General features: G+C 44.8%; 4 protein-coding genes across 5 annotated transcripts; all 4 read left to right on the forward strand.

The window, feature by feature from the left end:
- Positions 1-577: 577 nt before the first annotated feature.
- On the forward strand, positions 578-8,514 carry LOC130126614 (ras-related protein Rab-15-like). The gene is made up of 7 exons (XM_056296211.1): positions 578-796; positions 3,833-3,893; positions 4,010-4,070; positions 6,919-6,996; positions 7,206-7,295; positions 7,439-7,504; positions 7,636-8,514. Exons 1-7 carry the CDS (start codon positions 673-675, stop codon positions 7,792-7,794), a joined length of 639 nt encoding a protein of 212 aa, XP_056152186.1. The 5' UTR covers positions 578-672; the 3' UTR covers positions 7,795-8,514.
- Positions 8,515-9,582: 1,068 nt separating this feature from the next.
- Positions 9,583-10,317, forward strand: gpx2 (glutathione peroxidase 2). The gene is made up of 2 exons (XM_056295577.1): positions 9,583-9,804; positions 9,964-10,317. The coding sequence occupies exons 1-2, from the start codon at positions 9,583-9,585 to the stop codon at positions 10,315-10,317; spliced, it is 576 nt and encodes a 191-aa protein (XP_056151552.1).
- Positions 10,318-12,063: 1,746 nt separating this feature from the next.
- LOC130126154 (signal-induced proliferation-associated 1-like protein 1) lies at positions 12,064-79,675 on the forward strand. Its single transcript, XM_056295537.1, has 21 exons — positions 12,064-12,242; positions 45,366-47,066; positions 47,205-47,335; positions 48,710-48,898; positions 49,518-49,692; positions 51,572-51,675; positions 52,014-52,171; positions 60,527-61,106; positions 62,177-62,451; positions 64,864-65,121; positions 65,242-65,391; positions 65,498-65,658; positions 65,792-65,874; positions 66,840-67,261; positions 68,371-68,595; positions 69,774-69,936; positions 70,158-70,359; positions 72,309-72,458; positions 75,815-75,932; positions 76,064-76,142; positions 77,404-79,675. The coding sequence occupies exons 2-21, from the start codon at positions 45,575-45,577 to the stop codon at positions 77,545-77,547; spliced, it is 5,259 nt and encodes a 1,752-aa protein (XP_056151512.1). The 5' UTR covers positions 12,064-12,242; positions 45,366-45,574; the 3' UTR covers positions 77,548-79,675.
- Positions 79,676-85,368: 5,693 nt separating this feature from the next.
- LOC130126203 (regulator of G-protein signaling 6-like) lies at positions 85,369-134,926 on the forward strand. 2 transcript variants are annotated; one of them, XM_056295604.1, is made up of 16 exons: positions 85,369-85,455; positions 120,956-121,055; positions 122,369-122,419; positions 123,463-123,569; positions 126,248-126,299; positions 126,924-126,988; positions 128,147-128,223; positions 129,583-129,664; positions 130,050-130,124; positions 130,704-130,805; positions 131,010-131,182; positions 132,592-132,717; positions 132,978-133,164; positions 133,849-133,938; positions 134,490-134,549; positions 134,876-134,926. In XM_056295604.1, the coding sequence occupies exons 1-16, from the start codon at positions 85,369-85,371 to the stop codon at positions 134,924-134,926; spliced, it is 1,485 nt and encodes a 494-aa protein (XP_056151579.1). The 2 variants fall into 2 exon arrangements, with proteins under 2 accessions (XP_056151579.1, XP_056151581.1); XM_056295606.1 differs by having other exon boundaries at positions 134,493-134,549.
- The last annotated feature ends 7,658 nt before the right edge of the window (positions 134,927-142,584 follow it).

The raw sequence follows: 142,584 nt of genomic DNA on the forward strand, positions 1-142,584 counted from the left end.
AGGAAAAAAGTTTGGGAGCCGAAAGACTCGGCTCCTGTAGCTGAGCTGAGCCAGAGGATCCTGTTCACTAACAGAGTCGGAATTCCCTTCGCTTACTCTCAGAGCCCTTGAAAGAGAGAGTTACGTCAACTCCTTAGACGTCAATGGGCCAATTATTTAACAGCAATGGCGGATCATGGGAGCCCCGGATAGTTCCAAACAGTGCGCATAGAATATGTGTCACGTTGGAATATATCTATATCTATATATAAATGTAAAAATCTGAAAATATTGGTTAGTAGTTACCAGAAATCGCGGTTAAGCAGTTCATTTAAATGACCCGCCAAGCTTCGTTTGGAACTATTCGGCGGCTACGTGACCACGTGACCCTCTCGCGTTCTGACCCCCTCATTGACGCAACTCTCTTTCTAGGGCTCTGCTTACTCTTAATACAAAAATGACGTCACGTCAGACTGGGCCGCTCCACGGGGCCGCAAATTTACACGTGAAAACTGCGGCGCGGTCCTTTAAGGATTTGTGGTGACGTGTGTCACTTTTAACCCTTGGCCCCGCCCCCTCGGGGGAAACCAACCAAATCAATGATGGAGCGAGGTCGAGATAAAGGGCGCTTTGGCCGCCAGCCCACATCTGAAGTGGAAGTTATGCTGCTGCTTCCAGCGTCAGCAGCTGAGCATGGCCAAGCAGTACGACGTGTTACTGAGGCTGCTGATTCTCGGAGATACCGGCGTTGGGAAAACGTGCTTGTTGCGCAGGTTCACCGAACAGGAATTTCATCCTTCGCATATTTCCACCATCGGTAAGCCGTCAATTACTCGCTGCGTGTGGCAGAGTGGCGTTTGCTGCAAAACTTCCCTGTAGTTCCATGACAACACTTGGGCTAGCTACAACATTTGATGAAAATCAACATTAACCCCCCCCCCCCAAAAAAGATACTGATGTTGAATTTATGCGGTTGCATTGCATTGCAATGCAATCAATATATAAGCTGTGATATTTTTGTGTTGACATTGCCATCTATGACAGCTATGTGCAACCTGCCCAACAAGTTCATATCTGGGTAAACCTGAAGTTTATCTCTGTTCACACACACAGATTGATACTGACACGGAGGGTGTTGTGGAATAGGAGATTTGTTTTTTTTTTTCTTCTTCTCCAAAATGTTGTTGTTTAGAATGTGTTTTTCTTTCTGCAGAACAAATGTGTGGCCGGATATAGTATATGTCCCATACAACCTTTGTGCGCTCTACAGCAGAAGTCGTTTTCCCTGTCTGTGTGGGATGCTACTGACTTGGATGCATGCCGGAGATCAAAACTGAATGCATTATAGTTAAAAGTTGGAAAATAAAACGCTTCTTGACTTTCTCCCTCAACTGCACATGAACGCTGCAGGCTAAGAGTTCAGTTAGTTATACAGTGGTAGGAAAAAAGAATTATGCAGTTTATTTATTTATTTATTTGGCTTGTAGCCCCATTTTGGGCCAATTAAACCCTGGTCAAGAAACAAAAATCTTGTGTTTTGTTTCTCCCGGTTTGAAGTTTTGTTGAGTGGGAAGGCTTAGTTGAAGGTACAATGATCTCCCTTGCATTTAATGCCCACTTATTATTATAATTATTTTATGCAACTCTATGTCAGGCCTGCTAACCAGTGTTCCAGACCTGCATTGCTCACCATATCTCATACATTGTCTATTTGTTGGATCTGTTACCTATAGAAAGATGAAGGCTCAAAGCATGATTTCATATATTACACCCACACAAGCAAGCTAAGCGTGCAAAGCTTTTGAAATTATAATATTCTTGCACATGTCAATGGCCTTGTAGACTGCATTTACCCAATTTCCCCTCGGTGGTGAATAAAGTATTCTGATTCTGATTTAATATATAGCAATCAAGCCCTCAGGGATGAATAAAGTATTCTGATTCTGATTCTGATTTAATATATAGCAATCAAGTCAACCATAGCTGCGTCAAATCCGGTACCATTTAAAATGTGATTTTTTTTATCATGGAATACTCTGTTAGTCAGAAAGTTAAGCAATGGACCTGCCTTTTTAAACCTACAGTACAAAGTATTGATTTTGATCTTTTTACTTTTTCCACACTGGCCATTATGAGTTTTTCCCTTCTCTTGTGGAAATTTTATATGACCTTCTCATATTCTAACTTAGGGGCTCCGTGAGGGAAATTAATTGTGTCTTCTGCAGCCAGTGCTGTGCAGCCCTTTTTACTTTGCTTACTTGTCTTGCTACCCAGAATTAAAACACTCGTAAATAACATCAGCTGAAGTTTCCTAAAGGCGATGGCATGATTTAGGAACCATATGCCTGTGCGGACATTGGCAAAAAAGGCTTTTAACTATGCAGCTCCTTTCTCGTGGAATTATCCTCATAATCACATTAGTTTTAATGAGCTGGTCACATTAGGTGTTTGTAGAAGCCATCGTAAGGACGTGCAGGCAGGTTCTTCAGGATGTTGCTGTTTTAATTTGTTCGGCTCGACCAGTTCATGCAGTTTAGCTCCACCGGTCTATTTTTCTACCCCGTTATCTGTTATGTTTCTGCATGATTACATTTTACAGTTCTTCCTCCCTTGTCTTGTCCAGGACATACAGACGGGTGAAAAATTAAAGGGAAATACCTGAATGCTTGATCCCTACAGTGAGGGGGTCCGTGGGCTCTGTTATGCTCACGGGGACATTTTCCTGGCATGGTTAGGGTCCAGTAGACATGAACGACACTGCCATCACACGCCTTACACTCACAATAGTGAATGATACTGATCACCCCCTCAATTCACATTTCACACTACCGCCATCAGGCCGCAGATGCAGGACTCTGAAATGGAGCAGAGCTCGCTTTGTCAAGAAGTTTTGTCCTCTCTGCCATAGCAGCACTAAACAAACTGCCTCGCTGGCCTAGCATAGAACCAGACTTATCTGTGAGTGTGAGTGAATGTTGTGTGTTTATGCATGTTACGTGTTTATGTATCTGTACGTTGAGGTGTGGATATCTGTATGTTTCCGTGCTTGTAGTGGCTGAAAACTAATGTCCTGCGGGACAATAAAGACTATACCTACCATACCTACTTGTCCCCTTAGAGGGAACGGTCACTGCAAATCAATACAAAGTTATTCTGAGTGATCCCCTTTATCCTATGATGAGACATTTCTATTCTGATGGGAGCGATCTCTTCCAGGATGACAATGCCCCCATCCACAGGGCACGAGGGGTCACTGAATGGTTTGATGAGGATGAAAATGGTGTAAATCATATGCTGTGGCCTTCACAGTCACCATATCTCAACCCAGTTGAATGCCTATGGGAGATTTTGGACCGACGTGTCAGACAGCGCTCTCCACCACCATCATGAAAACACCAAATGAGGAAATATCTTCTAGAAGAATGGTGCTCATCCCTCCAGTAGAGTTCAGAGACTTGTACAATCTATGATGAGGAGCACTGAAGCTGTTCTGGAGGCTCATGGTGGCCCGACACCTCACTAAGACGCTTTATGTTGGATTTTCCTTTCATTTGTGACCCATCTATATCTTTTTAAATGAAAAGATTTAATGTCACTGAGGCTTTCCGAGTTAAATTAAGGTTAGATAAAGTTAAACTGATAAAAAAAACTAACACTTTCCACCAACACTTAATCCATGCAGAACATGGAAAAACAGATTTACTAAGAAATTATGTTTTTGGAAAGGTCACTGTAAGCCGTCTTTGATGCTATTTGAACTTTAGATTTGTGGTGAAAGCACAAGTAATTATCTTTTTTGTGTGTGTGTGTGAAGTCTTCCTCTGAGTGACAATGTTTTGCTTCTGTTTTGTAGGAGTTGATTTTAAGATGAAAACATTAGAAATCGATGGCGTCAAAGTGCGTGTGCAGATATGGTAGGTGGAGTGGTTTTGAGTTCGGCTCGGTGGCAGTATATTGTTTTATTGCATGTATGCTGATGCAAATATTTGGTTGACCTATTTTGCTGAGCTGTATTTCATCTTGTATGCAGGGACACGGCCGGCCAGGAGCGTTACCACACCATTACCAAGCAGTACTACAGAAGAGCACAGGTGATCCCTCTGCATTAAAGCTGCAGTCTTGAGGATTTACATGCAAACCAATCTCCTTTCCTGACACTTTTTATTGCTGGTGCGTTTAAGAAAATGTGAACATTTTTTGTAGATGCCGATTTTAAACATTACTGTTAGACAGGAGTTTTTTCTGGAACCACAGGCACACTTAACATGATCCTGGATCACCTGCATGGTGCAAAGATTTTTGTGCAAGTGCTTTTTTTTATCCCCCCCCCCTTTCTTCTCCCTAATTGTACTTGGCCAACTACGCCACTCTTCTGAGCTGTGCCGGTCACTGCTCCACCCCCTCTGCCGATCTGTGGAGGGCTGCAGACTACCAAATGTCTCCTCCGATACATGTGGCGTCGCCAGCCGCTTCTTTTCACCTGACAGTGAGGAGTTTCGCCAGGGGGACGTAACGCGTGGGAGGGTCATGCTATTCTCCCCAGTTCCCTTCCACCGAACAGGTGCCCACACCGACCAGAGGAGGCGCTAGTGCAGCGACCAGGACACATGCCCACATCCGGCTTCCCACCTGCAGACACGGCCAATTATGTCTGTAGGGGTGCCCGACCAGGCCGGCAGTAACAAGGGGATTCGAACAGGAGATCTCTATGTTGGTAGGCAACGGAATAGACTGATATGCTACCTGGATGCCCGCTGGTTGGTTGACTTTTCAATTGACAGGTCTCAAAAGGTGGAAGTCAATGGCGTTTTATCTGATGCCCTCTTGTCTTCCACTGGTTCACCCCAGGGGTGTGTCCTCTCACCACTTCTATTTGTTTTGCACACTAACGAATTACAGTGTCGTCATGAGGACAGACACATCATCAGGTTCATGGATGATTCCGTTATTGTGGCCCTGCTCAGTAATGATGAAACTGACCCCGGTCCAGTGGTGGATGATTTTAGTGACTGGTGTAAACACTTCTTCTTGGACATAAAGATGTCCAAAACAAAGGAAATGATAATTGACTTTTGGTAGAAGCCTCCCCCTATTCTTCCTGTTGTTATTCATGGCCGGGTTGTTGAAGTTGTCCAGCAGTATAAGTATCTGGGGATAATAATTGATGACGAGTGAACCTTTGAACCAAATGCTGACGTTGATTGTGCAAAGGCCCATCAGTGCATGCATTTTTATCAGAAGCTAAGATGTTTTAATGTTGACACCACATCTGTGGGAACGTTTTACTCTTGTTTTACTGAGTCCGTTCTAACCTTCCCTTTTATTAACTGGTTTGGGTCACTTACCCTGAAAAACAGGGACAGAATTGTTAAAATGTGCAGGAAAATTGCGGATACAAATCTAGATGACCTCTCCCATGTGTACAAAGTCAGAGCAAACAAAGAAGGCCCAGTCAGTTCTTGATGACCCGAGTCGCCCCTCGTTCAGTGAGTTCAGGTTGCTTCCATCTGGTTGCAGATATAATCTGCCGAGATGCAGGACCAATAGATTTAAGAATTCATTTGTCCCTGCTGCTACTGACCTTCTGAATGACATTATGTAATTCTAGGTCTCTTTATCTGAATTGTTTGTGTATTGATCGGTGTGTGTTGATCATTGATGCTGATTTTATTTACTGCTAGCTGTACAAGAAATTGCCCTTCAGGGATCATAATACCTTGACGTTGAGATGCAGAACAAGTCAAGTTGCAGTAAGTGTGAGAAGGAAATGGAAGTTGTTTAGGCTAATAAGCAGATGGCAGGCCAAGTTTGTAGAAGAGCTTTATCAGGAATCAGGAACAACTTATTGTCATTTCTATCATGGACTTGCATACACAAAAGAAATGAAATTTCATTTCACCTAGCCCACAGCAGTGCAACACAAAAGATAAATATCCAAAATTTCCAAAAACGACACCACCAAAAACATACAAAAACAGAGAGAACAAAGGGGGGGGGGACACAAACAGTTAACAATACAGTCCATTCAGTGCAACACAGTCCAAAAATTCCACCGTCCAGAGAACGAAAGCCAGCCAGGATGACTGTCAGAACTGCTGGTCTGCATAGGCTAGCAGTTAGCTTAGCCTCCTGTCAGACCACCCTTGGTGCTTCCTCTTTTGGCACAGCTCCAGGCAGGGCCATGGTCCTTGAGCCCATCGGACACAGCAGACCAGACTCCCTCAGCCGATCCAACGTTAGCTCTCCCAGTCAGACACCTTCGACACACCTCCCCCGCACTCCACATGACAAAATACTGCAAAATACAGACACAGACAAAAATGCTGCACAGTTGACGCTAGGCGAGGCCGCCGCCAGACCGCCTCGGTGTTTCCTCTCGGGCGCAGCTCCGAGCAGGGCCGTGGTCCCTGGGTCCACAGGACGCAGCAGACCAAGCTCTTTCAGCTGATCCAATGCCAGCCCCCCCCCCCCCCAAAAAAAAAGTGAAGCTCAAAATAAAAACTTCACATGATGACACAAACTTAGACATAGACATGGGCAAAGACACTGCATAGTCGGTACTGGATGAAGCAGCTGCAAACGTGAGTTCGCGCCGCCATCTTCCCACACCGGAACCATAGGAGGACATAAGAGATGGCAGAATATCAGCTTAAAGCCAGGTTCAGTCGTGCTTTATTTATTTGGTGGTAGAGAGGTGCAGGTATAATAGCGCTGGCGAACCTCTTTGGTTTAGAATGGATCTCTGGGATATGGAGTGGTCAAACACCGATGCACGTCCCGCAGTGTGAGTAAATGAAACAAAAACTACACGCTACATGATTGTAGCCTTAAACATCGATTCTGGTTAATGGCTTGATATAACATGTATTCATTTATCCTTGATGGTGATATCGCTCTTGAACTTCCCGCTTTCCCCGTTTTCCTCTGATTCTTACCCAGGGCATTATCCTTGTGTACGACGTCACGGATCAGCCTTCCTTTCAGCACATTGTGAAGTGGGCCAGTGATGTAGATGAGGTAAGGCAAATATCTTCCAACAAGCGTTCTCTTGTCTTTGTCTCCTTGTGTCTCTCTCCCTGCTACTTCCTCTTTTTTTGGGGGGGGGGTACTGATGTATTTGTATTCCCCCCTTGGTGTTCTTTTGATGTCTGTTCCTTATCTATCAGCTTGCTGTGTGTGACAGGCTGGCAAAGTCTTTTATCCTTCCCCTGTCTCCCTTCATTTAGTATTCCCCTAACAAGCTGCAGAAGATCCTAGTGGGAAACAAGTCTGACGAGCAGATGAAGCGGCAAGTGACCAAGGAACAAGGAAGCAAGGTTTGCCTGAATCTCATGCTATGCAGTGGTGCAAGACAGCATTATGACACAATTGTAGAGGGTGGAAAAAGACCAAAAACAAAGCTATAGCATCCATTCGTTGTAACTGATTCTAACCTCTCTGCAATTTTTCTATTCTATAGCTAGCAGAGACATATGGGATGGACTTTTTTGAGACGAGTGTATATGCCAACAGTAACATCACCGAGGTGGGAAAGCAGGCGAAAAAGTAGTGCAACATCTGTGTGTAAAAATTACATCAGTAAATTTTTATAAATGTTTAGGCAAATTCCCTTTTACAGAGCATTGCCATGATAGTATTGTTCATTCCTTCTTTCAGGCATTCAGTCATCTGACACAGCTGGTACTGCAAGCTCACAATAGTGATGCAGTCAACCTGCTGGGATCGTTGGACGATTATCTCAACATAGCTGCTCTGAAAGAGGAGAGGACCACTGAAGACGATAATACCTACACTCAGAGGATTTGCTCATGTTAGCAAGAAGACATCCATTGTGGCATGGCTCATAGCTTAGGACGCCCACCCTCCTTATTGTTGTGACTGAATGCAATTAAGGTGCAGTTACCCTTTAAAAGAGGGAATGATTTGTGAACTCTGTTGCTTGCAAGGGATTTCTTTAAAATGATTATGATTATTATCATTGTAGATCTGGATGTACTGTGAGCAGTTAGTATCCAGCAGAGGGCCCATTTTCCACAACATTGCCCTGAACCCTTTGGCAAATCTACTATTTAGCCGAAATTTAAAAGCCATCTCTGTGCCATTGGTTAGCTGCAGCAACAATAATACTATCAACACCAACTCTGATTTTATATGACCTCTTGTAAAGACCCTTTTGTATTGTAATATTGCTTCACTGTGCTCCATTGGCTTTGCTGTTTCATCTGCAATGTACACATCTAAATTTGAACACTATTTGTGATTCTTTCTATTTCAAATCAATCATTAGCTCTATCTATTGAGGTGAGAAGGGTATGGGGCCAATGAAAAGGTAGCCAGAAGACAGAGTTGAATTATTTACACCCAGAAACTCAAACCAGGTAAGGCTGGATTATTTTACACAATGGACTTGTTTACACAAGTGAGACGGTCTCATGGTGAACCAGGATGACCAAGCAGTGCATATTGTGTGGCATATCCCCAAAGTACATAGCAACAACCCAGTGATATTTCTTAGAGGCATGAAGGTGCCACAGAAGCTTGACATTTTGAGAAAATATTGGCATTTGTTTGAAGTATCAACAAGGTGGGGAAAAAAAGTTTTTGATATTTTTGAGGAATACTTTGATACTTAATTAATTAAATGTGAATGGCTCACTGAGGCCTGCAGAGTCACTATACTGGGTATTGAGAAGTGAAATTGGATACACAGAGTTTAGACGGTGTATTCATACATTTTTTATCACATTATGCGAAGGACGGGTAAATGTCATGTTAAATATTTGATGGTCAAGAAACTGATATAGGTCACACTTAATTATGCCTTATTTACGTTGTTCTCGCCTCGTTATTAGTATAGTGAGACATAATCGAAATACTTATTCTGAATTTGTTTTCAAAAACCTCAAATGCTTTTCTAATGATACCGGTATGAAAATAAAACCGATCTAACATTTTTAGTGAAATTCACAACTCAGGCATGGTGGTGCAGTGGTTAGTGCTGTCGCCTCACAGCAAGAAGGTCCTGAGTTCGAACCCCGGGGTTGTCCAACCTTGGGGGGTCATCCCAGGTCATGCTCTGTGTGGAGTTTGCATGTTCTCCCCGTGTCTGCGGTGGGTTTTCTCCAGGTGCTCTGGTTTCCTCCACCATCAGAAAGACGTGCATGTTAGGGTTAATACTCCTGTCTCTGCCCCTGACCGAGGCAATGGGAAAAGAGCTGGAGTTGGTCCCGTGCACTGTGTGGCAGCGGCCCACTGCTCCTAGCTACACGGCTAGGATGGGTTAAATGCAAAGTGGAATTTCCCTACGGAGATTAATAAAGTATATCAAATCATATTTTGGCTTTGATTACTGTCTTGTTGCAAGAGAAAATGTGCTATATGTCTCTGATTTCGTTCACTTGTACGGGGGATGCAGACAGTAACACGAATCTATCTGCGACTTGTACAAGTGAGGCGTTTTATATGTCAAGTGTATATCAGTTTCCTGCGTTGCCATTTGACACCCAAGAGAGGCAGCCTTCTGTTTTAGGTCAGGTGATGTGAGGTTGGATACAGTCATGCTCTGAGATCGTCTGCCGTCAGTGTGGAAGCAGAGGAGACAAGATGACGTTCATAGCCAAGACCTTCTACGATCTGAGGGCCACCACACTGGAGGGAGACCCTGTGGACTTCAACGTCTTTAGGGGACGGGTGGTCCTGATTGTGAATGTCGCCTCCCTCTGAGGCACCACCACCCGGGACTTCAGCGAGCTCAACCAACTTCAGAGCAAGTACCCCCATCGGCTGGTGGTCCTGGGTTTCCCTTGCAATCAATTTGGCTACCAGGTAAGTGGAAATAATATGGAGAGTTGTGCCAAACATTGCCAGTATATGACATTTTTACCCTGACACTGCACTTGGAATAGACAACAGGACAGGATTCTGTCCTGCAGCAGCTGCTCCAAAACACACAAAATAACAGAAAAAAATGTCCGTGTTTTATAGGAGAACTGCAAAAATGGAGAGATCCTGAATTCATTGATGTATGTGCGTCCAGGGGGTGGCTTTCAGCCAGGCTTCACCATGTTTGAGAAGTGTGACGTCAATGGAACAAACACCCATCCCGTCTTTGCCTATTTGAAAGACAAACTCCCCTATCCTGATGATGATTCCAGCTCCCTCGTGCAGGATCCCAAATTTCTAGTTTGGAGTCCCATCAGCAGAGCCGACGTCTCCTGGAACTTTGAGAAATTCCTAATTGGGCCAGAAGGAGAGCCCTTTAAAAGATACAGCAAAAAATTCCCAACAATCGACATAGAGCCAGACATTCAAAGACTACTGAGACTAACCAAGACCTAAAAACGGCCTAGTCCTGATAATGACCTCTTATTCATGACAGTCTTAACTGAAATGCTTTCCTCCATCCTTTTAAGCCTTATTAAATGAGGGTGATATTTTAAAAAAAAAGCTGCTCGAGTATTACCTGAGGCTTGTAAGCGCTTGAGAGTAATGGATGATTGTCTTCCAAACTATCCCCGCATCATCATACCACTTCTGTATGAAAATGGGGGGAGTCAACAGAAACGTTTTATGATGTAACATTGTCGAACAAAAACGCCTACAGTCAGTGTACTATTCATAGTACTGTTCTCATTCCACAAAAAAAGATGCACCGTGAGAAATATCTGTTGACCAGCAGGTGGTGCTACGAATTTGATCAGATGTTGGTGAATGAGATTCTCATGTATCAACAAACTCAAAAGGTTTTCATGATGTGATTAAATTCTTGAGCTCTTATTCATTTTCCCGTTGGTGTGTTCTTCTTGCTAATCCACCACATCTTGAGAGACACTCTTATGTGCCATTTAGATTGCCCATGAAGACAGAAAAAAAATGTGGTCAGGTGTCAAATAGCTGTTTTTATGAGGCTTATATGGACGCAAGGAGAGAAGGATGTAGAATTGGGATTGCATGTTGTCAGTGAATGCCTTATCTCTTAGAGGCCATTCACCCTCGACACCTGCATTCTTGCACAGCTCTATCAAAGCATCTAGTTGACTAATGGAAACATTCCTGAATAAATATCTGAAAGCTAAGTCCACTTGGGTGAAAACGATTTGAATTCCAGACATGTTCCAAAACATCACTGTTGTTACTTACCCAATCTACATGTCTTTACCTTTGTACCAGCCACGATAACAGCCTTTTCTAGTCCTAATTCATGCATCTAGCATAGGAAAAGTCCCCCCAAGTCACAAAGAAATGAGCAGCTTATCCCCCTCTATTCTAACCACATTGTCAGGGGAGGGAGTTCTGCATATCTGATAAGTCATAGCAACATGATGAAATCAAGGTGCCCCTGTGCAATTTTCAGAATACTAACATCTATGGACATGACAACAGCGGAAAGAAGGTGAGTAGATTATGCTTGCCCTGAGGGCCGGATAACACCAGCATGCCTCACCAATGAAGCAACATCTAGAGGCAGTTGTGGACACTCAGACACAGGGTCTTTTCTCCACCTCCTACATGACCCCTTCATGTAATTTGTAAAATCACAAAGTAACGCCGTCTTCTCCTCTTTCTCTGCAGATATCACAGGATTAGAGATAATACCACCGATGTGTTGTCACAATAAAATCCGTGTACATAAACAAATGTTGAGTTGCGTAAACAATATCCATGAATATGAAAACCGATGGCTAAAAGAAAAAAATGCACAAAATTCTTACATAATTTAAGGGTTTTCTTTGCCTTGCGGTTTTACAGACAATTAAACCTATTTAGACAATGAGCAAATAAGATATTCAAAAACAGGGAGAGGGGGTTTCTCGTTGGACTATTTATACGCATGCTTGTTAAATTTAACATTTATAATGGCAACGTTAGATAAACGTTTGCAGAAAAGCTGCGTACCACAGGTGAGCGTTGTTACCACGGTAACGTTTGAGTTCCTCGTCGCGGAGTTCTCGCGAGATTCTCCGCAGAGCAGGGGGGGCGGGGCTGGAATGATCTCATCCCTCCTGCAACTGCATAGCGCAGCGAGGTGAAGCCGTAACTTTGAATCAAACTTCTAAGTTGCCTCTCAGATGAAAACGCCGGGGCGAATTTGGTCTCATCCGGGTCGATGTAGCTCCCGTCAAGGCAAGAGAAAAGAAAAAATAATCTAGAAAAAAAGCGCCGTGCAATTTGGATTTGGGACCCTTCCAACCAGTTAAACAAAAGGAGGAAAAACGCTTCAGTGTTGTGTGACATCCAGTTGCTTGAAGCAGAAAGGAGAGAAGGTGAGTGGGGAACGTCGTGCTTAATAAAGAGGGCTGTGTGGTCGACTCGTGTGTGTGTGTGTGTGTGTGTGTGCGCGCGTTAAAGTCACAACCGAGCGGCGTACGTTCGTCTTCCTCGTAGAAGGACGTAGCAGATCGCTGCGCTTTGCAAGGCTTACTTTGTGATTTCGGTGGGCAATCAGTGCCAAGAGGTTTCAATTGACGGGGAAGAGTCGTGGGAGCGAAACGGATGCCGAAAAATAGCCCCGTCTTTTTTTTTTTTTTTTTGCACGCGTGACTGGCTCAGTCAAAATACCAAGGCCATAGCGTTAAAACGTATAAATCGTATGCATCTTTACATCACGTTCAGTCAAGGGCAAGGCATTGTGCCGAGTCCTGCTTTGAGGGAACCGATTCACAGGTGGCATCAAACACACCAGATCACCTCAGTGTGTAAACGTCTATGTATAGCTGTACCTACACTAATCCGTGTCTGCAGAGTATTATGCTGTGTTATGTCCTATTGCTGCCATATGATGCCTCGGTGTGCCATACCTTTTTTCTGGTTGTCAGGATATATATTGTGTTGTGTTGCCACAGGATCTCACGCTAGACCCCCGTTCCCACATCATGTTGTTGCCTGGGTTTTCCGGCCTCATGTCTGATTTGTTTACAGCCTTGAGAGCTTGCCTGGCCCCATTTGGCAGAATCGTGTGGATAAGTTCACGACGAACGCAACGCTGACTCTGATCAGTACTCTTTGCTGTTTGTTGCTTGTGGGTGTTGTGGCTGGCTCTGAGATAGCAACACATTTCTGGGGATTTTTCTTCTTCTTCTTCTTCCATCAACAAGCGTAGTACACAGTAACTACCACATTGGATGATATTTCATGAAAAGATGCTGGATTGGGTGAAACAGGTACCCCTTTTAGGATAGAAAATGACTGTAATGTTCAATTTAACAGATTTTGATATGTAGCCAAAGGAATTGAATCAAGTGCAACTGGACTTGGTTATATATCTTCTTGGTTATCTTGGTTATATGTGTATATAACCAAGTCCAGTTGCACTTGATTCAGTTCCTTTGGATAACTACGACCTGGATGAATGAGAACATTCACAGACATTTTTATATGTAGTTATCCTGCATGCATTGGTCGTTGGTTCACAGAACATGAGAGATTTGGGGAATGAATGGGGGCTGCAGGGACATATCTGCTCCGACACATGGCGTAAACCTGGACATTGGTGAGCTTTCATGACGTCCAGCAGATGTTATAAGGTGTTCAAAATGACCACGGTGTACTCCACCAGCCTGATAAGAAGATGGAGATTGGTGGACTCCCCCTCTACCTGCACTGCCTCATCCAGTGGTTGAGATGATTTGGGAAAGATAACTTCGCACAAATTAGGCGAAGGAAGGAATCTGTGGAGATTAGCTCTGGGCAAGGATCAAGGAGTTTTAGCATTCTTGATAGGCTTAGCTGACCTCCGGCAGGCACGACTGATAATATAGCTGCACTTATACCCTTTTACTTTTCAGTGAATTTTTTGGCTTTACCTGTTTTTGCTTTCCACGGTGTTGCTCATTCCAAAGCATAGCAGTTATTCACACTGGGCTGATTCCAACAGCGGGATTTCTAATGTAGGATCAATCGAGAACAGATGCAGCAGTTTTATATCACTATTGGGAGAACCGTGCTAGCTCTATTTTAGTCTCAGTCTGTGCTTTATGCTACCGACAAAAATACCACTCAATGTTAAAACGAGAAATTATAACGTGTCCCTCAAACAACCCTCTTGGGGACATCCGGTAGGTTTGCAGCCATAACAGCACTCCAAATGGGTAATAGCGGGTTTGACCATCTTTTATTCAGCCAATTTATTTATTTATTTTGGATTCTGTTGTTTTGCAAAACTGTCATCAAAAGATGCTAAAAGGCACTCGGTATGTTTAACCTCTGAACTTTGAGTGAGAAGTTGAGGGGAAAAAAAACTACTTGCTCATCTTGAAGTCACAGTTTTTGGCCCTATTTTCTTTGCAACAAGGTTAAAAGGGTCCTCCAAGTTATCGAAAAAAAACAACTTTCTTTTTAATGTTATCTTTTCAGCAACCCTTACGTTGCGACAATGTTCAAGCCTGTTCAGTTTGCAGCAGTGTCATCTGTCCAACATGCTTTCTCCGAGGGCAGTTTCCTGTTGGCTAAGATAAGATTATGTTTCTATTGTCTCCTGTGCCATAGTTGGAAGGGAGCAGAGGAATGAGAGAGGAGGACAAGAGGAGCGTTGTACTGCCTCGTAGTGTGTCTCTCTGGATTGTGTAGGCTGCAATTGTGCAGTGACCATTATGGAATTCTTATACTAACTTGTTTACTTTTTTTTTGATGAATCGGCTCATTTGGGAGACGGTCCCTAATGAGGAAGCTGAGAGTGAAGTGGTCTTTATTTATTAAAGACCTTTAGGCCCGGCAATTATTTGAAAACGCTCGGCGTGCAACGTGCCATAGTGACTGGGCAAAGCCACTCAGTTAATCGAGCTGTCCCCATCGTGGGTTTTGAGTTAACCCCAAAAAATGACAGCTTGATATGTCTCGAAGAAAATAAATAAATAAATAGATAAAGGAAGCGCCGTCTGTTTTGACATGACTGATTCAGGTCTAGCCCATGTTAGTCAGACTATAGTCAGAAGTCAAGTGACTTGATGATAATATGGCCTCGTGTATTTTCACTGTGTCACCACTCTGTCGACAGCGGGGGTTGATGAGTTTGACTTTGATTCGGTGTGACTATGGTGCTGCGCTTCCTGCTAAACTGTTGGAATGCTCATTCTTTTGTCTCGCTGGGGCAGACCACTGTATGCCAGCCAATGGATGAAACCAGAGGGTTTGGAGGCCACAATAGCAATGATGTAATCTCTTTCAACGCGCTGTCACAGAGTAAATGTGCACAAAGGAAAATGCACCTTTATTCCTCCCATATGGCCACTGAGTTTCAGGAATTTGACCCCACAAAAAAAAAACGCTTGGTAATTCTGACTCTGTAATTATCTATACAGGAGAAGGGCCAAATTGAAAGGGAAGCAGCTCTGTTGTTGTTGGGCAGGTCCATTTTTCGGGGGGGGGAGGGGGAGGGGGTGCAGAATGGTACCGGGTCGCTACAAAACATTCTCCACCTGCTGTGTGCTCTTGTTTTCTTGCTCTTGCCCATGGGAATGTGAGTTTCACTGGTTGAGCTTCAAACCCTTAAACCAAAACCCACAGTTACAGCAAAGATCAGACAGAGTTTAATTCCAATTTTCCCCTCAAACCTCAGAAGCGCTGAAAATAGTCATACGCTGGATAGCCATAAAAAATGGCACAAAAAATGTATACAAAGCTTTGACGAACAACCACTTGCATTAAATAATAAGATTTTTTTATGTTAGAAATGGCATTGGGACATAAGCATTCCATCATGTAATGTGGGACTCTGGTAATGATGTGTTGCTACAGGCTATATGTACCGACATAGTGATGACGTGCTCGGCGTTGTCTCGACATGCCTGTCAGTGTCTACACTGTCTCTCTTGTTGGGCCTACACACTTTCTCTGGAACAGATTATAGGACTCTGCTCCCAGTAAAATCAAAACTCCACACAGAGCAGGCCTATGCCCCATGCAGAGCCCGTTTGGGCAGTAGTGGAAATACTTCCCCATGCAAAAACCACAGGGGCTCACTGTTGTCCCTCCTGTGGACAGAAATCTGAGATGGAGACAGGAATGCACAAGCTCAGTACAGATCCCAACGCACAGACAGGTCTGTTCGGTTTGTTCTCATTCCTGTGCACGTTTCAGGAGCAAAGCCTTGTGTGTGGGGGGGACTGGAATCCTCGTGCAGCAAAGGACTGTTTGAATTCCGCACTCGGATCTTGTTATTTTGGGACCCCGGATGCATTTCTGAAGCGTAACCTGCAAAAAAAAAACAAACCCTCTGTAAAACGGTGAACGCCTTCTTGCCATACTCTCTCTCTCTCTCTCTCTCTCTCTCTCTCTCTCTCTCTCTCTCTCTCTCTCTCTCTCTCTCTCTCTCTCTCTCTCTCTCTCTCTCTCTCTCTCTCTCTTTCTCTCTCGCTCTCTCGTGCTTTGTTTCCTGCTTTCCGACTTAGAAATCCCTCTTCATAGTGTGCCAAGATTCTACATCCTCTGCCGTTGAACAAGGGAATCCATGTCCGTCCTGTGAGTTCCTGCTCTGCCCTGCACAAAGCTGTGAGGGATGAATGAGACTGCTGGGAGCCGAGTGCTTCCTTATCCAGGATTCAGATGATATTTCTGTTTTTTAAAGATCTCAGAAAAGAGACAGGTGGACTGACTGCTGTTTTATGCATGTGTCTGTGTGTCTGTGTGTATATATACATATTATATATATATATATATATATGTGTGTGTGTGTGTGTGTGTGTGTGTGTGTGTGTGTGTGTGTGTGTGTACATATATATGTATATGCATACATATATGTATATGCATGCCTGGGTGGATGTGGTTGGATGGATTGATGGGTGTATGTGTGTTTGTTTACTTTGCGAGCACACCCACTCACACACACACACACACGCACACAAACACACACACAGAAATATCCTAATTCCTCTTTGAGAGCATTATCTATTACATAACAAAGGTGGTATTCCCGTCTTTTGATATTCATTCAATGACGACTAGAATAATTATTTGTTCCAGTGTATCCGAGCAGTCTACGTAATAAATACAAATGTGGTATTCGCTGTGGTAACAGTTCTGACAATGAGAGACTGAACGTTTCCACTTTGCTCCAGGTGCAGAGGGCAGATAGAGCTGACTAATAACAAACATGGCCACTTTCCCAGCCTTTCCCCTCTTCCTGCCTGTTTCCTGTGTATTTCATTTAAGTATTCCTGGATACCCTGGCTACACATTTGCCACAGGAGAAATCCGTATCAGCTGCCTAAACTAAAAAGCGGATGTCTCTGTGAGCAGTTTGTTCCCTTGTAATAAAGTAAGGCATGTGCTCGCCAATTACATGTAGGCCTCTGCAGAAGCTGTGGAGGTGCATTATGTGTAGTCAGTCAAGTGAAATGAGGGGCCCTTTAATAGCTATATTATAAAATAAAAGCAGACCTTAGACATTTTTCTCATATACTAGTGTTATTGTTGAATGGGTGTGATGTTTTTATAGTGATAACGTAATTGAAGTATTGCTCAGGTTGGTGCAGTCATCACCATCGCCTGGGATGAGGTGGGGATGTGTTGGAATGTGGCTAATGTGTGGCGGGCCATCCATGGTACTTCTTCTTCTTCCGGCTTATTCCCTGTTTCTCAGGCATCGCCACAGCGGATTTTACAGTTTCCATTGGTACCCTGTGAGGGCAGAGCACCAATGGCGGCTGTTGTTAACTCAGGCCTTGACTGATCCGGTATGGAGCCTTGACCGATCCAGTATGGTCTTGTATGCAATCCACATACTGATTTGGCAAAGGTTTTACGTCGGATGGCCTTTCTGACAAAACCACTAACCGTACGGATGGGAGCACAGATAAAGCGCTGGATGTATTCATAGACTTGTATTCATGGACTAGCACCCATGGCTGTCACCTACCTCTACTGACCCAACAAGAAACCCAAATAGTGCTCAAAGCACCTACCTTGCCCTTGGACCAGCCCATTCGCTCGAGCATCTTCTGGCTGAACTTGGATTCATCATTACTCCAGGCACTGTTCCTGGTGTCCACAGACCATTTCACCTTCCTTCGGGGTTCCACAAGCATGGACATCCTGGGGCCATCCATGGTGCTAACATGGTACTAATGCATGCTTGGAATGTTGATAAGGAGGAGGTCATCAGAGACCATTTGCTTCGGGAAATAATGAGAAAATACCTGCACCTGTCCACAAGTTTATATTCTTAAACTTATAAAACCTTCTGTAAGAGTAAAATGGTAAATACTACCTAGAAACTTTTAGCACAATATTAATTTAAGTTGTGGATTTCTTTTGTGTGTTCATCAGAATCAGAATCATGTTTATTGGCCATGTAGGTTTGCACATATAGATGGAATTTGACTCTGGTTTCGTGGCTCTCTCTGTACTTAACATAGAATAACAACACTACAGCACAACAATCTTCAGATAGATCTTCTTGTGTTTGCTTGCACATGGATGTGTTGGGAATGCTTAGCTACACCTCTTGGAGAAGTTGTGTGGCATGTAAAAGCAAGATTGCCGCCCCCCCCCCCCCCCCCACACACACACACCTTAGAGAGACTCTCCGGAAGATGCAAATGAAGGGATCACATAGAGCTTCAGTCTAAACTCGGCATGTTTTCCTCCTCTTTGACTTGTGGGGATGCAAAGTCCTGATTATTGCCAGCCGGGGGATAAAGGGGCCGTGTTAATTACATTCCGCTTCGCTCCACATCCATGAACCAGCACTGAAACAGAAGAATTATTGGGACAACTGTCTGATGTTGTCTGCCTAATAAAGCCTGTGCTAATCTGCATAACCCTTTTAATACATCTTAAAGTGGATGATGTCTCAATGTATTTTGGTGGTCATAAGGTAAAAAGAGAAACACTCTGCCCAGGATTGCTAGTTTAAATGAGATGTGGCATGTAAGATAATGGTTTAGGAGGATGAACTGAGCCTGTGTGTCGGTAACTCTGCGGTGCAGGCCAGCAGTAGCAGCTCGCATTGCAGCTTTTGACATCGGATTTCTGGCACAGACGGTGATTTAGCAAGGTTCCACTGTTATGCAACACTGGCTGAATTATCACAGTCCAAATGACTGTATGAATTGATTAACTCCATGGCCTGACTGTATATAATTGGGCTGGAAGTGCAGCAGGCCATGCATTAAACATTTGTCAGAATCAATGGCTGGAAATGGCTTACATGTATAGCTTTGCAATACTGCTGTGAATTGTGTGTATGCCTAAAGTCTTTCCACTGTATTGACAGGATTACATACTGTGTGTCCGTAGCTAAGGCTCAATGTGATCCTATTGAGTCGTAAACCTACCTATACTGAACACTTTCGGCTATCTGCTTCAATACACTCCAGGACGAGAAGGAGGCGTTTGTGGTCTCTGACTCAGGATGCTGATTACTGAGGTGTTCTTGTGCTTTCTCTAGCATCCTCTGCTGGGGAATTAGCCTGCCCTCTGTGCTGCATGGGAGAAGACCAGAGGCACAGCAGAGAATTCCCCTAGGGTTTCATGTGATGATGATGATGATGATGATGATGATAATAGGTTCCTCCTTGGTTCTGCACCCCCTTCCCTCGCAGCCATGGCCCTGCTGACGACTCCCCCCCCCCCCCAGTTACCGAGGCTTTTCCACTGTACTCAGCACCTGCAGCCCAGGGTCTAGTCTTGTTAAAATGATTACCTTCCCCTTCTTGTTTTAAAAGTCTCACTTAAAAGAAATTTCAACACCTAACCCTCTGCCTTGCTTTGTCTGGATTCACCGGCGTTTCAAAGGGTTAATTAAAAGTGCCCAACTTTTGCAGAGCACATCTTGTGCAGTTGGCAGGCAATTAATATCTGGCGGCAGCGGAGCAGCAATTTTGCCAATGTGAGGGGATTTTAATGAAGCTTTCACCTTGACTTAGGCCACGCTGAAGGCCGGTGCTGTTTTTCTCCTGGACCACCTCCCTCTAGGCTAACTAGCCCATTGAGTCCTATCCGCAAACACTAACGCTCATCCTCATTTTTCACTGATATTTTTCCCGATCAGCCTTGACCATTAGAAATGCATTTGATGAGGGCCGCCCCTCTTCACTGGCGAGGGCGGTAAGTGCAGGGTTCAGACGCTATACTCTTTTGTCAGCTGCGGTAATTGAATGATGTCGGTTGGAGTTGTCGGAGAGTCATCTGAAAATGATGCCAGTAAGGTGTTCAGCTGAGGAATGTTGAGTTGCTGCTAGTCTCGTCAGTGATGGCATGAGAAAGATTTGATTTATCTGTGGATTTGAAGCACCTCATGCACCAGGCTTCACTCTCCCCAAATATATAAACAAACAAACAAACAAACAAACAAACAAACAAACAAACAAACAAACAAACAACACCTTACATTTAGTCTAATGTTCAGCTGTACCATCTATGTAGATTCTGTATGTGTGTGTGTGTGTGTGTGTGTGTGTGTGTGTGTGTGTGTGTGTGTGTGTGTGTGTGTGTGTGTGTGTGTGTGTGTGTGTGTTTGGGCTGTGGCCTCTCTAAAAATATTTGACTGATTGCAGAAGTGTTTGAGTGATTGCAGCTAAGCTAAAAATATGCGCTGTTGTAAGACATTAAAAATTTTGCTTTTTTTTTTCTCCAATTAACGTTCTAATCCTCATTGGTGAGAAAACTGGCAAAATATATTTTTTCTGCACCTCCGCCGCTGCTCCGTTTTAGCTTCTCCCTCGTATTCTGTCACTCGGTGTCGCCTGTGCGGTAGGATTCAAGGTAGCGTTTCATAGAGGTGCTAGCAGAGTAAGTTCCCCATCGCCTTTAATCTGCTCAAACCAATCAGTCTTGTGATAAAAGTTTTGAAGTGTTAATGATGTGTCAGCTTGCATTTCTGGGTTGTTGGTCACCTAAAAAAACATGAGACAACGTGATTCAAAACATGATTCGGGGCCCTGTCCAAAATCAGCCATTTTACAATGTAAGTGTTCAAATCCAGTCAGGATATTTTGTAATTAATATGCAATGTTAGCTACTCAAATGAAAATGTGCAGTCGATACTAGGCCTACTTCCAATTACAAACTCCAGACCATGAGCCCATATTGTTCTTTTCACGACAGCAGCTGTGCTTCACATACACTGATGAGCCAAAACATTATGACCACCCGCCTTAATATGCTGTTGGTCCTTCGTGTGCCGCCAAAACGGTGCTGACCCACCGAGGCATGGACTCTACAAGACCCACTGTAGGTGTCCTGTGGTATCTGGCACCAAAACATTAGCAGCAGATCTTTCAAGTCCTGTAGGTTGTGAGATGGAGCCGCAATGAGTCAAACCCATTGGTCCAGCACATCCTACAATTGAGATCTGGAGAATTTGGAGGCTAGGGCAACACCTTGAACACTTCATCATGTTTCTCAAACCATTCCTGAACAGCGTGAGCAGTGTGGTAGGTCGCAATACCCTGCTGAAAGAGGCCACTGCCATCAGGGAATAACGTTGCTATGAAGGGGTGTACCTGGTCTGCAATGATGTTTAGGGAGGTGGCACGTGTCAAACTGACGTCAACATGAGTGGCAGCAGAACATGAATTCCCATGCATGAATCCCCAAGCATGAATTCCCAGCAGAACATTGCCCAGAGCATCACACTTGCTCCACTGGCTTGTCGTTTTCCCACAGTGTGTCCTGGTGTCATCACTTGCCCAGGTAACATGTCTGTGAATGTTCTCATTCATCCAGGTCATGGTTATCCAGAGGAATTGGATCAAGTGCAACTGGACTTGGTTATATATCCGTGAAGACGTTTTGCCTCTCATCCAAGAGGCTTCATCAGTTCGTGCCTTTCTGACTAGACTAGACAGACTGACTAGACAGACTAGCTTGGTCTAGTCAGAAAGGCACGAACTGATGAAGCCTCTTGGATGATTGGTGAAACGTCTTCACGGATATATACCAAGTCCAGTTGCACTTGATTCAATTCCTTTGGATTCCCCAGGTAAACGGTGCACACGTACATGGCCATTCACGTGATCGAAAAGAAAACGGGACTCATTGGACCAGGCGACTTTCTTCCACTGCTCCAAGGTTCAGTACCAACGTGCTTTCGATGGTGGACAGGGGTCATCATGGGCACTCTGACCGGTCTGCAGCTACGGAGCCCCATACGCAGCAGGGTGCGATACACTGTGTTGTGGCACATTCCTCCTGTAACCATCATTCACATTTACTGTGACTTGTGCCACAGTCTGTCTGTTTGGACCAGACGGGATAGACTTCGTTGCCCTCGTGCACTAATGAGCCTTGGGCGCCCAACACCCTGTCGTCGGTTTGTGGTTTGGCCCTCCTTGGACCACTGTCAGTAGGTACTCCCCACTGCTGATCGGGAGCACCCCACAAGCCTTGCCATTTCAGAGATGCTCTGACCCAGTCTCTCGGGTCTTTACTCCTGCCCATTTTTCCTGTATCCAACACGTTGAATACGAGAACTGATTGTTCGCTTTCTATCTAATCCACAGACTCACCAGACATCTGCCCTTGTTTAGAGATGATCAACATTGCTCAGTTCACCTGTGAGTGGTCATAATGTTTTGGCTCATCAGTGTATGTGTCCTTGTTTGATATGTGCAATATAAGATAGCTCCGATTGCTTTCTGTGGGTAGGCATTCCTCATGGAGAGGCACACATTGCTGGTGCTTATGCAGTAGAGCTCATCCTCTCATACTTTGACCCAGTAGGGCCCTGACACTTTCCATTTGAGCAGCGCAGACCGTCACATCACCTTACCACATCCCGCCCTGGCTGCCCCATCACAACAATGAGGAATAAGCAGACATGGCATTCTTTTTAGGGTTTCCACCCTATTTCGGGGGAGACGGGAAAATTTTTATTAAGCACAAAAAAAAAAAGAGTCAAAATTACCGTTTTTCACCAAGTTCCCGAAGCACCTATTTAATACCAGCAATTTTCCATTGCTGGTATTGAGGGGGAAATGGTCCACTTACCACCTCCCGTCATATCAATCTGATATTTGATCAGAGAATTTTGTTATTGCATCTGTGTTGTGGCAACAGATGCAGTGTTGGTATAACACACAGAGGTAACAGGATATGACATATTCCTCAAAGACTTCATTAGTAATGCTATGACTTGATGCTTATCTTTGTTCTAATTAATGAAAAGGTTAGGCTTATTTCAGTTTCACTATGTAGGCCCTGCTTCATTTTCTTTAATAAAGTCTGAGTGTTGGGATATATGACAAATGTTGTTATGATAATCATTTGGAAATGTACATGTTATTGATTTATATCACTATCTGCTTACATGGAAAAATGCTATATCTAAGAATCCAACTGAGACTCATCGTGTTGAACTTTCTTATAATGTGATGTATAGTGTCAAACCAAAACTAGTTTTCCAATAATGCTCCGGTAAATACTGTTTCAGACCTTATTTTGTGAGAAATTTTAAGGCAACAGATTCTCATCATCATTAATTTAGACAAGGAAATTATGTATCACGATATAACAACTGAATTTCATCCCGTTACAGTACCATTGACAGACAATAAATGATTATATTGAATTATTGCCCGGCCCAGGTCCTTTCTGGTTTTGCTTGCATCCTGCCTGCGTAACCAGGAAGTGGATGTGAGAGGACGAATGAGTCGATTGCTTACAAACATTGCAGGACTCTGCCATATTGACACCTCTGCAGAGAGAATCTGTCAGGTCACTGTTAAGTGGCCTTGGTGCTCATAACACATTTTGCCACTGAGGTCCCATACTGAGCTCCTGCTGTCTCTGTGACCTCAGACCCCATGCCTACACCCGTGCATGCCCACATCTGCAAACCATTACTCTCACACGCACTCTTCTCTCACACACAAAATGCGTTTCACTGTGATAATTCACTTTTCATCTGATTCCAATACAGCCGAGTGTCCCGTGTGGAAAAAATTGAACATTGATTTTTTTTTCTCCCCCCAACGGGTGCAACAAGTCCCTATTTGGGCTGAACAACGTGTAGTTTCAGAATCGACATCGCAGTGTACACATGTGCAAAAGTCACATTGCAAAGGATGTAATGTAGGCCCATCAGTCATGTTGGACTAAAACTCTTGATTGAAAATGAAATGTAGCAAAGTCTGCTTTTTTTATGACTGCTCATGAAGAAAAATATCCTGGGGTGTGGGGCATCCGGGTGGCGTGGTAGTCTATTCTGTTGCCTACCAACACGGGGATCACCAGTTTGAATCCCCATGTTACCTCCGGCTTGGTCGGGCGTCCCTACAGACACAATTGGCCGTGTCTGCGGGGTGGGAAGTCGAATGTGTGTACGTGTCCTGGTCGCTACACTAGCGCCTCCTCTGGTCGGTCAGGGCACCTGTTCAGGGGGGAGGGGGAACTGGGGGGGGAATAGCGTGATCCTCCCACACGCTATGTCCTAGTGGTGAAACTCATAACTGTCAGGTGAAAAGAAGTGGCTGGCGACTCCACATGTATGGGAGGAGGCATGTGGTAGTCTGCAGCCCTCTCCGGATCGGCAGAGGGGGTGGAGCAGCGATCGGGATGGCTCAGAAGAGTGGGGTAATTGGCTAAATACAATTGGGGAGAAAAAGGGGGGGGGTCCTAGGGTGCCCGGTGCCCCGGTGGCACCTGGTAGAGCACGTATCACATGAGGCTGAGTCCTTACCGTAGCGGCCTGGGTTCAAGTCTGGCCCAGGCCCTTTGCTGCATGTCATCCCCTGCCTTTCCTTTCTCTCTACTGTCACTGTTAAAAAAAAAAAAAGGGAAAAAAAAAGCAAAATTGTTGCAACATTCTTTGGCACATCTTTCTTATAATGTATCATTTTTTTCCGATTTAATGATTTCATGGACTAGCTTGCCTTATTCCCCCCTCTAAAATTATGGGATTAATCATTGCTAGAATGATACATTCTTTGTACATGTAGCTTTGAAGTTAAAAGATGCATATATATCTGGTGAAATGATGTGACTCCTTTTTGTTCATTAATATTGATATCCATACCGCAAAAAATAAAAATACCACAATGTTGTTGCTATTTATTTTCAATATTCAGCCCTGGCCCATATAGCCTATTTAGTGTTTCAACAAAGATGCTCCTTTGTGTTTTGCATAATTATTTTTCCTGAGCAAAATTATTTTCAGGAATCTTACTGCATGTTGTCAATTCAGTTGCTAGTAGCTGTGGGCTGTAGGAGTTAATGGATACTTAGCCCCGGCCCAGTTTGGACTGGCACCGGGCAAGTGACCAGATAACTACTAATGGACGGACACACACACACACACACACACACACACACACACACACACACACACACACACACACACACACACACACACACACACACACACACACACACACACACACTCACACACAGATTAGGCCACTGGCAGTCAGCAGGCGTGTGACCACTAGCTGCCCCAGCCCCAAGGCATGTGTCACTGCATTCAACAGCGCATGTCACACATCAAATCATCCCATCAAAGGAGAATTACCTGATTTGAGGGATTAATAAACCAGATCAAATCAAATCAAAATCTGACAGTCTGAAATTGATTTCCAAATGGCCCAGTGTTTTTGCACTGTTTTTTTAAAATTTCCTACACTTGTACCTCCCTGCTGCTGTTTGTGAAATGGCGTTGGATCAAGTGGAGCATTCAGAATGAGCCCATACATGCTAACTGCATAAAATGGACTAGCTTCCTCCCTCTGCTTTGTTTAGCTGGCGAATGAATGGCTGCAATCTGAGAGTGAGCTGATAAGCAGGCGGAGAAGTGGCCTGGTGTTTGGCTGGTCCCCAGGCCCAGCCTCTGCCCCTTTGCTCCGGCACGTGGAGAGGTTGAATTACAGGATGCAGAGACATAAAGTATCCACTCCACCCTCCTCCGCCTCATTAACGCTGTGATAATTATACTGCTGCTGCACTCGCATCCCGTCTATTTTAATTTTCCAGTGATGGGTAGTTGGAGACCTCTCTCTCTCTCACTCACACACACACACACACACACACACACACACACACACACACACACACACACACACACGTGCAGGCCCCCAGCTGAGACGGAGACGCATGTTTGGTAACAAATAGGTTCACAGGTTTTCTAGCCTTAGATCTTTAGACCAGGATGTTTACCAATGGAGGGAGCATAGAGGACGGTGCTGTCATGACAAACATCTCTCTTTGTGTCCCACCTCACACTGTCCCATTTTACAAGGCGCACTGCAGGGAATTGCACTCATTACATAGGGGCAGATGTAAGGTTGCTTCAGGTTGTGTCAAGTGCAAGAATGCCCAGTCCTGCAATGCAGACTTTGCACAGCGGCTGTGAAGACTGCCTGCACTAATTGTCATGATGGGACAGGCTTAAATATTCCAAAGTAATCGCAATCGCTCTGTGGTTGGCAATTACAAATGCAAAGCTGGTGAGGTGGAAGTTTTCCCACAGCCTCTAATATGAGCGGTGTTTGTTTAAGAGGCAGAAACACAAAGTGAAACAGAGTTCCCCGGAGATGAGTTAGTCAATCATGCTAATAACAATACAACTGGCAAAAACCTCAGCACTGCCTGTGGCATTGGCATTTTGAATTGCAAAGCTTTTTCTGTGCAGTGTCACAGGAAAAAAAAAAAAAAACGTGATTAACTCATACATGTTTTTCACCTGAAGGGAATGGTGGGCTGCAATGAGAAGGTAAGCCGTTTGGCAGTATGTCTGTATGGAAATGGCTGTCAGTATGCGTTTTCTCCGTGGAGGCAGCTTGAGGTGGGGTTGTCGTATTTAATATCTCCAGATTTACTTTTGAAGCTCATCTTACGTTGAGCCCTCCCTCAACCTGAACTAGGATATTCTGGGATGTGAGAATAAAATACAGTTGGGTTTTTCAATTAACTGTAAGTAGGTTGATTTCCCCGATTTGGTCAGACTCCAAACAGTCAAAGACACCGGTTATTGTGAAACATGATGGAGTTATAATGCAAAAGAAATAACATACTAGATCCTCAAATTATAATTTGAAATGGTGCAAACACAAGCTAGTAAAGAGGTAGTATGTTATGTTTTTGGTTGTTTTCGCTGAATTTTATGTTACTCAATCAAAATGAATTGGAACGGAGGTTGTGTGTCAAAATTTTCAAAAAGTAATAAAAACACCTCAAACTGCATAAAATCAGAGTCATGCGAGCCATCTTCCTTGGGTTGCCCATCATGTCTGATAATGACTCCTACTTTTTTTTGTTATGAGTCTTTTGGTGGTTATGAAGTCCAATGTGGAATGCACAACGTCTTCCACAGGCAGTGCACACAAAGGCACTGGCAGAGGGTGGTGTGGGATTAACCACAGCCGTGGATTTGTGTCTCCTGTGCTCCTTTGCCAGGTGCTTTTCCTCCCTTTTTTTCTCAGCAAGCTTCACGTCTTCATGACATAGACTGCGCCAGTTGGGTCGATCAGCGGCTGCCATCTCTAATGTGCCAGGGTGGAGCCCACACTTCTTAAGGGAGACCTTCAGCTGGTCTTTGAGCCTCTTTTTTGGTCCACTGGCTGAATGGTGGCCTAGCCTCAGCTAGCCATAGATAACCTTCCGAGGGATGCGGTCCTCTGGCATCCTGATAGGTGGCCAAGCCATCTGAGATGGTGGTGAAAGATGGTGGCCCCTATGCTCCTGCTGCTGGTGCATTTTAGAATCTCCAGCTGTGAGATATGATCCTGCCAGGTCACTTTCAAGCTCTGCTGGAGGCATTTTATGTGAAAGGACTCAAGTTGTTTTAGGTGGCAGCTGTAAAGCATCCATGTCTCACATCCATACAGAAGTGTGGATAGGCACACTGGCTGATAGACTCTAATCTTTGTATTGAGGTGCAGGTTGTTGTTGGTGAAGACCCACTCCCTGAGGCGTCCAAAGGAGCGCGAGGCCTGTTAGATTCTGTTCTGGATATCCTGGTTGATGTTGTAGTCACTAGAGATGATGCTACCAAGGCATTTGAAGTGTGGTTACAAGGGCAAGAGGAGAATCTGAGATGACCATTGGCAGAGGATTTCTGTTTTGGGGATGTTAACAGAAAACCCCATTCGATTGTATATCCTCACAGCCAATGTAAAGGTGGCTTGCATTGCTGCTGGAGTGTGTGCCACAAGAGCACAGTCATCAGCATACTGTGACTCGAGTATGCGCACTGACCTGAGCAACTAGATTGATTTGATTGATTGATTGATTGGAACCTTCTGATGTCAAAGAGGTTCCTATCTAGATGGAAATCAATAGTCACCCCACTCTCTGCCTTTATGGTCTTGTGCAGAATCAGAATCAGATTCAGAATACTTTATTCATCCCTTTTCTCCCATTTCAAAAGGGCCCTCTGTTAGTCCAATGTAAGTTTCCACCTACATCTAGTATCTAGATCTACAACTTAGCACAAAAAGTAAGGAAATTTGTGTTTGGTAGATTATTTCTTTGTTGTAACAATGCTTCTTGGCAATAAATCTTATATCAGACACCTGATTGTCAGCACTTGGGGTACCAGAAGCTCAAAACAAGAGTCAATAGCAACAGCAAAATAAGCTGTTTGGCATTGGCAGAGAAGATTTGGCAAATTTTTCATGGGCGCAACCCACATACTCAGCTCTGCTTCTCATCCCACAAATGCGTGTTCCTTACAAATGTGGCACCATTTAAAAGGGAAATAAACAGGCTTTCCAACGGTATAAGATTTATTGCCAAGAAGCATTGTTTCAACAAAGAAATAATCTACCAAACACAAATTTCCTTACTTTTTGTGCTAAGTATATATACATATAGAAAATGCCAGACAGAGGGAGTCATCTACTAGGCATCGGTGACAAGAGAAGACAACTGCAATGTGGACACTTACATTGGACTAACAGAAGGCCCCTTTAAAATTAGGTTTAACGCCCATATGAGTAGCTTCAGAAATGGGCATGCAAGAAATGCAACGGCCTTGAGCCGACACATTTAGTCATTGGTAGACAAGAATATCGGTTACTCTGTTTCATGGAAAATCCTTGCAAAGAGCAATGCATATTCAGTTAGCAGCAAAAGATGTAACCTGTGCTTGGAAGAAAAGTATTTTATTATTTGCAAACCTGATATGTCTACCTTGAATAGTAGAAATGAATTGGCCACCAGCTGTAGACACTGAAAATTTTTTTTCTTTATAACTACAAGTAAAATGTCTTTTTTATCCCCCCCCCATTAGATGATACACGTGACATTTATTAGATGTTGTATTTTTTTTATATTTTAACTGCCTGCCCTTCCAAATGTGCCCCAACACCACCCCACTATATGCTATACATAAATTACCCCATTTGATGTTACCTTGTTGTATTATAAATGTATGTCAATACAACAGTGCCCTGGTCATTTAAATGCTTATTCAAAACAAGCCCCAACCCCTTACCTCATTGGTTGTAATGTTTTCTACCCCACCATTGGTTGCTGTGCATCGTAACTACCTACCCCATTGGTTGTAATAGTTCAAATGTTTTCTCCTCTCATTGGTTGCTGTCCGCCAAAATTAGGAGCGTGATGCAGGGCAACGTATACTGGTATACTGTGTATTTTCTTTGTTTAATCACATTTGCAGCTGATGAGTGCGCGACACACAAAACAAGCTTGTACTGCTATGTATTAAAAGTTTTTTTCTTACATCTATCTATCTATCTATCTATCTATCTATCTATCTATCTATCTATCTATCTATCTATCTATCTATCTATCTATCTATCTATCTATCTATCTATCTATCTATCTATCTATCTATCTATATATATATATATATATATACACTCACCGGCCACTTTATTAGGCACACCTGTCCAACTGCTCGTTAATGCAAATTTCTAATCAGCCAATCACATGGCAGCAACTCAATGCATTTAGGCATGTAGACATGGTCAAGACGATCTGCTGCAGTTCAAACCGAGCATCAGAATGGGGAAGAAAGGTGATTTAAGTGACTTTGAACGTGGCATGGTTGTTGGTGCCAGACGGGCTGGTCTGAGTATTTCAGAAACTGCTGATCTACTGGGATTTTCACGCACAACCATCTCTAGGGTTTACAGAGAATGGTCCGAAAAAGAGAAAATATCCAGTGAGCGGCAGCTCTGTGGGCGAAAATGCCTTGTTGATGCCAGAGGTCAGAAGAGAATGGCCAGACTGGTTCGAGCTGATAGAAAGGCAACAGTAACTCAAATAACCACTCATTACAACCGAGGTATGCAGAAGAGCATCTCTGAACACACAACACGTCGAACCTTGAGGCAGATGGGCTACAGCAGCAGAAGACCACACCGGGTGCCACTCCTGTCAGCTAAGAACAGGAAACTGAGGCTACAATTCGCACAGGCTCACCAAAATTGGACAATAGAAGATTGGAAAAACGTTGCCTGGTCTGATGAGTCTCGATTTCTGCTGCGACATTCGGATGGTAGGGTCAGAATTTGGCGTCAACAACATGAAAGCATGGATCCATCCTGCCTTGTATCAATGGTTCAGGCTGGTGGTGGTGGTGTAATGGTGTGGGGGATATTTTCTTGGCACACTTTGGGCCCCTTAGTACCAATTGAGCATCGTGTCAACGCCACAGCCTACCTGAGTATTGTTGCTGACCCTGTCCATCCCTTTATGACCACAGTGTTCCCATCTTCTGATGGCTACTTCCAGCAGGATAACGCGTCATGTCATAAAGCTCAAATCATCTCAGACTGATTTCGTGAACATGACAATGAGTTCACTGTACTCAAATGGCCTCCACAGTCACCAGATCTCAATCCAATAGAGCACCTTTGGGATGTGGTGGACCAGGAGATTCGCATCATGGATGTGCAGCTGACAAATCTGCAGCAACTGCGTTATGCTATCATGTCAATATGGACCAAACTATCTGAGGAATGTTTCCAGTACCTTGTTGAATCTATGCCACGAAGGTAAGGCAGTTCTGAAGGCAAAAGGGGGTCCAACCAAGTACTAGCAAGGTGTACCTAATAAAGTGGCCAGTGAGTGTGTGTGTATATATATATATATATAGAGAGAGAGAGAGAGAGAGAGAGAGAGAGAGAGAGAGAGAGAGAGAGAGAGAGAGAGAGAGAGAGAGAGAGAGAGAGAGAGAGAGAGAGAGAGAGAGAGAGAGAGAGAGAGAGAGAGAGAGAGAGAGAGAGAGAGAGAGAGAGAGAGAGAGAGAGAGAGAGAGAGAGAGAGAGAGAGAGAGATCATGTTTCACTGGCAACACTTGCTGTTGTTGGGGTTCTTTACAGCCCTTTTACAACACTGTACCTGCCAACTAGTGGTCGGAGATTTAAACAACTCAATGAAGTAGTGCCACTGCAACTTCTCTATGTTTGTCATCTTAAAAGAAAACAATCGCAGTGTTATTTCTATATGCTGTGGGGAGAAAACTCCCATCAGCAGCCATGATACTGAGCAGTAGGGATGCACCGATACTGGTATTGGATATTGGGCCAGTACCAGGCTAAAGTGGAGTGTTGGTATTAGAGATTTTACCCGAGACTAGAATCCAATATCAAAAGCCATGAATAACATGTCATAAATAAAAGTCAAAATGGCTTGACTTCCTGCATTTTTGGTACACACGGAAGCCTTTATTTCTTCAGTGATGGGGGAAGGCCTTTATTGTTTCTCTATTATTTTGCCCATTGGCCCTAAACAATCTAACCCTGTACTTTTAAGCAAAAGTATTGGATCAGATTGGTACTCTGTATCGGACGATGCTTAAAGATTTGTACTCAGAATCGGCTCTGTGCATAACTGTAGTCCACTGACTTCTGGTTTCTACTGCAGTGGTCTACCAGTTTCCTGTTTGTTGGCGAGTGCTATTGACAATGACATATTTTTTCATGATGGCTGCAAGATTTACCATGGATAAATGTCAATGACATGCACAGATTTGTCGACAAACTTTCACCTGCACCTATCAGCAAACAAGTTGTACATATCAAGTTACGTCCACAATTATGAGGATGAGGATACTCATCCTCATAATTGTGGACGTAACTTGATATGTACAACCTGAAACTTTTCACCTGTTTGCTGGTAGGCGCCGCTGAAAGTTTGTCGACAATTTTGTGCATGTTGTTGACATTTATCCATGGTAAATCTTGCAGGCATCGTGAAAAATATGCCATTGCCAATAGCGCTTGCCAACAAACAGGAAACTGGTATGACCACTGCAGTAGAAACCGGAAGTCAGTGGACTACAGCTATGCACACAGTGGACTGGTATCTGTAGTGGAAAAAGTGTAATTGTGCATCCCTTACTGAGTCTAGGAGTCTGAAATGCTGCTGAAATTGTGCCTGCTGGGGACATTTGGGGTGGGATTTCGGTTATTGTAATATTGTGATGTTGTCATTTCCTGGTTTTAAACGATGCATTACTGTAAAGTGATACATTTTTTTTAACTTGTCAGTCTGTGGTTTAGCTAAGTGAAATGAACATTGAATGCCTCTATGTGCTTGGTTAACATATCCACATTGCTTATGATTATTTCTCAAAATGTTCTTGCGTGTAAATATCTTATGAAACGACCTGTCAAAAATGTTGTGCTATTTGCTTTTATCGATATCACCGAGCGCTTCTTGCAGCTGTCAAATGTGGCATTATTATTGGCCCTTTCTTATACAGTGCAGCCTATCAAAAAACAAGCAAGTAAGTTTTCACATTCAGGGATTGTCCACCAGTCATTGGCGGACACTTTTCCACACAATTTGGGCTATGTTTCATTGACACACAGAAGACGGCTCAGTATTATGGCTGCTAATCCCTCCAACATATATGTAAAGATAATTTTGCAAATCATGATTGCTTTTCTTTAAGAATCAATGCATTGTTTTAGAAAATTGATGCAATATTGTGAGACTATTGCAATACTCAATTTTACTTACTGATGTTTTCTTACACCCTGCTTTAAACATGTGTGATTTTTGGCTGGATCGGACTAGCGGACCAGCTCTATAAACGCAAATGTGGCTGACTGAGTGACTCACTGACTGAGTGATCAAGTTACACGGTTGGGCTGCTGGATCAGGTGACCACAACATCACTGAAGCTACACAATTGGTCTGCCGAGCACTGAGAGACATGAGGGAGAGCATACATTTAATGCACCCCAAATAACAATCTCTATGATAAAACACTCACTGGTGAATTCACAAAAGGATTGCGCAGCTTCTGCGGCTGCTAAACCTGCACACATGTAATTCCATGTAATTTTCAAAGCACCTGCAAAAGGTGAAATGCGCCCCTACCTGTACTGCCAAGCAAATAGCATCTTGATGATCCAGTACTATTTGCACATATTTAAATTAAGTAATATGCATACATTTGGCGCAAATTCGATGACTGAGCCTCATTGCAAAACACTGGCGCTAATAGCCACACGCAGTTAGAGTGAAAATTATTAGTGTCCTCAGAGAGTTGGGGGTAACTGATGGCCAGACTTTCCAGTGATCATGGCAGCAGTGATCGTAGGCAGGCGAAGGCATCGTCTTAACAGGTGTGCTTGTGAGTGGATATTTCAAAGGACAATATCACTTTTTGATTTAACTGAGACCGAAATCATTCACAGATACTACAGGTTGCCAGGTCAAACAACTCTTGCTTTACTTGATGACATCAAGGATGACGTGGAACCTGCCAACAGTGTTCTTGGCACAAAGCCACCATTTACATGTTGCCACATGGATAATTGCAATCAGATGCAAAACAAGGGCAAATTGCACTCAGCTGCAAAACTTCATGGGCATGTTTGCACTGTAATGTCTTTTGTGAATCAGACCTTGAGACGGGGCAGATAGGGGTTGCAAGTGATGCACAATTCATGGTCCTATCAGAGGCTGCGATCCATTCTTTGTGAATTCACCTGTCTATACAGCGCGAGTCTTAGAAAAATGAGAGACATCTGCAGATAGAAACAGATGAAAGAGTAAGGGGAGTTAACATATATTTAGAATAGGTATTAAGTTCTCTTTCAAAGCAAACATCCCAAGATATGAGTGGAAAGTATTGTTCTTGCAACTGCATTTTTAGATTTGTTTTTTCTCGAACCAAGCTTAACCATGTCATGTGATATGCTACTTAAGTACACTTTTAACAACAAATATTACTGGGCCCACTACAGAAAGTTGCATATGAACATTTAATATCCAGGAATTCACATTATATATGCTACCACTGACTATCCCTCTAACAAACTGGCCACAATTTCGAACATTGACCATACACGGTCCAGCCATATACTAGGTTTTGAGCTATAGTCTTGGTTGCCTCTATTCTGTCTCTTCTAAGAAAAAACAGATTGGTTTGTCCCGGTCAAAAATATTTCTAGTGCTGATAGTTTTTATGAAGACAAATTGTCTGTGCCGTTTTGTGGGGTTTTTTTTTCTTGCTCTATAATTTTCATTTGTGTTCGTTGCTTTTTCTGTGTTTGTGTACCTGTCTATGTTTCTCCATGGCTCACTGTCTCTAATGGAAAAGGGCTGGTTCAAGGGTGGGTAGCTTTGGTAAAATGGTAGTTGGAGGCAGGGAGAGGGAAAGTGCAGCCCAGGGCACACTTCCATTTTTAAATGGCAGCTCCTGACTGCCGCAGTTCAGCAGACAGGCAGCAACCTCATTAGAATTTTTCACATTCCTCTTTAGGCATCGGCGCTCCTCTTCCTCTCCGCCGCTCTTTATATTACACAGCTTTAAGAAGCTGAGCAGCACAACTTTGAGCTGCTCAGTAAAGACAAGCCGTCTATAACCTTCACATCAAATATGAGCCACTAAACCACCCCAAGCTTGTCTCAATCAACTCATGCCTTTATAGACCATAAAACTGCTGAATTACCATGTTGGAATATCTGTGATGTCTTTTCGCGCTGTAAATTAGTGGACTGTATGTATGTATGCATGCCTGTTGAAGGAAGTGGTCTCCTTCCAGATTTTTGGTGTGATGGTGTGTTGGCATCTATCGGATCAGAGTGAAGTGACTAGTAGTTTTTTTTTCAAGGAGACCACCTAAGCTGTTAGCAGGGCAATTAGGTCTTTAGAGGAGGCGAACAGCTCCGAGTTGGAGACACAGGCTTCCATTGTAAACCCCCAAGCCCACACACAAACACAGCCGCCTGGAATAAGCCTGGTAATGGATGTAAACCCATTCCTGACTGTAAACAATGTAAAGTGTTTCAAGTGCGCATTTATCTTGCTGGCTCCCCTGGAAGAGTGTTGGAACTGTGGCGGCGTTCTTGAGGATGGAAAGAGACACCCTGCTGGAGATACTGTCAGTGAATGTAGTCTGGCACTTCCCTGGAACTTTCGTCTTCTCCTGGCACTTTGAGGGAAACGCTCTTTGCCAGTTGTTGGCTCTGCTCATTACGCATTGAACTATGTCGCGCTCAGCGCAAAAGGGGTCGGAGTCGGTGCACAAGCGCAGCGCATCACAGAACAACAGCGACTGTGAGACAGAGATGCATTCTCACTGGTTTTTGAAGTGCTCATACTCGATGTGGTGCATCACATGTGGGGTCAGTTCAAGCGTTTAACCGCTCTGGTTAGTGTTTATTGTGGTGTGTTACTTCATCCGAGGGCTAGAATTCCCCTTGATCAAAGCTCACTGTATACTCTACCGCGACTGACAAGACAGGCTACGGTCATGAAGTTCCAGTATGACAGGTCCGGGCACTTCAGAGAGAGAGAGGGGTTTGATCGTGGGAATGAACAGATCATCCCTTTTGGTTGTCACAACCTTGCACTTCTCGCAGAATTGGCCCGAGCATGCCTTCTTTTTCTTTTTTTTCCCCCACTCTCTATCATCCCTAAAACGGGAGCTCGTCACTTCCTACTCTGATGAAATTGATAGATTTCCAGAACCTCCGTCGCTGTTGGATGATGCGGGTCTCGTTTGCCTCCCAGCAGGCTTGTGTTTTTCTCTGAGGGTTTCGGATTTGCAGGTTTGCTCAATCAGGACGGGTTTGTGCCTGGTCCTCAGCCAGCTGCACACACATGCACATGCACATTTGTTAATGTTTCTGCGGAGGGAAAAATTTGTTATCTAAATCGTATCGCCCTGACCCTAAAACCCAACATTAAGCCTCACCTTAAAATGAACCAGTATAATCCAAATTCAAATGTAACCTTGAATATTAGACCTAAGGCCTAAGTCTAACCATGGCCCCAGTTGTAGCCTTAGCTGTAAAGCTAACCCCTAGCCTGCAAATAACCCTTTTCCTTGTGGGGACTAAAAAAATGTCCCTACTTGGGTAGGTGGTTTGAGACTTTGCTTTTCTTATGAGGATATTTGGTCCTCACGAGTGTAGATAAATGAGGGGAAAAAAAACACACACACACTGGAGGGTGTAGACAAAGTGATACTGAGATGGAAGCATATGGAGAGAAGGGAGCGGCGGAGGTGCCGTGTTGCTTCCTGCGTGTCTGCTATGTTTATCGGCAGCCTCGCCGTCGAGACCTCACTTCACCCCTCACTGCTCGACCCTCCCACCGGTATTGGGGAGGAAGTGGTGAAGGAGTCGGTGGATTTAGTGTACGTCGCTGTGGAATCTTTCTCTTCCAAGGCTGTAATAATTCTCTCGGCTGACCGCTGTGTGACCTCACGGCCCAGCTTGCCCACAGTGATGCACTGTGTGGGTTTTGATTGCCGTCCGGTCCGAGGGTTTCAGCAGCTGTTTTTGCCTAAGTCGATAAGAGGTCGCTGGGAAAGAGAAGTCGCTCCTGTGCAACGCCCTCAGCCCTTATTTGTCCGCTAGTTATGTCATGTTGCGTACCAGGTGCTTGTCATGTCTGAGATATCTGCAGATTAGAGAGTAGTGAGTCAGTGGATTAGAGAGCAGCAGGCACAGCCCTGATATGATTCATGTATACACATGCACTGCAGGACACAAATTATTTTCTGTACTTTTGTTGTCAGACCCCATGTGATCCTGGGCCATTACTGCTGCCTTGTCCTTCTTTTCCTCAAGCTGGGCCATTCCTTTGATTTCTTGCACTCATCAGCCGCTCATACAGTTTGCCTCTTTCCTTTTCTTTCTTTTCCACGTCTATTTTTCTCGACTTTTCCCACCATATTTCTGCCTCCCCGTGTCTTTTATTCATTTGATTTTCCTGGCAGGCCCTTATATACACACACAAGGCCTAGTGAGGTTACCGGGCCGGGCAATTATCAAAGCCTCTCTGTGCTGGAATGAGGCCCCAGTCTTCCCCAAGCCAGGACAGAGGGAACTTTGTGTCTGCTGCCTAACAGTCCGGCCGGCCCTCAGAGCAAGGAATGACTGGGAGACGGAGAGAGCCGCTGGGAGAAATGGACGGCATCCCACTGAATAACCATTGGTGTCAGCCAAACAGACACTCAGCCCCATTCAACCAAGCAGTAATTACAAGCTTGTAGGGCAATCGTTTGGTTCTTTTGTTCGGGCTTTGGAAACACTTGCCCAGTCTACTGGGAAACTTTAGTTCCTTTATGTTTTGAGAACAAGACGGCAGGTCCCCCCCCCCACACAGACACAGACACAGACACACACACACCATGTCACCCTATACTTGTGGGGACCCCCTCACTGACTCCATTCATTCTCTAGCCCTTAACCCTAACCTTAACAATCATAGCTACATGCCTAAACTTAACCCTTACCCTAACCTTAACCTAATCCTAATTCTAACCCGAAACCCAAACCCTAACCCTAAAATAGACCCTTTTTCTCATGGGGACCCATAAAATGTCCCCAAAAGGGAGGTGGTTTCAGGTTTTTATATCCTGATGGGGACATTTGGTCCCCATTACGATAGAAAACCTGGTATATACACACACACACACACACACACACACACACACACACACACACACACACACACACACACACACACACACACTTAAAAATCTGCACATTTCAACATGTTGTTCCCTCTCTGTGGGATACCAGCTAGCCAAGCCATCTCACCCCACTGAGAGAAGCTGTTCCCACTCAACACTGAATTAGAAGATGCTGGCCATGAGAACCCCTAGTAACCCCTACTATACCCTGAGAGCGTGATTCGGGAATATTTATTTCTCCCGGGGCTCAAATTGCCAGACTGCTCCGATTTTCGCGAGTCAAATTTAGAACGCCTGACTTGAAAGATCCGAGATAATGACTTCTGAACACGTCTCTGGATCGTTACGCTGCTCGTCCACCTTCGCCGCCAAGCATCTCGCCGGCTTTGATGTTATTGTTTGTTTGTGCGTGAGTGTGTGTTTACGTTGTCATGGGAAGCCTTGCCTTGTTAAAACCCACTTGACTCCTTCACCTGTAAAACACCCAAGGATGAGCCTTCGTATGGATGTGCTATCCTGTAACACAGACCAGTTCCTACAACACAGACAAGACTGTGTCACCTCAGGGTTCTGCCATGACATCAGCCCTCTGTCAGCGTCTGCAGCCCTGAGTTGCTCATCTGTCGATAGGCCCTGTAGAATGAGAGGGAGGCCCTGAGCCCCTATTACAGGAAGTGAACCTCACTTAGCAGACAGGCTGAAGCTGCCCTAACATGTCCCATACACTTGTGGAAAATAAGGGCCCCTCTATGTGTTATTCTTTTTGGTAACAGGGAGGCAATTGCGATAACGTGTTATGAATCTTTTCATTTGTATTTTTCCTTGTTTCCCACCTCTCTCTCTCTGTCTGTCTCTCTCTCTCCCACACACACACACACGCTCCTCATCTGAGAAAAGCCCGAGTCTAGTCCTGTGTGAGTGTGCATCTGGTAGCAAAGAGATTAAAGAGTGTAATTTTTTGTTCCTCTGGTGCCTATGCGTTGTGGTTCTTCTAACTTGTCCCTGTCCAGATTTGGCTGCACAAGGACACAATTCCCAGCTCCCCGGGACTGGACCACAGACAGTAAACCTCACAAAATCCTTTCCTTGCTCTCCACTCCCATGCTCCCATAGATAGCACTAGGGCCGGGCAATAATTCAGCATTATCATTTACAGCCTTTCAGTGGTATTGTATCGGGATGAAATTCAGATATTGTCGTGTTGTGAAACATAGTTTCATTGCCTAAATTAATGATAAGTATCTATTGCCTCAAATGTCTCAAAAACGGAGGTCTGAAATATATTATTTGAAAACCAGTTCTAGTTTGTTATACGCTTTCCATTGCCAAACAGTTCAGTGTAATGAACCTCAGTTCTTAAATATGGTATTTTTGCATCTGTAAGCAGATATGGTGGTAAATAGGGCCTACTGATGTTTTTTTTTTAATCTTGATAATACTATCCATAATGCCCAGCGCTACCCTCTGCAGCTCTCTGTACACATCTCTGACTTGTGTATGTTTATCTTGCCGCAAGCTTTTAATTCTGCTTGGTTTGTGAGATCTAGGCCTGATCAGAGGAGGATCCGTCATACTATATGCAGTTTTAAAGGTTGGTTAATAGAAAACTCTCCATTCCATGTTGTGAAGCAAAGCTGTCTGGAGATGTTAAGCCCCAAGCATGAACCCCTTGAGCACAGAGATTTTGTACTTCCTGGATCCCTGATGCATAAATTGATGTTGACAATAAACAAACTCCGCTGTATCAAGGGAACGTTTGACCCGTCTGTCAATATTCTTTGCTTTAGTGATGTTTTTGGTTGACGCAGTCTGTGGACTGCTTTCTCAGATGGAACAAGGTTTGTTATTGGCATCTGCTCAGTTTTCTTCAGTTTTCTGCTTCTTTTTTTTTATAATCAAGCTTATAGTCACCCTAAAGATACAAGAATTTGACATCAAATGAAATCTCAGATGCTTTTAAGACCAGCAAAAGAGCTGTGCCAGATGGGATACCTATTGATTTTTACAGAAAGTTCAAACACCAACTCCAAGCTCCAGTTTTAGAAATGTTTTTGGAGTCACTTGAAAATGGTCTGCTACCCCCCAACATTAAGAGCCCAGATCACTCTAATTTTAAAACTGGGTAAACCAAGTGATAAATGTCAATCATATCGCCCCATTTCCCTCTTGAACACCGATGGTAAAATCTTATGCAAGGCACTTACTCCCAGATTTGAGGATCTCCTCCCACTTATAATATGTTAAGAGACGGTGGGGATTTCATAACGTAAGGAGAGTCTTAAACATCCTACATGAAAAAAGGGACTCTCATGACACTGCCATTCTGTCATTAGATGCCGAGAAGGCGTTTGACAGAGTGGAGTGGCCATACCTGTTTGAAGTTCTGACTCGGTTTGGATGTGGAGATATTTTCTGTAAATGGATTAAGATTTTTTATACACAACCACTGCTGAAATCCCCACCAACGACATTGTCTCCAAACCCTTCAATATTCTGTGTGGAGCTCACTAAGGCTGCCGTCTATCACCACTTCTATTCATATAGCCATAGAACCATTTGCTATAGCCATAAGGTCACATAATAACATCTCCGGCATTAAATTGGGATATGTAGACATTTAAATAGCTTTGTGCGTCGATGACCTAATCCTTTTTCTTACAGACTTAATAAGAACTATCCCAGCTCTTCTGGATCCTATCAAAACCTTTTGAGAGTTTCTCTGGATATAAAATAAATAATTCCAAATTGCCAATAATGCCGCTAAATAAAAATGAATGGATCAGACCTATGGACCTTGTGTCTTCCTTCAATGCATCAGACTGCTTCACCTACCATGGCATTCGTATCGTACCCAAGGTTGATAAAATTGTTCCAACCAACTACAATCCCATTCTACAGTCAATTACCACTTCGATTGGGTGTGCGGGTAGTGTAGCGGTCTATTCCGTTGCCTACCAACATGGGGATTGCCGGTTCGATTCCCCGTGTTACCTCCGGCTTGCTTAGTTGGGCATCCCTACAGACACAATTGGCTGTGTCTGCGGATGAGAAGCCGGATGTTGGTATGTGTCCTCGTGAGGAATCAGGAACACTTTATTTGTCATTTCACTTCATGCACTTGCGTATATGAAATGAAACAAAATGCCATTTCCCCTAGCCCACAGCAGTACAACACAAGGACAAAAACACATCCAAAAACTACAAGAACACACTTAACCAAACTAACACATATATCCAAACTAGAGAAAAAAAAATCACCATTCAAGGGAATGAACGCCAGCCAGGATGACTGTTGGAACCGCCGGTCTGCATGGGTTAGCAGTTAGCTTAGCCCACTCCGCTTCCGCATCCTGTCAGACCGCCCTTGGCATTTCCTCCTCGGGCGTAGCTCCAGGAAGGGGCAGTGGTTCCCGGGCCCACCGGGCGAAGCAAACCAAGCTCTCCCGGCCGATCCAGCGCCAGCTCTGCCAGCCATCAAACAAAGACAAAACTTAGATGCAGATGTGGACAAAACACTGCATGGACGGTACTGGTTGAGGCCACCGCAAAGGTGAATTCGCACTGCCATCTTCCCACACCGGAAGCAGGGAAAAAAAGTCACTGCATTATCGCGTCCTCTGGTCAGTCGGGGTGCCTGTTCAGGGGAGAGGGTTAACTGGAGGGAATAACGTGATCCTCCCAGGCGCTATGTCCTGCTGGCGAAACTCCTTACTGTCAGGTGAAAAGAAGCAGTTGGTGACTCCACATGTATCAGAGGAGGCATATGGTAGTCTGCAGCCCGCCACGGATCCGCCGAGGGGGTGGTGCAGTGACCAGGACAGCTCAGAAGAGTGGGGTAATTGGCCAAGTACAATTGGGGAGCAAAAGAGGGGGAAAAGAAAAAAAGAGAAAAATACAACTTTAATAGACAGATGGTTGAATTTACCGGTTTCCACAATTGGTCCAATCTACACATTGAAAATTAAAGTCCTTCCAAAATTACTTTATCTGTTTCAAAATATACCCTTTCCTCCACCTCCATGAATATTTATGAAGTTAAAGAAAATTTGTACAAACTTCATTTGGAATAACAGACGCTACAGACTTTAACTCTGCTGTACCTGTCTTACGACAGGGGAGGATTTAAGGTTCCACATTTTCAGTGGTACTATTGAGCTGCTCAATTACATACTAAGCGGCTTGGATGATGGATGGATTTTTTTTCCCCCTCAAATCCATCCCCTGCATTGGTAGAGACTGAGTCACTCTCAGCTACATCTGAATTACCACTTACTCTATATATGTACTCCACAAATATCAGAAATCTTAGGAACCAAACAAGCAATCCCATTGTTTTACATGTGATTAATGTCTGGTCTAAGGTAAGGGAAGCACTAGAAGATAAACACTCTTTATCCTGCTTTAGTCCTATATAGGGGAAATGACTATTTTAAAGCTGGGAGAGCTGATCCAGGATTTCACTTATGGGCGAATAACGGGTTAAGCAAGATTGAGGATTTGTATAATGGTGAAATTATGATGAACTTTGAAGAGCTTCAGGCCAAACTTGATATTCCTAAGAAAATTTCTTTCCATTTTTGCGAAACAGTTTTATTGCAGCAGCCCAAAATCAAAAACTAACTGTTCCCCCTTTGTCTACTCTGGAGACAGCCATCTCCAGTTGTTGCCATGGTAGAGGACAAATCTCTTTAATGTACAACTGACTGGTCTCGTGCTCCACTGAATCCTCTATGGACAGACTGAATGCTTGGAAGGAGAATATACAGGAAGCTATCTCCTTGGAAGAGTGGGACAGTGTATGTCTGAAAGCCCATACTCAAACGGTCAACACAAGATTACAGCTATTACAATTTATCCGGCTAATGTGTACATATACAACTCCAGCCAAACGACATAAATTTAACAATAAAATTTTAGACACATGTATTAAATGTGGACAAGAGAAAGGGATGCGGTTTCACTGCCTTTGGGAGTGTGGGGAGATAAGGGAGTTTTGGTCTGAGGTATCACATGCAGTAGGTAGGCTCATAGGCATAAATTTACCTCTACACCCTAAATTGTTTATACTAGGAATTTATCCAACTAATCCCATTATTAAAAAAAAAGAAAGGTAGCTTTAATTAACATATGCTTTCTCCATGCTAAGCGTGTCATAGCTTTATTATGGGAAAATATAAGGAGACCATGCTTTGGCCAGTGGCTCAGGGAGACGTCCTCCTGCCTCTCAATGGAGAAAATCACTTATATTCTTAAAGGTAAAAGGGAAGCCTTTGATTCTATTCGAGAACCTTTCATTCACTTTATGGAAAATGAAGATATGTCTGAAGCATTACAAGAGGCTGCATAAAGGGACACTGTTTGAGTGATGCATGCCTGGCTATGAATAGGAAGGAAAAATAAATTTTTAACTTAATTTTTTATTTCTCTGTTTATTTATTTGTTAATTAATTAATTTTTTGTTTACGCTGGTTTTCTGATGTATACTTTCTGTCATGTGCATTGCATTGTTGTATTTATTATACCTAGATAATGTTTTGCCCATTATTTATTTATTTTTATTATTTATTTAGTTCTTTATTATTATTATTAGTTCTTTATTTTATTATTTTAATATTTTAGTTATTTTTGTTTTATTATTTAGTTATTTATTTGTTTATTATTTAGTTTTTTTTTTTAATCCTTTTATTGATTTTTGAACCAGTGTTGCATATAAAACATTGTTATATATACAAAATGTCCAATTGAGCTGGTTTCGTACATCTATATAAACAGAACCTATTATAGTGGGGTATACAAACAGTAGGAAAAAAAGCAGAAACAAGAACGGTAATCAATTCCTATTCCAATTAATCCTTACCCAATCTTCATATACCCATTAGCCCCGTAATTCCTCCCACCCAATCCCACCCACTTGTTACAAGAGAAGAACACCAAGTGAAAGGCAAATAGGTACACTCGTTATACCTATTAACCCAATAACATTTGTTATTTAGTATTTGTGTAGTTATTTTTTGTTTGTTTAATTATTAATGTCATACTGTTTCTTTTTGTCATCTTGTGTTGAAAATCAATAAAAAGTGTTAAAAGAAGATACAAGAATCACAGGCTTGATCGTCAATAGAAGTGATTCAGTTTCTGCTTGTGTGGATGTTCTCCTTCTAATGAGTAGTAGGCCTAGATGAGTATGTATATGAGTCCGTGTGAATTTGAGATTGATTTTCGTGATGCTGTGTGAAGGTGGCTGTGCTGCAGGCCGTTTACAGCACTGACAGCCAGTGGTTAATGTGATCACAGCTACAGCCAGGCAGGGTTGCCTTAATCTCCTCCAGTGTCTCTCTGCCAAATTGGCCTGAGCTGCCAGGCAGAGAAACATCACCCTCCTCTCGGGGGACTTTCAAAGGGCTCCCCTGCTTTTTGATGTGGAGCTTGGTATCCTGTTTTGTTTTTTGTGTGTGTATTTTATTTTTTTTAGGATATTTAGCTTGGGCTGTTTGATCCAGAAAACAGCATTTTGGCATTATGAGTCATCAGAATTGGCCATCCCGTTGCACTAGCTCTCATCACCAGCTCAAAATCGGCGACGGAGGAAATGTCGCCTTCCTGCCAGCTGAAGAGATTGAGATTTATCGACGGATCCAAACCTCATGATTTCTATCTCACTCATACGCAGGCTAGGTGATCGCATTAGTAGGTTCCGAATAGGTTTATTTAATTGCCAGCAAAATCCACTTTATGGTTTACATTGGGGGAAAATATTAAAATGATTAGGGTAATGTTGTCATCTTGCTCAGGTTTTTTTAAGAAGAAAAAATTAAACTCGTTTTGAATTTGGCTGAGCTTTCAAGTCTCCCCTTGATGCTTATGCTGAAATTGGTTTGAGAAGCAGACCTCCTTATCTGAAATTGAACATGTCAGTGACTTTTCACTGACTTAGAGAAAGCCGTCTGGGGGGGAAAAAACCTTGCATCCAAACTGTGTTCTGCAGGCAGGTTTGTGGAATCCAGATATCCCCTTTCACTTAGTTCAGAAAGGAAATGTCTGCATATTTGTATAGAAGTCATATGTGTTCAGAAAGGAGCTTCAGCATCTGAACTCCTCAAGCCGACACGTCCTCGGGAAAGGTCGGAAGATGGTGTAAATATGCCTTGGCATGTGATGATGAATAAGCAGGTCATATTTTATGTCATTAAATACCCCCAGGATGGAAAAATCAAGGCTGTCTTTGTATTCGTATTCAGGGTTAAGGTGGGTGGCAGAGGTCAGTATTTGCATGAAGGACAGTAAAAGCTGAGGAGGTCAGTAGGTCTGTGGAATCTTAAATCCAGAGGGAAACTGTGTTGGTTCACTCCTGAGAATAGAATAAAGTTTGCTGTTAAACTGATGCTTGCAGGTTATAAGGCACTTGTCACAGCCATATAAAAAAAAAAATCTGTGTGAACAAGTTTCCTGTTTCAACAGCTGGATTATTTAAGAGCTTCTTGCCAGCCCTTACTATTTCTTCACTTAGTCATCTCAGGAGTAAGTTTGGTATCATTAGGACACACGCCGATTATTCTGTTTTCATACACTTACTCACTTTACCCTCTCTGATTTGTTTTTCAGGATTGAAGAGAAAACCAAGTGGTGTTGCAAACCCAGACAAGGCAGCAGCATGCAGGCTTGAGTGCTGAGAAAGCCTCACTTTCCCTCCTCCCCCTTCACCGCATTTTGATCGAGAGAGTCAAGTAGTCCATAAAGTCAGGGAACCACGTCCCAGCTAAGAAGCAGCCATGCATGCCTGCTGAGTGCATCTACCCTTTGGCACTGGTGCCATGGCCAGCCTGAAGTGCCCACCCATGGAGCGCTCTGTCGGGGGGTCCATCCCAGCCACCGACGAGTTCTACACCCGCCACCTCCGCATGGCCAATGGAGGAGTTGTGCCAACACGCGTAGATAATATCCACCCCACTGGGGGTACAGGGGTGCCTAAAATGGGGGTACGGGCACGGGTGGCTGACTGGCCTCCAAGGAAGGAGGTTGGCACGACTCTGTGGCACCAAACTAAGGAATCTGAGAGCCCTGCTGTGCCTACAAGTGGACAGAGCCATGTAAAATTAGGCCATCTACTTAGCCCTCAGGACTCCTCCATGCTGCGGAACATCCATAACACTTTGAAGAACAGAACCCAGATACAAGCCAACAACTACAGCCCAGACAACAGATATCTGGCCCCTGGGGAATGCCGACTACCTGCACACAGGAACCCCCGCCAGCGACGTATACGTCAGCGCAGCAACAGCGACATGACCATCAGTGAGATGGAGGGCAGCGGGGACAGCGGTGAGGACTGGGGTCCTTCACTAGGGACCAAGTTGTCCCCTCTCCACCGTGAGTATGGTAGCACCTCCTCCATTGACCAGCATGGTGCATCAGGGGAGAGCTTCTTTGAAATGCTGAAGGGCTACCATGGTGAGAAGGCTGACCAGCGTAGCCCTGCTCCAGAGAGACTGGAGGACCTGCTGAATGTTGCGAGCAAGCAAGCCATCATGGACCTTCAGGAAGATGTTACCGATAGCCAGCCTCCTAAAGCCAAGGACCGGGATAAACCCCCCAAGAGACGCTCCAAATCTGAGACAGGGGGTGAATCAATATTTCGGAAACTTCGAAATGTTCGAGGGGAGTCGGACTCACCCAGGGCGGGGTCTGACGCAGAGGATGGCAGATCCGAGGAGGTCGGCCCCCCTCTAAAGCCATGGGTGTGTCAGAAAGGATTTGCCCATTATGATGTGCAGAGCATGCTATTTGACCTCAATGAGGTCATCCAGCTGCGGCAGACGGCCAGTAAGAGGAAGAACACCACCACAGGGGCATCTGCTGCTGCCGCAGCCTCAGCCACCTCCACCCTCTCCTCCACCCACAGCCTGCCCTACAGTTCCCCTGGAGGCAGCCAAGAGGAGCTCTGTGCCCGGGACAGCCCCGGCCTGGACTCAGGGGATGAGCAGAGCAATGAGATGTTGCTAAGCTGCCCCTGCTTCCGTAATGAAATTGGTGCTGATGGCACTGGCAGAAGAAGGGTGGGAGCAGGTGGAACAGGGCTCCATGGGCTGGTGGTTGTTGGCGCTGGAAGCAGTAGTTCAGGGAGTCTGGGTGGGGAAGGACACTTGTATGAAACCACTGTCAGCCCCCACTGTACCAACGCAGGGGTAGCAGTGCTTGAGGGGCCCAAGGAAGGCCCCAGCACTCACAGTGAAAAAAGCAAACATTACATTGTCGAGCATGTGGACCTGGGAGCCTACTACTATAGGAAGTTCTTCTACCTGAGAGGTGAGCTTGATTTGATTGCTGTCTGTTACACCTTTATAGTAACATAAATGTCGGTTGTTAAAAAGCACCAATGTTGAATGTCCTACAACTTTTTTCTTTTAATTCTAATAGCGCCTTGTTTGTCTCCCTCTGTCTCAGAGCACTGGAACTACTTTGGGCTTGACGAGGCTCTTGGTCCAGTGGCAGTGAGCTTGCGCAGGGAGAAGCTGGAGGAGGAAAAGGATCACGGACAGCAGTACAACTACCGCCTCATCTTCAGAACCAGCGAGGTCAGTCACTGTGTCGTGCCTACACACAAACCCCAACCCTGTCATATCTCTCTGTGAAATGAATCTGCCCACAGCCTGTAGCGTTGCATGATTATTTTCCACCTCACAAAGCATATCCCGTTTCTCATTTGTTTCAGCGGAGAAAGTAATTTTTGGTGTCTGCTTTAGATAAGTTGTCTATATTTCTCCGGTGTTTTAAATGTTACGGTATGTTCCTGTTAGAAATTCCGGAAATTCTTTCTGGGGACCTGAAACAATCATTGGCCCTTCCTTTTAAGGAAGCCCTCTCCTGTGTATCTCTTATCAGAGGAGTAACGGTGAAGGTGGGTATAGCCACTTCTTGGCCTGCTTCACAATAGGAAGACGTGCTAGAGGTGAAATGAGTCTCTATCCTTGTTGCTTATTATGCAACTGGCCTTCAGGCTCTTCAGCTGTCTCACCGCATCAGCACTGTACAAAGAAACTTGGGGAAATGCAGTCATCCCTCAGCCTCCAAGGCCTGTCAGGGCTACACAACCTCAAACAAGTGTGGAGAGAAGAACTTCCTGCTTTCAGTTAAAATAGGTTGTCATATGTAGTTGCAGTTTCAGCCCGGCCCTATAGCTCTGGTTTTGACTTTTCGGGACAGCTTTACATATTAATTCAACCCCAGAAGATGATATACAGCTTATTATATGGCACCTGCCTGGGGCTGTTTGTTGTGAGAACTCTCCTCTTGGATTTTAGGTATGACAGGTGTGAGTGATTAGCGCCAACACCCCAGACCAAAATACCTTTAGCCCCCAAGTATCACAGTACCCCCCCCCCCAAACACACACACACACACACACACCACCACCAAAAAAAATTCCCCATTCCATACCGGAGAACACAGTACCATTGTCACGGCCACACCCGAGGCATGCAGGAGAGAAAGTCTCCGTCCGTTCCAGCTGCATATGATAGCTGAGTGATTGAGTTCACTCCCGGAGCCCAACACAATGCAGACTCTGTGTACACAGCATGCTCGGTTCCCCCCTTCCTGCCACACACACACACACACGCACGCACACACGTGCGCGCGCACACACGCACCACCCCTCCTGTCCCTTTTATACGGTTTACTCCAGGCCAAGGCTTGAATCATGACTATCTTGTTGTTTTATGTCAGCTTCTGGGGTAAAAAACTGAAGATGGAATCGTTCTGAAAACAAGACGGCCTGTCTTTTTTTTTTTTGGTCTGGGTCTGAGGAAGGCGCATTTTTCCAGCTATCAGTGTTTTCATCTCCGCAAAAGTTCAGAGGACAGCAAGGATTCCTGAGGCGCATTCCATCTCCTCTCACACTCTTTTCGTTCTTACCCCCCCCCCCCCCGTCTCCTCCTCCCTCCACCCAGCTGACCACTCTCCGAGGTTCTGTTCTGGAGGACGCGGTGCCCTCCACCTCTAAGCACGGCACGACCCGAGGGCTGCCCATTAAAGAGGTACTGGAGTATCTGCTACCTGAGCTGGACGTGTCCTGCCTAAGACTGGCCCTCAACACACCGAAGGTCACCGAGCAGCTCATGAAACTGGACGAACAAGGGGTAAGCGGATGAACTCCACTGCCGGCAGAGAGGATGTTGTAAAGGGAAACAGTCATGATTTACAAAACTATCTCATCTCGCAGACTTCTTTAGCAGCCATTATCCTGAGCACGTCTTCCGACGAAGTCGTGCTCGCCATCTTTATTGTGGCATTCGTTACAACGGGTATATGTAGCATTATTATTCACCTTATACGGTGTAGCCTATTTCGATGTGGACGACTACAGGTAGTGGCAAGCCAGAAAGGAAGTGTAGTGTTTTTGCTTTCACGGATTGTCACTTTTCCGCACAATTTCAGCAGCTTTTCAGAGGTGCACAGAAGACTGCTCAGCATTATGGCTGCTAATGGAGTGTTAGCTCTGCAACACCTACAGAGAGATGATGCTGCAAGTCGCGATCATCTCCCCGTATGTGTAAGAGCATTGAAACTTGATATTAAACACCCGAGTACCGTCGATTAGTAATGATGTACAGGTTCGGTTATTCGGCCCTTCCCCACACAGATCGAAATGATTTGATCTTGATCCTTGTGGACGTTGGCCTTGTCCTTTTTTCTTTCTTTTTTTTTTTTGGGTGTGTGCGCATGCCTAGTTGTGACTTCCTGTTTGCATGTCCTTAGCTGAGTTTCCAGGTGAAGGTGGGGGTGATGTACTGTCGAGCTGGCCAGAGCTCCGAGGAAGAGATGTACAACAACGAGACAGCCGGCCCTGCCTTAGAAGAGTTTCTCCAGTTGCTGGGGGAGAAGGTCCGCCTCAAGGGCTTCACCAAGTACCGCGCCCAGCTGGACACTAAAAGTAACGTCTCCCACACACAACCACACAACTTTTATGCACACATTGTGCTTTCTCTCGCGCTCTCTCTCTGTGATAAACCGATAAACATGAAAGACCTGGACTGTGCTGTGCGTCGATTAACCATAAAAGTTTACTTGAACTCCGGTTGTGCGCTAAAGGTTGTTAATGTGTCCGTGGTATCTGATTTATCTTGTCGGTACCGTCTGTGGCCTTGTGTTTTATCGCCAGCCAGTGTAACATAGTTTCGGTAACTTTGGAAAGAGCTTGACTTACTAACGTAGGTCCTGGCGAGCTTTCGGTTTTGATTCCCTCGCCTCCTTATATAGGACCTGCACTTTGTCCCTTTATCTTGAGTTTTGTTAAATATTTTCTTTTATTCCAGCCCATTTCCTCTCTCTGTCTTTGCCGGACTCGTCGATTATCTTTGATCTCTTTTCTTCTTTTTCTTTCTGTTCCTCCCGCCTCTCCGTGTTGTGTCTACTCCATAAACCCAGCTATGGTCCCAGCAAGAGCTACATGTAAAATCCCAACCATGGAAGTAATTATTCGAGCTTTTTTTGGCTGCCGGCACTCCGTACAACTGGACCAAGACCAGCTGATCAGTTGATTGCATGTTGCACAGATGCAGGATATAATTTTAGGTTCACGATATTGCTGTCCACCCGCACTTTGACCTTAGTGAAAGAGAAAATGCTGTGTAATTTTATCAGTCTGGAATGACTTGTAGAAGGAAAAAAAAGCAGAATTCCTAAGCTGACAGTGATCCACAGTATATCCAAACTGTAGTTGTTCTGGCTATGGTGAAATTGCGCTCTTTTTTCCTGCACAGAAAGCTTTGGGTAGACAATGCACACCTGAGAGAGACTGAGGACAGCAATTAAGGATGTCCCGGTTGAATATAAGCTAATCAAGGCTTATTTGAATTGATCGGTATCAAGTCTGATCAATTTTCAATACTCTGTTTATTTTAACCCGTTGCGCTCAGTCCATGCCAGCTGTCATATGGGTGTCATAAATGGACATTGTCTTGGTCGTGTCTGCGGGTGGGAAGCCAGACGTGGGTATGTGTCCTGGTCGCTGCACTAGCGCCTCCTCCTCCGGGCACCTGTTCGGGGGGGAGGGGGAACTGGGGGGAATAGCGTGATTCTCCCACATGCTACGTCCCCCTGGCGAAACGCCTCACTGTCAGGTGAAAGGAAGCAGCTGGTGACTCCACATGTATAGGAGGAGACATGTGGTAATCTGCAGCCCTCCCCGGATCGGCAGAGGGGCTGGAGCAGCGACTGGGACAGCTCGGAAGAGTGAGGTAATTGGCTGGATACAACTGGGGGGAGAAAAATTCCGACAAAAAAAAAGGACGTTATCGTCAACTTGCGGCAGGGAAGCACGTGTAAAGTTAACAAGCGGCTAAAGTGTCTGCAGTGTTGAACTTTTATAAAATTGGAAAATGAAAGCAGCTCAACGGTATCTTGTAATATCTTCGATGCCAGTGTCTTGCAATGTGCTATTAACCAGGCTACTTTCAACACGACCAATATGACCATCGTTTGATTACTTGAATAAAAGGAGGGGAAAAAGACTTTCAAAAAAGTTTAAAAAAAAAAGAGAAATGAAAACATTAAAAGAACGCTGTGGCGCAAGCTATTTTAAAATTAATAGCTATTCAATTTTCAAGCTTATCTTGCTGAAATTGAATTGGTTTTACAAACTTTTATTGTGCTTGAAATGTGCACCGTGCGGTCGTATTATGCAGATTATAGATATCAGATCGGCAGATATTCGGTGGCTCGCATCTGGGGCGTGAACAATCTTGATCGGGACATCGCTAGCAATAATAATGAAATGACTGTTAACGCTGGGTTGCTATTTATTCCTTCAGCGGATTCCACGGGCACCCACTCCCTGTACACGGCCTACAAGGACTATGAGATCATGTTCCATGTGTCGACGCTGCTGCCTTACACCCCAAACAACAGACAACAGGTACAGTAAGGGCTGCGAGCCTCGCCGCTCCGACGCCGTAAGTTTTGCATGTGAGGAAATTTAAAGAAATCCCCGCGGCGTCATTTGTTTGGAGATCGCAGCTCCAAAGATAACACGAGAGTAGAGATGTGTTTGAGAGGAATGTGTGTCATGTATGAGATGCGGCTTCACTATCAGATTGAATCCTTGCTCTCTCTCACTGCCGCACAATGCTTTATTGTTTTCAAATTGTGTCACCGAAAGGAATGCACAATGTGTTTTGAATGGCCCCCGCTATCTGATTCAAGTATCATCCCTGAATTTCAATGAATTCCTTGTTGTTTTTTCCACCCAATCAGTTGCTGAGGAAGCGACACATAGGGAACGACATAGTGACCATCGTGTTCCAGGAGCCCGGGGCTCACCCCTTCACCCCGAAGGCCATTCGCTCCCACTTCCAACACGTCTTCATCATTGTCCGTGTGCACAACCCCTGTTCTGACAACACATGCTACAGGTGGGCCTTTTTACTTGACTTAATTCTAATTTATTTGATTTCTATTTAAGACCTTAAGGGACTGGGCACACAGGGCAGTGTTACATGTCTGGTGAGTCTTGACGTTTGCTGAAGCTTTAAGGTCAGACAAGTGGACCGGCCATCAGAAGGCTCCTGTTTAAAGTCTCGGGGCCAGTTGTTATAATTGTAGGGGAAAATTAAACAAGTAACGTTATACCCTTTATCGGCACCGATTTTTGAGTAGGCTTGATGTGAGGAGCTTTACCCATAGCTGCTTCAGATTAGTGGAGATGCTCAGCGGCCAACACCAGAACCTGTTTTTTCTCAAGCAGGTCACAGGTGTGAATTATGAGAATCAAACTGAGCTACATGCTAAAAAAAGCATGCATGTGTGCCCGGGTAGTGTAGCGGTCTCACTGGTTCAAATCCCCGTGTTACCTCCAGCTTGGTTGGGCGTCCCTAAAGACACAATTGGCCGTGTCTGCGGGTGGGAAGCCAGATGTGGGTATGTGTCCTGGTCGCTGCACTAGTGCTTCCTCTGGTCGGTTGAGGCGCCTGTTCAGGGGTGAGGGGGAACTCCCACGCTCTACACCCCCCTGGTGAAACTCCTCACTGTCAGGTGAAAAGAAGCGGCTGGTGACTCCACATGTATCGGAGGAGACATGTGGTAGTCTGCAGCCCTGCCTGGATCGGCAGAGGGGGTGGCGCAGCGACTGGGACGGCTCGGAAGAGTGGGGTAATTGACCGGTTACAATTGGGGAGAAAAAAGGGGGGGAAATTCAAAAAGAAAAGAAAAAGGGCATGCCTGCGCAGCGTAACCCTTACTGGGATGAGTAAGGAAGTTGTAGAAGTTGAAAACAGGGGTCTCGTTGCCTTCTCGTGCCTTGGAAAGGTCTCTGGGTTGCACTCATGCTGTGTTTGGAGTTTTGCAGGCCTTGTGGTGCATTTTAACGGAACGTTAAGCAAGAGCAAAAGCTCCCATCATTCACCTAAAGAAGCCCGACTCGTTCGCGTCCAACACATCACTACTAAAACGGAAGACATTTCTGTGTAAGAAGTGGGGTTGTTGTGAAGCGCTAGTGTGTTGGTGTCGTGTTCTGTGCCTGTCGCGTCTCACTCTCAACCTTCACCACTGGCTAGCAGAAATGCAAACATGAGAGCCGAGCACGTAAGTCTCTCCCTGCCAGTACATAGCCTCTCCAACAGCAAGCCCTATGTAGTGCCTCCTCGTGGCGACACATGGTAACTGGATACACACCTTGGACCTTGGCTGAACTACAAGGGACTCGGAGGAGGTCTGGCCCCTAGACATGTGGTATGTATGTGGATATTCCCTGATGCCCACGAACCAGCCCCCAGCTATGGGTTAAAGAGTGCCACTGCCCCTAGTGGACACCTCGGGAGAGGAATAGGTTACGGGAGTAAACCCTACAGAAAATCAACGTGCACAGTGCTGTTGTTTTTTGTTTTTCTTAACCTTTTGTATCGGTCTAAGTCTGCTGGCGTCATGTGTGGCTGCCGCTTCTCCCTCTCGTAGCCCCGCCCCCTTCCCATCCACCCCTATATGTCTGTGCTATGTTTATCTGTTGTCTTGTTTCACCTTGTTTATTGTAAAGCGACTTTGAGTGTTAGAAAAGATTGATTTATTGTTATTATTAAGTTCATCATACGTTATTTTGCGATCTTATCTCATGATAGTCAGTGGCGTGACTGCGCTTGGAAGTCTGACCAGACCCGGCATCGGTTTGGGTGCGTAGTATCAACTGGGGAGGTGATAAGCTCGTCCTCCATCTTTAGTATCAACTGGGGAGGTGATAAGCTCGTCCTCCATCTTGACTGAAGATATTTCTGTAAAATGCGCGTGGCTTCTAGCCCTACTTGAAGGTGATTCGCTTTCACCAGGTGAAATATTTGCTCAAGTTAATTTTTTTGGGAATTTTCCCCCTTTCCCCCCCCCAATTGTATCCGGCCAATTACCCCACTCTTCCGAGCCATCCTGGTCACTGCTCCACCCCCTCTGCCGATCCAGGGAGGGCTGCAGACTACCACAGGCCTCCTCCGATACACGTGGGGTTGCCGCTGCTTCTTTTCACCTGAAAGTGAGGAGTTTCGACAGGGGGGTGTAGCACATGGGAGAATCACGCTATTCCCCCAATTCCCCCTCCCCTCCGAACAGTTGCCCTAACCGACCAGAGGAGGCGCTAGTGCAGCGACCAGGACAAATACCCACATCTGGCTTCCCACCCGTAGACATGGCCAATTGTTTCTGTAGGGACCAAGCCAGAGGTAACACGGGGATTCGAACCGGGATCCCTGTGTGGGTAGGCAGTGCAATAGACCGCTACGCCACCCAGACACCTCGCCAGTTGAACATTTGTTAAGGCTACGGTCACACATGCAGAATGCAGGCAAATGACCTCGTCTGCCGATGCAAAATTCACATCTTGTCGTGCTGAATGTGGGCAGTGCAGGATGTGACGCACACGGAAACCAGCAAACTGGTTTCCGTTTGAGTGGTTGTGGTTGTCAGTCACACATGAGCAGTTGTTGGTTTTGCAATGAATATTTTCACTTATCTCACTTGTTATCATAGTTTCATGGACAAATACAGAGGAAGAACATTGGTGTACAAGTTATATTTGTACACCACAAAATATGAATTGATGTTATTAATAACTTTTCCATTTTCCATTCCATGCCTGTCTCCTGACTCATCAGCCAGGCAGCCTCCCTCTTTTGGGGCAGTTTGTAGTTTTCACGGGCAATGCCGTACGATTTTTTTTTTTTAAACCGTGTTCTGTAAGGTGTCCTTGAGTGCTCTGAAAGGTGCCCACAAATAAAATGTATTATTATTATTATTATTATTATTAATACTGGCCGGTTAGACACAGCATCAATCAAAGTCTCCTCCATCCTGGCTCACTGAGAAAACTACAGTCAATAACAGCCAAGTGGGGTCAACCACACACACTTCTTCGCTATTAGTTGAGGCTGTGGATTTGCCAGTCAAAGTTCACCAAAGTTCATTGCCTACCAACACGGGGATCCCAGTTCGAATCCCCATGTTACCTCCGGCTTGGTCGGGCGTCCCTACAGACACAATTGGCTGTGTCTGCGGGTGGGAAGCCGGATGTGGGTATGTGTCCTGGTCGCTGCACTAGCGCCTCCTCTGGTCGGTCAGGGCGCCTGTTTGGGGGGGGGGGACTGGGGGGGAATAGCGTGATCCTCCCACGTGCTATGTCCCCCTGGCGAAACTCCTCACTGTCAGGTGAAAAGAAGTGGCTGGCGGAGGAGGCATGTGGTAGTCTGCAGCCTTCCCCGGATCAGGAGCAGCAACCAGGACGGCTCAGAAGAGTGGGGTAATTGGCTGGGTACAATTGGGGAGAAAAGGGGGGGGGTCACCAAAGTTGAACTCAACGTGAAGTGAAGATGCGCCACCGGAAGTGGATGTTTTATTCGCTCACATAGAGTGGAAGTGAGCGGGAGGCGAATATTCGCCAATGTTAATTTTGCGCATGTATGACCGTTTTGGTTTGAACACCAACCATTAATGTTTATTACCACGTCTACAGAGGAAGGTCATTTCCTGTAGACCAAACTTGATTTAATCCACTGGTTATTTCAGGAAAAATAATGTCTTTAACTTCCTTCATCAGTTCAAAATGTGGTCTGTTATAGCAAATCAGTTTTGTTGTGCAGTACTTTTTCAGAAGCTGTCTACAAACCAGCTGTAAAAATGAGAAGGACTTAAACAATAAAGAGTAATATATGAAAAATTGGAGAAAATCAAAGCTTATGCTAAACCCAGTTAAAGCCAGTCACGTTTTTCAGAAGAGAATTACAAGATTAGAGAAAAGGGTCCGTTTCACAGTGTAGGATGACTGATGGCAGAGACAGTTACCCACAGACTCAGCAGAGACTTCACTTTGGACAAAGTTTAGGGCCTGATCTGGTGATCCAAGGCTGTACACTGATTTAGAGGAGGTTAAAGTTCAGCCATATATGGTGACCAGATCCTAAAATCATATAGTTCTTCCACACGCAGGCAGCCAATCCAGGGAAGCTCGAACCTGGGTGATGTGTTTTCTTCCTTGCTTTTGCTTGGTACACTGTCTGCAGCCTTTCCAATGGGTTTAATTGATTTTCAGACCTGCAGGGAAAGCATTACAGTACTCTGGCAGTGACTGAAGCATGCTTTGTTCTGACTTCAGATACTGATCAGAATGCTGCGATGCAACCAATATTTCTAATCTGATTTGAAGCTGGTGTGGTTAAGAAGGCAAAATACAACGTGTAATTAAAGTCTGAATCTAAATTGACACGTCAGCTGGCGTCAGGGTGGTGGGGCGGTCTATTCCATTGCCTACCAACATGGGGATCGCCAGTTCGAATCCCCATGTTACCTCTGGCTTGGTCAGGCGTCCCTACAGACACAATTGGCTGTGTCTGCGGGTGGGAAGCCGGATGTGGGTATGTGTCCTGGTCCCCGCACTAGCACCTCCTCTGGTCAGTCAGGGCGCCTGTTCAGGGGTGATGGGGGAACTGGGAGGAATAGCGTGATCCTCCCACGCACTACGTCCCCCTGGTGAAACTCCTCATTGTCAGGTGAAAAGAAGTGGCTGGCAACTCCACGTGTATCCGAGGAGGCATGTGGTAGTCTCCAGTGCCTCCCCGGATCGGCAGAGGGGGTGAGGCAGAGATCGGGGCGACTCAGAAGAGTGGGGTGATCGGCCGGATACAACTGGGAGAAAAAAAGTGGGGAGGGGGGGAAAAAGTGACACGTCAAGCTTGTGGATTTTACTGAAAGCAGGAGGGGTCCAATTCTGTCTTGATGCACTCCCCGTGTGTTTTTGCATCAAAGTGGATGGATTTAGTTTAAGCTAAAGTGAATGCTGAGAAGTTATCAGAAATAGCTGGTCATGAGAGGGATCATAAATAGCATCGTCTCGCTCAAAAGTCATCTCATGTTGAAATGCATAAGGGGGAAGTAACTTAAAAGCTCCCCACCGCTCCTGAGTCCGATACCAGTCAGTCTCGTGCAGGTAGCTGCCATTAAGAGAAAAGTACTGACTGGAAGGCATCCGTCTCAGTACCACGTAAAAGCCTGTTGCGTGACCACTGGCCCATTTCTTTGGGTCATGACTTGTGTGTGTGTGTGTGTGTGTGTGTGTGTGTGTGTGTGTGCCTGTGTAGATGGGTTGAGAGAGAAAAAAAAAATTGTGTGATTACAGTCGACTAGAAGAGATTGGCCCTGCAGCAGCTGTCTAACTGATGGGCGGTCTGCTCCTCGGTCTCCGCTGGCCTCATGATCAGACTCCGACTCCATGGCACTGACACTTTTGTTTTGCTATCCCATCACACACACACACATGCACACATTCATCTGTCCTCCATCTCCCGTCACCTTTCTGTCACACACAAATTATGTATACACACTCTTGCTTTCTTTTATTCCGTCGCCCTCCCCCTCGTTCCCTTGCATCTCTCTTATGCACACACACAAAAGCACGGACTATAGAGAAGGGCACACACCCTTGCACACACACAAGAATTCATTCAAAAGCTGGATCTTCTCACACTGTTATAATACACACCTCCCCCTCCTCCCCTGCCTACCACTTTGCCTTGGGGCAGCGAGAGCCGGTACGATCTAAAGAAGTTAGCGCCGTGCACATCAAGGACTCCCTTCACCCAGACATGCGAGCTAGGATTGTTGAGAGCAGGCGAGCTGAGAGCACAGTCTTTTAGAGTTCCCAGAGTCGGCCGCAGGGAGCGGATTGGTCAGGCCAGCCTTCTGTTTCCGAGCGCACACCCTTATCAAAGTTGGCCGAATTTTTTTTTTCTTCTTCCCCCAGACAGTCCAGGACCCTCCTTCCACTTACGTCTCTCCGGTGCCTCCCTGTCAATGACTGGACACCTTCTCGGTCTGACTTGTTTTCTGAGGGGAGCAGCATCCTTTCGGAAACTTTTTTTTCTGGGGGGGGGGGGGGGCAGTTCTCCTTGTTTTCCTTCTGGATGAAATGGAGAGGAGCTGGACACGGGAGCCGTGAGGACAGTCTAGCAACCCCACCCACAACAGCTTTCACACTTGCAACCCTTTGGATTTGACTCGTTTTTCAGATCTTTTTAGCTGCACTTTTAGCCTCCATCCTTGGCTGCTGCAAAGAAGACTCGCTCTGGATACTTTTATCAGTGTTGACAGCAAGAAAAAGTTAGGGTAGCCTGCAAGAGAGGCTTGGAAGGGCATCAAATGGCTGCGCGGATCCACTAGTCGGTGTTCAGGGGACATCTGTTTTGTGTTTGGATCTTAGTGACGAGACGAAGTCAAGTTAGCATCAGCACAGTAGCCTGTTTTGTGACTGGGAGTGACTTCAACAGTAATTCAAGATATTCAAATGAGCAATTACCTGAAAAGCATAGGTGATCTGCAGTGAGACCAGCAAGGTGGGTGTGGTGTGTTTGTGTGTGTGTTTGTATGCAGGTTTGTGGCACTATTTTGTTTGCCAGTATGTGTAACCAATGCAAAGTGTGAAGCTAATGACTTATGTATGATAACTTTGCTAATCAGTGCATACAGGATACAGCCTCACAGATTTTAGATGCTTACTGACTGATCACATGCTCTCTCTTGCTCTCTCGCTCTCAGGCACACACACAAGCTATCTTTTATGGATGTGATCTAAATAGGGAACTGTTTTTTTGTGCGTTTGTGTGGGTTTTTTTTTTTGGAAAATATACAAAGATAAGTGACTTTGAAAGAGAAAGATAAGAAAGAAGGAGAGCGGGAGGGTGAGAGAGCTATTTCTCCAGTGATGCATGAGCTGGTGTCCTCATATTGCGTAAGAACATTTATGCGCTGCCCTCTTTGTTTCTGAATATCCTGAATTTACTAATCTCTACTATCACAGTGCAGGTCACGATATGATGAATCGTATAGTAATTAACAGCCCGCTGTGGTCTGCTGCTGAGACTTGGGTAATGCCCCGGTCATTCTGAGCTTGACAGGAGCAATAGAGGAGTAAATGGCCCGGGGCCAGGCGGGTGCTAATCCACTGCTCTCAACCACTGCCTAAAAATCATATAGGGGCAGCAAGATGGATTACATAACTTGAGCTTTGTTTATGAAAAGTCAGTTGTTCTCGCCACAGAGCTACCTCTCCTTGCCACGAAATAGCAGAAAGCGGCTATGTATGTGAAATGGGTGCTGGCCTGTCAGCTGTAATTTGATGTATATATCTATATGGGCGGTTTAGTCAGAGTGGTTTACAGTCTTACGGCTGCAGGCACGGCCTGCGTTATCTGTTTAATGGGCTGGATGGAGCCTTGTCACGACCATCAAATCAGCCTAGAAAGCCCTTATCACAATCTCTCCAAACTCAAACGACTACTGTAGGCCACTGAATGTGTAGTATGTTCATTTAAAGGGAGTGGCTTCCCAGCAGTGTTCCCCTTGTATACAAATATGAAAATTCAAATTTTTGCCGAAGTGCGTGTGTTTTAGCATCAAAAATGCTACTTTCTCAAGTCCTCCCATGTGACCTGACGTAGGTTTCTGCACTTTCCTTTAACGCTTTCATCACTCTCCATCCTTACACTGTCAGCAAACTGTGTGCTTGTGTGTTTGGGGGGGGGGGTGATGGGGGAGGGGAGGGCATCAGCGCTAACCCGCGTCACTGCTTTTTGCTAACGGCTGAGTGGGCGTTTCCATTTGAGCAACCCGGAAAAGAATGCAGACGGCGTCGCCCTTTAACATGTCCAGCGCTAGCCACTACCTTAGAAACAATGCAGTCTGAGATGGTGGGTGCTGTTATAAGGACTACATGCCTACCGGATGCATGCGGTCCCAACGTCTATTACTATGTTAGTGAATGAATGAAAATTTCTCTCAGATCACATGTTTATTGAATTGCAGCGCCCTACAGTGAACCCGGTTCCTCAGAAATGGATTGGATTACCTCACTGTTTACTCACTGACAGAAATCCAGCTCTGGGACAGCTATTGTGTGGAAGTTGAATAGGAGAGGTACAGGGTAATAGAAGGAGAGCCCTGCCCATACGAAGCACAACACCTTCCTTTATGCTCCCAAGCGATAACGGCTCTAACCATGGAAAGATGTTTTGATTATACATTTGCTAACCCATATGTTTATACCCTTGGGACATATATCCACACCTATTTCTTTTTTCTTCTCTGCCTCTGATAATGTGTTGGCGAAAAAAAAAGGCGTGCATCAGGGTGTGTTTTATGAATATCAGACTGTGGACTTCTAATTGTGGATGATGATGTCAGTTTATATATAAAGCAATGACCTCAAATGTCCCCTCAATGCCTTTCATCGCTTAATCTCTCTACAGTGTGGCTGTTACCCGTTCCCAGGACGTGCCTTCCTTCGGCCCTCCAATCCCCAAAGGCGTGACCTTCCCAAAGTCCACTGTATTCAGGGACTTCCTGTTGGCCAAGGTCATCAACGCTGAGAACGCGGCCCACAAGTCAGACAAATTTGGCGCCATGGCAACACGCACACGGCAGGAGTACCTGCGGGACCTGGCAGAGCGCCATGTGACCAGCACACCAGTAGAGCCTACTGGGAAGTTCCCTTTCATCTCTCTGGCCCACAAACGGCGGGAGAAGGTGCGTCCATACAGTGGGGCGGAGCTTCGCAGCCTGGGGGCGGTGACCTGGCAGGTCCACGCCGAAGACCAGGTGGCTGGTGCCGAACGCGAGTGCCTATTGGCCGTCTCCAATGACTTCATCATCCTTTTAGACCAGGAGGCCAAGGTGGTGGTGTTCAACTGTGCTACGCGTGACGTGATCGGTTGGTCGTCAGGGAGCCCCGCCTCCATGAAGATCTACTATGAGCGTGGGGAGAGCGTGTCACTGCGCTCCATCAACAACAACACAGAGGACTTTGGGGAGGTGGTCAAAAGGCTGGAGGTCAGTGGGGTACAGCTACTGTCTACCGTGTCCCGGCATTACATCTAATTAGCACATAGCCCATCTTCTGCAGTTTATACAGTTCACACAGTCTTAGAGAAACACCTCACCACTGACAAACAGCTTGTGATGAACGCCGTGTTCAGTACAAGCTTCTCCTGCTATCACTGTCAGAGAGTGTTTTACCGCTCTGAATGCTTTGGGCGATACTTTTAGGGACCTTCTGCCTGGTGGCTGGTTGTGTGACAACTGTAGTGTGAAATCATATTGTGGATGTTATGATCGCAACATAGGGGCGTAGCCTCTAATTACCCTGTCAGTTGAGGCCATAGTAGCTGTGTTGCAACCCTGTGATTATAAGCCATCCTAACCATAATACATATTAATTTTGCAAGGTGATATCCTTACTTTGGTTTCAGAGTGATGGAGGTAAAGTGATGGCTTTTCTGAGAGGCAGTTAGAACATTCTCCTGACAATGTAGTTGTTGTTGTTGTTGTTGTCATTAATAGTTAAAAAGGTAAAGACTTACCATAGCGTGCTACCTGTACTGGCGCGTGTCTTTTTTAATTGGCCATAACTTTTATTGCGGGCGTCTTGGCATGCGTCAGAGCTGTAGCCTGATATCCGGCCTCCCTCCTGTTGTGGTTCGCTCCAGGGCCATACAAACCACTATTTACCTCTCAGTTAACTTCACACCGGTAGGGGAGGGGCTAAGCAGGGTGTGTAACCGTAGTCATTCATCAGGAAGTGCACCTATACCCCCAAATTAAAGTGTTTCATATCTGCGAGACATGATGGTTCATGTTAGAAGCTCGGTTAGATGGATGCTGTGAGGCTTGGACGAGCTGTATGCTGAAAGAATGTGTTAAGGTTAACTTGGCCACAAAAGAAATTAATTCGCTCAACATACTGCAATACACACATTATACAAATATGAATTCCCTCATACAAACATTATAATACAAAGATTTTGTTTTCTGATTCTTCTAACCAGTTACTTTGTTTTCTTCTTATTGTCCCTCTTAATCTTGCTCCATACATAACGGTCATGGCGCTGTGTCTGTCGTAGCTTCTAACCAAAGGCAGTCAGACCACGGAGATGACCCTGCGCCGTAATGCCCTGGGCCAGCTGGGCTTCCACGTCAACTTTGAGGGCATCGTGGCAGAGGTGGAGCCGTACGGCTACGCCTGGCAGGCCGGGCTGAGGCAGGGCAGCCGACTGGTGGAGATCTGCAAGGTGGCCGTGGCCTCGCTGTCCCACGAACAGATGATCGACCTGCTCAGAACCTCCGTCACCGTCAAGGTGGTCATCATCCCCCCACATGAGGACTCAACACCACGCAGGTACAATGGAGAGGACACACACCCACTCTTTACCTGTTGAGGAGAGATATTTCACTTGCTGATTGCTCAGCTTCTAGTTTTCTGATTGTTCTTTAATGAATGTGTTTGGTTTTTGAATTCCCCCCCCCCAAGAGTGGATAATTGGGTATAGGGCACAAACATCTGACCTGTACGGTTAATAGGATTAATATTTCGATATGATATTGATATCGTGATATGAGACTACATCTCATCTGGGATTTCAGTTACGGGAATATTGTGATATATTTCCAAGGTCTTAAAGGCTGCATTACAGTAAAGTAACACAACTTTCTGATCTCATTAGACCAAGTTGGTTGAGCGAAGTGAACAGTGAATCCTTCTACCTTCCTTGTAATCATATCCACATGATTATTTTTTTAAATGATCTTGTCTGTGAATATCGTATCAAATCACCAATAGTCATCCTCAAAATATCGCGTCACATTATTGATATCTAGGTATTGAGTTTAAAATATTGTGATATCTGAATTTGTCAATTTCCCCCTGCCCTTAACGCAAAAAGTCCATATTCAGGACAGATGGGAAGATTTTGTGGGACAGATATATAATATCAACTCTTTATAGGCTGCTAAAACATATGCTAAAAGCTTAGATCTTGTGTGTATCAGACTTCATTAGACATTTATATCGGCGCTTGACAATATAGGCCCATAATGCACTTGAATAAAGGATCAGAGAATAAGTTGCTGTAGGCTGGATCAATGGTTAATAATGACAGCAGTCATAATTTAGATCCAATGTGCAAAAAAAAGCTAAAACATTCAAAATAACAGGATAACTCAAGCGTGTCCTTGTGCACCTGACTTTAGACAGAGAATACCACAGATTATTATTGGTAATGATAAATAATAACTTTATATAGCGTTTTTCCAAAACAGTGTTACAAAGTGCTTTACAAAGAAATAAATCCAGACAAGGCAAAAATAAGAATAAGACCAAATAAGAGAGTAAAAATAAAAACAGTATAAATAAATATCAAACAGGGCGGTGCAGTGGTTAGCGTGGTCGCCTCACAGCAAGAAGGTCCTGGGTTTGAGCCCCGGGATAGTACAACCTTGGGGGTCATCCCAGGTCGTCCTCTGTGTGGAGTTTGCATGTTCTCCCCGTGTCTGTGTGGGTTTCCTCTGGGTGCTCTGGTTTCCTCCCACAGTCCAAAGACATGTAGTTCAGGTGAATCGGCCATACTAAATTGTCCCTAGGTGTGTGTGTGTGTGTGGGGGGGGGGCTGTGATGGTCTGGCGGCCTGTCCAGGGTGTCTCCCCGCCTGCCGCCCAATGACTGCTGGGATAGGCTCCAGCATCCCCGCGACCCTGAGAGCAAGATAAATGGTTTGGATAATGGATGGATGAAAATATCAAACATTTGTAAAAGCTTTCATAAAAGGAAAAAGTTTTAAGATGGGGTTTAAAAGAAGCTAGAGACTTGGTTTGTCTTCGTTCAACAGGACAAGAGGTCCATAGTGTGGGGGCTGTAACAGCAAAGGCCCAATCACCCTTTGTAACTAACCTAGACCTGGGAGTGAATAACCAGCAGGGCTCCATCTGTGGATTTTATTGGTCGAGAGGGTGTATACCAAGTCAATAAATCACAAATGTATGTAGGAGCAAAACCGTTTAAAGCCTTAAAAGTGAGCAGTAAAATTTTAAAATCAATTCGAAAGATAGCAGGGAGCCAGTGCAGGGAGGCGAGCACAGGAGTGATATGGTCATGCCTCCTTGTCCCGGTAATGAGCCGAGCAGCGGCGTTTTGTACCAGCTGCAGACGGTGGAGGGAGCCCTTGCTGATACCAGAATGAAGTGCCTTACAGTAGTTAAGCCAAGAATAGATAAAAGCATGTACAACTTTTTGCAGTTCAGCAAATTGATAAAAAAAAGCCCTAATTTTGGAGATTAGCTCGAGCTAGAGAAAGCATGACTGAACAACATGTTTGATTTGATTACAAAACTGAGGTTAGCATCGAATATTACCCCAAGATTCTTAGCAGCCTGCTTAAGACTACCTGACAGACCACCGAGATTAGTAACAAAAGGGCTGATGGAATTGTTGGGACCGAACAGAATGACCTCAGAATTATCATCATTAAATTTGAGAAAATTTTCGGACATCCGGGATTTAATGTCAAGGCAAGCTGTGAGATTTGCCAAGGCGCTACCAAATCAAAAGTGATCGTTAACTGCATAAATGAAGAAAATTGTGTATTTGTTATTTTACTTCAAAATGCATGACTTCATCTCAATATGTGGGACCCAGGTTCAAATTGCTGTGCAGTACAACATAAAATGGGTCGCCTGCTCACCTTAATGGTTGCTTGTGACTTTCATGGGGCCACCGGTGTTTTACAATCACCGCGAACGCTTCTCCTTCTGCCAGAGGCTGCTCAGAAATCTACCACATGCCTTTAGTGGACTACAAGAACCACAAGGAGGGCATGCCCTACGAGTTCAAGTTCCCCTTCCGCACCAGCAACAACAACGCCAAGTGGCCGCGTACCTCCTCCAGCCCGCAAGCACGTCCCGGTGGAATGGGAGGCACATTGATCAAGGCCCCGCCTTCAGATCTCACCGAGCGCGCCTCCTCCATCATTCCCCGGAGCCTGTCCAGTGATGGACGACCCCTCAACCCCAAAAGGTAAGAAAACCTCACTCACAGCGAGGTTTTGACAGTTTGATGTTTAGATTGACAGTCTCGCTATTGCAGTGTATCTGTTTCGTCTCATCTTCATATTGTCGTTCTTCTGTATACCTGCAGGTATTCCCCGGGTAATGACAACTATGCCCTCGCCTGTTCCATTGTGATGGGCCGATCGCTACACAACGCCAACTCCCCGGCCAGTTTGCCCTACACAGAAAGCGGCACCATGGGCTCTAACCACTGGAGGCAGAAATCCATGCCTGATGGGTGAGCTCACCTTTCCCCCCTCGCTACAGGGACTTAAAGCTGGTCTGCTGAGTCAAGTATTTGTTACTCTTAAGTACACCAATGAACGTCTCTGTCTCTCCTCCAGGTTTAATAACAACTGCCACTCTCCAGTGTCATCTGAGCGCCAGGCAGCGGGTGAGGGGGTCAACGGAATCAAACCTACTGTTCCCATGGGTACCAGTCCCGCATGGTCCAGAAGTGGAGATGGTGAATCGGGTAGTCGGTCGGGGGATAAAAACAGTACAGGTAAGGATATCTTGATGGACTCCGGGGTCTCAAATTCTGTGATTATGTCCAATAACGAGACACAGGCCCATAATTAAATTAGGCTGTCAGTCATCCACAGACATAAAAATCCACATGTTCTTGCTTTTCAAAGACCCTGTGGTATCCAAGACAATGATGCCCCGACTCCAGCAGCAGGAACAGAGTGGCCACCTGTCTCCGATCAAGAACTCTAAGGTGAGCTGACAAAACATGTAGTTATCCTCCACACAATTTTTGGATAGCTTTATTATAAAGGCCCTCTTAGTAGCAAAAAACAGCTGTTTTAATCTTCGGTCACAGACATGTCCAGTGTTGACTGCGTGTTTGTTTATGTCTGATTATGCCTGCCTGTACAAAGTCTTCTCTTACCAAGCACATCATTGCAGATCGTCATGCTGTGTAATGCATAAAAAGCCATTACTAGTTTTCGAGGTGTAAGAGAATATTTATACACTTGAGTCTTGTGATACTGTCTTTTGCATTATAGCATTGATTTTCAAAACACTGCATCATTTCTTAAAATTATACCTAAAGAAATGTGGCCGTGGTACTCCATTGTGTTGTGGATGTGTCTGACCACTCGGTGGCAGGTGCAGTATCATAAGGGGGCTGCACAAAACCACAACAGTATGCATTGCAGTGCCACACTAGCTATTGCTCTGATTGCTGATTTTATGCATGATTCTTCATGACCTTTTTCTGAACGTTTGACAGAACTGTCTAATATATTGCAGTGCTTGTTCTATCATATTATATTTCAATATAATGAATTATGACATTTGTGTCATAATATGAATCATAGAGCCAACCTCTTGCAAATATGCACTGCTACTTCTTTGGTTAATATGCTGTTACCATTGAGTTAGAAGAACCCTTTGCCCAAGCATAAAATCCAAATATCGATCAAAACTGGCATTCCTCTTCAGTGGCATTTGCTAAAAATATCAAGTAACCAAGTGTCAATGAACAGTAAGGACCTTTAACTACATGTATATTTATATAAACAGTTCACATTCCTGTGCTCTCTAAATAATTTACGGGACACATACTGCCAGGTTTTTTGTGGAGGGGACCTGAAAATCACTACTATCAAAACTTAAGTGTAAAACTCGGTTTTCTCATGTCAGAAAACATTAATGTGAACACTCGTCTCTATCAAGGTGGAAGCGCCATACTCCTCTAGCCAGTCAAGCAGCAACACCCTCTCCAGCAATGCCTCCAGCTCCGCCCACAGCGACGAGAAGTGGTATGAGGTTGGCTCACGGTCAGGAGCACGGAGTGACTTGGAGCTCAATGGCTACCTTCAGGGGACGTCCACCGACAGTGGCATCGACGCCACCTCCCTCACTGCCACCCAGAGCAGCACAGCCTCCTCCACCGGTGCCTTCAGGGCCAAAGATAAGACCCCACCCTGGCAGGATGACCCGTCAGGCAGCTGCAGGGCTGCCAGCACCTCACCACCCACACCGGACTCGCTGGTCACCCTTGAAGGCAGTGACATCCCGTCTAAGAGCACCCCGGTCTTTCCCCTGGGAGCTGACAGTGGCTCCTACACCCTCAGCGATGCTGCCTCCCACTCCAGGTGAGCTTCTGTTCTATTAGAGTCCGCTATCTGGGCAGCCAAGGATTTTGCTTTTGTGTATCAATGATTCATTAAACAGACAGTGATGCATTGTAGTCCAGATATATCCTGTAACTGTCCCAGATGGAAATGTCTGTGGTTTGGCATTCAGAGAGGAAGAGCGAAACAGGGAACTGTATGCATGTCTGTGCCTGTGCACAGTTGTGTTTGTCAGTCTCCCAGCATCTGACAGAAAAAGGGAGTGCTTGATGTAGACAGGAATGCAAAATGTGAGAACTCAGCACTGTTCACCCCCCTTCTACATCCTACTTCCTTTGCACCAGCTAATGCTTTTGAACCTTTCTTCCTCACTTGGCCAGAAATAACTTGTGCCTACTTGGTTTGTATGCACACACGCATGCATGCACACATGCACGCACGCACACACACACACACACACACACACACACACACACACACACGCAGATTTGCTGTTTAAAGGTAAAGTTTTAATCTCAAACTAAGGAAAAGTATTATTTGAAAGTGCTGGAAATGAAAGAAGCCCAAGGACGCTGTGTCCTGTTTTTTTCTTTCTTTCAGGAATTCAGAAGTTGATATCCCCCACAGAAAAGTATAGTAGGAGGAAAAATGAGAAAAAGTTAGACGAGTCATTTTTAAGAAAGTTTTGCGTGTATGTGTGTGTGTGTGTGTGTGCCCATGCTTGTAAGTATATATCCATCATCTTCCTCTCCATTTTACCCAACTAAGAATACGATTTTTTGACTGTTAGGAAACAGCATGGACGTGAATGTGACCTAATGGCCGATAATGAGCTTTGTATTCAATTAAATGTTGCTGTTGACTGAATTCTATATAGTATAAGTGTACCGCTGAAACCAAGAGCAAAAATGTAATCGATAAACAAAACTTGGGAATTTATATCTCCAAACTGACAGGACAAAGTTTGTAGGCCCCCTGGTAAAGCTAGCTAGCCAAGACACCCTTGCCCTTCAGATACGAGGCCCTCAGCATGTTTTGTCATCGCAGAAAGATCAAAGTCTCTTTGATATTTCTTTACCCAAGCCCCTGTCTCTTCTCCCTCCTCCTCCTCCTCCTCCGTCCTTCCTCAGCACCTTGAGCTCCGGCCACTCGGGCAGCCCCGTAGGCCAGGGCTGCAGTCCCAGTTCTCCGCAAGAGGAGCCTGCCGCAGCGGCCACCTCCCCCACCTCCCAAAGCCCCCTCTCCCCCGGGCCCAAGAGCTTTTACCCCCGTCAGGGAGCCACCTCCAAGTACCTGATTGGCTGGAGGAAACCCGGGGGAACCGTCAATTCTGTCGACTTTGGCCGCACTCGCAAGTAAGCACACTAGGAGGAATGGTTAGGAGATTGGACCAGAATTGAAACACTGATATTTTCTAGCATCACTTATGACTTTTAATTATCATGCAGTTTGTACCATCTCTTTCTGCAGAAAATACCAGTATAAAAGGTAGTATTCGGTTTTGCTATTTTTCTCTTTATAAAAGAGCGCCCTAGTTTAGCATCTGTCAGCCGATCTTTTTTTTTCTTTTTCTGATGGTCATGATGTCATCAGACATATACAGCCTATCAGGGTGAATCATCAAAATAGGAAGCCCCGCCCACACCCTTACTGTCAGTACTTGTCACTCAAAGGCCAGCTCATGAATATTAATGATACTAGACCACTCCCTCACAGTTCTTGAGACACTTGACTGGTTCGGTATAACGGTCATCCACGAATAAAAAATGGATGCTGACTGTTTTATTAAGCCGTGTTTGTGTTCATTAGACATGAAAAGTTAAATCCGACTAGTGATTTTGGTCTGATTTTAACTGTGTCAGAGTGTGGCAGCTATGAAAGGATTTTAATTCAGTGTAGAAATATATCCCACTGTCAGGGGTGTTGATGTCTGAAAGACTGACAAAAGGAAGTGGAGATGTAAGAGCTGACTGGTTGCCCAGCTGCTCAATGCAGATTTGGGTCTATTTTGAATCATGCGTTACTGCCGCCTTGTGATGGAGCCGAGTACTGGAACAGCAGCAGCGTCACTCTCGCCTTTTAAATTGTCTCCACTGGGGTTTTTTTTCCCCATGGATACTGGAGTGAACACACATGCAGTATTTCAGCATGCTCTCCTTTGCAGTCACACAGTTTTACATATTATCAATACAACCACAGCTCATATCCTCTGTTGACTACTGAGCAGCGTCGATCGTGCAGTTCGTGGTTGAACGCCCTACTCAGGAGCAATACAGCAGCAGTTGCTGAGAGAGGCAGTGTTTCCACATTCACCTTCCTCATTCTGATTTTCCCAGTTTGGTGATTTATCTGCTTGCTAACACTCCTGGAGCTTTTATTTTATACCAAAATATGTATAAAACATCTTAAGAGGCCGGAATAGACATCGATACAATGATATTGCTCTTAAAACCGCCGTATATAACTTGGTGTATATTTATGGGAAGTGGAACAGTTGTTGGCCAGACTTACAGATCGATGCATCAATCCTCAGACGTCACCAGAGTGATGGCCTCCTTGGCGGTCAGCCCCAACTCCGGGCCAATCTGCGGGGGGCCCAGTCCCCCCAGCGCCAAGCTGCCAAGTCCAGCCTGGAAGAGGACCTGAAGAAACTCATCACTCTGGACAGCCCTCCACCTACTGCGCAAGAGGAGAAGGTACTGAATAAGTAAAGGGTTTAATAGTCAATGGTGATGTTTAGTAGCCAAGATGTAACGTTCAATAACGGGAGGGGGAATTGAACATTTCCTCTGCATGTTTTCAATCCATTCAATTCCAGTTGAATACCTTTTGAAAGCTATGCTAAATATTCATGAGTTTAATCTTCCTCGACCAACCCCTGATGAAACGCCCACCCCCACCCCCGTCTCTTAAGCAGTTGTTCCCAGCCCCGCCCCCCAGTCGTCGCTCTCTCCAGAGGACCCTATCGGATGAGAGTATCTACAGCGGGCAGAGGGAGCCCTCCTTCTGCGGCGTGCAGCGCGACGCGCCGGGCGACCTGCTCTTCAGCTGCTCCACCATACCTCGCTCGCCCACCGCTCGCCACGCGCCGAGCCGACGACCCTCCCACAAGTCCCTGGGTGAGGCTGCCGCACACGCAGTGCAACAGTTAGGGGATTTCGGAGTCATTTTTGCTGTATCATATTCGTTTGATCTTGCCGCTTGTATTTGCAGGAGTAGAAAGATGAATAAAAGGAGGTGGTTTTGAATCAATGCACTGTAGTCAGTGTCTACACCTGTAATGTGGCGTTCAGATTACTAGCGACGAAGCAACAGGCGTCAAGTCGTTTTTTTCAATGGAAGTCCTCGACATTAAGCTACAAATGTACGCCCGACACACATGCCATGATGGATGTGATGAGCAAAACAGTTTTTTTTAGCACACCAACAAACCAGTAAAGTGTCAGCCAATCACAATTTACAGTTATTTCACCATTTGCACTCCCCTTCTCCTCCGCCCCCAAAAGCTCCTAGTTTTATTTAAAAAGAGGAACAAGACAGGAACAAGACCCTCTACCAGGTGGCCCAGTGGGCCACCTGGTAGAGGGTGAACCACATAAGGCTGAGTCCGTACTACGGTGGCCTGGGTTCGAATCCGGCCCGGGCCCTTTGATGCATGTAATCCCCTCTACCACCTCCCTGATTTTCCAGTCTCTCTATTGTCGCTATCAAAGGTGGGAAATGTCAAAAGAATAATCTTCAAGAAAAAAAAGAAGAGGAACAAGCCAGTCCCATGCTCCGTATATTCCCCAACTTTTCATTTACATCTAAATAAACCAAAAAAGCACCTTGGCAGAGGGTAGCAAAGTAATAATAATCAGTAATAATTCATGGTACTCAAGACCATGAAAACATCATCCTCATCGTCAGCAGAGTTTAAGCATCACTGATCAACTGTGACCGTTTTGTAGCTTTGTCACCCGTAATCCGATTTTAATCTCCGAGCATAATTATATTGTATGTTATCAGTGGTGGTCACATGTTATGTCCTTAAAGGGGAACAGTCCTGAATTTTGACATTATCTCGAAATATATGTTGTAGGGATGACACTTTTTGAAGCCATTGCTTCAACCCCTGATGAAGCCACTGAGCAGTCTCCTATTTGTGTCTCTGAAATACTGCTGAAATTGTGCAAAAAAAAAAAAAAGTGTCCAACAGTTACATCACTGGCAGACGATCTGCGAATGTGAAAATAATACATAATCCTTACTTCCTGGTTTGCCACTATCTTCAGTGGACTACACTGAAATAGGCTACACTGTGTAAGACAATGTGAATAACGACACTACAAACGGCCATTTTAGTGAATGCCATATAAAGATGCTGATTCGTGGATTGTCTGCCAGTGACATCACATTTCCGTACACCTCTGATGGCCTTTCGGAGACACACACAAGACTGCTCAGTAGGGCGTCCGGGTGACGTGGTGGTCTATGCCATTGCCTACCAACGGGGATTGCCAGTTCGAATCCCCATGTTACCTCCGGCTTGGTCGGGAGTCCCTACAGACACAATTGGCCGTGTCTGCGGGTGGGAAGCTGGATGTGGGTATGTGTCCCGGTCGCTGCACTTGTGCCTGATCTGGTTGGTCAGGGCGCCCGTTCGGGGGGGAACTGGGGGGAATAGCGTGATCCTCCCACACGCTATGTCTCCCTGGTGAAACTCCTCACTGTCAGGTGAAAAGAAGTGGCTGGCGATTCTACATGTATTGGAGGAGGCATGTGGAGACATGTGGTAGTCTGCAGCCCTACCCAGATTGGCTGACAGAGTGGGTGGAGCAGTGACGGGGATGGCTCGGAAGAGGGGTAATTGGCTGGATACAACTGGGGAAAGGGGGGGGGGATCCAAAAAAAAAGAAAAAGAAGACTGCTCAGTATGGCTGCCAATGGTGTGTTAGCCCTATAACATGTATATAAAGATAGTGTTGAAGAAAAATTGTGATTGTGTGATTGTCCTTCATAATTTTTATTTTTGAGGAGAGGTGACGGTTATCCAGTGTTGTTTAATTCTGTGCGTTATGTTTTGCAGGAGATCTGTCTGCCCCAGAAAACTCTGTGCTGGATCAGGAGAGGAGGAGGCAGCAGCTGCAGGACCCGGTCCTCATGCCCTTACCTGACACTGGAAGTGATGGACCACTGGACTGGGCCCACTTAGTGGATGCTGCCAAGGCCTTCGAAGGTAATAGCAACCATACCAAGCACTCACCATGTTGAATTTAAGGTCTGTTTCTCAAATCCACTTGTTTTTCATCTCTTTAAAATCTCTGAAATCGAATTCAACTGAAATCTTAATCGACCCGCCAAGGGGGAAATCGGTTTGTGCCAGGGTTTAGATAAATGTAAGAATAAAGACAAACCATGCATCAAAACGACAGGTCACTCACAATAATAATGCACAACGTCACGCCAAATCCAGAGAAATACTGATGTACAGTTGCCAAAGGTGTGCAAAATTGCAAAATTGAATAACAAGCATGAAAGTGCAGAACAAGCAGTACCAGCAACCAAAACTTCCTGTAAAGCCGGTCAATAGCTCCTAGAATGAAAGGGACTTTCTGTCACTTCCTTCTGCTGGCAAACTCCAATTTCTTTTGCAGAGGATGTGTCGTAACAGTACAGAATGGCAGCAGCTTTCTGTGGACCCACTTTATAATAAATGTTGAGAGCTGTGTCCAGCTCTCAACAAATTTACCTGATGATATTTTGACCAGGCTGTTGAGTCAGTGCCTATTGGACAAATCATACCAGGCCAAAATACTGAAATATAACAAATTCAATAAGATGTCTGTAACACGGTTAATATCTCAGTCACAGAAACGCCGAGTGGATTCATTTTCCTAAGAAATTAAAAATACAGTAAAAATACTTCTTCGACATGATACTAACAACGCTTCGCCATTATCCCACTTTTTTTTCTCAAACAGTCTTGTGACTAATTCAATCTGACATTCAGCTTTATAAGGAATAAATAGAAAAGTCAAAGAGAATTGTAAACGGATAAAGCAAAAGCAAATACATATCCTTTGTAATGGTTTCTAGCTGTTAACGTAGGGGTACAAATGTCCAACAACAGTAAAATTCATGTTTTGTATTATGTAAAGTCTGGCCTTAATGGTGTTATTTACCCAGTCCAGTCCTTCCAAATTCGATTAAATTAAATTAAAAGGTCATCATTCCCATCACCGTCACATATATGTCAGGGGCACTGTAGGTATCTCTGTCTCCAGCCGTCTTCTAGTTTGAGCTTTCTTACCAGCAACCAGCATCACTGTAAATCAGTATTTTCCTTTTAGACCCCCTGTTATCAAAGGATGCCTCTTTTTTCTGCATCCACACGATTCTCAAAGCGTTGTTGTTGTTGTCACTGAAGACAGTTCTTGGGTTTTTGTAGTTGTCCACAAGCTCAACGCTTTCACCTTTAATGACAGTCAATTTGAGCTTGAAACGAAAAAACGAAGGACAGTCCTTCGTTTTTTTCACGTTTACACGGAGAAACAATTCATCACATCACGAGACACATCATCAACCACAGCACTGTTGTCCAGGTCGCCCCAGTCGTCCCAGTCACAGGGGTTTATTATATCACTGTGCCGTCTCTAGTTTAGTCTTATATATATGCTGTGATGGGATGTACGCAAGATGTAAAGAAGGGGGGGTGTCAAAAGAGGAGGAATCATTGGTCTGCTATGGCACAGGAGGTGACGAGGGGGAGAGAGAGAGAGAGAGAGGACTAAGCCAAGATATAGATTTAGCCTCCTGATATCATCCTGCTGACTTTATTTCCACCAGTAGAGGGCGCTGCTGTAGTTTAGTACACACAGACTGCTTTTATTTGTCGTTGCCTTATATGCATGTCTCATACATACAAGGGAACGAAATTACGTTTCACAAGGACCTCAGTGCCACATAAAAACAAATAACACACAATAAATATTAAAAACATAAAGTGCGTTAAAAACAAGAATGCACTTTTTGTTTTTAATATTTATTGTGAGTGTTCCCTGGTCTTAAAGGAGAAGTACTCACTTGGCATCAATATAGTTAGGGAGAAATATTATGATATGAACTAATGATTAACGCAAATAATTGAAAACATAGGGTTCATACAAGTAAGATTTGTCCCCGAAAGTCACTTTCTAAGCTGAATTCCCTCATATCATACCCGCATTCTGCTAAATGAAATTGTTAAAAATTATGGACCACTTGGTGAATGCCTGAGGCCTGAGGAAGATTTGATTGGTCAAAACGTTGCCGAATAGATTAATTTTTGGGAGGATTTCAGTGTGCAGACCTTACTCCTTTGTTCTAGTTTTGCTATTTTTTTCTTGCACCTTAATGATGTTTTCTGGATGTGTGCACACGTGGTTCCTCCTCTTAACTTCATGAATGCCGCCACCGAAAAAAAAAAAATCCAAACACTCAGAAAAATCCACAGATGACTAGAAAAATGCTGTGACCTTATGTCGGCTTAGAGCACTGGAAACTTTTTTTAAATTTTTTTTTACAGTTTTCTTGTCATTAATGACACTGTTAGTCTAGTTCATAGCCACTGCTTTCTGAGTCACTTTCAGCCATCTTATCTGTGGAAGCGGATTTTTTTTTTGCCGCTATTTTCATGAATCTGGGCTACTCTGGTGCATTCCTGTATTTCCAAAGTATTTTTGGTAATTTGGTGACTAGAGACTCAAGCACAACTGTGACACAATTGAAAAGGGGGTTGGATAAGGATGAGTTCATTATAAGCAGCCCACATGATTGATAGTGAAATGGACTCCCGTCCCATGGGATTCTAATATAGACCGACCCTGACATACACTTATTTTGCCAAATTAGCTTGAATTTTCAGTGTGTTATGATGAGCGTAAACTGTCTTCAGTTCACATCAAATTCAACAGCCACATATTTTTGTTCTGATGAAGTTGTTCAGAACATTGCACTCAGTTTAGTTGTTACTGTTGGTGTAATGGTTTATTTCAGTGTGATGAATTGCATAGGCTAACATCCATTACAACACATTTGAACAGATGTGCCCATTCGTCTTCGACTAGACCGCTGCAGGAAATTCGGTAAATGCACCTGCATTTGTGCTTAGACGGCGGCATAAGCGCAGTATCAAGCTGAGATGGGCGCTGGAATTAGACTGTGTCAGCGGATCTGAATCTCCGTGCAGGCGGGTTCCCTTTGAGCCACAAAATTACCAAACGGACACGGGCAGGAAACGTTCACCGTGCGCTGGAAGAAACTGCTCATCAGCCTGCGTTAGCCTCCGCCGTCCCTGCCCCGCCATGGAAATAGAGCATTTCGGCCTACGGGTTTTGCTCCTTCTGTAATTGAAGACTGACGCCAAGCCTTCGTGGCGTCACGCAGCAGACAGCGCGGCAGCCTCTCTCCGCTGTTAGAACAGCGATACAGAAATGCTCACAGCTTTCTCGTAAATGGCCAAACATGCCTGAACCTTTTCTGACAGGCCCCCGTTATTACAAGCTACGACATTCTCCATCCCTCTAAGTAAGTCTTTAATCTGTATGTCCTCAGAACAGAGACTGGTCCTGCTAGCGGCTCAGGAGGAGAGCTCCAGGAGCGATGCCACCGCCGCCACAATCCCCCAGCAGGCTGAACCACAGGCAGCTCCCCCGAAACACCCCTCACCTGAGTAAGAGGCCCGTGTTTGTGGCTTGTGACCACAGTTTCCACCACCGGTTCCTTCTGTGACAGTGCTAACAGTTACTTTCACCCCATGTTGTGCATGATAGCTGATGGTGTTCTGGTTGTCCATCCTCACAGTGAAAGTCCCGCCTGTCTGATGGGGAAGGTGAGCCAGTTGGAGTCCATGGTCAAACTGCTACAGGATGACCTGAAGAAGGTGAGACATGCCACACAGGTGTCCCTTCAATATTTGCAATATTCTTTTTTATTAAAGGGACACAATCACGATTTTCAACATCATCTCGAATATTGTCGGGATAATCCTCCATTAGCTCCCATAACACTGATCAGTCTTCTGTGCGTGTCTCTGAAACCTTGCAGATATGGTGTCTGCTGGTGGACAATCTTTGAATTGTAGTTGCTTGTAAGATTAGAGCGTTCACATTCAGTGATTGACACTGGTGGACACTCCTCTGCACAGTTTTGGCAGCTTTTCAGCGACACTCTTCGAAGCCTGCTCAGTATTATGGCTGCTCGTGGAGTGTTATCCCTGAAAAAATTATATGGAGCGGTAATGCTGAAAATCATGATACCCCCACCCCTTTAAATGTCCAATGCTTTTTTCAGCAATTTGATAAGGTGTGTACACAATGCGTTGGTGAAGTTATTATTCAAAAACAGATTTTATCTTGTTGTTTTGTTTTAGCAGGGAAGGTGAAGTTCTGGTGGAGTTTAATCCTAGATAGATGGGCATCTGGTTCCAGGGGTGTTGGTCTTAACCACCATCTCTGGTCATTTTTGTGTCCTACTTAAATAGCAAGTGGGTATGGAGAATCTAAATCGATATAAAGAAACCTGATCTTTGTAAACAAAAATGCATTGGTGAATAACATAGCCTGGGTGTCCACTTAGGATGTTTTTAACATGTTGAATGTAGTGGCGTCCAGTTATGGCTGTCATGAGGCACGCTCTTGTTTAAAGATATGAAAGGTTGGCGTCCGGGTGGCGTGGCGGTCTATTCCGTTGCCTACCAACACGGGGACTGGCGATCCCCGTGTTACCTCCGGCTTGGTCGGGCATCCCTACAGACACAATTGGACGTGTCTGCGGGTGGAAAGCCAGATGTGGGTATGTGTCCTGTTCGCTGCACTAGCGCCTCCTCTGGTCAGTCGGGGCGCCTGTTCAGGGAGGAGGGGGAACTGGGGGGAATAGCGTGATCCTCCCACGCGCTACGTCCCCCTGGCGAAACTCCTCACTGTCAGGTGAAAAGAAGCGACTGGCGACTCCACATGTATCAGAGGAGACATGTGGCAGTCTGCAGCCCTCCCCGGATCGGCTGGGTGGAGAAGCGACCGGGACGACTCGGGAGAGTGGGGCAATTGGCCAAGTACATGTGGGGGGAAAAAATCCCCCCCAGAAAATCTGACAGGTCCCAAAATAGATTGTGTCCTTGAATGTGTGTCTCCATCTCCCCCAAGGAAAAAGACGCCAAGGTGTCCCTGCAGGCCCAGATACAGAGCCTGCGAGAGGACAACCAGCGTCTCCAGGAGGAGTCCTACAGCGCCTCCGCCAAGCTCAAGAAGTTCACCGAGTGGGTTTTCAACACAATCGACATGAACTGACCCACACGCGCCCCGTGCACACACAATGCCGCTTGCCTCCGACACAAACCTCCGGTGCACCACCCACTAAACTATGGGGGACCTGAACACACACTCCGCGAGTTGATGAGGAACTCTTCAGTCATTTCAGTAATTTACACAGACCCCAAACATGGTCCGTGACCTCCCAACACAGACCATGTTATCACAGACCTTCAGACATTAAAAAAAAACTAGAACTCTTACTGAACTGTACCACTTTGGGTCTTACAAACCGCTGCCAACATGGACTGAACTCGCCATCATTCATGAGCTTTGTGCATCTTTGGTACAGTCCTCACTTCACGGAGCAATTTAAGGCGCATTATTGCCGGAAAGGAGAAAACGGAGATTGGGGTGGAGGTGTGGCTCATTTGATCGGCATGCAGTCCCTTCCCTAGGATTTGCTGGATGAAATGGTCCTGTGTGTCCTGTCTAGTGGATTGTGGGTATCCCTGCATGTCAGAGAGCAAGAGACAGAGAGAGAGAGATGTTGAAACTTAACCCTAGAGTTGCTTAAAGCGATGGTCCCATTTGATTTCCAGGACTCCGTTCCTTATCAAACTTGGCTCTACGTGAGACAGACAGATTTTCAGTCATAAATCTCCGGCTCAATTCAAAATGCCTCCAGTGTTACTAAACACAATTTCAAATTGCTCTGACTAATGCTTTCTAAGAATTAGTTCATGCTGTGTTTTGGGTTTACTGGCATCTAGGTGTGGTTTCTTTTTTATTTTTTTGCCAGTTTTATTTGAGAACAGTTTTTTTTTTTAACAAAAACAAGAAATAATGTGAGTAGAGATAATGAAATACATTGTCCCCCCCCCCCTTTGCAAGACGCTGTGATTCTTATACAGTGGTGTGGACAGGTTGGCACACAGCTTCCTGCTCTCTGGGACTGACAGGTTGATATTGTTAACACACTAAAGTCAGGTGCAAGTGTGTCTGTACGTGTTGCTTCTGTGAAAGATCGACTATTTCTACCAAATGTATGATTTCTAGACAGCCACTGCAATTAAAACCCCTCCAAGGACTGCCGGTCACAAGTTTATTAAAAACATACCAAATAATACAGATGCCATGAAGACAATAAGCTTTACTGTTCAGTGTCAGTTCTGCAGATTTGTCTAGCAAATTCATAATTAGACATTATTTATCAATCTTACCCCTGATGATCTCTGTAAAGAATGTTTTGAACATAAATGTGGCCCCGGATAAGCATATATGTAGCTGTATGCAGTCAAATATCTGCATGTACTCCTACCCAGCCTCTTGTATGAGAGCGGTGAGACCGTTTAGATCATTTAATCAGGAAAAATAGGTTGTACTGGAAAAGGTTAGATATTAATAGGAAGATGAACTTGACTTCTCATAACGTGTCCTAGTGTATTAGAGAGTACCCATGGCCCCATGCCTGTTTCAGTGGAATGATTAAGAGTGCCACCTAGGGTTGAAAACATGTCAAATGCTCCCAAGGACCCGATCGCCTCCCGATATCTCACACAGCATGCTAACAAGGCCTCACCTGAAAAGTCTCATCCTTGATACTCTCTATAGGTTTAATCGGTACTGTGCGAAGTGTGACGGCATCTCAAGATGTCACATGAATCCTGAAATTCCAGCTACAGACGTGTCTGTAGCGATTTTGCTTGTAAGCCCATCCTCAATTTGATATGTAGACAAGCAAGCTGACGTATTACGAGACTAAGTTCCTGTTGTAACCTCTGTACTGTTAATGTTTATATCCTTTTATTGTACAACCTGTATATAAGGGAGGAATTTGACATTCATCTGAATTTGCACCTTTTGGTTTTGTTTTTATTTTCTTCCGAAATTATTTTTATGCATTTTTTTTTTTGCTTTGTTAAAAAACGGTATCTGTGAGGGAAGTAGAGAAGATGAGTGAGGCAGGAAAGGGGGAGATAAAAAAAAGAGACCATGCATCAGACTTAACTGCAAGATGAAATGAGCAAATGGCTCTAAGAAGCCTTCTGACAAACAGTGCCCCCTGCACCTTCCTTCTTGACATGTGTGACAGCATGACATTCTGTTTTCTTTGAGCTGTGATGTGTAAAAAAAAATGTTTATATCTATTAAAGATATTTTATTGAACTGAGTTGTTTTTGTCCTGCTATGTACAGTTGTCTTTTGGTCTGTGGAGTGCCGTGTAGCGTTAGCTTGGTTGTAGGTGGGGTTGTTGTGTCAAACGGTTGTGGGTAACTGTGGCCACCTGAGCACCGTGCATGGGAATACAGTATTAACAAGAGTGGGGAAACGCTCACAAAACATTTTCCAGAGGCTGTCATTCATATTTTAAAAGGGGAAGAAATTAAGGTACAAGTTATATATATATATACAGTGCATGTGCTGAAAGCCATCTGAAGTGCCAACCCCAGTGCAGTTAAAGTGTTTGAGGACACGCTCCTGCAGCCTGGCAGGAGGAGGTAGGTGGCTGCTGTTGTGCTGTGATTAACAGAGAGCTGCTGTTTTTTTTTTTCCACCCAGGGGTGATTACACAACACGGCCGCCCTGACGGAGACTAGACGAGATGGGCAGGATGATGGATGAGGATGACCTGACGGATAAGTGGCCGAGGTGATGACATGTGCAGTAACGGATATAAAGATTGACAGCAGGTTGATGTCTCGCATAAGCGCGGCTCAAAGAGTTGCGAGGGCCATACTCGGGGGGAGGGGACGGGACACTTAAACCGAGTAGGATAAAATGTCAGTAAATTGCATCCAACTAAAATTTCTCCCTGACGGTCAGGAAATGCAACTTAAAACGCAGCCGTACGACCGCCTGTTTTCTTTGGCTCAGCTGGCACGCACAACCAAGCTCTCTCATTATCGCGCATCCGAGCAAGATCCCCGCGGAGCCAGGTGTGGTGATTTCATGGCTGTTGGTCCACTTCACTGGAGCACTGCCGGGGCTGTGAACAGGCTGCTCAATAATTCAGCATTAATGCAGATTATGGAAGGGCTGCCGCGCCCCCTCTTAAAGCAGATTAGAGAACTCCCTGTCTTTCCGTCTGTCCGTCTTTTTGCAGGTCTGTCTGCCTTTCTGCCGCCCTGTTAATGATATATGGGTCACTGTAATTCCAGAGCAACCGATGGGACACAGAATTTATGCTGATTACAGGTCAATGCAGCATAGGCTGTGTGTGCATGTGTGCGTGTGCGTGTGTGTGTGTGTGTGTGTGTGTGTGTGTGCATGCCATGCATGTGTGTATAGAATTTGCAATGACGGGGGGATGGTCGGATATATCATCATATTGCTATGGTAAATATATCCATATAACGGTTGCTGGGATATTAGGGCCTTAGCTGTGCAGGGGGTGGAGGTGTGTGTGTGTGTGGGGGGGGGGTGACACTACACACTATGGAAACCAAACCTTTTTGCGATAAAAGGGAGAAATGTGCACTGTAAGCGCTGTAGAAATGGTTTGTTCTGCATTAGGCATGTCATTCACACAAGGGTGTGACCCCAGTTTCCCTCGGATGCAGCATTTTTTTTCAAGAGCAACATCCCCCCCCCCCCCGAGTTGTTTTGCTTTTCTTTATCAATCTGTTTCCTCCAAAAAGAAAACTACTCCGTGAACTGTACTCCCAATAATGAGAGGTCTGCCTGCGCACGTGATAAGAATGAGACAGTTCAGGGTGTTTCGGCCTGCTGTCTCTGTGAAGAAGACATGAATCATGGACTTCTACTCAGTGGCCACGGTGCTGAAAGAGGGAGCGATGGAGGGAACATGAGTGGCAACAGGCAGACGGAAAAGCCAGTAAGATTGTTCTGTGATAACTGGTTTACTGGTTCTGTGAAATCGAGCGACCGGCAGGGTGTGCATATGTTTGCGCCAGTGTCTATATATACTCCACATGCATGCATTCACAAATTGGCCATGCAATTTATTTCTGGAGTATATTCCTCAGGGGGGCTTTCGGGATCTCATTTTGCGGAGAAAAAAAAGGTTCATTGGTTCGGGATTGCCATTTAAGCTTGAATGGTCTTGGAGTTTCTACAAAGAAAGAGAGAGCGAGGAGAGAGCGAGGAGAGAGAGAGGAGAGAGAGAGGAGAGGCCGGGCAACATGGAACGGCGAGAGAGAAATAATTGAGTGCACGTTTTGTATCTTAAGCCAGATGGAGAACAGAGTAGTGCGATAGGATAATGAAGCTAAAAAATAAAAGCTATCTGAATTGAATGAATGTGCAATGTGAAAATTCATTAAACTTGTTATAACAGGCTGCCTTAGGAAACGAGCAGCCATGGGTACACTAATGCGTAAAAACAGTAACTTGCGACATAGGCGTTGAATGGAAATTGAAAATGGTTATCTTGGTTTCCTCTCGAAGGCTTGTGAACAAGGCTGCATCCGTGCCCGCTCCGACAGCAACTTGTTTTGATATATATATTAGCATTTCAATATCTTCCTAATGAAATGTTTCTTATTTTCAGCATCAGTGGGCGCTGCTGCAGAGTGCATCTCTCTCTCTCTCTCTCTCTCTCTCTCTCTCTCTCTCTCTCTCTGTCCTCCTTTCCTCTTCACTGTGCATCCACTGCACTCTCTCTCTTGCACACACTCTCTCTCTCTCGCTCGCTCTCAAACACACATACTCTCGCTCCCCCTCTTCCTCCTCCCCCTATTTTTCTCTATCTTCTCTCTAATTCTTTCATCCCCCCCATTTACCAACTTGATCTGCCTCTCTATCGCTCTCTCTCTCTCTCTCTCTCTCTCTCTCTCTCTCTCTCTCTCTCTCTCTCTCTCTCTCTTGCTCCCTCACGTGCACACACACATACACAGGCGCACACGCTGTCTCCCGCTGCCGCTCAGACTCAGGCATACGCAGACGGAGGAGCGGATGAGAGAGGAGCGCACATGTAAGGATCTCCTGAACTGACCGCCCTGCTCTCCTTTCCACGTTGCTTTGCTCCCTCCCTCTTCTATGGCAAGGCAAGACTGGAGATCAGACAAGAGGAGGAAAAGAGGAATACTGCAGTGACCAGCTGTTCTCTCTCTCTCTCTCTCTCTCTCTCTCTCTCCCTCTCACTGCTTCACTGCTTTCATCCCCTGTCTTCTTCATCCCCTTCTCTCCCCCTCTACCAATTATACCATGAACCTGCCTGCTGCTTGTTGCTAAGGGGAGCCAAACGGGGGGAGCAGAGTGGACCAGGCATTATTTTGTTTCTAAGGTAATGAATGCTTCATAAGTAGCAGCTGTGAGGTGTCACAGATGTTATATTAGGCTCCTTGTCTGCTTAGACTGAATGGGGGGAAATTGGGGCTCAGTCAGGATATTTTGCTGAGCAGATCCTAGTGCACGGTTTGTTTTGTGCATGTTGTGTGGCAACACTGCCGCGGCTCTGTTTATCCTGTTGAGGTAACCAGGCTGGGCTTTGTAACCGGGTGTCAACTGGCTTTTTGGTTTGAGCTAATGCAGGTGTTTTGCCCTGTGTGTGTGTGTGTGTGTGTGTGTGTGTGTGTGTGTGTGTGTGTGTGTGTGTGTGTGTGTATGGTTTATCTGTATGTGTACCTATGCCATTGAAACTGGTATGCCTGTGCATGGAATGTACACACATCCGTCTACGGGTGCATGCGTCTGTGCGTAGGTGTGTGGGTTCTCATTCAAACTCCATTTGTGAAGAGCGACCGGAGTTTTTAAGCATGAGCGGGGGGATACGTCTTTGCAAAGTGGGGACCCTGTGGCCAGTCTTCACTTCTTCAAGTGGCTATTCTAGGATTATGGTAGGACCTAGGTTTAGGGTTACGGTTAGTTGACGCGTTAAGGTTGTGCATGTAGTTGTGATGGTTAAGGTTAAGGGCTAGGTAATGAATGTTGTCAACGAGGGTCCTCAATCATTGAAAAACAAATGTGTGTGTGTGCGTGCGTGTGTTTGTGCGTTGGCATTTGTCTGTTCATATGTTGGGTGCATGTGTGTGCTCTCCAGCAGCGTTTCAGCACCTAGCAGGGTCTGTGCTCCATCCTGGTTTTTTTTTTCTTTCTTTGACACAAGCATTAAATTTGCATCTTGGCTGGACTTTGATTTTCATGCTCGGGTGACTCCATGGGGAGGAAGTTGCTCTTCTAGAATTACAGCTCGCCGCTGCCCACGGGGGACCTATTGTCCCACCATTGTTTTCTTTAAGCATGCCTCCTATACAGCCTGCTTTTCTGCACGGCTCTGCAGACCCAACGTGCAAGGATTATCTGTCTCGTGCGTAGATCACACATGGAAAAAAAAGAGCGCATGAGGGTGCCAGCCAATGGAGATGGCTGTATCGCACACTTCTGGTGGCAATACAAACACTGGAGCAAGAGCAGATGATTACTTATTCACTCATGCACACCCCTGTGCTCTGTGGTATAATGGATTTGAGTGTTCAACAGTCACACATTATAAGGACAAAGCCACCTTGCATGTCCGATACCGTGCAGTTGGCAGTATGTTGCATCAAGGCTATTTGTGTGCGTCGCCTCTCTCCGAAGCCCCCATCTGTAGCGGTTACACGTTGTCGACATGCTGGACCACAACTGTACATTTTCACTCCCCCGACTCGCGAGCTTGCGGCTGACCCCCGGCGAGACGTTGTGTTTCCAATTCAGTCGATGTGTGATCATTTCGTATCGCGCCCCCTTCATGTGTACCCGCCTGCCTCTAGGAATGGTGTGTCTAACCTACACTCCCAAGGCCCGCCACAGTGCTCCCGACAAGGAGATTTCGGCTCAGACACATTTATGACAGTAAATTAGGAGAAACTGAAACCCGGTGTGCTGTGTGATGAGGGCTGAAGACGACTAACAAACGCTCTAACCCACTACATACTCCCAGGAACCCTCAGCAGCTTAGTGTGTAGCGGTGTGTGTGTGTGTGTGTGTGGGGGGGGGGGGTCGCTGAGACAGATGATGTAAAGGTTGTGACTAAGTCCTGAATGGCAGCACACAGACCCTTACGTTACAGAGACATGCATGCAGCCTGGAGGGTGATGCTGGGACAACAGACAGGTCGTGGGTGGCCATCACATCACAGGCTAGTGGCCAATGTTCGACGCGAACACGCATGCACACATGCACATGCATGCCTACACAAATATCAAACACATATATGAATACACACACACAAATACAATGATGATGAGGGTTAGTTAAAGACACATGCATAAACACACATGCAAAAAAAAAATGCACACACACCACACACATACCCGTGCACATTCATATATCAAACACACACACACACACACACACACACACACACACAGTGGTCTGCTGACCACCATCAATAACAGATTAGCAAGACCTCATTCATCCAGTGTATGTTATGCACGCTGCTCCTGTTTAAGTCCCGCTGACTCATCAACCTTATGGCCACAGTGACAATCTGGAGCTAATTAAGTGAAGCCATGCGGATACACTGTTTGTGTTGTATCCATATTTGCTGGCCCAGGCACGTAGCCAAAGACCACAATGAGCGGATATGTGTTTAGGATTTGAATCCGCACCTTCGCCGATATTCACCTGGCTCTGTCAAATCTGACCGCCAGCGCTCTCTTATCTTGCCCGTACTGTGACAGGCGTCTCCCGCCGAGAGAGGGGCAAACATTTTGGCAGCGGCATGTCACAACAATAAAGACCGAAGGAATTTTACGACGCCGCATGAGAGACGATAGCAGAATCTGACAGGTGTTTAATAAAAATCAAGCTTTATTCGCCTCTGTGGTCCGTTTAAAATGTTTTTTATGGCTTGCATTGAGGGGATGGGCCACTAACCTGGTGTATTTGCTTCTCTATCAGGGTTGAGCAAGGATGGCAGAGGGGGCCAGAGACCAAGCTGGGTGCACAGGCCTTGTAGATCCAGAGGAGGACTCCCCCAACATGATTGTCTACAGAAAGGCAAGGCTGACTTTCTTTATGCTACACCGCCTTGCGTACTGTACAGCGATGGAAGAAACAATCACTCACAGGCAATGACCCATAGACAGGCTGCACAGGTTCCCGACAGCTCGGTGCTTCCTCTCACAGTATCATAATACACACACACCGTGTCAGTGTCAAACTCAGGTGTCTGGAAGTCTTTCAACTGGATGGTGCTATATCGGGAATGGTTCGGCGCTTTCTCTCTCCACGTCTCTCTTTCTCATCTTTTTTTTTTCTATCCTTCCTTGCATCCCTCCAGGCCCCTTCGTCCACCACTGTTCACTCTTTTCCACCACAGGTTTCAGCCCTCCGAAGTTTAATAAGCTCCCGGTCCCGTCTGTGGGTTTGGGTAGAGAGAGGTCCTTTCAGTGTCAGGGGTAATTACATCGTCCCCATGGCACTTCAGTTTCAATAGCAGCCCTTTGATTGGAGAGGGCGAGCAGAGTTGGTGACTAATTATGTGGGTGAATGGTAGGTTGGGAGGATGCGGCTGAACCTTCAGGATTTGGGCTTTGGGGAACGGCGAATAAGGACCTTGCCGTCATCTTTGTCCTCCATCACTCCGGCAGCCTGGTCAGAAAAGACCCTGAAGCCATGCCATCCAGTTGTGAAGTCGAGCCCATTGTGCTGCTCAAGGTGAAAAAAAAAACTAGCCTGGAGTTGACAGATTTTTCCTCTTGTCAAAAACACGTTTTTTCATCCAGCACCTAACGAGTGGCCATTCATAGGTTGAGGAAAACGCATCAAATGGACAGGATGTGATATAATTATTGATGGCAACTGCTTCAGCCGAAGATTTTCCCCCATTTTGGGGGCGTAGTTCAATCTGCGTTGACGCGTAGTTTGCCGCTTGATTTCACAGCTCTGAGAATTTAACTGAAATTCGGTCTTGAGAAGGAAAGTTTCTGATTGCAAAGTGTCAAGGCTTGTTTTATTTATTTATTTATTTTTAATAGACTCATACCACTTCTGATAATGATGATGCCAGTAGTATATTCTGTGAACAGTGTGTCATCAGCAGTTGGCAACTTCCATTGCCTGGAAGTGCATGACCAGCAATAATTCACCCTCCTACTGTAAATACTAATAACCTGCTTGGATGACAGTGGGCATTTCCAGCCTCTAATTGTCTCTGGCAGGAATGCTGTGGGCTTTGATTGCTAATCTCAGTTTGGCCAGAGTGCCGCCAGTGCATCCCAGTGAGCTGACTACTTGTCAAATTGTACTGTGTGGATGCTGAACTTCCTGATTGTCTCCATCCCAATACCTCATTCCTGAGGGCCAAGTGTACCCCTCTAAGCTTGAGGATTTCATGACAGGTGTCAGATTGTATCTATCACGTATGTGTGTGCATGCAAATGTGCTTGTGTGTCTCTATAGTCTGTTTGTCTCTCTCTCCGCATTTGTGTACTTGTGCATATGTAAGTGTACATAGTGCATGATAATGCCTTCAATGTTTAATTCGCTCTTGTCACTTGCATGTTTCATAAGAAGCTGTCATGCTGTAGACAGTGTTTGAGACTGATAGCATGTCACAGTGAACATCTTTTTGGATTACATGGCAAAGCTTTGTTATATAACACTACATGTGCCTTGGGGTTCTGCATTCAGCAGGGTAGTTTCTGCTTGTCAGGATGCTGCCTCAGGGAATATTCATACCCTGGTTCTGTTTTAGCTGTTGACAGGGACAATAGGTAGATTAGTCTGAGAGTGAGGAAATAGTTCTACCTTCTCCGCAGTGACGTTTTGATTTTGAGGAACGTATATGTTGAAGAACGCCTTTGCCTAGAAAGGAGAGACTCCAGCATCAAACGGAGAAACAGATGAACACATAACGTAGTGATCATCCAAATACTTATATGGAGCTCATTGTGCATCCACCATACTATGCGGCTTTAGTTCAATAGGTTGGAGTTCATATTCTGTCTTGCTTTTGACACACCAGTGCCAGGGTTGTTGGCTGAAGTCGGCAGAAAGGCCAAAGAAGAGTGTGCTGCTGGGGTTTCTGGGGGCAGAGTGCTGATGGACACTGCGGGTGCAAAGCCTGATAAAGTGTGAAGGAGCTGGTGGATGCTGGGAGAGGGGGCAGATGGCCACCAATATGCCCTGCCACCTGGGATAATACAGGCAGCTTCATCCCAGAGGTCTAGACCCGTGTCATCCGACAGCAGCAGTGGCATCTTACTTTAAACAGTGCGAGCTGGAGTAGGCCCAGTGGAGACACAAATACATCAGTGTGTTTATATGAAGTGTCTAGCTGGTAGGGGTGGTGTGTGGAGCAAAACACCTTATCTTATGCAGTTATTTAGTTTAATGTCTATTATAACACCATTAACCTACATAGATATGCAGTTGGACAAAGGTGACTGTGATGGATCTGGTCATTAGAGAAGCAGCGAGTGCCCGGGAAGATGAGAATATTGTCCCTGTCTGGTGTGGCTGCTGTGGTGTTATATCTCTCTCCTCGCTTGAAGGAAAGAAGTGAAGCAAAACAATGCAATAACTGTGGAACACCTTATTGCCTCGAGAACTCAGGGAGAAAATTCAGTGTAACAGAAGTAGGACGCACACGCACACACTCGCGACTACTATAGCGCACTGATACTGTAGTACACAGAAACACACACACATATGCATGCACATACACACAAACACACAAATGCTGGTTGTTGTTTTTCCTTGCTGTGTTTGGCACACCTAACAGAACGATCAGGCTGGGTGAATAAGACTGGCAGTATGAGACAAACAGTCAGAAAGAAAAACAATGTGGAAAAGAAGAGTTCTGATGAAGAGCGCTGAGCACTGATTTGCTGAGTAATGCAATTAGGCCAAAGAGATAGGTCATCGTACTTCCCTGACATCGTAAAGCTAACAAAATATTAACAGCTAACATTATCATTTCTTAAGTGTATGTGTGTGTGTGTGCCTGACCTGTCTTTCCTCTTTTCCCCTCTTGTGACTTGACTGTGGCTATTCAGAAATGTGACTACTGCCTTGCTTGCAATGCACACGGCTAATTGTTGCTGTTGGACTCCTAGCAAGCCTGCTGTACCCAGGGGAGAGTGACGTGGTAGTCCAGCATTCCTGCTCAGTTGCTTAAAGGTCATCTAATGTTTGATTGGACGATTCTTTGCAGCTAACTCTAAGCTTAATGTGTCGTGCAAAGCTCTCGTCCCTACAGTCAAAGAAGGTTAAATCAGTTTAAGCATCGGAGGGAGTCTCGTCTTAAATCATATCGACTCGCTGTAATGATATCTAGTCGACTCATCTCGTCTGTTCTGTCCACTTTCCCCAGAGCTGGCTAGCAGGCTATCTTAACTTGCGACCTGCTACCGCTGCAGCCGTGAAACCTGACCGGACACGTTGACTTGCAGACCTGGAGGACCAATCCTCACCCCTGAGGTTGATTTTCTTACCTGGATTATTGAGCATGCATATAAAGACTCGTCCCTATAGGTTTTAGGAGCTATTAGCATGCAAATATCCATGATGAACCGTGCTAAGGAAACACTTCTCAAAGGCGCCACTTGGTGCCAATGGCTTGTGGGATGTGTAGCATGCACACTCTATTGCTGGTCCCTTTCTCATCAAACACATCATGCAGGGAGCAGACAGCACAGTCCAACAAGTAACGGACTCACAAGAAATGCATTGTTTTCAAACTCACAGCCCGTTCCATCAAAGAAGTCTGACAAACAGTCATTCGATGGCGGTGGAAACGGTACGCTCTAAGTTTCGTCTGTATGACAAATTAGCGCTGAAAATTCATCTACTTGCTCTGACCCCCTCTATTTCTCTCCCACTCCTGCTCTTCCCTGCTCTTTTTTTTCCCCTGTTCATCGCTGATTAATAATTGAAGCTCATTTCAAAGATTCCATCTTTGGTAAAATATCTGGTCCACCGGGAGCTCATTCCCCTCCATTCTTTTATTCATAGCCAGCACACTTATTCTCCACACTATTTTTATCTATTGATATGGCCCTAAATGTGGAGAGACTGTGGCAGCCAATAATCTAATAACTACCGTTAATGTAATAACTGCCAATAATGTAATAATTTTTCCATTCTTAGTGTAATAAACATTGATAATGTGATCATTTACCAATAATGTAGTGAAATTTCTGAACCAATAACGAGATAACTTTTTTCACATAATGTAATGTTATTAGATTATTGACTGGTTATAAAAAAAAATCATTGAAAATGTGATAATTGGAGCCGATAATGTAATAATATACTTATCACTTTATTCAAATTTTATTTATTATCAAGTGTCAGACTTCCATAAAATGTATCCTTAAATGTTGCGTCTTTCAAATAGCTGCTCAAAAACCTGACCAATCCTGACTCCTGAATCTCAGTCCTAACTCCGGCACACACACACACACACACACACACACACACACGCACACACACACACACACACACACACACACACACTCTCTCTCTCTCTCTCTCTCTCTCTCTCTCTCTCTCTCTCTCTCTCTCTCTCTCTCTCTCTCTCTCTCTCTCTCTCTCTCTCTCTCTCTCTCTCTCTCTCTCTCTCTGAATTAAGAGCAATTATTTGTGTTACTTGATGGTTAGACTTAGCTCCAGCCCTTCCTTCTACTCCTTAACCAACTGAGTACCAAATGAAGTGGGCGCACACAAGTTTACAAACACAGACAATTACTCTTACATTGTATGAGATGAAATCTATACCTCTTTGAAGATGCTGTGTTCTCAAATAAAAAGACCACCATTTCTTTCCATGAAAAATACAATCTTTAATCAGGTGTATTTAAATAACTTCTTCAACCAAACTGGCACTATTATCCCTTGTGCTTATCTTTCAGCCTCTTAATGCAAAAATCTAAACTGTAGAGTATAGTGTATAACATGACCTACAAATATAACTTTGGTAACACAGCTTTCAGTTTTATAATGATAAAAAAGTACGCTTTACAGTCCCTTCTTTTTAAAGAACTAAATATTCTCTTGAGTTGATATTGTACTGTGTGTCAACCAAAGGGTTAGCCATAGACTGAACTTCAGGGTGAGCCAGAGGGCCAGGTTCAAGGTCAACTAGAAGGTGAGATTCAAAGTCAACCCAAAGTCCGGGTTCAGGGTCACCCAGAAGGCCAAGCCAAGTTCAGGATCAGCCAGAGGGTCAGCCAGAGGGCCAGGTTGGAGTTCAACTCCAGTAGGTGTCCTAACTGGTTTTCTGAAAGACAGTCTTTGTCTCTCTGCCTCCTGAATGACCTAAATGTAAGGAAAAATCGGTCCATCTAAACTTACATAATGTTCCCCATGTCGCTCAGCAATATGGCCAAAACAGAACCAAAAGAGGCAAGCTTTCACAATCAACAACTGGATGGTGAGATAACAGAGGTTGCATCCAAACCAAGAGTTGACACAAGAAACTGAACAGTGAATATCTGGAAGACGCTTTGAAGAGTTATGTGGTCAATATATGTGCCAACCTCTATAAATAATCCTCACATGTTCCCTCCACATGCTCAGAAAGTGGCATCCCATCCACTCCATGCGGATGAAATGTTGGATCAGCCAACAAAAGACTCCAGTCTCTCCTCATGACTCTCCTGACTCCAGTCTCTCCTCATGTGTGTAAGGAATTAGCAGATGGATTTGCTGAACTGTTTTGGGCTCAGACTTCGGCACTGCTTTTCCTCCAGTCTTGTGACACTGGTCACATCAAATGCTGAAAACCACTTTTGTGTTGGAGTGGGGCTATTGGGCCTACAGAACTGAACCTTATATTTGTACAACTTTAGGTTTCTTTTCGCAACTAAAACTGACAGTACCAAAGTGCCTCTGTGAAACTCTACGAATACTGCTTTTCACCCTGACCAACACATTGTCATTTACCCTATATTTAGAGGATGAATTACTTCCAAAGTAATTTGTCTTGTGCAGCATTGTGTTGCCTTTCATGCCCTTCTCCTAATCTTCATTTGGTTATCCTCCAACATAAGCCCATACTTTTGGGTGGGCAGTGATTTGTGGGTTGGTAGATAATGTTCTTCATGAACCTGAGCTGGGGAACAGGTTAACCGTTTGGACAGTCTATTACTATTTCGTCCATAGTACACCTGAAAACGAGACATCCAACTCAAAACCTCATTCGGGTCTTCATTCATTATCCTGGCATAAATTGGCAAATGTTTGACCCAGTTGACTCCTCCTTGTTGATAGTTAACTAGGTCATACATAATCTCTTTCCTCAGTACACGGTGGCTCCTCTCCACTTTACCCTAGCTCTGCGGATGATATGGTGAGCTCTGGACCTTTTTTACCTTAAGGGATTCCATGAGTTTTCGTACTGCACCTTTGTATTCCTTTCATGGATCATGCTGTAAAACCTTCGGTGGACCATGCTCAGAGTAAATGTCCTCAAGATGTTTGGCAACCTCGTTTGCTTTGTTTACCCTTCAATGGTCTTAGTCATGTATCTGCTAAATACATCTACTATGGTCAGGATGTACCTATATGTGGCTCAGCCATGCTCAACTCCCCATTTCCCCATGTCAAGAAGATCAGTCTGGTGGCAATCTTGAACTGCTTTGGCTTTGATGGATTTTGGAATGGGTTTGTTTCCAAATGTCGCCTTATGCAGATGGTAGCATCTTAACCTGTCTAATGTGTCTTGCACACTAGTGTGACTGATGCCAGAGTATTCTAATCTAAGGTGTGTGTTCACCTTTCTTGCACGAGAGCCTTTTGTTTAATCTGGAACCTTGTTCATAATTGCAGGGATAGTTGACTTCTTAGCTAGCAGTTTTCCAGCAAATGTAATCGCCTGGTCATCCTCACTGAGGGCGTAAAGTTGCCTATTCCACCACAGTTGAAAAAAAAAGCAGCACGCAGGGTCCTTGATCTCTGTGCTACAGGGACATTAAAATTCTGCCTTGTGTGCCTGAGTATCACATCATTGGTCTCACGTGACATTCCTCTCTGTCCATGTCCTGTACATACCCAAATGATACAGGCTAGGAGAAAGATGTTCCAGGTCTGTCAAATACATGAAATGGTGTTAAATAGTAAGTTTCATCTTTTTTATTACTGTGGTGCTATAGTGTCAAACCCTGGTCTGAAAAACTACAGAGGTGCAGGCCCCTAGGGTGCCTTTAGAGGATAACAAATTTGCTCTTTGCTCAATGTAAGGTAGGGCGCACAGCATAGTGCTGACACTTGGTATAGAGGCAAAGCGCAGGTACTATCAAATTGTTATCACAGCTAGCTAATAATTAGCCTGCAGTTAGCTGTAATCGGTTAACTTTAATTAGAATGATCTCACAAATTTGTATATTCTCTTGCACTAAATATATAAGAAATGTTAACCTGGGTGTCCGGATAGTGTAGTGATCAATTCCATTGCCTACCATCATGGAGATCGCCAGTTCGAATCCCCGTGTTACCTCCGACTTGGTCGGGTGTCCCTACAGACACAATTGGCCGTGTCTGTGGGTGGGAAGCTGGATGTGGGTATGTGTCCTGGCCACTGCACTAGCGCCTCCTCTGGTCAGTTGGGGCGCCTGTTTAGGGGGGAAGGGGGAACTGGGGGGAATAGTGTTATCCTTCTCAGCGCTGCGTCCCCCTGGCAAACTCCTCACTGTCAGGTGAAAAGAAGTGGCTGGCGACTCCACGTGTATTGGAGGAGGTATATGGTAGTCTGCAGCCCTCCCCGGATCGGCAGAGTGGGTGGAGCAGCGACCGGGACGGCTAAGAGAGCGGGGTGATTGGCCAGGTACAATTGAGGAGAAAAGGGGGGAAAAAAATCACCCCCTCCCAAAAAAAAGAAATGTTAATCTATGTGCATAAATCTCAACTAATAAACTGTTTTTACTAAATTAAACTGAAAAAAATAATGACCTTTCAAGGAAGACAGAAGTCTGCAGACAAAGGAAGAAAGCCTAATGTCAGAGTCACATGACTGTATAACTCGCCGATCAACGGCCATCAAGTGGTCAATTATGATGACTGCTATGAAAATACACGTCTTCAAAAATGAACTATAGATATCATTTGCTTTGGTTTTAGACCCTTTGTCGAGCTTGTCATGACTGTATTCAAATAGCCAGGCATGTAAATAGGGCAAGGATTCTGGTTTGGTAATACATTTTCATGTAACCTTTCAGGAGTCAGGTTGGGTATATAGACACAGCGAGAGAGAGAGAGAGTGCTGAATAGCTATAATAGTGTGGTTGAAACAGTTTGCTCGTATGAGTGATTTAAATACGTTTAATTAAAGATGACATTTTTCATGAAAAGAAATTATGGTCTTGGAATTCCAGGACACTTCAGTTGGTGCTCGAATGGTTAAGGAGTAGAAGGCAGGGCTGGAGATAAGTGTAACCATCAAGTTACACAAACAAATAGTCCTAGAGAGAGAGTAGGTGTGTGTGTGTGTGTGTGTGTGTGTGTGTGTGGGCAGGTTTTTGAGCAGCTATTTGAAAGCGGCAACAGTAAGGGTAAGTGTTATGGAAGTGTGACACTTTATAGCCAAGAAATAAAACTTAAATAAAGTGATACAAGTATATCATTACACTATCGGCTCCAGTTATCCCCCTTTTTATTATTTTTATTTAACCCACCTATTGTAATAACCGGCCAATAATGTAATAACTTACCACATTATACGCAAAATATTATTACGTCACCACTTTGGAAAATGTATTACATTATTGGCCAGTTATTACATGATCGACTTTTACTACAACGAGAACGGGACAATTATTATGTTATTGGCAATTATTACACTAATGGCGGTTATTACATTACTGGCTGCTACAGAGACAGCGAGAGCGGTGAACAGAACATATGGACGAGTGCAAAATAGACGGGATTGGAATAAATCACGGAACATTTTTATTTTGATTTGAATTGAGTCTCCGTGGCGCATGAGCAGTAAATTGGTTGTGCAAAATATCAAACGGCAATTGGGAAATTGGACTCCACTGCACAGCAAATCGTACCAGGGAAACTTTTATCACACCTTGATTCACACCTCTATAAAGATGTTGAAATAGTCCACGAGTGACGGGGGGGGGTGGGGGTGGGGGTGGAGATTAAACTGCTGTCAGTGGCGAGCCAAGCTGTCTGCACCATCCATTCACTTACCACAGCAGGGACTGACAGTCGGTTGGGTTTTGGAATGGGATGACTTATGTTTTACCTCTGGCGGAGAGCTGAACAGGACCAGGGGGACCATTAGGTTTTTTCTTTCTTTCTTTTTTTTTTAGTGGTCCTGGTCGGAGGGAATCTCACCAGCCTGTCTGCCTGCCAGTGTCCATGAGTCACACTCAATGCTCCCTGACAAGTGCCTGTGGGGCCCATAGAGAATATATATTTCTGCTCTCTAAAGACCAACCTCCATCAGAGGTGTCTACGGGGCCCCCGGTCGCCGCTCCTTGTATGCTCTTAAAGCTTAGCCGGCCCAGATAAATGTTCTTGATAGCACCGCTGCGGCAGTGGGGATGAGTTCTCCCAGTGCTTTCTCAAGTATGAATGGTTTTACACTGCATCCACTTGCACAGAAAGAGCCCTTATCTGAGGTGCTGGTATGGGCTTAACTGTCAGGGTCATGCCAGAGTCTTTACGCCCGTGTGTTAAGTGCCAGTGTGGGTTGTTTTTCCCAGTTGGGTCAGCGAGATAAAACAACAATAACAATACAAAGTGTTGCCTCTTATATAACCAGCTCCCTGCTGCCTCTGTTTGACTGTATTTTACACAGCCTATGCCGGTTAAAACCAACATGTGAAAATCCTAGAAGTCAGCTGAAAAACAAATCATAATTGGATAATTCACAGTGTGCTGGCAGCCCCATCTGATGTGTTGACAGGATTATTCACATCATCCATAGAGACGGAGATGTTACTAAAATAAAAAAGGCTCTTGCTCTGGTGGGGGAAGCTCTGCCTGTGCCAATAGCCCCTCTGCTCTCTCCCCGTTTCCCTCGTCACAATATGCTCTCACATTGGCACGCTGAAGGTGCAGGCTTTTTCTTGGGAGCAAAGCGAAGGGTTGCTCGTGTATGAATATGGCGTTGTTTAGTGGGGAGCTCGGCAGAGGGGGAGGTGGTGGGAAGGGGGGAAGGATTTTTGCCCCACTTCAATACCCCCATTCCCCCGGAGCCTTCCAGTTAACCCAGGCTTGAAAGGCTGCCAGGAATCGCACCGATAGAAAACATCTTAAATACCTCTTACTGTTCTCCGAATAACCTCAGCGTCTCTGCAGATCACAAAGTGAGTTCACTCCACTCAGCCAGAACGGACGGCACGGAAATGCTGGAAATGTCCATAAATTTACAGCAATTGACCAGGAGAGGATTTCCACATTGGATCCAATTTCCACTAATTGCGTTCAATTTGAAGTGTAATAGAATCACCATGCAAACTGGTTTCCTACTGAGCTCTCTTTGATAATGCTGATAAAGAACAAACCGCTTGTTAGTGTTAACTACTGTTAGGACATGTGAGCCGTGCTTGCATCATTTACTCCGACTATTACTGTATATTGCATGGATGGAAAAAGCATCTAATTCTTGGTGGCCCGCTTGGCCTCGACTAATGCGGTGATGTGTTTGACAGCAGTGACTGGCAAGGAAGGCCGTGCCCTGCAGTGGTGCTGACACGCTGAATTAGTACAAAATAGAGTGGAAGGAAAGAACCAACCATTACAGCTCCATGTGGTCCTGCTCAGCTTTCATTGCAGCTCCCTTGCATGGAGCAAAATATCATGAGGCTATGTGGGACATGCCCTGTTCAGGAGGTTACATCGGTGGATGGTTTCCTTAATCCAGGACTAGAAATTTTTTTTCTCTTTTTCTGGTGACGTCTAGAGGGAAATATTTCACATCTTTACTCTATGGACCTAAGATGCCTCTTCATGTGACATGTTGTTTGCAATTTGCCACCTTCTTAAAATAATGGCCTAAGTCATATTGTCAAGTTTTTCAAAAAACAGAATAAACTGAAAAAAATATAGAATATATGATATTTCTTAATCATTTTACACAAAATGGTTATGACAATATATGACTATCGACATACCTTTTTGTGTGAAATGATTAAGAAATATCATATGTTCTATATTTGTTTCAGTTTATTCTGTTTTTTGAAAAACTTGAAAATATGACTTAGGCCATTATTTTAAGAAGGTGACGAATTCAGAGTTTGGACCCAGCATCAACATGGTTTAATTTCGGGCATCTGGGTGGTGTGGCGGTCTATTCCATTGCCTACCAACACGGGGACCACCAGTTCGAATCCCCGTGTTATCTCCGGCTTGGTCAGGTGTTTGAGAAGCCGGATGTGGGTATGTGTCCTGGTTGCTGCACTAGCGCCTCCTCTAGTTGGTCGGGGCGCCTGTTTGGTGGGGAGGGGGAACTGGGGGGAATAGCGTGATCCTCCCACGTGCTACGTCCCCCTGGCGAAACTCCTCACTGTCAGGTGAAAAGAAGCGACTGGCGACTCCACATGTATCGGAGGAGGCATGTGGTAGTCTGCAGCCCTCCCGGATTGGCAGAGGGGGTGGAGCAGCGACAAGGATGGCTCGGAAGAGTAGGGTAATTGGCTGGATACAATTGGGGAAAAAAGGGGGGGGGAACTCCCCAAAAAAACAAACAAAAAACAAAAAAAACATGGTTTAATTTCATCAGCAACTTAGACACACACAGATTCTTTCAAAATATCTGAGACTTTATCAAGAGACGCTGTTCTCCTCCCATTGTCCCATCTCCCCCTTTCTTACCATACTTACACTACCGTTCAAAAGTTTGGGATCACCCAAACAATTTCGTGTTTTCCATGAAAAGTCACACTTATTCACCACCATATGTTGTGAAATGAATAGAAAATAGAGTCAAGACATTGACAAGGTTAGAAATAATGATTTGTATTTGAAATAAGATTTTTTTACATCAAACTTTGCTTTCGTCAAAGAATCCTCCATTTGCAGCAATTACAGCATTGCAGACCTTTGGCATTCTAGCTGTTAATTTGTTGAGGTAATCTGGAGAAATTGCACCCCACGCTTCCAGAAGCAGCTCCCACAAGTTGGATTGGTTGGATGGGCACTTCTTTGAGCAGATTGAGTTTCTGGAGCATCACATTTGTGGGGTCAATTAAACGCTCAAAATGGCCAGAAAAAGAGAACTTTCATCTGAAACGCGACAGTCTATTCTTGTTCTTAGAAATGAAGGCTATTCCATGCGAGAAATTGCTAAGAAATTGAAGATTTCCTACACCGGTGTGTACTACTCCCTTCAGAGGACAGCACAAACAGGCTCTAACAGGTACTATTTAATGAAGATGCCAGTTGGGGACCTGTGAGGCGTCTGTTTCTCAAACTAGAGACTCTAATGTACTTATCTTCTTGCTCAGTTGTGCAACGCGGCCTCCCACTTCTTTTTCTACTCTGGTTAGAGCCTGTTTGTGCTGTCCTCTGAAGGGAGTAGTACACACCGGTGTAGGAAATCTTCAATTTCTTAGCAATTTCTCGCATGGAATAGCCTTCATTTCTAAGAACAAGAATAGACTGTCGAGTTTCAGATGAAAGTTCTCTTTTTCTGGCCATTTTGAGCGTTTAATTGACCCCACAAATGTGATGCTCCAGAAACTCAATCTGCTCAAAGAAGTGCCCATCCAACCAATCCAACTTGTGGGAGCTGCTTCTGGAAGCGTGGGGTGCAATTTCTCCAGATTACCTCAACAAATTAACAGCTAGAATGCCAAAGGTCTGCAATGCTGTAATTGCTGCAAATGGAGGATTCTTTGACGAAAGCAAAGTTTGATGTAAAAAAAATCTTATTTCAAATACAAATCATTATTTCTAACCTTGTCAATGTCTTGACTCTATTTTCTATTCATTTCACAACATATGGTGGTGAATAAGTGTGACTTTTCATGGAAAACACAAAATTGTTTGGGTGATCCCAAACTTTTGAACGGTAGTGTACATACCGATTGTTCTCCAATGAAGAACAACCTCCAAAAGCAGCTGTTCAGATGCGGTCTTTTCCCCCATTTACACAATATTCAATTTTCTTATCTGCGAAGGCCTCGTTAGAGAGCCCATTTTCTTCTCAAGGCTCAGAAGTATGAGTTTGCGACAAATGAGGAACAACATAAAAGAATCGAGTCTCATATGTTCAGTTATGACTCAAACATGACATTCAACTCGCTGTTAATTACCTTTGACAAAGAAAGAGACCAAAACACCAACGTAGCTCACAGCTTGTCAGACAAACAGGTCTGTAAATGGACTGCGCCCATCATGGCAACTCTTTGAGCAACCTCACCAATGTAATCACATCAACCATCTGCCAGCATGCCAACTAACTTTAGTTACAAGAAAAGCTGTTAGGTGGAAATGAGTCCCTGTTATGACAGAATATCCAAGAAATGATTTCAGGGAGGACCAGGTAGAGAGAAAGAGAGCGAGACAGAGAGAGAGACAGTAAGGGATGGATTGTCATCAGTGCTGTGTTCAACCTTAAGTAATGATGGAGTGTCTGTTCCTGAGGTGCCATGGCTGTCCATAATTGTGTCTGGGTTAAGGATGGAGCAGGGAGGGATGAGTCACCTAGACCCAAATGTTAATCACCACAGCCAGCTCATCTGACCGAGCAGCCCTTGGAGAGGCCACACCATTTGGCCCTCCTCCAGACCCTGGACTTGCATCCCAATAACAACATTCCCTGGCAGGAGTCAAGCCAAGCCACAGAATGACGGCTCACTGCTTTCTAGGGTTTCCTCAATTAGGTTGTCAAGCATTACTTGTGCGACTCAGCACTCCATCTATCCAGTTTGGCCCCAATTCTAGCAAAACAAAATTTAAAAAAAAAACAAAAAACAAAAACAGTGGCCTGTAAAATTCCACACAATTTGTCTGAACCAAACCCGTTACCCTTTAGTGCAGGTGGAGCATTACGGTGAATTTGCTAAGTTAAAGAGGTTGTATTATCTTACATCACGTGGGCGAGTCAGAAAATGAGCAGTAGATTTTCTCCTTAAACAAGCTTGAAAATAACAGAGATGTCCTTGAGGGGGACCTTTCTGTGTGCCAACTCCCATTTCCTCGCTGATTGCTCTGTCAATAACTGACACAGCGGTGGTTGAATCCATGAGAAAGCCGAGCTTACTTTTCATTGGCCTGTTCAGGAAAATGCCTTATGGAGGGCTTCTTTTGACGAGGGCTGCGCCAGCTGCTAGGGTCTGGGTAAGGCCGTGACTATTTATGTCCACATGGATGTGACACGGAGATCATCACCGGTTTGCCTGAGCATGTTCAGATTTCATGTGCACATACAAGAGAGTTCGTAGCACGAGTCCCCCCCGGGACCAACTATCACTTTACACTGCGTGAGTGAAGCAAGCCGTCCTCCTCAACTGCTTACACATGCTCGGCATCACGGCACTTATTTAGGTATTTTAGTGTACGCAGAGATAAATCTGACACCCTTACATTATCTATAAGTGGAGATTAGTCTTCAGAGAAGGGAAGAGAAAGTAGGATTTGGACGCCGAAGCTTTTAAGCTCATACTAGTCACTGGAATCAATAGGGTCCAGGGTGGGGGAGAAGCATGGACGACGGTGCAAAAGGGTGGTAACAGGAGAAGATGGTAATATAGTTATTCCCACGCCTGGAAGGGCAGCCACCAGGAAGCAGCAAATGCACATTAACAAACACAAACATTTTCTTTTTTTTTCCCGAGCAGAAGATTTGAGTCTTACGATGGAACGTGAACGAATGAAGCGCTCCACATTTGGTGCTGGCGTGGGTGTGATATAGTACACACTTTTGTGACCCCCAACCTCGGTCCTGCTCCTTCATGCTTAATGGTCTCTGCATGGATGTCAAATGCATTTTTAACACTGCGACTGGAGACTGCTACAAGAGTATTTCTGAAATAAGCCGGCTTAAAAGCCCAGTGGCCAGTCTGTCAATTAAGGCAGACCCTGAACCAAACAGCAAGTGTAGTTTTTGCTACTGCATGGCTGCATGTGTGTGTGTGTGTGTGGGGGGGGGGGGTGTATTTAGTATAACTTGACCAAGGAACCCTGTTGCAGCAACTGTGGCCATTCACAGGCTTCTCGTATCCTCCCCCCCTTTTTTTTCTCACCAATTGTACTTGGCCAATTACCCCACTCTTCTGAGCCATCCCGGTCGCTGCTCCACCCCCTCTGCCGATCCGGGGAGGGCTGCAGACTACCACATGCCTCCTCCCATACATGTGGCGTCACCAGCTGCTTCTTTTCACCTGAAAGTGAGGAGTTTCGCCAGGGGGACGTAGCATGTGGGAGGATTACGCTATTCCCCCCAGTTCCCCCTCCCCCCGAACAGGCGCCCTGACTGACCAAAGGAGGCGCTAGTGCAGCGACCAGGACACATACCCACATCCGGCTTCCCACCCGCAGACACAGCCAATTGTGTCTGTAGGGACGCCCGACCAAGCTGGGGGTAACAAGGGGATTCGAACCGGCAAGCCCCGTGTTGGTAGGCAATGGGATAGACCAGTACTCTACCCAGATGCCCAGGTTTCTCATATTTAACATCTCATTGTGAATCACTTGTGTTGGTGGCCAGTGTATCAAAATGCACCAGAACTTTTGCGCGGTCACATCGTGATAAGCTCAATCCTTGCTGTATGCTAAGTAATACTGCCAGCTAAACCGTGATGATGAGCTTAAGTATGACATTTAGCTTCTTTGAAAAAAAAAGTATTATTCTCTGGGAGCCTCAGATGCCATTTAGCTTTAACAAACCTAAATGGCATCTGAAAAAAAAAAAAGACGCTTGCACAATTTTTGCACATCAGCATCCATCTACTGTAAATGTACTTGCATAATAGAAAAGTGGGCGGATATGCAGACATTAAATCTCTATTTTAAACAGGCCATGGCATCTTTTCAATCACTATCTTGCAGGATGAAATTTGACTTACAAAATTAAGGCCTCATTTTTGAGGGTTTGAAATGACCGTCTGTAAATGTAATTAATACTGCTTTGGGTAGACACTGACATTTTGAATTTTCAAACCAAATACTTGTCCTTTCTATCTTTTAAAACTTTTAATTCCCAGTGCAGAATCCCTCCCCCATATTTTTTTGATAAAAAATATCCCAACACTTTGCTAGTAACATTTTGCCCTCTAAAGAGAAATAAACTTATATAATTGGCATGTTCAAAGACCCAGGCCCAGTATGGCCGTTCAAGTCCTCTCACAATCACTTGCTTAATTACAACAGTCTTTCACATAAAGGTAAGACCTAGCCAGGGAGAAAAAGCACAGAAAGGACACTTCGTTTTGAACTACAGAGGGTGGGTATTGTATCACAAAGTGCCGTTCATCCCTTTCTAGGAAGTCTATTCAATAATTCAGGGGGGTGCACCGGTTAAGTTGCAAATTCAAGTTTTGCAGACATAATAGATGGTTCATTTTTGACTCCACAGAGGTAAGAGAATGAAAGATTCATTAGCAACGTTGAGTATTTGGTCATTGCCCGGTCCTGTGCAAGCCAGCGATGAAAATGGTCTTTTGAGCATTCTAGATCAGCTAAGAGCGGGGACATACTACCATTACAAAATCCAAAAGAGTAGCGTTTATGTTATATTTTTATTTGTTTTATCGTTAAACCCACCCAAAAACTGTGGTCGACCTCACAGGTACGGCTGTGACATTGCTGTGACACATCCAAAACCTGTGACGCAGTAATTGGAACCGCTGCCACTACATAAAGGCTAATTCAGTTTTATTGAAAAACAATTAGAAGATAACAATCTTGATGAGTGTCATGGCAGAAAGAGGAAGACGGAGTAACAAAGGCCAGCGACACTGATACTTCCTCAGGGAAATGGTGGAGGGGAGCCATTCCCTTGGGCACTTGGGGCAGTAACACATTGCTGAAATGTAGAAGCTGTCAGCTGCCCTGTGCCACCAACGGATGCATTCTCTTTTCCCCAGTCATCTGCCCAGACTGGTGAACTCCACTCTATCACCTATAACTGTGAGTTTGATAGAAACTGGGCTTTACTGTCAGCATGGAAAATACTGTATCACCTGGTAAGAACAGATCCTTCAAGAGCATTGCATCCCCAGCCTTAATTATTTTTAAAGTCGGGCAGCAATTGAAACACTTTTCTAACATCACTTGTCATTTTAATAATCATGCATTTTGTAGTGTCACAACAGAAAAAAAGTACAAAAGGTAGAATTCAGCTTTTCTTCTTTTCTCTTTATTAAAGAACTCACCCTAGTTCAGATTTTCTCAGTTGATTTTTCCCCCCAGATACTCATGATGTCATCAGACACACTCACTCACATACAGCCAATCAGATCAAATCATTAAAATATAAAACGCCGCCCACCCTCACCCCCAGCCCTTTCTTGTACCTGTCACTCATGGACCAGCTCATGAATATCAATGAGGACTAACTCGCTCCCCTGCACAGTTTTGAGATAACTGAGGACAGTTTGGGATAAAAGTATGTTAAAAAACAAAAACAAAAATATAGTATTTGTCATTTACAAACAAAAGATTGTTGCCAAATGTTTATTATGCCATATTAATAAGTTAAATGTGGATTAGTGAATTTTGTCTTACTTAAATTAACTCAAGGCTGCTATCAAACACACCAAATAACCTGGCGAACATGTCGCCTATCTGACACCAAGAAGCATGTGAAGCTGGGGAAACACATCTCTGACTCCCGGACCATCAGCACTGGTTCCCCTCAAGGCTGTGTCCTTTCCCCTCCTCTACTCTTCTCCCTGTATACAAACAGCCGTGCATCCAATCACCAGTCAGTCAAGCTCCTGAAGTTTGCTGATGATACCACCCTTACTGGGCTCTTCTCTGGTGGGGATGAGTCCACCTACAGGTGGAAGATTGACCATCTGGTGTCCTGGTGTGGCCAAAACAACTTGGATCTCAATGAGATGGTTGTGGACTTCGAAAAGTACACAGCCCCACCCACCCCATCACCCTGTGTAGCTTCCCAGTCAACAATGTGGAATCCTTCTTCTTTCTGGGCACCATCATCACCCAGGACCTCAAGTGGGAGCTGATGTTCAGTTCCCACTTAATGTATTTCCTGCAGCAGCTGAAAAAGTTCAATCTGCCAAAGCCAATTATTTTATACTTTTACACTGCCATCATTGAGTCCACCCTCAATTCGTCCATCACTGTCTGGTACACTGCTGCCACTGCCAATGACAAGAACAGACTGCAGTGTGTCACTCGCTCTGCTGAGAGGGTGATTGGCTGCAACCTGCCATTCCTTCAGGACCTGTACGCCTCCAGGATACTGAGGCGAGCAGGAAAGATTATGGCTGACCCTTCTCACCCAGACCATTGGTCTCTTCAAAACACTCCCCTCTGGCAAGAGGCTAAGGTCTATAACGTCTAAAGCCAGAACCTCATGCCACAAGAACAGCTTCTTCCCAATAGCAGTAGGCCTTTCTAACAAGCCCCCAGACACCCACAGATCCTGACAAAGCCACCCTCCTTCTATCTTCCCTACTGTGCTCTCTGTATATGGACACCTTGCATAAAACCTGCACTACCCTGTAAATAACTCTTATTCTGTAAATAACTTCTTAAAACTCTCATTTAACTTTTTGTAAAGCTCCTGCCACCCAGTGCAGGGCATCAGGCGCTGCCACGTGGTCTCATGTTCAACTCTGAACCGGTGCTGATTGCACCTTACTTTTATTTTTATTTTATTTTATATCGTGTATTTAAATATAACTTTGTTAAAAGACACACTCAATGATAGAACTCAACAAATAAGGAGCAAGATAATCCTGGAATTTATATATATATATGTAATATAATATAGACATTTTTTATTATGCTTTTAAACATTTATCTTTACTATTTACTGTTAATTTTCACTCTTGCACCAGCATGCCAAGCAAGGTAAATTCCTTGTATGTTCTTGTACTTGGCAATAAATATGATTCTGATTCTGATCTCTGGTAGCAGGCTTTGGTTTGTGTGCCCCCCTAAAGCCTTGGTCCAGTGACACATTTTCCCTGTGTTCCCCAACCCACAAGCCTCCTCCTTCTGTCACAATAGGCCTTTTCATTTAGTCGCTATCTTGTCAGAGTAACATTCAGTGCCCCTAAAAGCCTGACAGCATTCTAATACTTATGAGGAGGGGCAACACAGGTAATAGGGACATCAAGGGAGCGGCAGCAGCGGTGTGTGGGTGACTGTCATACAGCACGGAGGAAAGGAGGATGGGATGGAGCCTAATGATGCACAGTGGAGCTATAAAATCCTCTGTTATACCGGCAACCATGACAGGAAATCCATGTGTCCTAAAAAGGTCAAGAGCCTCTCTTACTGTTTGCATGTGAGGCTATGAATGCACGAGGAATAAAAATTAGAGAGAAGTTATAATTTTGAACTGATGAAAAAAAAACTGTGTTTCTCATCATGGCAGGGAGTGGGGAATGAAATAGCCATGGTTGTTTCCAAGGCACTCTCTCTCCGGAAAGCCGTTTAGAAGGAATTAGGAGCAGATGGCATCATATAGTGATGACATAGGAGAAAAAAAAGAAAAAGAAAATATTTCTTTAAATCAACTTTACTAAGCTGATTAAGCTGTGATGTGTCATTTGGCTGCAAAGTGCCTCTGGCATGTGGCGTACACATTCACAAATGACATAGTGGCAAACACTCACATGGACACACACACACACACATATATACATATACCCTCACCAGACCGAGGGCTGTAACAACATACATACATACATACATACATACATACATACATACATACATACATACATACATACATACATACATACATACATACATACGTACATACATACGTACATATATATATATATAGGCACATTTGGTCTCCATTAGGATAGAAAAAACTGGTACACACACACACACACACACATTATCCATTCATCAGTTTGTTAATGACAGTTTAAAGAAGCATCTGTTGACAGATCAGTGTGTTTTGTGTGTGTGTGTGTGTGTGTGTGTAGGGTTGTGCACAGAGAGAGGTGGAAGAACATTCTACCGTAACCAGACAACACACTGTTATCTCAAACCACATTCTCATATGCAAGCACCATATCCTCTGCTACATTAACTCTAATAAATGTCATATTCATACACAGTAATGTATACCAACAATATAGGATTTCAGACATATCCACAACATTATTGATCAAAGTGCAGTGATATAAGGCAATCTCTGAGTATTCTTACCCAGCAGTGCTAAGACAAAAGTTTGCTTGTATTTTGTGTCTTGGACTGGGAATGCAGGGGAAGATAAAGAAGCGTATGCTGCTGCACGCATCCTTCACATCGGTGGCAGTTCACCAGCATCCCGGGAGTCGAGTTAAAATTGCATTGATAGTTTGTCACCTGTGTCTCAGGCATCAAGAACAGGCTTGTGGGCCCTTGGAGGGACAGGCAGACCTGGACTTGATGACACAACTAAATGACCGATTTGTGCTAACCCAATTACTGCTGAGCCTCAAGGAATAAGACTGGAGGAACTGCAATGCCAAAGCAGAACGATGACAACGAGAATAAACAAATTATGCCAAAGTTTTCTCTTAACTTCAGATTAATGAAGAAACGAAACGACTAGATTTTGATGTCCCCAGAAATAATAAATCTTGACTTAGAAAGTGAAGAAATTGAAAGCGTACCCCTTATGTTTGTGACTGCGCCTCGCTCAGATTTCGGCGGCTTTAACTTAGTCTGACACGTAGCGCACAGCATGCTGTGAGTTAGAAGTGACACTTTGCTGAAGTTTGTCCCTCAGGGTGAGAGCTAGAGATTGAAGCAAACAAGCTAGCAATCACTGATAGTCCACCTACCCCCCCCCCTCTCTCTCATCATGGCATTGTCAGTTTTTTCGCTCCAGCGGCCCACTTGGATACACAAACAATTTTCAATGCTACTCTGAGTTGGCACGTTACAACCAACAATAGCAAGGCTGGTATTTGATAGCCCCCCTCTCTCCCGTAGAAGTTAATGTTGAGTAAGAGTAGTTTTCACCGGCCACAGAGCACCTAAATTGGCAGTAACAGAGAGGGGCTGTGCTCAGGGCCGTGCCTGGGGAACCTAAGCCCTGTGCATCTTCACTCGCATCCTCAAAATAGAACGGCGTTATCTGTTGCCTCTCACCCCACACCGTTCACACCGCTGGTGATTTTCACCGTGACTCCCTCGTACGTTGGCAGCTTTACTCGTGGATACAGGCGAGCGTGCTGTGACTTGGGCGTGAGACTTAGCTGAGATTCATTCCTCAGCCGACAGACCGGGAAAGGGCAGCAAACGGTTGAATAAGCAAAACGTGATAAAAGATAGAAGACCCCCGCTCTTCACAGCGTTAGAGGGAGAGCTCCTTGCGTGCCAAGCAGGAAGATATGGCCCAGTGGCAAGAGTCATACCCCTCTTCTTCTTTCCCCTCTGCTTGCTCTGAGCCTTTTTTTAAGTTTGTTCCATAGTGGCACAAGTCACCTCAATTTCCACATCGTTTTTCATTTTTTCGTTTTCCACATGCAAATACGCTTCTCTCGCTCTTCTACCTCAATCCCGAAGCCACGGCTCTGAGGACGGAAAGCCTTGTTAGACTGCAGACCTTAAATGAGTCCCCCAGGCACTCGAGATGCAGATGGTGTTACAGGTGTTTGCTGGGACTTTAGAAACTCACTGGTGTCATCGTAATTGGTTTGAACACAGCTCTTTGACAAGGGGAATTTGAAGCAAATGTTGCAAAAGCGTTAACTGCAGGTGATGTGATGTGTGTCCCTGTGGAGCAGGTAGCCTTTTTTTTGTGGCTTTTTGTTCCTGTGGTGTATTTGTGAAAAATTGAGCCGCAAATGTTTCTTTAAATTGGCATTTCAGATAGATTAAGATCAAATCAAAGCCAAAGCAGCCCATGAAAAGCAATTCATTGAATTTGAGATTGCTCATGCCCTTCACGAGGGCCCCTTATTTCAAGCTGTTTGAGTCCCTGTATCTGTAGGGCTATTTGTTTTGGAGTGTGCCATCTATTCTGAGGAACAGGCTTCAGTTTTCCCTGCACTCAGGCCCTTAACAACCCATAGAGAGTCTACCAACAGACAGACATGGGGGGTGGGGGGGCCGGGGGTCAGGTCTTTTTCTGTTCTCCTTATGTCTCATCAGCAGCAAGGTGACCTGATGAGTCATTGTGGTTTGCGGTTAAGCGATATTCTCCTGACTATAGCTCGTCTTAGCCTAGCATAGCTCTTACAAGCATCTCCATCTGCTGTTGCTTCCAACCTTCTTACACGACGTTAACTTGACAACCCGAAAAACTTTGATTTTCAAGCATCTCTTTCGGCACTCTTTGATTTTCCCAAACATACGAGAAAGTTTGTCAAATCCCCTTTTCAAGTGAGTCAGAAAGCTCTGTCAACTAGATTATCCCTTCCTTTCTACAAACTCAATCTGTAGTTGTAAAATTACTGGAAGTGGCATGCTGCCTATACGAAAAGAGAACTCAGGAAATGTTTTAATTGCTTGGCTCCTCTGGCCTCTCTGTGTTTCCATGGAGATTTGGCCTCTGCACACCCGCATCTACACATCTACACAAGCAATTCCGTCCCCCAAATCTCCACATCACACCAACGTTATGTTCCTTAATGAGGGACCCTAAACTGGTTCGAACAAGTGACAAACAACCTCATCAGCACCATCTCTTCCACGGTATGGGTCCGATTGGTACTGAACAAGCCAGAGAATCACAATGGGAAACTTCTGGATGTCGGCCTGTCTCCCCGTGGGCCATCTGGCTGGGTGGGTAATCAAGCAGCAGTTAATTGGACTCTTTTTAGACCACATTTCTTCTAGGCTAGTTTGTCAGGACGGGCCCTGAATTGAGAATGATTGTTTTGCCTACTTAACGAGAAGGAGAACCGCTGATTTTCCCGTTCTGTGAGTGTATTACAGGTTAATTATCTGGGCAACAATTGGCTTTAAGGAGAGAATTTCACTTGAGAGATCGACCTGAATGCAGGGACTAACATCATAGTTGGACATGCCACATTGTCGACCGGCTGCATTGTGTCGTTTATCATTTTCCTGACAGAAAAACCAAGTGTAGGTACAACAGTGGCTGCCATTATGCACTTTATCTGTTGTCTCATCCCCATGCTTTGAGACACAAAACTAAAGGAGCTTTCAGCCAAACAATTCAGGGATCTGTTCCAGCATATACTTAACCTTCAGAGGGCTTTTCTCCACGCTAGAGAACCAGGTTTTGAGCGATTAGGTTTGGTTTTCTCTGCACATGAACAATTAACGTTAGTGCATTTACAATCCAGCCTCACTAATGGTTACAGGGATTATATGTGAAAGGTATTGGCAAAGGGAAAATGGCTTAACAGGGGTGTAAGCACATTTTTAGCTACAGGAGATGATGGGAAAACAGTCTCATTGCCACAAAGAAAAGGTCCTGACATATTCTCTTGGAGATGGCAATTTGGAGTAGAAAAGCAACAATGAATATGACTTTCACAGCTTTTCAGCTATCACTGATGCCTCACTTAAAAGCCTTAATTAGCAAAGGACAAATAAATTGGTTTCGGTGATGACAGCTTAAATGACTATGAACGTGTGCACACCCATGTATTATCAGTGCATGTGTGTGCGTGCATACGTGTGCAGGACAGCACACATCATATGTTCACACCACTGCTCCAGACCTGCCTGGGTGATTTTTCCCACACAGTCTTGGACATCGGGGCCCGTCCTGCTGCGTGCGCTGCCATATGCGAAACCTGCCACCAGCGAGGCTGTGCGACTCTGCTGCTGAAGCTCCCACAGCTCCTTCATCATGACAAGGCTTGCTTGCCCTTAACAGCCCGCTCCTGTGTTGCAGGGGGAAAGGACAACAAGAGGGCAGTTCACTCACACCGGCGGGCCTTCTTCACACCTCCATCCCCAGGGCACATCACACCAACTGGAACTTACTTAATTACACAGCCCGTGTGGCATGAAAAGCCTAACTGGCATAGCAAAATATTTTGGGATAAGTATACTTTTTAGAAGTGAAAGCACATCTCACTTGCTGTACTAGCTACATACATTAGCTTTGTGTGTATGTGTGTGTGATGTTAAAACTTTGGGATTTTTTTAAGTCACATTATAATCCTCATTAGCAAGAAAATTAGCAAAACCTGTTTTTTTTTCCTGCAGTCCCACCACTATTCTCTCTTAGCCTCTCCCTCATGTTGTCTCACCTGGTATTTCACATGTGGTTTCACTCTAGGTAGGATTTCACAGAAATGTCTTTGTCCAGTAGCGGCCCGTGACCATAAATACTAGGGGGGCAGACACTGGCTCAAGTTCCTGAATCGCTAGCCATGCCCATTTTTGATATTGTTAGTTTAATAATCAAGTATGTTAAATACTTATATTAATTAAGTATAATAATTACTAGGTTAGCGAATAGACAGTAGCCTAAACACCCATAAACATACCAGCCAGCAGCCCAAATAACGCCGCAGTAGCCAACACATTTCAAAGATGAACAATACCCGAGTGTAAGTGACAAAAAACCACCCACGATAAACTAAACTACTACTACTACTAATAGTATTACTTTCGGCTGCTCCCGTTAGGGGTCGCCACAGCGGATCATCCGTTTCCATCTCTTCCTGTCCTCTGCATCCGCCTCTGTCACACCAGCCACCTGCATGTCCTCCCTCACCACATCCATAAACCTCCTCCTTTGGCCTTCCTCTTTTCCTCTTCCCTGGCAGCTCCATATTCAGCATCCTTCTCCCAATATACCCAGGAGCTCTCCTCCACACGTCCAAACCATCTCAATCTTGCCTCTCTTGCTTTGTCTCCAAACCATCCAACCTGAACTAGCAATGTCTAAAAATAGCTTACTCCAATTTTTCACAATTATGAGAAGGACATGACAGTTTAAAAAACTGCTAAGAAATGGGATTAGGAGACAGACGGTTGCTTCCTCTTTTCAGTTTATTCTTAACTTGGGCTGATGAACACAGCCGAAACAAACTTATAGAAAAAATTATCAAGGGCATGAGCATATGACAATGATATACAGAAGTCAATAAAATAGGCCTACTATATACACTGTCATGTCACAGTCCCATCCTGTCACCTCACTATAGTACAAGAAACTTGGCACGCCGATTTTTTCAGATAAGCAAATTTACTGATCACAGCTTTACTGAAATCAGGGATGTCATGAGTCAGTCGCTTTTCAACTGACAACACTGCCGATGCGTTTAGTCTGTCCTGTGACATGGTATTTCTAAGAAATGCCTTTATTCGTTTGAGTGTGGAAAAGCATCAGACCCTGCGGTCGTCATGGGTGTAAGTAGTGATCAGAATGCTAAGTAGCTGCAAAGTTTCTGAAACCACATCCTGTAAGTTGTTATTGTTGAAAAAGAAATTAAGCAATGCCGTTGCGCTGCTACATGTCCTGAAGTCAGGGTTCTCGTATCTGAGTGAAAGTTCTGTTTGCAGACGTGGTTTGCCTAACGTCGAATATGCATCCACTGCCTTCCTCGATGCTCCTGTGGGGAAAAACTTGTGAGTGTTCAGGAAAACGCTCACTGTCAAATGGGACAGCCGCAGCCACGTGCCCAGTAAAAAAGTAAACCTATCCCTCGCTTTACTGCATCACCCACCTCGTCTGCCATTCGCTGCAGGTTTGAGACCCTGCATCAGCATCGATGGGTCGAGCACAAAGAGAAGGCACGGAGTCTCCAAGTTTTGAAATAACATCGACAAAGTTTTTTGTTTTTTTTGTGATTCCATGTATTTGCACAGCATCAATATTTCTCTTCTGAAGCTGCGCAGAGTGCGTCTACACGGGACATGATTTGGTGGAACAAGTCTAGCAAAAAAAAAAAGAAAAAGAAATTCTTTATCCACCAGCATACGACAGAAACCTTTAGCCTCTCTGACTGTAGTTGAGTCAAAATCTTGAGATGCCTGAATAGTGTTGAAGCATTGGCGCAAAATATCCTTGTTCTCATAAACTGTGCTGACGGCAGCGCTACGAAGGGTCCAACGCGTCTGTGATGCCGCGCCGAGCCTCCTCGCTACAATCTTGTCCAAAATGGCAGTTCTCTGCGGAGAACGTGAGGAATAGGCCGAAAAGCCACTGATATCAGAAAAAAAAGGCAACGCACTGGCGTTATCGAGGAGACGGCCTGTTGCATCACCAAAATTCAACTGATGTGCATAACAGTGTATTAAATGTACGTTGTGATAAATGTCCTGAATTTTCCTCCTCACTCCACCTGTTACTCCTTGCATTACACTAGCCCCATCAAATGTGTGCGCCATTAGCCTATTCCTGTCCGTCTCCTTCTCCGCTGAACAAACCACATTCAACTGCTCCAGAAGCACTTTGAGAATTTGACTCTGCAGTCGTGCCTCCGTCAATCGCTTTAAGAAAAAACAAACAAAAAAATCTCTCCTGTACAGTGTTAGCTGAGTCTGTGTAACGGAATACAACAATGAGCTGGCAGTTGTCTTGTTTACACTCTGTGCATAACTGTAGTCCACTGATTTCCGGTTTCTACTGCAGCAGTCATACCAGTTTCCTGTTTGTTGGTATGCGTATCCTCAGCCTCATAATTGTGGACATAACTTGATATGTACAATTTCAAACTTTTCACCCGTTTGCTGGTGGGTGCAAGTGAAAGTTTGTCGACAATTCTGTGCATGTCGTTGACATTTATCCATGGTAAATCTTGCAGGCATCGTGAAAAATATGCCATTGTCAATAGCGCTCGCCAACAAACAGGAAACTGGTACAACCGCTGCGGTAAAAACCGGAAGTCAGTGGACTACAGTTATGCACAGAATGTGTAAACAAGACAACTGCCAGCTCGTTGTTGTATTCCGTTACACAGACTCAGCTAACACTGTACAGGGGAGATTTTTTTTCTCAAAGCGATTGACGGAGACTCGACTGCAGAGTCAAATCTTCAAAGTGCTTCTGGAGCAGTTGAATGTGGTTTGCTCACCGGAGAAGGAAAGCGACAAGCGGCAACTTTTAGCAAGGACCTCTGGACGCTACTATATCATGGATTATAATACATCCATGTGCTATATACAGCCTCTAGGTGTCCATACAGATGCCTGATGTAAATACCAGCAGCTATCCATCCATCCATTATCCAAACCGCTTATCCTGCTCTCAGGGTCGCGGGGATGCTGGAGCCTATCCCAGCAGTCATTGGGCGGCAGGCGGGGAGACACCCTGGACAGGCCGCCAGGCCATCACAGGGCTTAATTCAATATAATTCAGTATGTTATCTCATACGAATATTACAACCCCTCCTTAAAAAAAAAGTGCTGCGTAGCGGTGGAATACTCCTTGCAGTCTAAATGGGTAGGTAAATCTCTGCTGCATAAACATTCTTTCAACCTGAAAAGGTAAACAAATTCGACATATTGAATACTGCAACTTAAGAATATATAAGTACTCTATGTGTGTAGAAACATCTGTCGTTTTATCAGCCTGCACTGACATGAAATCTGCGTTTATCTGGTCCTTCATAACGTATCCCTGCATTACGTCTAGCATGCAATCCAGTAGCTCGTTCTGGATACTTTTGGACGTACCTTTGAAAACTGTTGCCTTTTCCAGGTGCTCCTGCATTGCAGTATCCAACGACGAAACTAAATCCACAAGGCCACGGAAGACGCCAGGGTTATCGGATGATTAGGTCTCGTCATGTCCTCTAAGGGCTAGTTCAAATGCTGCACAGAATTTTATGCTGTCTATAAGCTTTGACAGAATGTGCCAGTTTTTGTCCACCTCCTTATTGTGATTCCTCACACGGTAGCTCTCGTCAAGCTGTGCTGCTCTTCGCTTGACCAAACATGGCTAGTTTCATAGCACAATGTAAACCCAGCAAACATGCCCGTGCGGGCCCACCTTGGGTAGGTGTGGGTTTACTGTGGGGCAATGTGGGCAGGGGCAAACCCGCACTAATCCCACATGGACCACATGTGGTTAGCCCATGCGGGGCCCACAGTACTTTTGCCCTTTGAGGCCCCTATGTGGGCTTATTGTGGGCAAGCCCAACTGTGCTCTTTCCCACAGTAAGCCCATATGGGCCCCATGTGGGTCAGCCCATGCGGGGCCCACAGCAGTTTTGCCCTTTGAGGCCCCCATGAGGGTTTTTTGTGGGCAACCCACAGTGGTCTTGCCCACAGTAAGCCCACACGGGCCCTCTGTGGGTTAGCCCATGGGGGGCCCACATCAGTTTTGACCTTTGAGGTCAACCTCCTGTTGACAGTACAGTTAAAACGTTTTAAGATTACAACTGCTTTAGGGTAAGCGGTACTCAAACTTTTTATTTACCGCCCATGCCCATGCTGCATATAGTCAGACCTCTGCAAAAATGACAGTAATATGTAAACAAGTGGTCCAAGGTATAACCGGTCCATCCCATACTTAACTAAAACTGCCCATCCAACAAGACAAGTTCCGTCTCAACTTTTTGGTTTGTCGCAGCTGTTTCATATTATAGTTAAGAGAAAGAACACTAGTTTTTTTTTATTAATTTTTTGTCCCTTAAATGTTCCCATAGAGCAGCTCATGCTGTTTTTTTTAACCAACTTAATTACAGATTAACTATTACTCATAACTTTACAATTTTAATAATTTTGAACCATCAGAAATTTAGCGAACATACACACACAGCAGCTTATTGTAGTCTCATATAGTCTGCAATACATCTGACATGTTGTGCATATGTGCAGTAATAAACTTGACACACTCCATCACTCTAGCAGTACACAAGTAAATATAGCCTATAGCCCTGGCTCAGTTTGGGCTTGGTCACGAGGTGGTGCCAATCCTCATTACTTTAAATACTCCAAGAAGTTGGATTTGGGTAGTTTAATTTGAATTTTGCCCCACCTGAGTCCACGGAAGTGTCAGTTTACCTAAATAAAAAAAACACAGTCACATACAGATAATTTTGGCTTTATTTGCCCAGGTTTCGAGACATCTCTGTTCGAGATTTGCCTCTACCCCAACAGGTGAATGGAATCCCAGGCTAGATTAAATGCTCCACCTGTGGCTAACTCATACTGTGCACTTACATTTCAATTGTTGTTTTCTTCAGATGCTGTGACAAAAAGCAGCCAGGCCACAGCATCCAAGGTGGACGCTGCCATCAAAATGTGGCTCAGAAATGCCAGGGATAGAGACGGAGGAAGGAGCAGAAGGGGCAAAAAATAAATAGATTTAATGTTTGGGGTTTTTTTAGATTTAATGTTCTTATTGTGTTCAAATGTGGTTCTATGTCTGTTGTTCTGTTTTATAAAAGCCTTTAATTTGGTATATAGTTTTGTTTTTCAATTCCAATTGTTTCCAATTTTCAATAAATTCTTTCTTCGTATAATTTATATTTTCTTCATTTTTTTGTTTGAGCTGGCTGTCAATAAATGTCACTAGCATACCAGGTACACATGGGGCACTATGGGCCCGTGTGGGACCACTGCTCCCAGCCCAAAGTGTGGGCATACTATGGGCATGCTGCGGGCCCACAATGGGTCCAGCTGAGGGCCCACTCTGCTTAGTGTGGGCAGCCCACACTCAGCCCACACTCTGGGCTGAGTGTGAGCTGCCCACTGGGGCCCCGCCAGGGGCCTTTAGTGTGGGGCCCACACGTGCCCCGCATTTCATGCAGGTAACGGGGCCCACAGTGGGCTGCTCACAGTGGGCCCTCTGTTCCTGCCCGCAGTGGGCCCCCACATTCCTGCCCCACATGGGCCCCAAAGAGGCATGTTTGCTGGGAATGTGCTTTGCTTGACTCGAGTTTTCTGTCCTGTTCTGAAAAGTGCTTCAAATCATTCAGCTCTTTGTTAGTCCATATATCCCCTTGTCCTGACCCTGCTACAAATGACCAGAACAATCGGCACAGGAAACAGAGTACTGTATTCCGTGTTGAACAACCACATAGCCATGTTTTCTTTTCATACCATGTTCGCGAAAATGTCCTGTTGTAGGTTTTCCCGTTGTCCTTTGTTCGCTGAATAAGGTTAATGTCTGGTCTTATCAGGGCAGAGCTGCTTAATTACTAACTTGTCTTGTAACTGTAGTCATTCAAACCGTTTTTTGTTTTTTGTTAATGAACTCTACACTGTTAGAAACAGCAGGTGCAACAATGCTGGTCGCCATTTCTGCAGTAGTCTAAACGTGCGGACTAACACAAGAAAACGGTAGCGGGCTGAACAGTACGGGAGTAGGGCAAAGCCTCTATTTGCGCTTATTGCAGTTCCCATCTTTGACCACAAGACGCTATAATAAATCTACTAGCGAAAGCGGGGCACTGAGGTCTCCTGCCCCAACATTGCACAATGATTTTAACATTCAAAAATCAAGTTATTGACTAGTTTGATTAATTTATTGCACAAAAACTAGGTAATATTTATTGAAATGTAAATTATGATGTATTAACGCGGAAAAATAGTTTATGAGGAGGAACTATGTTTTTGGGTGGATGATTTTTTTAGTGGGCGCTGCCCCACCTGCCCATATGAACGGGCCGCGCCTGTCTTTGACAGAGATGGAAGGAAGGCGTGCGCTATCATCTTTAACGTGTTCAAAAAAAAATCTGTCTTTTCACAAGTTATTTTTTCCTTTCTTTCCCCCCTTTTTAACCCCAATTGTATCCGGCCAATTACCCCACTCTTCCGAGCAGTTCCAGTCACTGCTCCACCCCCTCTGACGATCTGGGGAGGGCTGCAGACTACCACATGCTTTCCCAGGTCCTCCCCAGAAGAAAGCCTAAGTGCATTGTCCAGCAAGTGACTGACACGTGATTAAACAATGGATATACAGTAAATATATGCTTTCACTCTTGTGATATGCTTTCAGTACATCAACATAAGTCTATGAGATCATCTATGCTAAAAATTGTATTGACTGTGAACTAGCTGAACCTGGCACGGCACTTCTCAATGAATAACCAAACTTAAGAAAATAGGTCAGACATCAATCCTATTGGCCACCACATGGACATCACATCTGTTCCAACTTTTTCGTAACAGACCTAAATGTCTTTCAACAAAGAAAAGTGTTTCTGGGCCTGATGATGACTGCTGAATCATTAATGGCCCTATTACTGTCCGATACATCTTTTAGCAGTGGCGGTCTAATTTCGAAAGACTGGTCTTTGGCTGATAATAGCCCCATCCCTGGCCATTTTTTGCAAAAGGACATTGAGTTTGACTTTGTTGGAAAAAATAATTGTCGACAAACCTGCCATTTTCCCCCCCAGCCATTGATTTAATTGTCGTTTAAACCCTGCCTGCCTCGTTTAAATCAAGACCCTGTCTAGTAATGGAACACAAGTTACTTTTTGTTTGGCAAATACTATCTGCTGGATGTCCTTTTTCTGACATTAAAATGATGTGACTGCACGTCATAAACTGGTGTTTTCACCTGTTATTATCTTTCCACTTCACCTCAGCTGTGATCTCACATTCTTACTGAACTGTCACCCTCCTACAATTGCTATTCAGAGACAAGATGTCAGCTTGGCACAGCATAGTGTTAGTATAGCTCTGGCAGACAGATCCCCCCAAAAGCCATTACTGATAAGATGGACAGATGACAAATGGCCCCTGACTCACAAACACATAAACATACAGACACAGACACACACTTGCACACACACACACACACTTGCACACACACACACACACACACACACACACACACACACACACACACACCACAAATTTGCACACAAACTACAAATTTGCACACACACACACACACTCACACATCATTGCACCCTCATACAGACAGAGCAAACACAAATAAATATACTGTAACACCATACACACACCCTCTCCTGATAACTGTTTATAGAGCTTGGTGGTGAGGGGCAGAGTGCTGTTATCAGAGGCAAGCAGGAATGTTTAGCTCTCAAAAGCTCTCCACATCAAGCTGCAAACACCGCTAGCTTCAACAACCAAGAGATACAACATGCACTTTCTGTATTAGTGCCAAGTACCACTTGTCTGTGGTCATCCTATAGGGATAATGAGTTCTCTTTCAAATCTGATACGCGGTCCCAAGTCCATTATTCCACAGGAACAAAGGGACTTAATCCTTCTCCTGTTGTTGTCTCTCGGGATGTGTGCGGAGTCATTCAGCATTGTGACAAGTGTAGCTGTTTTCAGAGCTACTCTGCTATTGTTTTGCATGGAAGGTTTTTCTCAAAGGGTAGAAGGAAATGTTTTACCAGTTATCCGTTCAGCCTGATTGTGCTGATTTGAAATGTTTATGCTGACCAACAGGCGAGAAGAGCATGCCTAAGATACCGAGGCTTCACGCACCAACACAGTGCAGATGCTGCGTCCCACCGCTCTCTGCCTATTTGCCACCCCCTTCTCTCTCTCTCTACCGCCCTTTCTCGGAGATTTATCAACAGAGTCGAGGCTGTAATTCTCCATAGTGGATGTTCAATAATTCATACTAAGACACACTCTCAAGCTGATGGTGAGAGAATTGTAATTGTCTTGCAAAACTGCCTCTCTCCCCCTCTCCTCCTTGCATTCTGTCTATTATTAAATCCATATACATCTAGGATGTGTTGGGTTGTGTGAATCATTCCATTAAAAATGCTTTGCCAGACAGAACGACTACCTTTGATTGTAAAGCAGGCAAATTACACATCGCATGCAATGCTCTTGGGTGCTCTCTCTCTCTCTCTCGGTCTCTCTCTCTTTAACAAACAAAGTGGCAGAGAAGGCAGATATCTGCTCCACTGATTGAGACCCATGGGCTGCTATTGGTTCTCTCCAGGGGCGTCTGGTTGCTCGGCTTCAGGAAAGCCAGCATAGCACCACCGTAACTTAATTCTGCCTGATTTGATGAGTTATCGCCATGTATTTTGTTTAATCCAACAAGATTAAGGAGAATTAATGGAGATAAGGAAGCACAGTGGGCTTTAGAAAATTACCACATCTAGGGGGATAAGGCTGATAAAGAGGCTCTGTGAGCTATGGTGTATGCACCCTCCATCCTAGCTGTCCCGCTCATTCTACAGGTAAAGCCTTAATTTTTGAGGTGCTTGTTGTGGGTATCACTACAGGAATTAGTTTTTTTTTTTTTCACCTGTTCCTCGGGGTGCAGAGACAATTCGCCGGGTAACCTGCTGCGTCTGCTGAGGCTCTCTCGGTGCAATGACTCAAAGCTGCTTCTTGGCTTGGCTCGCAGCCTCAGCAGGCACACTTACAGAGGCTGCTGCAAAGAGAAACACACAGATCTGTCAGGTTAATTAACAGATGAAGGGTGGACAGGAGAGGCGAGAGCATAAGGGAAGACAGAAACTAGAGCACATTGTGACGCTCTAAATGTTTCCCATCCAAATGACTAATGTGTTTCTATGGAGGTTGAATGTAACTTAGTGGTAGGACTAAATCAAAACGACCTCTTTGAGATCTGACAGTGCGAGAGCTGAGGCACGTGAACTCTGCGATGAACCCTTGAAATCCACCAAGCTAATTAGCTCTGTCCCACTTTAGAAGTATGTTTCTGAGTCAGTGTTTATGTATATGTGTCTTTGTGTGTCTTTGTGTGTGTGTGTGTGCGTGCGTGCGTGCGGGCGTGCTTGCATGTGTATGCAAGTTCACGTGTGCATATGACTGAGAATAAAGCATGCGAGTGTGTTTGCTTATTCTGCTGACATATAGGGAGCCATAAAGAATTTAATGGACAACGCCCTCAGCATCTGTATGTCGGGATCCCCACAATAACATCCTAGTGGCCTAAATCAGACTCCTATCAGCGTAGATTGATTTCTAGAGGGAAAACTCCATCAGGCCTGGCTTATAGCTTGTACAGAGCACAGAGTGGGCAACACTAACTGAGCATCGACTAAACCTGTTCACTTCAATACATGACCTGACCCAACAGCCTCATGTCATAATTGACCACACTGCATGGTGAATTGTGTGTGTGTGTGTGTGTGTGTGTGTGTGTGTGTGTGTGTGTGTGTGCAGGCACGCACGGGAAGATGTTTTAAAATGTTTAAGGCAGATATGTCTTTTTTATCGCAACTCCTGTGCCCCATACGCCACATGACTCCAGGAGTGCTCTTTTATTCACACCGTCCAGAACGGACCAGAACTGACAACAACGTAACGAGTCCCCCCCCCCCATGTCCCAAGTGGCGACATCAGTCACAGTCACGGTCCTACAGTCAGTTAGTCAGTAAACGGTCTCCTACTTAGTCTGAGTCGAACCCCCAAAACAACAACACGAGAAAAGCCACATGAGTGCCACATCATTAAAACACAATTTTAAATCTAACATTAACAGTCCCATCAGCCATTGCGCTCCCCCGGCGCAGAACCGCCGACAGTCAGAGCGACCGCCTCCTCCTGTCGCTACAGTATGACATCATTGTTTTGTTTGTAAGGCGCGTGTGTAGCAGATTTGGAATGGAGTGTTTACTCACTTTATTATTAAAAATGCACATTCCACGCAGCTCGAGCCCACTAAATAAATAAGGTGTTTTTTTTGCATTTGTACGTTAGGAAAAGTTAGGCATACTGTTGGCTCTAAGATGTTACACAACTACATGCCACTCCTGGGGGGGGGGGGGCTGCACCCATCACTAGGGGGAGCTGGAGCCCCCCCCCAGCCCCCCTCTTCCCGCGCTAATGTGTGTGTTTGTGGGTGTGTGTGTGTGCACACACTCACATATGAATGTTTATGTGTGTTAGTGTGTCTGTATGATGGGGTGTCTGTGGATGTGGTTGCTTGCGTGTTCCACTAAGCTTTGTGGCGGAGTGCTGAGCCGAGGTGCACCTAATTTTAGATTGCTGGTGTGTGACATGTTCGGGGCCCTGGGCTGCATCTGAGGTGTAATGTTTGTTTCTGCCTCCAAGCAATAGCTGGTACAACCAGCCTCACCGGGCCCAAGCTCACCGACCAAAGCGCTTGTTACAACCGAATGTAATCAATAGCCACAACATACATAAATACGTTGCACAATCAGGGACACGCACGAGCGTACAACACACTTTTATATTGCTATACTTGTGGGAGGTCATTCATGTAGTTGATATTCATCCCTTGCTTGAGCTTAATCCTATTTCTAACTCTTCCCTTAATGTTCCCTTTATTAAGTAAAAAAACATGTGTCCTGATTTCAGCTTTCTATTCCTGTGAGGGAACTGAATTCCCATTAGAACCGCCGTGCACAAAAATACGCGTGCACCCACACATAAATGTGCGCACATACACACACACACACACACACACACACACACACACACACACACACACACACACACACACACACACACACACACACATAAGCTCTCTCTGAAATCATCCCAGTAACCTTGTTATTATTGGTTAATTGGCAGGTTCAAGAATACGTGAGTTGTTTTATTTGAGCTTTAAATATCCTTCCCTCTGGCCCCCTTACAGATCGAAGACATTGTTATGCGAATACAGGATGAGAAAGCAGGAGGGGTAGCCATCCGCACCGTCAAAAGTTTCCTTTCCAAGATCCCAAGTGTGGTGTCAGGTTGGTACCCTTATCTGTGTGCGTGTGTGTGTGTGTGTGTGTATGTGTGTGTGTATGTGTGTGTGTGTGACAGAGAGAGAGTATTCAAGTGCATGTGTGTAAGAGACTGTATATACATATATATATGTGTGTGTGTGTGTGTAAGTTCATTTACATGAGTGCTGTGGTTGTGTTTTATTGAGTTATTTTTTCTGCATGAATGCTTGTCTTACCCAGCATGTTTTTGATTGTGCTCATGTGTGTATGTGTGTGTGTGCATGTGCAACAGATGGGTTTGTGCATATGGGTGTGCATGCTCTGTCAGTGTGTACAGCAAGTGGGTGAAGAGAGCAAAGCGAGTCAGAACCAGTAAAACAAATATGACCTTTTGGGCTCATTTAAATAGCTGCTACTGCAGTTGGAGGCAGATGATGTCTTTGCCAATAAAACCTTAACCATTGAGGATGACGCCCATGGTGTAGTGCTGCACTTGTCACAGTGCAGAGTGGCTAGTCCTCTGGGTGTGTTTGTGTTTGCATGTGGATATGTGTGTGTGTTTGCATTTTTCTCTGCATCTGTTCACACACATACATGTTTTTGTGTCCATTGATTTATATGCTTGTGTGTGTGTGTGTGCGCACGCATACGTGTGAGGGTGGGGGTGAGGTTACTCCTCCTTTGTGTGGCTCTGAGTCACCCCTTCTTATGCCTCCTCAGGCTTGATGGCTTCACGTTTCTCTCCCACACAGCCAAGCACAGAGACTGGGGCAAATCTTTGCTGTTCAAGGGTTGAAATAGAAAGGACATGGTCATTTCCTGCCCTGTCTTCTGTAGTTTAAGTAACCACTGACACTGATTGCCCTATGCATTATTAAACATTCTTCTATAAATATGAATATAGATAGATGGAGACAGTCAGATAGATAGATAGATAGATAGATAGATAGATAGATAGATAGATAGATAGATAGATAGATAGATAGATAGATAGATAGATAGATAGATAGATAGATAGATAGATAGATAGATAGAATGCAGGCAGGGAATAACATATAACATCTTTCTTTTCGGTACATATGTTTTTTTTCTTCTGAAACCACCTACTCAGCTTTGACCCACAGCGTTGACATTTTAGAAAGCTTTACGGCAGTGGTGCATGAATTCTGCCTTCCCCTGTCGTGCAAGCCCTCCGACAAAAACATTCCAGACATATCCTCAAACACTTGTTCAAGGCCCATTTGTGTTTGTGCTCACCGAGCGATTGCAGAAAAGCCTTCCTCCTGTGGTTATGCTATTGTATTGCCGCCGCTAATCATTGTCCTTTTGAATACCAGGAGCGGACATTGTTCAGTGGCTGATGAAAAATCTCTCCATTGAAGACGCAGGTATGCCTGTTGAAAATCGGCCTTGGTTCAGGAAGAAAAAAATGCCATTAACGTTTCCCCATAGACGGCGTCATGTGACCGGCCGTTCGCGCCTTCCTAACAGCTGGGCGGCTGTGAAACTCTCCCCGTTAGCCAACGTGTTAAAGAAAGGTCCGGTGTTCATACGAACACCCAGCAGTGTACGCAACGGAGAAGTTAACTACGAGTCCCAATGTGCATTGTTTTAACAATCATCCAGTCATGGAGTTTAAACGTCTGTGGCGCCCGCACTGGTGAAGCTTCGTAGCCGTCTAAACATTTCGCCTGAAATAATTCAGTAGTAATTTTAATCAAGTTAAATGACAAAAAACTACAGTGTATTGTTCCGTTCCTGACTACCTCCACCAGTCTGAAGCGCATTCTACCTTCGACTTACTTTGCGAAGGGGCGGGCATTGACGCTTATGGGTACTGTAGTTTTTGTCGTACAGAACCAACTAAAAAACGTGATTTCTCAGAAATTAAACTGAATCGTCTGTAAACTACTACTAAGACACGTTAGCCCCTAGCTAACGGGTCTGACCCTTTAGCCGAGCGGTTAGTGATGTCGCCTTGTGGTGCAGTACACCTCGTATCGAATCCCGCACCGGGCAAGAAAATAACCGGTTACACTTCTATAACCGATGGCTATGAAGTAATCCCGTATGTCGCTTACTCATCCGGGAGATCCTCTGTTTCTGTGTTGAGTATAATTGCGGTAATCAGTCAAAGGAAAATTTTCCAACGGGTGGGTTGAATGGGGGAAAACTTTTCAAGTTATGTACACAGTCTTGTGACGTCGCCCTTCTCTCAAGGAACTAATTTTTTTTAAGCGCCGTTTCTAATTGTTTATACTGGTGATTCAACCGGGAGAGTTTTCATGGGATTTCTTCTTCCGGGAACCAAGCCCCCCCCCCCCCCACCTCGATATATATGACTCCGCCCACTTCTCCACTCTTGATGAGAAAGACAGCCGCCCCCCGCCAACCAACCCAGACGTCACCTGTGTGCCCTCTCTCTTCACAGCGGAAGCTATCCATCTTGGAAGTCTGGTTGCTGCCCAAGGTTACCTCTTTCCCATTTCCGACCACGTCCTCACACTCAAAGACGATGGAACCCTTTATCGCTTCCAGGTACATTAAAGACACCTTCCACCGTGGGCACAGTTAGCAGGAGCTTGAGCAACCTCACGTTTTTGGGTTTTTTTTTCGCCACCACCCTCGCCTCCAAAACGAAAACGAAAAAAAAATTATGCTCAGACAAATCAAAAAGACTTTCCTGAGTAATATCTGTTAAGTAGTTCAAGTTGCAGGGGCAGTGGGCATTCAACTCACCGTGCTCTTATCACCCTGCAATTAAAGGTACAATCCGCAACTGTTGCACACAGCCGCTGTCCACCCCACTTGATTCGGTCAGATGTCGTACATGTTGTTCGCCTTATCACTTGCCGATGAGGAAAACAGCCAACAGCAAACAAATTCACAGTCGACCCGATGGTGAAATACATCATGTTCCTTGCTGGTCGAGCGCTCGTGTTGTTGCTGTACTCCACATAGCACTGGCGGTGCATGCTATTACAGATTGTACCTTTTTAACGATAAAATCCTCATATTTTACATTATTGTTTAAAAGTGCATCTGAATATATATTGCATTTTGATATTTTTCTGAAAATATACCCATGGATTTATAGTAGGGCGGCATGGTGGCGCAGTGGTCTCACAGCAAGAAGGTCCTGAGTTCGAGCCCCGGGGTAGTCCAACCTTGGGGGCTCTGTGTGGAGTTTGCATGTTCTCCCCGTGTCTGCGTGGGTTTCCTCTGGGTGCTCTGGTTTCCTCCCACAGTCCAAAGACATGTTGGTCAGGTGAATCAGCTGTGCTAAATTGTCCCTAGGTGTGTGTGTGTGTGTGTGTGTGTGTGTGTGTGTGTGTGTGTGTGTGTGTGTGTGTGTGTGTGTGTGTGTGTGGGCCCTGGGATGGCCTGGCGGCCTGTCCAGCATGTCTCCCCACCTGCTGCCCATTGACTGCTGGGATAGGCTCCAGCATCCCCGTGACCCTGAGCAGGATAAGCAGTTTGGATAATGGATAATGGACTCCTCAATAGATTTGCCTACAAATTTGATAAACGTCCGACTGCTAGCTTACAACAGTAACTTGTGAGCGTTGAATAACAGTAATATTTAAAACAAGGCTATATTTTTTTTTCTTTGGTATAAAAAAATCTAGAGCTTTGCAGCTATTTGTAAATACCCACCATTTTATGGTCATGATAGGCTTTTTTTTTGTCAGGGAGAATATGGGAAGAATACAAGCTGAATGCGCTTTCATGTCTGTCCTCTTAGATGAGCAGCCGCAATTATATTCATAAATTGGCTCCCATGGCTGTAGGACTGTCTCTGATATGTGCTTAGAGCGGAGAATTAGAAAAAAAACTGCTTGTAGGCTGTTAAATAAGTAATACTGTAAGGATGAGAAGCATGTATAATTAGAATATGTGCTTTGTGTAAGGCTATTTTGAGCAATTGATCAGCCTATCACTTACCCTACCAAGGCCGGCGCTCCCAATGTACACTGCACATCCCTACTAGACCCCAGGTGTTAGTGTTGCAGGTAGGTCCTACCGCTAGATGAGGAGGTCTGATGGAGGGGTTCGTTGTGTCCCACCTGATCCGGGATGAACATTGACAGGTGCTACTGTTAGCTTTAGGCTCTGCCTTGGCTCGCCTCCGTGGCCGGGCCATTAGCATGCTAATCTGGCCAGCCAGCTAGAGTAGGCCAGCTCTCCTATGGAGAAGCGCTGAGCTGGCGGTATGTACTCCGTCTGAACTTTTGCCTGTGTCACCCACCCACTCTGCTCCTCCCCCCAATCTACCTCAGAATCCATTTATTTACACTTCCTTGAGCCAAGATTAAAAGGCATTATGTGCCTGTGCTGGAGCGGGATGGCGGGTGTCACCCTTCTGTATTCAATGGGGGCTAAAAATATTCTCTCTGATGCCGTCATGATGCAACAGTCCCGTGTCATGGGAGCCACTGAAAAGAGGGTTGCACGGTAGGCCACGTTTGTAATGTATTGACTCGTTTCTGTAGCGCTGCTGTAAAGAACAATGACAGGGGGCTTTTAGATGCGTAATGTGAAGCCGCTATAAATAGACACCGCATCAGTAGAAGACCCAGTTTTAATGACAATTTTCCTTATCCTTTGAAAACCGGTTGGTGCTTTGTAAACGCGGACGTGAAATGTTGCTTATCTTGATGCTCTCTGAGTTGAATTGTTGATTTAGGAGCCCGCGTTAACCTTTCTGTTCATTGCACTTGTACCCACTCAGAGCACATTCACAAGTGTCCGCCTTTTGTTCTGGCTAATTACCATTTGAGTGATATTAGAAATGAAATATGTGGTTGAGTACCACCGTGTTCTAATTCTGCCCACCATTAAGAATGCATGATACATCTGAGGGAACGGTTATTAATGGACTAGGGAATGAACTTTGAAACGGGAATATCGTTTGTCATAGCCAATGAAATACAGATGGAGAGAATACAGCCATTGTTCCTCCCCTGACACTAGCGGGGAGCATACGAAACACATTGATCATCATCTGACAGACCGTCCACTTTCGTCTCGCTGCATAACGCAAGTTTAGAGGACGCTCAGGTGGTTGGCGAAGGGAAATTATCCAACCAATTACTTTTAATTATTTTACTTATCGGATGCACCCGTACCACTGTGTATCTGGACAAATCGTGGACTACTTTTCATGCGACGGGGACTTGGTGTATTTCAGTTTTGTCTCCTTTTCTCTTCACTAGTCTCCATACTTCTGGCCTTCAAACTGTTGGGAGCCTGAAAACACAGACTATGGTGAGTGGTGGACTGTTGTCTCGCTGGCAATTGGGGTAAATCTGTCTTACCAAATCATTAAAAGCTTTCTTTTAATAGTACGGTCACACATCTCTCTCACTTCTACCAAAGAAACACACATACAGAAACACACACAAGGAAAACACAGGTCAAACTCATGCTATACTTTGGCTCTACTTACCTTTTGTGTGCATTCTGTGTTGTTGTCATTCAGCCACTATCAATCCGGGGTGGGGTGGGGTGGGCGGTGGGGTGGGCATTCCCTGTGGTATATCTGTATGTCTGGTCCTCACAATTACCACACCGAAGGTGAAAGCTGTTAGATAATGAGCCATTTTGCAATATACGATCACACCAGGCGTTTGTGTTTGGGTTGCAAAACCCAGCCCACACAGCCGGGATCTGAATGCAAAGAAACACTATTTTGAACGAGAGAAATCTTTTCTTGGTAGCAAAAAAGTAAGAGGATGAGTGTTTCTGACATTGTGTCTTGTTGATTTCTCTCTATCTCTCTCTCTCTCTCTCTCTCTCTCTCTCTCTCTCTCTCTCTCTCTCTCTCTCTCTCTCTCTCTCTCTCTCTCTCTCTCTCTCTCTCTCTCTCTCCCCCCCCCCAAACCCCTCTAGCCATTTACCTGTGCAAACGCACCATGCAGAATAAGGCCAGGCTGGAGCTAGCCGACTACGAGGCTGTAAGTACTTTGACATTTAGGTTTGGAATTATTTGGGCACTCACTCTTCAGTACTGTTACTGTGGGGCCACAGGATGATGATGTTGCAATTCTTGGTTTTCCTTTCACTCAAGTTGGTGTTACAAACCTATATTAACATCATATATGCATATTCTATGTGATATATGTATATAATAGGAATATGAGGCATTATTGAATTACCCATCTCCTTGCATTCTTTCATAGCCCTTTTTTTCATTTTCAGCAACACCGTTATGCAATATTTTATTACTGATGTATTTCATTTGTGTCATATTTTGTATTTTCACAATACAAACAAGATTATCTTTATTTGGCAACCAACACATCAATAGAGCACCCGTAGGTGCCCGAATACCATTCTGCATTCTGGTTAAATCCTTTCACCGACTCCTGATTCGCCATCCATCATTCAATAGAGTCCACCTGCATCTACTCTACTGCTATACAACATGCAAACAGCTAGTGTCCAGTCCACTTTCTTTCTTTCCTATCCAGGTCACTTTATGCCCGCCGGCCTCATTCCTCTTTCCATTACATGTCTGGCAGTTTGTGTTCTGAGTTTTTCTTTGCTCATAATGAGGTCATGTATGTTTGACAGATGCTTGTCAGATGGTGCAATTGAGGACATACCACTTAGAGCATACCGTTTGCATGTATACATCATGGAGCTTTATATAAGTTTTATGAGGCTTGTGTGCAATTTGCAAGGCAAATGGGACTTTGCTGTTTCAGTTCTCATGGTGAGTTATATGTTGTGGTTCTCGGGACTTAGATGCATGCCATGTAATCTTGATGTTGGTATGAGTCAGCTTCCTGACCTTTGTTGAGAGTCACGCCCTCCCTGTCTCTAATCTGTCACTCTCCTCTGCATCCCATCTGCTGAAGGAGAAAGACCCTAATGATAAGCTCTATGTATTTACAAAAATAAACACCCACTCAATACACATCTAAGAGTCAAAGGTTAAGTCATTTGCTCAGGGGCATGTCAGCGAGGTGTCGTTACATCTCAGTAGTCACAATGCAAATGTTATGACACCGCATCTCGGTCGATCAGAAGTGTAATCATCTAAAAAAGGCCTTGAATTTCTCCATCCTATATCGCTGATCTGTAACACTATGCCCGATTGCCTCTTCCAGGAGAACCTTGCCCGGCTGCAGAGGGCTTTTGCCAGGAAATGGGAATTTATCTTCATGCAGGCTGAGGCGCAAGTCAAGTGAGTGGAAATACATAAATGTGAACCAAAAAACATTACTTTGTAACCTCGATATCATGTAAGCATGACACATAAGAGAGCTGCAGGCCGGAAGAATGAGATGTGGACAAATTCCACACACATACATATATTGATATATTCAGTTGACCTATGTGTGATGGCCTGGCGGCCTGTCCAGGGTGTCTCCCCACCTGCCGCCTAATGACTGCTGGATAGACTCCAGCATCCCCACGACCCTGGAAGCAGGATAAGCAGTTCGGATAATGGATGGATGGATGTATATATATATATATATATATATATATATATATATATATATATATATATATATATATATATATATATATATATGATAAATAAACTTACATGCATGCACTGACATTCAACTTTATGTAGGTATGTGTGTTATTTCCCCAAGGGAGAAAAAACATTTTGTTTTCCATGGTGGAGGGGCAATGGACCATTTCTCTTCTCATGAACAATGTATTCCTTCCACGTCCCGTCTTGAATTGTGAATACCTTGCTTTTATACAGTGTGTACTCCTTTTATATGAACCTATTTCAAGGATAAAAACTCGCGCGCGCGCACACACGCGCGCGCACACAAAATTCGATCCCATCGTGAGACCGCCATCTGGTGGTCTTCATGTGGAAGTACAACATTCACACATCATCTGGACTGGAGAAATGACAGAATCCTTCTTTTCTACTTTTAAATTGTGGCATTTGAACGTTCACTGCTGTCTGTGTACTTATGGAGGTAACAGGGGGAGCATTAAGTCCAGCTACATCTGGAGTAGCAGGAAATTTATAAAGTGGGTCAACCAAGGGCTGATCAGTAAATGTCAGTTATGTAAGACCCGACATTGCTTGGTGAGGCGAGGAGACACACATTCTTGAACTTTTTGCTCCCTAGTTTGGTCTGTCAATGAGACTGACGTGTGTGAATCTACCTCTTCTCCTTCAGCTATATTTGTGAGGACCATTTGGGGTTTTTAACCATAAGAGTGAGGACATTGTGACCGGTCCTCACGTCTTCAAGGTTTTTTTTTTTTTTTTTAAATTTTTTTTAGGGTTACTACTTGAATTTAGGATTAAGGTTAGGATTAGGTTAAGGTTAAGCATGCAGTTCTGATGGTTAAGGTTAGAGTTAGGGGCTAGGAGAACAATGCAGTCAATGAGGGTCATCACAAGTATAGAGAAACACATAAAACACGAGTGTTTGTGTGCATGAGAGAGAGAGAGAGAGAGAGAGAGAGAGAGAGAGAGAGAGAGAGAGAGAGAGAGAGAGAGAGAGAGAGAGAGAGAGAGAGAGAGAGAGAGAGAGAGAGAGAGTTTAATCCTCATCTCTCCCTACAGAATTGACAGGAAGAAAGACAAGGCTGAGAGGAAAATCCTGGACAGCCAGGAGAGAGCATTCTGGGATGTCCATCGCCCAGTGGTGAGTTGGAATACGAGTGTTTTTAAACGAGAAGAAAGAGGATACTAGAGCTGGAAGGCAGGATGAAGGTAAAGAATGAAACGTTCTGAAAATGGAGAGGTGGACAGACAAACGGCAGATAAAGGGAGCATCTTAAGGAAAACCCAGAAAACAGAACGCTCAGCTCTGGGATTGCTCAGTCGAATCTATATCAGGCCCATTGTGTCAATGGTGGCTGAATCAGATTTGGTGCCAGTCAGTTTGCACGCCGGCCTTTGTTGCTGAGGGAGGCATTGTTGACTGGACAAACAGCATTACACTGTGAGAACAGGGCAGTCTGAGACAGCACATGCAGGTGAAACACTGTTATCTGACCCAGAGGTACTCTCCTCTTTCTCGCTCACAGCCTGGCTGTGTCAACACCACAGACATGGACATCCGCAAGTGCCGGAGAGAGAGGAATCCACACAGGGTGAAAAAGGTAGCTAATGCAGCAGATAAGACCCTGGTAATGACTCATCACACACAATTGATTTTTTGTTTTCAGTGCAGATTTGCTTTTCCACTGAGAATCTGATACCTGAATGAAAGGTCGACCTAATGTAGTTGGGATCATATGCGTATAGCTGCATTTGATCCATCCCCTGAAGTGCGTCACCTAACATCTCTAAACATCTCTCTATAAAGATCTAACATCTCTATCGATGATCCGGCCAAAAAAAAAAACGAAAATTGTAAACATTCAGCTTCCCTTTAACCTTTAAAGAGAACAGAAATAGGTTTGATGCTTTTCTTCGTGTGTGTGAGCTGACCTTTATACAAGAGTGGGTTTCCTTTTTGCCAAATAGTGAACATCTTACTTTGAAACCAAATGCATTATTGAAGGTGTTTGCAGCAACAACAAAAAAAGAGAAAAAAGAAAGAAAGAAAGGAAAGCCTGCGCACATCTTTTCAGCTCAGGAGTTGGAGATCCTATGGGGTGAATAGCAGATCAATTTTACAAGAGCAGTAACATCAAAACATGGCCCGGTTTAATGGCTCACGCCCTCCCCTTGTCCAGACAGTATACGGGGTACCAGATGACAGCCAGAGTCAGCCAAGTCCCATCCATATCCCCTCCCAGCCAGCCAAGAAGTCGACCCACGAGGACGTCCAGAAGGAGGTAAGACGGGGTTTGATAGTCCATTAAACAGGTTCTTACCGAGACTCATCTGTCATTACCCCTGGCCCGCCTCTCGCATCCATCACAATGACAGCTTAGGACACTGAGTGATGAGCTATCACCTTATTTAGCTTTCTCATTCCTTTCTCTCGCCCGCCCATTTTTTATTTTTTTTATTTTTGTCGCTCTCCATCCCTCCGACAGATCACCTTCTTGAATATTCAGCTGGACAGGCATTGCATGAAGGTGTCAAAAGTGGCTGACAGTCTGATGGGCTACACAGAGCAGTTCATGGAATATGACCCCTTTGTGTCAGCCCCTGAACCCTCCAACCCCTGGATCGGCGATGACGCCTCCTTCTGGGACCTGGAAGCAAGGTGAGGCCAGAGATTGCCGAGGGGTGATAAATGGCTGTAGCCACGGTTGAGATCAGGTACAGTGCAGAGTTTGGTGCAAAAACTGAACCGCTGTTGTCAGCCCACGTGTTTTTAGATGCAGAACACCTCGTGAGTCTGGCCCCTAACGCACTCACCCTCACTTTTAGCTGTGCCATCTGCGTGCTGATGGGGGAGGTGTGTGTATGTGGGGGGGGGGGGGGGCAACTCCCCCCAAAATCTTTGAGAGTGAGTGTACCGATTCTGAGGTACAGATGGCACAGCTAAAAGTGAGGGTGAGTGCGTTTATTTGGGGGGGGGTGGATTTTCCCCCTTTTTCTCCCAAACTGTATCCGGCCAATTACCCCACTCTTTCGAGCCATCCCGGTCACTGCTCCACCCCCTCTGCCGATCCGGGGAAGGCTGCAGACTACCACATGCCTCCTCCGATACATGTGGAGTCGCCAGCCGCTTCTTTTCACCTGACAGTGAGGAGTTTCGCCAGGGGGACGTAGCACGTGGGAGGATCACGCTATTCCCCCCAGTTCCCCCTCCCTCTCGAACAGGCGCCCCGACCGACCAGAGGAGGCGCTAGTGCAGCGACCAGGACACATACCCACATCCGCAGACACGGCCAATTGTGTCTGTATGGATGCCTGACCAAGCTGAAGGTAACACGGGGATTTGAACTGGCGATCCCCCGTGTTGGCAGGCAGCGGAATAGACTGCCACGCTACCCAGATGCCCCAGATGTGAACTATTTTGCCTTTGTTTTTATTGACATGATAATTGTCATGAGTAAGAAAAAATGCAAAAAAAAAAAGAAAAAAGGATGCTGCACCCGTATCACTATTCTCACTTTCTCTCTCGCCTCTCCCTGGTGTTCTGTCGCTTGATATTACCCGTGCGGTTTCAGACGAGAAAGATGTCAATCTGTCATCTTCACAAGTTTCTCAGTGACTCTGATGTGCTAGCTTGCTTTTTGTGGGTGTGTTGGCTAAAACCACAATTCAGACTTTAGCTTTGTTTGAACCAGCGCTAAAGCATCTAAATTACAATGTCGATTTTTTTTGAAAATGTCGCCGCATTGTTCTGTTCTCAACAAAGTCATACAGCGGTTGTGCTTTGCATCTACGACACTGTGTCCTTGTTATATCTCATTATTTTAAATGTATACTAATGATAGCCCAAACAAAGGTTGACTGTGTGCTGACGTGACTAACTTGTGACTCTAATGTGCGTTGGTGCCAGTGGGTGAAAAGGCCACAAGACAACAGATGGGTTTTTTTTCCTATTCTGTTTTATTTTCTATCATACTCCAGTTTTAAGTTGTTGTTGTTTAAGATATTCAAGTCAGTTCTCTTTTGATTTATCCTCTTTAATCAGTTATCTCTGCTCTCTGCTGTAAGCAGTCGAGATCCCAGCCAGCAGCGCGTGAAGAGATGGGGCTTCTCTCTGGACGAGGCCCTCAAAGATCCGGTGGGACGGGACCAGTTCCTCAAATTCCTGGAGTCGGAGTTCAGCTCAGAAAACCTACGGTGAGACTGAGCCTCACGCGGTGTGCGATCCATTCGGGTGCCATAATCCTAATCATCCTGCCAGCGCTATTTCGACTCGCGACCGAGCATTTTCAACCGAGTCTGAGTCTTCGGCGCAGATAAGCGAAGGAGTGTGACACGGCTCAGCACAACAAAGCTCTTCTGTGCTTCTGGCTTAACCCCGTTTTTTTTTTGGGGGGGGGCAATATCATTGATTAGATGCGATGTGCCCGCCAATGTGTGCTGGTGTCTGTGTCCAGGTTCTGGCTGGCCGTGCAGGAGCTGAAGCGACGGCCCCTCCAGGAGGTGGCCTCCAGGGCCCAGGAGATCTGGCAGGAGTTCCTGGCCGAGGGAGCGCCGAGCTCCATCAATCTGGACTCCCACAGCTATGAGCGAACCAGCCAGAACCTCAAAGACCCCGGGCGATACAGCTTTGAGGACGCCCAGGTGGACAGCGCGCCTTCTTCATGTCCAGCACACGTGCTTGCTTATTGCATATATATAAAAACGCTGACACCCTCACACACCTGTACAAACACTGCAGACGCTCACAGACAAAAATGTACCGACCTACGTGCACACACACACAAAAAAAAAGGCATCTTTAATTTTTTCGCAGCACAAACACGAGCATTTATTGTCTCACTTATTCACCCACTCACACTTGTGTACATAAGTGGATGAGAGCGGATGGGCGAATAGAAAGTAAAAGAGGATGAGAAGAATGGCAGACTCTGTTTCTGCCAGGGTGTAACGAGGTGTGTAATATCCCTGAATAGGTCATGTCAGCAGGCTGCCATTGATTCCTCAGGTTTGCAGAGTTTGTTTTGTACAAAAAGGTGACTGCCATCCCCTTGGCAGGACATTAGCACTGATGGTGTCGCCCAGGTCTCCTGGCGTGCACACGCACACGCACACACACGCACACACACACACACACACAATGCCAGCTATTACATAACCTTAGTGCCCCTCTACCCCTTTCATCCACCTTCTACTTTTTCCCTGATTTCTTTCCCTTTTCTTTTCCCTCCACGCTGACACATTCATACATACATGCACACACACACACACACACACACACACACACACACACACACACACACACTCACCCAGCTCTTTCTATTCCAGGAGCACATCTTCAAGCTAATGAAAAGTGACAGCTATGCACGTTTCTTGCGGTCCAACATCTATCAAGACCTCCTGTTAGCCAGAAAGAAGGTAAGCTGCACTTCCGGACCCCTATCCAGCCACTGCTCTACTAACACGCTTCTCCTGTTCTCATTTCAAATCTCCCAGTGTTTTATCCTTTGGCAGTCTTTTATTCAAAAAGCACCAAGGAAACAATGAATATGTTGGCACATATTAGCCCTGAGCTATTTCAGTAAATTTTTATCATCATTACAAACTGCATAGTAGCAAATGGCCACTGACTAACACCTAGAGAGCATCAGCGGTTTTCAGACCAGAACAACCAAGCAAACATCATTTGATGGCTACTGTATGTGCACTATGGAGCTTTTGCAGCCAGTTGCAGCTTTTTTCTCTCTTTTTTTTTTTGCATGCGCCGCCTTACCCATCCTGTTTGGACACTACTCCCCCTGTTGGCCGGGCACGGGTTTCACTCTGTTTCCTGAATTGCAAACTCCACTATGTCCCTGGCCGTCATGCTGACACTGCCTCATCCTCTTTTCTCACTACCTGTTATCACTCTCCGCCCCATAAACACCCCGACCTGACCCGAACCCTCACCTTGCTTCCCGTCATAACAGCAGCCAGCAGACACTGAGCAGGGCCGCCGCACTTCCCTGGAGAAGTTCACCCGCAGTGTGGTAAGTCATCTCCAGCCGGGGCTGCCCAGACCACAGACCACACTGGCTGGCTCACCCCTGACAGCTTTTGCAATGACGTCCGTATTTAGGCTCTGTGACAGCGATGTCTGTGAGGGGGAGTGCAGTTGTGAAGATGGTAAAATTAAAGTCATGTGAATGGTTACGAAAAACAAAACAAAAAAGAAAAAAGAAAAAAAAGAGAAAAGAATCACTGTGTTTAATGAGGTTGACCGAGATTCTGTGAGTTATTTACATCCTCCCTAATTTGATTTCATCGTCACAGATCACAGTCCAGTAATTTTTTTTCATTTTGACTGACCTTCCAGGGCAAGTCATTGACAGGCAAACGCCTGACGGGCCTGATGCAGTCGTCCTGACAGAGCCCTAGTTGGAGGGACACAGCCAGACCTGCATGGGTGGGTGACCATCACATGGGAACAGGGGCAGGGAGAGGGACCGGGGCAGGAAGAGAGATGGCAGAGCTGCTGCGCAGGCTTCCAGATACTGCCCAGAGGACTGCTGCTATACTGGGAGGGCAGCAGCGGGCCTGCTGGGCCCGCTGGCCCTACCGGGGTTAATACGCCCAACACAACCACCGGGGGAAGTACGATGTTGATGAGAAGAACCTCAGCCAATGCACCATACGGCATGCATCAAATACAAGCACATTCAGATTACAACTGCCCCCTCTAGGGCGGTTAGCTTGCTAATCGGTGGTTGAGGAGGGGTCTAAAAATTCATCACTTGTTTTTAATGATTTGATTTTAATTGGTGTTTTTTTGGGGGGGGGTTTCCTGGAAAATTACAAGCACACCTCTGGTTACAAAAATTCACAACAGTTCAAAAACTAATTTTAGTCCTTGGTAAATACAACATGTAATGCTCATTTGGCAGGATTGTAGACATCTGCAGGGAGACACGCGTCTCAGAAGAGCGGTCGATCTCTTGGTCGACTGAGACATTTTGGGAGAGTTTTGAGTTATTATAGACACGAGGTCAACGAGGCACATTGAGAAATACAAAGATCTACTCTACATATGTTCCTGCCCTCACAAGGGAGCAAGGCCAGCAATATATATATATATATATATACATAAAATAAATAAATAAACAGGAGACTTTGGTTAGATATTTATCCAATCTCTTTTTATACCTTTGAAATATCTATCGTATCCGTTTCTTATAAACCACACAATATATTGTATATTACTTTACTTATATACATAATCCTTTGGCAGTGATCAAAAATATATTTATGTTTTGTTTTTCTCCATAAGTTATAGTCATCACAGTCTACAGAGAAGCAGTCTGATGGTATAGTTTTTCATGTTTCATTACATTCCAAAATCTGGCATAAGGGCTTAAAGTAGCATTGACAATATACCCTGTTGCATGTTTCATCAAAATGCATTGTCTGTTTTAATCAATATTTGGTTTATACATTGCTTTGTAACACGACATAATGGCACAGTAGGCATGATTGCATTGCAGACAGGCTAAAAACATATCAAAGAAGGTGGAATCAGTTCATTTGGATACAATGTCTATTGACAGATATCTGTCAATAAACATTGTATCCAGATGAACTGATTCCACCTTCTTTGATTTTCTTACCTGGATTATTGAGCATACATCAAGACATTTTGGCTAAAAACACATGTTATCCCAGTTAAATAGCTTTAACTGATGCTTTGGCAAACTTGCCACACTGCTTACATAACCTATAGGCTTGTGTACCTACACGACATAAGGTATGACTTTATACTCGGATAAATTATTCCTAGACAGGAAATGTCCGTTTGAATAGCCAAGAGAATTAAAGTATGGTGATTATATCAACCTCATGATTATATCGGTCCTTCCGTCTGATTTTGTATTGTATTTTATTTGCAGGTACAGTGTGTACAGTTACACCAGTTATATATAAATGCCTGTTATAATAATGCCAGTTGGGGGCGTCCGGGTGGCATGGTGGTCTGTTCCGTTGCCTACCAACACGGGGATCGGTAGTTCGAATCCCTGCAGTACCTCCAGCTTGGTTGGGCGTCCCTACAGACACAGTTGGCCATGTCTGTGGCTGGGAAGCGGGATGTGCATGTGCCCTGGTCGCTGCACTAGCGCTTCCTCTGGTCGGTCGTGGCGCCTGTTCGGGGGGGAGGGGGAACTCGGGGGGAACAGCGTGATCCTCCCACGCACTATGTCCCCCTGGTGAAACTCCTCACTGTCAGGTGAAAAGAAGCAGCTGGCGACTCCACATGTATCGGAGGAGGCATGTGGGAGTCAGCAGCCCTCCCCGGATTGGCAGAGGGGGTGGAGCAGTGACCGGGATGGCTCGGAAGAGTGGGGTATTTGGCTTGATTCAACTGGGGAGAAAAAGGGGAGGGAACCCCCCCCCCCCCAAAAGAAAGAAAAGTGTCAGTCTTGTGGTATCTAAGGCAAGAGAATGGCCCCGGGGGACCGAGACCATTAAAAAGCTGTGTTGATCTCTGTTTTTATGATGTCAAATCCAGCCATTGTCTCACAAGAAATACAAGGCCTTCTGCCCAATTTTGGATGTTAATTTTTTTTTTTTTTTGCTTAGTTACTGTGTGTTGCATGGATGGCACTACATCACATTTCCCACTTTCTCAATGTTACTGAAACACATCCATCTTTCTGACATATTTCATGGCCCCTTGGCTGAGTAATCATGTTTTGGTGTCAATTGGTAAAAGAGTGCATGTTTTCTGAAAGTTATGACGTGCCACAGTATTTGGGAGAAGGCATGGAAAACACGAATAACAAACTGGTTCAACCACGACCTCTCCAAAGACAGCAGGCAGACAGGAAAAGCCCTTTAACTTGAACAATGCCCTTTTATGAATCGAAATCAAACGCATGATGTTCACCGGGGAACAATATCGGACATATCACGGCCACTGCATCCATCTATGGAATAAGCTTTTTGCTAAATTCACTCTGGCGTCCACTCCGCTTTGACTGACAGGAAGTGCTTGGACTGAGGAGAATTCATCTCCCCCATGGGGCCCGTCTCATTGACCACCGGTGAATAATACGACCGAGATGATAAATTAGACCCCTGAATGAGTTATTTATCTATTCCAGAATATTATTTTTCGAATACAGTCATTGCAATGCACTGTACAGGTCAGACGGTATTCATTGGTATTACTATCACAAACATGATAACCCCTGGATTGCAAGGTAGAGAGAGATGCTTATTTCATCAAGTCAACGCACCGATCCACTAACTTGCTGAATATTACTCTCTGCACAAACACAATGACACTATGTACAGGGTGCATTGTATATATAAATTGGCTCTATAGATATTTTTTTTTGTTCTCGTTCACTATCCAAAAGCACACTTTACTGTATGGGCACATTACTATGCATGTCATATATCCAGGGCATTTTGTGCTTCTAGTTTCTTAATCAGCAAGACAACTACTGGCACTCTAAGAGACCCAGGCACCTGCTACTTTATTATGGGTCTCAAATAATAAAGTCTCTGGACCTGTCTGCTCAGTGTCTGTGTCTTATTGATGTTCACTCTGAATGATACCTGAACATAAAGATGTTTCCTCTCTTTTGCCTGAGACCTTCTGTACTATAATATCCTGATCTGGACCGGTGCTGATGTAAAGTCTTAATATCGGGTGTGCAATGAGGCAGAGCTGCCAGAAAGCTGTGTAGATCTAAATCACAGCAATGGGGATACCGAGAAGACTATTTTTCTTTCAGTTTTGGAGGTAATGATTGTTTTGATGTTTATTGTACACTGTTGTCCTCATCCAACTTTGTTGTGAACACCAAGATTGCCAAGAGCTCATACAAAATACCTAGAACCAGATATATTACTAAGAGAGTTATGATGTGGGGCAAAGCTACAATCTTTCACACGGGAAACGACATTAGGCTACAACATCATGACTAATATTTTCCATACTCAATTGTATTAATCCTGACAACAATTGAATAACAGGATGATGGACCCTGCTCGCTTGAAATTGTCTGCTGGGCAGTTCAGAAACCACACTATCAGCAAGTAATGAACCAAAGTGAACTGCACTTTAATGAATGACTGGCTATTGTGGTTTTATAGTTCTTGCTGAGCAGTTCAAAAACCACATTGTATTAGCAAACACTGTACAGTCATAGGCTAAAGTAAAGCTAGAATTATATCATTTGGCCCGAAGTTATGTTTTGCCTTTCACGCGATATATGTGCCTCCTAATACAGTCTCTACTCAAGTACCATTTGATTCTTCACAAAGGTTGTTTTGTGTCATATGATATGACAACAGACACATTTGTTCTGGTTTTCCAGCTACTATTGAAACACTTGGGACTTTGTTAATCTAATCTCATCGATACAATCAGATATTTTAAGTTTACTTATGGTACCATTTGTTGTCATCCTGTCACCTCATCTCTTTTGCAAACCCCATACTGTTCTGGCAAATAACCGCCTTTGTTAATGCATGTACCAGTGTCCTCAGTGACACATGCACTGATATGAATGCAAACCTTGATGTGCTACCTGCTTGCTGCTGGACTTCATCTAGCTGACTTTAATGACTTCTCAGGATGCGCTACATGATACCTCTGCTGGAGATTTCTCTCTCCCGCTCTGTCCGGACCTTTGAGGAACATGCTTTCTTCCTATTAGTGGTCCTGTCCATGCCTATGTCTGATGTAGTGTTATCTGCCTATGAGTCATCTTCCACCACTTTTCTCGCAAATTAGAGGGCTTAGTTCCTGGTAGGTGCCAAAAGTACCTCCATGAACAGGTATGTATGCATGCTATTCATGGCGTCTGAGGTGGATCCGACTGACTGAGCCTGTTTTGGATACCACTGCCCATCTTTGAGACGACCAGCTGTCTTTCTAGGCGGTGCAGTTATCCACCTAACTTAGGTCTTGCTTGCTGAAAACAAATGGCAACAAGCATTACCAATGCAAAGATTAATTCTTTATTTTTTCAGAACAATAAAAATAGTTTAACAAACAAAGACTTCATTCTCTCCAAGTGGACTTGTATTTACATCTGAAGATGAAACAGACACCTGGTCATGTTCGTTTCATCTTCTCTTGGCTCTGTTCCCACCCCTACAACTCACTCTCTACCCCCAGGAGGCCTGACAGAGAGTTCCAGGGGCTATTGCTGTATCTTTGACGAGGTATAACAGGCTAACACATGATTGGTGACACTTGTTTCTAAGCGGACATCACTGACGATGCGAGAGGGCTGTTTTTTTTTGTTTTGTTTTTTTGTTCAGAATTGCACCAGTATACATCTGCTCATGAAAGATAACTTTCAGAAAACTACTGATTCGTCACACAAGTTTCATGTTTTCGTTTCTCCAAATGACATGACTTTAGGAGGAAAGGACATAAATGACCCATATTACCATGGAGACCCCCAGATAACCGATACAGAGAAGACTTGATCATCGACTTGAGTCTCCAGCCTTTGTCAAGAAGAAATATACTGTTGTGGGGAAGAGTCCCTGAGGGAACTGAGAGCTGAAGATGGATGTAGATGGTGAATATGCATCAGCATTTCCTTAAGTTGCCAAAGACATTAAATATATATTTTTCTGGTTAAAATATATAAAATGTTTCAAGTACCCCTCCACCTCATGGGATTTGCAGTATCACATTGCACAAATACTGTATTATCACATGGAAGGACAAACGAATTCTGACCTAGAATGTGCAACCTATACGTGGACCTTCAGGGCTTTTGTGATACAGTACTTCAAGCAGTCTCCACACTTCATAAAGCAATTAGACTTCTAAAACACTCCACTGAAATGCTAAAGGTAACTTTGATTTGTGGCTTCCATTCTTGTATGTGCATAACACAACATGCCAAATGAGGCCCTGAACACAATTATTCCTGCTTACAGCAACAAAGTTCTCAAATATTGACAGTGAAATGACAATTTCAAAAAGAAAGTAGGATTGCTTGAGGATGGAAAGTACATTGCCAGATAAAACAGTTGAAGAGCAGATGGGAATAAAAGCTAGTTGCAATCATTTTTCCCCCCCCTACAGTTGAGACACTAGTTACTGTGACAGTGAAACTGACGCATCCCGGTTTCCTCTTGGGAGTTGGTCGTAACAGGATCTGCACGAGGTGTTGTCTCTTCCTTGCCAATTGAATACAATCAAATGATTCAGGGCTTAGTGGCTGAACAATGAGCGGCAGAGTGAATGAAAGATGCCTGAGTAGTTGTGGCTATTGTGCGCCTGATCAGGTCAGAGGTATCAATAGTCTAACAAACCCAAGAAGTCAGAATCGGAATCGGAATCGTACATAACAATCAAAAACCCAAGTCTTTCAATGGTTCGGGAAACAAAAATATACAACGGAGCAAAGTAACTGAGCAAAAGTGAGTCAAATAACTGTAATCCATTCAAGTCATAATGAGAGTAGGAAAAAGAGCAAGACACAGAGGGAGAGAAACGGAAAGATAAAACCAAGTGTCTGTGTCGGAGTACTTGTGCAGTAATCCAGAGGTCTGTTTGTGTTAGTGGTGGAGTTGAGCACCATCTCTATGGCTGGGGCCAGGGGTCACCGGTCCAATCAGGTTGTAGGGTCATGGCTGTCAGAGCTGGTTTCCAGTGCAGGATGGCAGGCTGGCACAGTGATGAGGATAATGACGTCTTAGTGTCACACTAGATCACACACAGCACACACGCAGTCACAGAGCAGGGTCGACCAGGGGCGGGCAACAGGGTCCAAAAGCACCCCGTGGGCACAGTCAAAAAGTTAGTGTTCCTGCAGGTCAGGGAAGGTCCGGCACAGTGCAGGAAGGATGAAATGAAGCAGGATCTACTCATTTTTAAATGTTCCACATTGATCAGTACATACTCTCAAGCGGGCAGTTGCTTCAGTCAGGCCAAAGGGCCTATGGTTGGAGGTTCGCCCATTCAGTCAGTGACTTTTGGCCCTCTTGAGGATGATCAGGGAGGCTTATCAATTTTGAGGGTTTTAACCCTTCACCTCACTGGCTAATCCCACCCTCAGAGCCACTTGCCATGGTGCTGGGTGTTCCTACATAACAGACAATATAGTGTTAAACTGACAGGCATGTCAGCTTTTCGAAGGCTAATTCTGGAAGAAAAAAAAACAAGGCTGCAATTTGTACAAAATGAAAAAAACTTCAGAAACCTAAGCCTGCCTCACCGGTGTTGAGAGAGATATAAAATAAGCAGAGTGAGTTTTCTTTGTGAGATTTTCATCTGTCAATTGGACATGCAAACCTTGACGAGAGTGGAGCTGGGACTATTTTGGTTTGCCAAGCCAAAGCATGCTGTATCTGTTTGATCATCTGATTACTGTGCAGCAGCGATCCACTTAGCCCTAAACCAGCCTCAAGCTGGCACACACTACCACTCGGAAAGCTATTCCAACAACGTACATGGCAAAACACACAGTGCATTAGCAGTCTGGATGGTCCCATCCTTGTTGATCTGCCAAGAACAGAAACTGTTGGAACACTAAATGAGAAGACTTCGGCAGCTGCTTACCTTTCACCGAACCAGTGTCCCGTATCTGAAGCGTATATAGACTTCTTTGTCCCAAACATGTTTCTCCGAGGCCTGTGTGAGTTTTTTTTTCTCATTGGTTCCTTCATTCTGATAGAAGCATAATCCAGAGCTGGAGCAGAGGAGGAGACCTTCATGTTTGCATCCACAACTGGTTAAGAAACATCCAGTAGCTATAGGAAGGGTCTGTAATGACATTCAATCATCTTCCAAACACTCACGCCTCTCAATCGCAGATAAATTACTAAAATTGCTTCCTCCAACAAATCATCCAGAAGTGAATAATAGAGTTGTACTCTTATGTTCCAGTGTTTTTTTTCCCCTCCTTCTGTTTTTGTTCATTGCGTAGTTGCTCCTTCTGCTCCAGTGGGGAAGAAAAGAAAAAAGAAAAAGAAAACTCCCAAAAAAAAAAAACACAAATATGTCCTCTGTTTTGCATGGAGAGCATGTCACTTGTCAAAAAATACTGACAGTGG

This window comes from Lampris incognitus, chromosome 16 (genome assembly GCF_029633865.1).
Source record: "Lampris incognitus isolate fLamInc1 chromosome 16, fLamInc1.hap2, whole genome shotgun sequence".
NCBI lineage: Eukaryota > Metazoa > Chordata > Actinopteri > Lampriformes > Lampridae > Lampris > Lampris incognitus.

Bases quoted from the DNA above. Each gene is read 5' to 3' on its own strand.
- LOC130126614 (XM_056296211.1), top strand. From the start codon at position 673: ATGGCCAAGCAGTACGACGTGTTACTGAGGCTGCTGATTCTCGGAGAT. The intron at 3,894-4,009 runs GTAGGTGGAGTG...TCTTGTATGCAG, and splicing joins AAAGTGCGTGTGCAGATATG to GGACACGGCCGGCCAGGAGC. The intron at 7,505-7,635 runs GTGGGAAAGCAG...TCCTTCTTTCAG, and splicing joins CCAACAGTAACATCACCGAG to GCATTCAGTCATCTGACACA.
- LOC130126154 (XM_056295537.1), top strand. From the start codon at position 45,575: ATGGCCAGCCTGAAGTGCCCACCCATGGAGCGCTCTGTCGGGGGGTCC. The intron at 47,336-48,709 runs GTCAGTCACTGT...CCCTCCACCCAG, and splicing joins TCATCTTCAGAACCAGCGAG to CTGACCACTCTCCGAGGTTC. The intron at 65,392-65,497 runs GTGAGCTCACCT...TCTCTCCTCCAG, and splicing joins CAGAAATCCATGCCTGATGG to GTTTAATAACAACTGCCACT.
- LOC130126203 (XM_056295604.1), top strand. From the start codon at position 85,369: ATGGCAGAGGGGGCCAGAGACCAAGCTGGGTGCACAGGCCTTGTAGAT. The intron at 121,056-122,368 runs GTTGGTACCCTT...TTTGAATACCAG, and splicing joins GATCCCAAGTGTGGTGTCAG to GAGCGGACATTGTTCAGTGG. The intron at 126,300-126,923 runs GTGAGTGGTGGA...AAACCCCTCTAG, and splicing joins GCCTGAAAACACAGACTATG to CCATTTACCTGTGCAAACGC.